A 144,179-nucleotide genomic window follows, 5' to 3' on the forward strand; every position below is an offset into this window, starting at 1 on the left:
ATTTGCTTTCCTATGATATATATGAGGTTCATACAGAATATTCCAGGGATTGCATTATACATAGGCAAATAATTCTGATATTTGAAAAAAAATCTTAAAATACTTGTGGCCCCAAGCATTTCATGTAAGAGATAATCAATCAACTTGTATGCCATAGGTTATTTTGCAAGGTTCGAAGGAAAGTCAAGATATCCCAGTATTGGTGAAAACTTTTGTCATGAAATAAATGTAATAAATGAAGCATTTGTCTGTTTTTCATTAGAAAATAGCAACGATACATTGTTACACATTATTTACACTGCAAACTTGGAAGACTTGACAGGATCAGTTAATCAAAGTCCTGGAAAGGCCTGTTTGCCCTCTCCAGGCTCTGCTCCTTGGAAATATGCTAGCTGTACATCAAGCTTAATATATCTTTAAGCACCAGCATGACAATTTAAAGCACTCTTTCAGTTTCATAAGATATTCCTGCTTTGAAAGGCAAAGCGAACACAAAATGTGAACTCAATGACACAAGTCACTGGCCTGTTATTTTTATTGCAAAAGTCTTAATGTTTTAATACTATATTCATTACTCTAAATGAGTTTGCTCATAGGCTTGAACCAAAATATTTGCCTTTTGCCTCAAAAAATTTCCCTTAAAAAGCAGTTCTTTTTGGAATTATACAACTGTACTTTTCATTCAGTGTTAAATATGCAACGTGGTCCTTGGAGGTCATGTTATGGTCAGGAAATCCAGCGTCTGAATAACTGGTTATACAAAACAATAAAAAACTTTAAGTAACCATAAATATACTGATGTTGCAGTCATGTATTTATCACACATCAGCATAGCCAGATTATTCTTTTCATGTTTAAAACATTAATGTACAATCAGGTTTAATACCTAACAGTTAAATTTCCATTCATTATGTAAAATTAAAAAGCTCTAGAAGACCCTGTAAGTTCTATTCTTCAGAAACATTAGAACACTATTAAGGCATTACTTAATTAGCAGACCCTAAAGAAACTAGTATGTCTGGTAAGAAGAGCTAGTCACATTTTAAGGCAGTCAAAAGAGTCATTTTTTTTAACCACTTTAAGGCTCTTATATAACTATAATTTATTTCATGCAGACATTATTTTGGATACCTGAAAGATCCATCAGTCGGCCAATTATGGAAATGAATGTAATTATAGTCAAACAAATGGACAGTTTAGAGACAGATCGTAACACTCCTGCTCCAGTTCCTTTAAATACAACTTCATACATCTCATTCCTTTGGAGAATTCTTCATTATTAGGTTTGCAATAAGAAAATCTTAACTCAAATAAATTACAAAGCTATTCGGCCAACTGTACCAAATATATAGTCTCTATTTAGAACAGTGCAACAAAAACTGTTTTCTTCTTTAATATTTATGCACTATCTGTTTCAAAATCTAATTCAGTCATACTGGGGTTCGAGTTTACGCTTCAACAAAGGCAAGGCAGTTACTTAGACACAAGTTTCAATGCAACGTTTTCACTGATATAATTTACCACTTACACATAGTAAACAGGATGCTAACCCATTCATTTCTGTTAACCCATTACTTTTAATAATCCAAACATAAAGTGAAACCAGCAGAAATGAAGATAATTTAGTTCTTTTTTCAAATCCAGATTCTGCTAACTTAAGGTACAGAAGTTCAAACATTTTAAGATTAAAATTCACTTGTGTTCACAAAGTTAAGATGATTAAAGGTTGGGATAAATAAAGTAGAAAGGCAAAAATATCTCTAGGATCAGAAATAGCTTTTGTGTATCTTCATTCTATTTACAAATGCTCACTGGAGATAATCACAATTCAGGAATAGAATCCTGCAGATCTTCCTTTCAATTTTTATAATATATCTTATTTTTAGGATGGAGAAAAAGTGTGTCATTTGTTATTTTATTCAGGCACTACACTTAGCTACATTATTAGTTTTTTATATGAAAAATATTTTAGAATTAACGTTAAAGTTCACAGTGATTTTTTTAAAAAATGCAGATAGTTACCAATTAGAAAGATACTGAATGCCAATATAAGTAATTACAAGGCTTTTTATAGTATAAGCTCAGCATATGTGTATGTGTGCATGGATACTCACTGGAAAGACTTTGTAAACCTGGAGTCTGTAAGGATGGAACTAAGAGGATGCAGGTGTCACTTTCTGAAATTGTTGTCAATTATTAGATTGCTTATATGGTATAACACTTCTCAATAATTACAAACAGATTTTGAATAACTGATCTTATTGAATGGCCATAAAATTTCTGGAACATCTATAAAGGTATTCTCTCCCTTGATTTGGGGGAGAGAATGTATCAATCCAGGTATTATTTTAGTTATTTGGAAAGATACTTTATTATTATTTTTAATTTATTTTTATTTTTTATGTGCATTTGTGTTTTGCCTGCATGTATGTCTGTGTGATGGTATAAGATTGCCCAAACCTGGAGTTACAGACAGTTGTGAACAACCATGTGGGTCCTGGGAATTGAACCAGGGTCCTCTGGTAGAACAGCCAGTGCTCTTAACTGCTGAGCCATCTCTCCAACTCTGAAAAATATGTTCTTAAATTTATATAAAATAAAAAATAATCTGCAAGAGAGTTACCCCAAACCTCCATGTGGATGACTTTCTGGGCATGCAATTTATTACCCAATTGTATCAAACTTAAAAAAACAAAAACAAAAATGTGAGGAGACTTGCAAAGGAGAAAAATGTACATGAAATAATCCTCCACGAACTAAGAGATTAGGGAGCAAGTATCAGGAAAACAAAGTCAATTCAGAGTTAATACTGGCTCATTTCACTGCAGAAACTCTCATCTCTTCTGATCCTTCCTTATGGATGTATGACATTTCTCCAAGAGGACGACAATGTGTACCTTAACAAAACCAACTGAATCCAAGACTAGTTTTCTCATTTGGAGTTACCTTTACCACAAGCATACCACACAGCCACCAAATCTGTTGCAGTATCTTTTTTTTCCCTCTCCACTTTTACACACACATGCACATGTACGAATGCCATGGCATGCATGTGGTCAGACGACAACTTGCAGGAATTGTTTCTCTCCTCCTACCATGTGGGGTCCAGGGACTGAGCACAATTCATCAGGCTTGGTGGCAAGTGTCTTTACTCACAAAAACATCTTGCCTGCCCTGGGACAAGATCTTGAGGTCACAAGAAAATAACTCCAAGGACTCACAATGATTTAGCCTTCATTTCTTGCTTAGATGTACCTTTTCTGTGCTTCTAAAGATGGTTCTTAATTGGTATATTCTCAAATTTACACTGGTATGGTTTGTTTTTTTTCACAGTTTAGAAAAGTGAGAAACAACCTGGCAATGGTGTATTGTCAATTGCAGACTTGTGATTCAAATAGGTTAATACAGCAAGTGCTTGTTAGTGACAGCATGGTGTTACTTTGATTTTGAGCTTTGCTTTCATTTCTTCTTGGGGTACATTGCTTCTTTTTCTTTATCAGAGAATAGTGACATCTTGGTATTTATAATGAAAAATGAAGTCTGAACTAGTATTGGAAGGCCTCCTTTCTGGTTTCAATTTTAAGTAAATATTAAGCTACTGGCTCTTCTATGATCTAAGAATAAGATATGTTGATATGTAGGAGAGTAAAATTTTACCACATTTGTTAAACAGGTTGTCTGTAATGTCACAGCACGTGGAAGAAAATAAGAGAGGCTCCACAGGGTGAGGTACATTCTACTCACTAGCAGATTCTTAACACTCTTAGAACAATTACTAAGTAATAGTTTCAATAAGCGGAATTTCTACTAATAAAAAACGGTGAGATGAAAAGACTACTGCTCTGTTTTATTAATAACAACTAAGTCCTGGAAATATTTACATAGTATCTAGAAAATAAAGTTTATTTTTCTTAAGATTGTTTTTTAAAGCAGTATTTTTTCATACTATTTACTTAAGAGTAACCCTGGTGGTAATCTGGAAAATAAGACTTGTTTATCACTTGAGTATATCCTATGCTTAATGAGGTTAAAAAAAAAAAAAGCCTTTCTATGGAGCTATATTATATAGCAACATAGGCTGTTAAGACATAATTGTGTTTGAGAGTTATTCCAAATAAAAAAACCATACATATTCACAATTTCCTAAAGCAATCATGCATATTATCAATTCCTAATGTCTAAATAAGGTAAAAGTTTTGCATAATTCTCCTGTCCCTCTTGCTAAATCAATGTGCTCCCATGTATGAGAAAGGAAAAGCTAGAATGGTAAGCAGAGAGGCAAACCCTTCTAGGCCGCCCCTCTCCAAAATCATCCAACATTAGGCTGGGCATGGTGGCGTACGCCTTTAACCCTAGCACTTGGGAGGCAGAGGCAGGAGAATCTCTGTGAGTTCGAGGCCAGCCTGGTCTACAGAGCGAGCTTCAGGACAGCCAGGACTATGCAGAGAGACCCTGTCTCAAACAAACAAACAAACAAACAAACAAACAAACAAACAACCCTCTAAGATTTTTTTCCACTCTGTGATTTGAAGATAAAATTGCTTTCAGAGGGGCCTTCCTTTGTTTTCCTTTTTTCTTTCTTAAAACTTTTTTTTGAGACAGGGTCTCACTACTTAGCCCTCACTGGCTTGGAACTTGCTAAGTACAGTGGGCTGGCCTCTAACTTAGAGATCTACCTGCCCCTGCCTCCCCAGGCCTAGGACTAAGGCTTGTGTCACCACACCTGGCTTCTGTCTTCACTCTTAACCTATTTATTAGGCCTACCTAAATGCTGTTGAAGAGTCACCGCTAATCTGATTTCCTTGACGGAGTAAATGTTTGCTCCTAGACATACTCTGCTTGCCTAAAAGCACTAGCTAAACAGCAGAGAAGTAAAAGAAATAAGCACTTATATAATATTCCCTGTAACATTTCATATAAGTTACATCATATTAAAACCTAGACCATGGGTTTAAAGAAGTCAGTAGCTCTCATGTAATTCTTAGGGTTTTGAACCTTAAATTCAATTTGAATATGAAACTTGAGTGTATCAGGAGGAAAGATGTGAAACCACATGTGACCGCACTAAAGCCAGAATAGCATCAGAAGCGATGGTGTTGAGTGGGAGGTGATGCTCTCTTTGCTAATAACACTGAAGAATTGTTACTGTCTTGAAAGAATAGCTACATATCAACCTCATTAATATGTCAAATCTACCTCAAGGGGACATTTTCTTATTCTCAGAGCCTAGTTTTCTTGGGAAAGAGAAGAAAATATGTACACAAATCCTCACAATAGCAAAGACCCTTTCTTCCCCAAATAAAAAACTTCACCCCCTACACACATATAAAGTTATATAACCTACACTTACTAGTTTTTGACTTTTCATATAAAGTGAGAGGGCTTTTTAAGTCCCTAGTAAACCTTTAATATTTAAAGAATACATAAAAAATTAAAGTTTTAATATAAACTACCTTAGATACCATTACAAAATCAAGGGAAAAGCTACTGGCCTTTCAATAGGCTATTTTCACGCTAAACTCCCCAGTGAAAACACATGTCTGCTCAAGAAAAGAATGTATGTTAATATGGTGAAAAAGAAGTTTAGTTTGTACAAAACGTGTTTTTAAATTTCCTACATGGACTGACTGGTTGATAGTTGCCTACTTTAAAATTGCCTTTGAACTTGAAGGATCTAGCTTGCTTTATTATTTCTATGCTTTCTATATTTCTATCAAAAAAGAAATTAGACACAAGATGAATAGTGGACAAAAATATAAAAGACTACAGATAAACTTAATATTAGAAAAATATAAAAATTAGTTAAAGGTATTTTAGGGGTATGGGAAAAGCTATGTCTTTACAGTTGAGATTTTAATTGTTATACTTATCAGGATTATGGATGGAGGGGACTTAAGTATGGGAAACATTTTGTTTTCATGACAAATATGAAAACAGGAAAGCATTAAGTGCATGAAACACTGTTGTTGCTCAGAGGGAATCATTAAGTATGTCTCCACTTATGGCAGTAACTACAAGGATACAAAGCAAATTCCTCAGCCTACACAAACTCAACAAGTCCCTTAGGGACTTCCATCATGTTTTGACCAAATGGTAACAAATTCTAACAAGTACAAATAAAACACCTGAAATAAAACATCTTTTTCGCTGAATAAGAAAGCTGTTGTTTGTATGATCTTAGAAAACTCTGAATTTGTAAAACTCATCATAATTTGGCTTTCCCGAGTGTCTTTGTATTTTTAACCCCTGGTATGAAGGTTTACTTCGTGAGGCCCACTTCCATCACAGTCACACGGTCTAGTGCACCTCAGAGTATTTGGACATTATCAAAACTGTCCTTTTCCAGTGAAAACATTTAAGAAAACAAGCACTTCCCAAAAAGTGACGTGGGAGGCTACTTACACGTTAGGATGTCCCCTGTGTTAAGTACAAATGTGATTCCCCAGAGGAAAACGTGACTATTTTACAGTTTCTATCAAAAAGAGGTTCGCTATAGAGAAAGCTACAGTGTCCTGAAGACTTCTCAAGAGCTAGCTGAGTACATGCACCTTTGGGCTCGACATGTTTTTCCTTCCTTCCCTCGTTTCCTGTTCTTGGCAAAGTCCATTTCCACCACGCACACACTGTTGACACTTCTCACTGCTGCAGTTAGCTGGGAAGTAGCTGTGACTTTTCACTGAAGTCCACTGCAGCAGTGGACCCCTCAGGTCATTCCGGTACTTAGGGTTAAATTATATCCAACGTGAAATTTCGAATTACATCCAGAGCTGAAGTATCAAAGCCGCACATATCCAACATGCCTCTATCATCAGGGTCTGCGATGGTAAAACCATTTGATGTCATCCCACAAACAATCAATTTAGCAGGAATATCCATTTTCTGTATGAAAAATATAGGGGAAAGTAAATACATATATAATTATATGCAAGAAAAACAAACAAACAAATCCTTCAAAATTAAGACCTTTTTTTGTCGTGCTGGCCTAGAACTCATAACCCTGGTTCACCCTACCAAATGCTGGGATTACAGGTATGTGCCAAGTCTAGCTTACAGTTTTGATATACACAATACATCTTGCCTTCCAGAACTGTAATTCTGCCCCCATTCTCTCCCTGACTCCCTGCTCCATCTCCCATCTCTGTTTCTTTCTTCTTCCTAGCTATCCTTTGTGCTATGGACCAAACCAGGACCTTGAGTATACTAGATAAGAAGTCTACCACTGACCTACTGAGCTATAATCCCAGTCTCTCTAGATGTAGTTAAAATCACATAACTAAATATTAAGGAAGAAACAATCAATGAAAGTTCATTTTGTCAGGCACTATATATAATAAACCTATGAAAAATATATTTAATGATTTTGTTTGATAAAACTTTGAGACAGGATTTCACATAGCCCAGGCTGGCCCCAAACTTGGTATATAGCCGAGGATGACCCAAACTTCTGATCCTGGTGCCTCTCCTTCCAAATGCTAAGACTGTAGGTATGTAGCACCATGCCTGGTTTTATGCAGTGCTGGAGATTGAGCCTAGGGCCTCACGCATGGTAGACAACTACTATACCAACAGAGATACATCCCCAGCCCTTCTCTCTCTCTCTTACTTTTCTTTCTTGTGACAAGATCTCACTATAAGTGTAGCCCAGGCTAGTCTTGAACTCCTGCCTCAGACTCTTTTGTTTAAAGACTTTATTTTTAATATGCATGTGTGTGATGCAGGTGACTGCAGAGGCTAGATGAATCAGATCTCCTGGACCTGGAGTTATTGGCAGTTATGAACCATCCAACATAAGTGCTGGGAAATGATCTCAGGTCCTTTGCAAGGGCAGAGTGTGATCTTAGCTACTGAGCCATCTCTCTAGTCCCCTGCCTCCACACCTTGAGTATTATGATTACATGCTAAGCCACCATGCCCAGTTCTAATGACCAATTTGTTTTTGAGACAGGGTATAACTGTTGTACCAACCTTACAAAGTACGTACCATTACCTACTATGACATTTGTTAGTGAACTAATTTGTTCAGATCCACAATTAGCCAAAGAGTCTTAGAACCAATATCCATGTTGTAGAATATTAGTTGAAGATGTGTTATTTGTTTATGCTGTGGAACATTTGTTTAATGATGCAAAGATGTGTTGCATTCTTTTATGTTGCATTTGTTTAACTCTGTGAAGCTGTGTTACTGTGACTGTCTAAAACACCTGATTGGTCTAATAAAGAGCTGAATGGCCAATAGCTAGGCAGGAGGGAGAAACAGGCAAGGCTGGCGGGTAGAGAAAATAAATAGGAGAAGAGATCTGGGAAGAGAAGATCAGGGAGCAGGAGGAGAGGAGGACTCCAGGGGCCAGCCACCGAGCTACATGGTAAGCCATGGAGTAAGAAGTAAACAGACGTAGATGGTATATAGAAAGGTAAAAGGCCAGAGGCAAAAGATAGGTTAATTTAAAAAAAGCTGGACAGAAATAAGTCAAGCTAAGGCCAGGCATTCATACGAAAGAATAAGCTTCAGTCTGATTATTGGGGAGCTGGTGGGGGGCAGAGGGGCAAAAAGTAAAAGTAAAACAACCAACAACATATCCAGACTGTTTTTAGTCCAAATACTATTTCCTCCTTTATGGAACTCAAAAGTAAGGCATTCATGAGAAACCTGAACCCTACCCACAGAGTTGGTCTCAGGAGATGTCTGACAGGGTCTGCGATTTACATTTTTTTTTTTTTTTTTTGGTTTTTCGAGACAGGGTTTCTTTGTGTAGCTTTGCGCCTTTCCTGAAGCTCGTGCTATAGACCAGGCTGGCCTCGAACTCACAGAGATCCGCCTGCCTCTGCCTCCCGAGTGCTGGGATTAAAGGCGTGCGCCACCACCGCGATTTACATTTTTAATGTGAACACCAAATGATGCTACAGCTGGTAGAAAACTTATGTTGTGAGAACCACTGTTCTTCACAGCAAGTTCTGCTTAGCCTTCTAGTCATGTGATCCACGTGTTCACACTCAACAGCCTAGCGACCAGTGTCTACCATAATGGACAGAACAGTAACAGAACACTTCTGTCCAGGAGAAGGATCAAAGCAGATCTATCCCTAAGTTTAGAAGACAGACTGAAAAACGTGCTGTGATTTTATGTAGGCCTTTAGTTCTCACAAGTAATGATTTCATTTTTGTATCATTAAAATTATTAGCTGAGGTCAAATACTTATTTGGTCATTATCAAAAGCTGCTGCCAAATGACATTCTTATTAACATTTAGCACCGGAACTGGGTTATGTATGTGTTGTCCCGACTTTTTTATTTCAAGTACTGCTGAGCCCACCTGACACTGGGTTTCTACACAAACGAAGAGAACATACTCCAAGGGAATGGAGTATTGTGTGGTGTGAAACAGGTTTGTGTTTTACCTGTCGGTACTCCCTCAGGGCAACAGCAGGATGCACCTGTCCGGCAAAGGTCTCATTATCGGTGAATACAATGAAGACATCGGCAGCTGTGTTTGTCTTCTGGGCCCAGATCATTGGAAGAGAGCAATCGGTGCTACCAGCTGGGACCTAGCGCAGAAAAAAAAAAAAAAAGAAGTAGCATTGTCCAGCAGATGTCTGAAATGAATACATAAAAGCCCTACTTTTTAGAGCACCATTTTATGTAAAACCAGTATCGAGGCTTCGCCATGCCTGCACATATATATTTTCTATTGTGCTTGCTATGAGAAGTTAGAACAATTCCTTCCTACAGATATTACGCATGCCCCAAGTAAAAAAGTTACAGGACATGTTAATAAAACAGTGTCTTACTTTATTCATAGCCGTTAAAACCTGCTGTAAGGTCATGTCTGTAGTCACAGGAAACGGTACCATATCACATGCAAAAGCAACCACTGAAGACTCTTTTTCTGTTCTCGTGACCACCTGTAAAATGCAATGGTTATAATTTTCAGCATACTGAAATAATTAGTCTCTTAAAGGCTTTTAAAACTTTATCTCTGGGGGCTGGAGAGATGGCTCAGAGATTAAGAACACTGGCTGTTCTTCCAGAGGTCCTGAGTTCAATTCCCAGCAACCACATGGTGGCTCACAACCATCTATGATGAGATCTGGTGCCCTCTTCTGGCATGCAGGCATACATGGAGGCAGAATGTTGTATACATAATAAATAAATATCTTAAAAAAAAATTAGAAAAAAAAAACCACTTTATTTCTGAAAGGAATACTGTGGTGCTTATTATCCTGAAACTTGTTTTTGTGTTCCAGAATATAGTCACAGCACTGTTCATGGCTGGTGAGATGGCTCAGTGGGCAAAGGTACTGGCCAAGAACTCAATCCCTGGAATCCACAGGGTGGAAGACAGAATGACTCCTATAAGTTATCCTCTGTGGGTCTGCCTCCCCAAGAGCCAATGCAATCAATGAAGGAAAACAAATTAAAAGCATGACTCAAAAAATCTCTGAGCAACTGGTATTTACAGCACTCTCTGAGTCGAATAAACAAACACATGCTTCTCTTTTTACTAAATTAGGAATAAAGGCACAGAAGTAAAGGCTACCTTACTACGTGGTGATGGAAGCATGGTCGAGAACTGAACCTTCCTAATGCCCATCACTAGTTTCTTGAGCTTTTAAGCATTTCTTTCTTTCTTTCTCCACCCCCACTCCTTCTACCCCCACCCCGGCCCCCAAAATAGGGTTTCTCTATGCAGCCTTGGCTGTTCTGGAACTAGCTAGCCTTGAACTCACAGAGATCTGCCTGCCTCTGCCTCCCAAGTGCTGAGATTAAAGGCGTGCAACACTACTGTCCCGCTAAGCATATTTTTTTCTAGCCATCTTTCTACTCATCATCTATTTTTGCAAATATTAGTACCATTGAGTCTTGCTACAGAATCTGGCAGTTCAACACGTGCATTTTCAGTATAACTAAAACTTTGCATTATAAACTTATCTTTAGATATAAAATGGTAAATGTTACATAAGTGAAATGGCAAAATAAGTGAAAAACTAATTCTTATTTGTTTTGTTTTTGTTTTATTTTATGTGCATTGGTGTTTTGTCTGAATGTATGTCTGTTGTGAGGGTGTCGGATGCTTGTAGTTACAGTTGTGAGCTGCTACGTGGGTGCTGGGAATTGAACCTGGATCCTTTGAAAGAGCAGCCAGTGCTCGTAACTGCTGAGCCATCTCTCCCCCTTTACAGTTTTACTTTAAACACATTTTAGGGATCTCACCATGCACATTGCTGCAGCAACAGTACTAGCATTGAGTATACTACCCAGAACTCTCTGGTTCATAGATGCACTGACATCAACAGCTAGCAAGAAACGCTTCCCAGTCGGCTCGACCGTCTAAAAAGAAACAAGATGGTCATGAAAAAGTCAGAGGCTGTAAGTAGATTAAGCTTCCAAAAAAAAAAAAATCTTATTTCTTTATCTTTCATTCAAAAGGCTCTCAGAGGAAAGGTCTGGTTTTTTGATATGTAAGTAAAGTGACTAGTATTTTTAAAATTCTGTTATTAATTGGTAAAATGAAGAAAACAATGTAATCCGTTTAATTTTACTTAAAGAAGCTAAGGTCCTAGTTTTTTTTTTTTTAAGGTCCTAGTTTTTAAAACTTTTCTTAATGAAGTAAAATGGGAACTTCTAAGGTTTATTTATTTATTTATACTGTGGTAAATGATAAATAACAACGTTTACTGTTTAGCCATTTTTAAAAGTATAATTCGGCGGCATTAAGTATATATTTACAGCTTGTAAGCACTGCCTCTATATCCAGATGCTCTCATTATCACAATCCACTTAAGCAGCACCCTTAAGCTTCTGCATTCACCTTGAGCAGCCTTGTACCTTCTGGCTCTACAGTGTGTACTTCACAATGCAGTCACAGAACACACCTGGGTACCTTTTGGTTCCTTGAGTAATGCTGGGATGGTCACTAGTGTACAAGTTCAAGGTCAAGTACCTCCTTTTAGTCTTCTGGGGTACATAGAGGCTGAATTCTTGATGGTATTGTAGATTTTTTTCTTTCTTTCTTTCTTTCCTTCCTTTTTTTTTTTTTTGAGACACGGTCTTTCTATATAGCTTTGGCTGTCTTGGAACTTGCTATGTGGATCAAGCTGGCCCTTAACTCAGAGGTCTGCCTGACTCTGCCTCTCCAATGCTGGAAAAGGCATCCACTCCCGGCAGTTTGGTAGTTTTACTTTACTTTTTATGTTTTGTTTTCGATGTTTCTTTTTCAGACAGGATGTTGTTTATGGAGGCTGACTGGCTTCACCCTTACTATGTAGTCCAAGCTGGACTCTGAACTCACAGTGACCCCCCTGCCTTAGTCCCACCATGCCCAATGTAGTGGAGATTTATAGACATGTGCAGTATGCTGAGCACTAAATGTTTAACATTTGATCCTCATTTTCACTGGCTGCAACATTTTAGATTGTCACTGATAGACAATACAAAAGGGTTCCAATTTTTCCATATCCCAAAACCTGTTACTTTTCTGCTAACAGCTATCAATTAGGTACAAAGTGGCATCTCATTGTGCTTTTGATCTGGGTAATCATATTGAGCATCTTTTATGTACTTATTGGCCAATTATATAATTCTGAAAAACTATATATTCACGCACTTTTCCTATTTTTAAAATGACTTGTACTATTGAACTACAGGGCTTATAGATATTAAACCCTTTTCAGATACACAATCTGCAAATATTTTCTCCCATTATGCAGTTCTTTTCCCACTTTCTTCATAACACTCTATGAGGCACACAAGTTTCTTTTCCTTTTTTTTCCCCTTGACACAGGGTTCTTCTGTATAACCCTGGCTGTCCTGGAACTCATTCTGTAGACCAGGTTGGTCCCAAACACAGAGATCTGCCTGCCTCTGCCTACAAGTGCTGGGGATTGAAGGCGTGCGCCACCACTGCCTGGCTACAAATTTCGCAGTTCAATTTATTTAGTTGTTGTCACCTGTGCTTTATTATTCTTTTTAGTTTTCATTTTTAGCTCCTAGATTTAGGCCACTGATCTCTTTTGAAATATTTTTTTTTGAATATGCTGTAAGATACCGATCCATTTTGCTCCTTCCGTATGTAAATGTGCAGTTTTTACAGGAACATTTTTGGAAACTGTCCTTTCTGAATTAACTAACTCTGAAGTCCTTAAACAACAACTGTCCAAATGTGTCTGTCTGTTCCAGACTCTTGTTTTATTCCTCTGTCTTTATGCCTGTCCTTTCAAGAGTAGTACAGTGCTGTGGTTACTGCTGCATTGTAATGGAGTTGTGAAATCCAGACGTATGGATCCTGCAAATTTGCTTTTCCCGACTGTTGTGATTACTCGGAGTCAGAACTTTACATGGATTTTTCATTTTCTGCAAACGTACCATTGGGACTTTGATATCTGCAGGCTGCTTTGGGTTGCTAGTCTCTTCACACTCTTCTAACGGACGAGCGTGATGGCTTCCCATCAGCCCTTATTCTTTGGTGATATTTTATACTTTACAGTGTGTGACTGTTGCACACTCTTCTATTTATTCCTGTCTCTCCTCTACTGCTCTTTTAAATAGTCTCAGGTAGCCCAGGTGGCCTTGAACTTGCTGTGTTGTGGAAAGGTGGCTCTAACCTTCTGACTGCTGCTTCCACTACCCAAGTGTTAGGATTACAGATCCGTATACCAAGCCTAGCTCATTTAATGAGTGTGTGTGTGTGTGTGTGTGTGTGTGTGTGTGTGTGTGTGTGTGTAATGCATTGCTTTATAACCCATAAGTCTGTTGAATTTGCTTAACTCTAACATGGTTTATGTGTAAATTACTTAGGGTTTTCTACATAGAATAATGAACATGCTACGTGAGGCTTTTTTCTTATAAAATTACCACAACTTTCTGTACTAAGTGGCATTGAAGTGGGAAAAGTAGCCAACCTTATTCTTGATCTTAAGGAAAAGCTTTTGATGTTTTATTTGAGTATGATTATATCTATGAATTTTTTTCTAAATATAAGCTTGATCAAGGTGAGGAAGTCAATTTCTATTTTATTAAATGATTTCTGGACTTTTATTTTGGTTGTTACTGTTAGATTTTGTCAAATGGTTTTTCTGTATCAACTGACACGATCATGTGAGTCAGGGATGTCACCTGGTGATTATGCATAACCCTCTTAATTTGCTACTCAATCTGGATGTTAAGTTCTGTGGTATATCCAGAAAATTTTGAAATAAAAAATATTTTAACTTATAGCTCTGATTTCCATTTTGAAAGCCTGATTACCAGATTGATGAGACTTAGCTCCCAATTAGCAATGGAATTAAAAAACAGTACTAAGTTGAAGGAACCCAGAGAAATGCAAATTCTCAAATTCAGTAATTTATCAATATGACTTTCAAAAGTATTCAAATGCTACTGCTCAGAGTACCAAGAATTACTGATAAACTCACAACATCAATTTTGCAGCCACCTTCATACCAATTAAGAAAAACCCATGCATATATACTTTAAACTGGCTAAACTATTAATATTACCATTAAAATGTATTTTTACAAAATATATTAATCCCTCAGTCTGTTTTTTAAATAAACAAAATAAAACTATTACCTTAAATGTTTTATAAAATGCAGCATCTAATGCTTGCAAAATTTCTTTATCTGGAGTCCACTTCAGTTTTCCTCTGAGCCCATGGCCTGTTCTGTAGGTTTCTAACGCAATTAGAACATGAAATGGATGTATACGAGCCTGGAAACAAGACAGACAGGAGGTAGTTGCCAATTTCAAGTAAGAATAACAATTATGAGTCTTCAGAGTTTTATATTACTAGAGGTAATAAAGACACTTAATCAAGAAAGAACAAATATTAAACTTAGATTTAAGAATTAAATACAACTTGTCATGAGAGACGTCTTAGTTCTCCTGAGAGCCAACTTCTTTAGCTAACCAAGTCATGGGCCACACATACCTTTTTGAGCAGTTTTTCATTGCACAGCTTTTCACACACTAGAGCAACTTCAGAGTTTCCTGGTTCAAGCACTGAATTAGCAGTCATCTTTCCCAGATTCCTCAGCAGTGCAGTCAGAGGCATTTCTTGTAACAAAGCCTTCCATACCTGCAGGGAAGGAAGGAACCATAGAAGGTGAATAGCACAGCTAGAAATGTAAAGAATTGAGGGGAACTGAGTCAGTGTGACATAGCTGAATCAACCATATTAGCAATATATTCTGTAAAGCGCTAACTTAGGCTTTCAAGTACTTCCAGAATGCAAATCAACGGATCAAAGGCTTATCAAATAAGAAACTGAAGGTTTTGTGGAGAAAATATAGAGCTCCTTAAATTTTTAAGGTAGCTTTTTGTTTGTTTCTTTCTTTTTTGTTTTTTTGAGATAGGGTTTCTCTGTGTAACAGCTCCTCTGGCTGTCCTGGAATTTGCATTGTAGACCAGGCTGGCCTCAAACTCACAGAGATCTACCTACCTCTGCCTCCCGAGTGCTGGGACTAAAGGCCGCCCAGCAACGTTGAATATTTTTAATAAATATCACTTTAAAGTTATGTTTGGATTCTGTGTGTGTGTGTGTGTGTGTGTGTGTGTGTGTGTGTGTGTGTGTGAAAAGGCCTGATGTTGATGCTGGGAATCCTTACTAGCTTCTCACTTTTCTTTTTGAGGCAGGGTCTCTCTGTCAAACCCAGAGCTCCTTGATAAGCGATTAGGCTAGTCTTGCTAGTTCCTTGCTCTGGGATCCCATCTCTGGGTTCTCAGCTGCCATATGAACACTGGTTGGTCCTCTTGCTTGTCCATCAAGTGCTGTAAACACTGAGTCATCTCCCTAGCCCCTTCTCTTGTATTGGAGGGGCTGGGGACTGAACCCAGGGTCTAGAGCCTGAGGCTTCTCTTTTCAAAGGAACTTACTCACCTCTTTAGACTTCAAGTGATTTGTGAGCAGATGTTCCCTGACTAACTGGTGTTCTTCAATTAGATGAATGACTTCCAGCTCATCTTTTGTACGCTTCACTTTCTCCACAGCCTCCAGATACTTTAACAGTTTTTCAGTCTCCACAGAAAGTGCTTTTTCTTTATACAGTTCATGGACCTCTTTCCAGCCCTTTGTAATATATTTGGTCACAATAGCAAGTCCTTTAACAAGATGAAGAATTGAAAAGGCAAGTAGGATTAGTGAAAATAGAATGGACACGATCAGCTTAACTAAAGACAGGAGCTGACTCCCTCAAGTGGGGTGTTATGTTCTGCCACATAAGCATATTTAAGCAAACGAAGTGAGTTTTATGTTTTGTTTTTAAACACACCATTACTGTCTAAATATGTGGTGGTGGGAGAATCTGCCTATAGTTTAAGCTAACTGTACTACAGAGGTACTTTTGAGATACTGAAATTATAAACTTTGTAGGTAGTGTCTACTTCATGTCCATAACCTCATTCAGAGTACAGATCTATTCCAATGATTTTCATACTGATTTGTCCTATGCTTCTGAATAAATGTGGATTTATGAACAGTAGTGATTAACTGGAAACAGGAAATTAAATTGTTTAACAACAGAAATTATTACAAGCCCAATATTTTAAAAAAGGAAAATAACTTGTACATTCTTTTTACAATTTTTTTTTTAACAGTAAAAAGAGACTTGGAGTGAGAAAATCTATGTGGTAGCCTATAATTTGCTTCTGGTAATATCTTTTGCTGAAAACACTTCTTGCCTTTGAAGAGACTGAATTTTGTCAGACCTTGAAACCAACTGAAAATGCCTTGGGATCATTTAAAACTACGTACTCAACCTGCTGTTATGGAATATTAATTTAAGATGTGTTACATTCGTTTATGCTGTGGATATCTGTTTAATGATGCAAAGATGTGCTGCATTCTTTTATGTTGCATTTGTTTAACTCCGTGAAGCTGTGTTACCTTGCCTGTCTAAAACACCTGATTGGTCTAACAAGGAGCTGAATGGTCAATAGCTTGGCAGAAAAAGATAGGCGGGGCTGGCAGGCAGAAAGAATAAATGGGAGGAGAAATCTGAGAGGATGGAAGATTGAGGAGCAAGAAAAGAAGGGGCCAGCCACCCAGCCACACAGCCAGACACGGAATAAGAAGTAAAGAAAAGATACACAGAAATAGAGAAAGGTAAAAGCCCAGAAGCAAAAGGTAGATGGGATAATTTAAGAAAAGCTGGCTAGAAACAAGTCAAGCTAAGGTGGGGCATTTATAAGAAAGAATATGCCTCCATGTGTATTTATTTGAGAGCTGGGTGGAGGGCCCACAAAGAGTTAAAACAAAAAGAGAAACAAACAAACAAAAAAACAAAACTACAACCCTGTTATCCTACTGTGTACTTAGCTGTTTTAAATTCAACCTGCCTTAAGAAAACAATGTAACCAACTTTACTATGCCTTGGATTTCCCATATAATCAGCTTTTACAACTTAAGCAAATCTTAAAGTATGTACTCCTCCATGCCCCTGACCCACACTATTTATGTGTGTGTGTGTGTGTGTGTGTGTGTGTGTGTGTGTGTGTGTGTGTGTGTGTGTGTGTTGTGGTAATTACATAAGTTAAAAGCAACTTAAAACAACAAATATCTCAAAATGTTGGAAGCGATATTTGGATATAGGTTGATAACATCCATGCTGGTTTTAAGAGCTATTTTGGTCTGTGTGGTTCAGTAAAGTAACTTCTTCCCTTGTAAACTTTGTTAAAGATTCTGACAGAAAAGTATCCCTTATGCCTTTCCCAGACCATGTTTTCTGTGCTGTTCAATAAACACAGAGCAAAGCCCTTTGTCAGGACAGGCAACAGGAACAGATTAGTGACAAACTACAGACAGACAACAGATAGGGCATAGACCACCAACTGCAGACCGAAGGAAGACAGAGAGAGAGAGAAGTGGAGAATTCAAATTTGGGCTCACTCTTGGTCTAAACTACTCCAACAGGAAGTATCTTTTTTCATTCCTTAATGCACATTTCTGATAAACTGTAACCTTTTTACCTCTTAATCTCCAAATCTGTAAAGGGTAGAGATTAACAAATTCAGGTGACAATATAGAAACAGGTCATGGTGATCTAAAAACTGTCAGGACTGTGGTGGCCAGAGAGCATCAACTGACATGCACTGGTTTAGTGCTGTCTCCCCTGCAGCCCCCGCCTAGAAAAAAAGGACTTTCAAGAAGTCTTGAGTCTCTGTGCATAGGCCTCTAATTTTAGCTCCTTAGAGAATGAGGCAGGAGGATCTTGAGTTCAAGGCCAGCCTGGGCAATTTAGTGAGACCTTGCTTCAAAATAAAAAAGTTTAGAGGGTGAGAGATATATTAGCTCAGTGACAGAGAATTTATCTTGTATGTGTATAGCTTAGGTCTAATCCTGGAATGAATAAGTAATGAAAAATAATAAAAGGTTGGGGATATAGCTCAGTGCTTTATAGAATACTTGCCTACCATGTATGAGGCCTCAGGTTCAACCCCAGCATGGTCAGCTGATCTGAAGGCAGGTCAGAACATAAATTTTTATATGAAGTCTTCTGATTTTTTAATATACTGACAAAACTTAATTTTTTTTCTTAAAATATTTTTATAGGCTAAATGAAATATATCCCTAAGTAAAACTGAGCCAGCCTATGTGGTATTTTTGAACTCTAATTTAGATAATTCGACCAAAAGTTAATACTAAGATGCAGGAATTTCTACAGTATTGTAACTTGCTACCACATTACAGATTTAAGACAAAGCTGTCTTAAATGCTTCACATAAAAACGCCCTCTATGCTGTTTTTCCAATAAAAATAAAAACTCCTTAAATCCACAGGTACATGATAAATCCTTGATTAACAGAATTATACTTTGACTTGTTTTGTCTGTTATAAATACACATTTTAGTTAATACATTAACATATATATATATTACTCTAATATTGTTCAGAGTTTGTTTAAATTTCTTTTCACCTAGGGATCGTCTATGATGTTGCTGTTATCAACAAAACTTGAATATGAGCTTTGCCCTCAGCAACTTAGAAAGAAAATTTCACGTGGAAGTGAGTTTAGGGAACATCTTCTAGTCCTGACTTTATAGACCACGAAAAGGAAGCCCGTACAATATCTCCTGTTCAGAGACTAATCGGTTCCTTATCACTAATAATCAGGGGTCTTTCTACACGGAAGTGCTTGCTCTGTACTGCCCCAGTGTCAAAACACAGAGTAAAATGACATCCACTCTATATTAGATCAGATTAAAAAGTAAAAAAGGTATGTTTAAGGAAAAAAACCACATGTATCTCATGTGTGTGTGATTTTAGGATGGAAATGGGTTTTTCAAATCTAGGGAAAAATTGAGGAAGTGGCTGGAGAGGTGGCTCAGTGGTTAAGAGTGTAAAAACTTGCTTTTTACAGAGGACCTGGGTTTTGGTCCCAATACCCATGCCAACTGCTTTTATTCACAAAACATAATGTTGATGAATGAAGTCAGATGGATTTAAAGCCAGCTGGACACTGAATACTTGCTACAGATAACCCAGCCGTTAATAGGAATCATGACCGATTGACAGGTTAATAGTTTACATCCTAAAATGGGACCAGTTGTCTAGAATGCTCACCAGTGACTATGTCTGTGAGTGCAGTATGGACAAGGTTCAGGGTTAGTAAGCATACATCTTCTTGACAGCAGGTGGCAGACAGCAAAACTGCACTGCTCTATTTCCATTCTTCCCCTCTCTTGCTAAAATCTGCCTGTCATGGATCTGGAAGGCTATGCTCAACTAAACATTTGGGATACTAACGTATGAAAGTACCTGTGGAAAGGGACTTGAAAAGTTAGTTGCAATTACAGTAATTACTTGTAGATGTAACAGTCTTATTAAATAAGAAACATAGAACCAAATGCAGAGTTAAAAGCCCAAGAGGTCAGAGCAGTAGCTGAGAGCTGAGACTTAAAACTGCCTTCTTACCCTTCCTGCCACTGCTGTCCTTCCCCTCAGCAAGAGACCTACTTCCTATGTATCTGTCTTTTTATTGACTTTCTGTTCTGCCTTCTCATTGGTTGTAAACCCAACCACATGACCTCCTCATCACTGCCTGTCTATACAGACCTCCAGGTCTTCTATGGTTGGTATTGAGATTAAAGGTGTGTGTCTCCATGCTGGCTGTATCCTTGAACACACAGAGATCTGCCTGTCATGTGATTGGGATTAAAGGTGTGTGCCACCACTGCCCGGCTTCTGCTATGGCTTGCTATTAGCTCTGACCCCTAGGCAACTTTATTTATTAACATACAAATAAAATCACATTTCAGTACAAATAAAATATCACCATAATTACTAATCTTTCTTAGAAGGGAAATTAAAACCTAAGTATTAATAACTCAAAGTATAAAATCAGCATGTTCAAACTTTGATTATCAATGTCAAGATGACCTGTGGCAGGTCTTTAGTTTCAAGCTGGTTTTAAATATGTCTGGATTAATTAAACAGCATTATGGTTGGTGAGTGAAAGCTAACTCTAGAAAATGAAATGAAATTTTGCTACTTATTAATCACTATGTCTTGCTACCCTTTAGGAAAAGCGTATGCTTACCTTCGCTGGAAGGTTTAAGATGTGACAGTCTTAAGAGGTCTTTGTGAGACCAGCCATTTCTCTGTTTATACTTCGTAACGGCCAGAGCAATGGCCATGCCACCCTTCTCATTATACCAGTCTGCCACGGCCTTCCGGAGAGCACGACCCCACATGCCGCACCTCATGCTTTCCTTCAGGTCCTTCTTGAACTGGATGAAGGTGAAGAGGTGGGTTGGAATGCGACAGACCTCAGGCACAGCTTTAAAGGCTGCCTGCTTTGTCTTTATGTCCGAACACTGGGAACAGATGGCAAGGGCAAACAGCAAAGGCTCTTGTTTGGCAGTCCTGCCTTCCTGACTAAAGGACTTGATTTCCTGTATCACTTCGCCTCCTCTGCCATCTTCAATCAGTCTGATTAAGGCTTCGGCATTTTCAAGACCCAGCTTCTGTTCTTTGATATAGTAGGTGCCACCTTCAGAACCAAAACACAAGAAGCGGTGCAGCCGGTTCATGTCTGTGACCTGCCATACATATCCGCCCTCAGAGTTGGCTACCTGACTCTCGGTCAGCGGCTGCAGCTGGTCTGCAGATTCTTCCATCTTCCTTGTCCTCTGGGAGACCTATCAAAAAGGCAAAATGTTATTACAAATAAATGGAGTCAATACGACTTTATAAAGGCAAACGACAGGAAATCTCTGCTTACTGAAATGTTATGAAACTTTTTAATTGAAAAACATCTTTTGAGCTCAGTAAGTTTTTCCCAGTAAAACATCACTATAGATGTCAAGAAAAATTAGAAAAGGCAGAAAATAGAAAAAACAAAACAAAACCCTCAAAATCACATGTGATCATCTAGCAGCAACTTAGAGTAAGACCTTGCTTATAATTTAAAACTTTTATTATCTACTCATATATTTTTATAATCTAGAGAAATCCCAATTCTTCAAAGGAAGTAGTATAATGATCACAAATAACAACTAATTTTTAAGGTGTAATATAGTAGGTCCACTTAATCAAGTGGGTCAGTCAGTGTGAGCTCGGAGGGCCAGATAAGGACAAAAGGGGGCAACTATAGCCAACACTAAGAAAAGTCAGCTCCCTAAAGAACTGTGCATTGCTGGTCTCCATTCCAACACTTGCCCTCACAAAGGGAGCACAGGGCAGAGGGTTTCAGGGAAATAATGTTTAGCAATGTCAAATGCTTGGAGTCCATCATCTAAGTAAAATGATGATGGGGAGTGACTGTTGCCGTGGCTTGGGAAACAGAAGTAACCAGCAAACCCAAGTGTAGTCGAGTGCCAGGAGAAGGCTGAGTCCCTTGAGAACAGGAGACTGCAAGCCACTCCACAGAGCTGCTCTCTTCCCAGAAGCACAGCTGTGAGCTATAAAGGAAGGGCGGACACAAGCTGCAAGCCAGAAGAAAACTTTCTTGTTGTCACACCCGGGGGTGTGACACTGAGGCTGATGTTGAAAGAGTCAGCCTGGAGAATGGACAGCGGAGAGAGGGGAGAACTGAGCGAGTGAGACACCTAAGAGAAACAGGACGGAAGGGTTACGGTGCTGAGTTCGAAACTGGCTCATGGACGACAAAAGCGCCTTCTCTCTGAGGGTGAAGAAGTGCTAAGAAGGAGAACTCAAGAGAGATGAGAAATGAAGAAATTCCCGTCTGGGGAAAAAGCCACAAGGTAGGTGGGGAAGCCAGGTAGCTGGGGGAACTGGGATACCACACAGCAAACAATGGTGTAGGGGTAAGTGCAGGAGGGGACTGGACAGTCTTCCATTCTGAACGTGACAAAGGGGACAGTGCTTAGAATTTACATCGGAAATGTCAGAGTCAACATTTCAAATAAAACTTACAAAGCTGCTTATGTTAGGGCTGGTGTAGGGTAGGGCTCATGTGGTCACAGAGAAAGTGACCACACGAGGGATTAGGGAAGGCTTTATAGTTACAGAGGACAGGCTGAAATTCCTGGTGCTTAAAGCCTCTACCACTATCGTGTCCTCTATTTAGCTTGCCAATTTTTTTTTAAGAGGCAGAAGAACATTTCCAGCGACTCCACTTTCACTCATAACTCCGAGTAGAAATTCTTGTCATTTGATATTTACGGTGTAGTTACCATTACGAGCCTATTCTTAGCTTTCACAAAAATACTGTGATGGTACTCCAGCCTGTCTATTCCAGCTTATTCACACATGTTAGCAGAGAAACACTGACATGGTATTTAACATTACGTTATTCTTCTATTTCTGTTTTCCTCCCCCAAAGTTCAAATGGGGGGATTTAAAGATCTGAGCCCAAACTTCAAAAGAGATCTTTCTTATTCTTATACATCACTGGTTCCTAGAAGAGCAAGCAAGGACTGGGTTTTATGTTAAAATCTTTCTTCTACATCTAGAACATCAAAGCTAAGTAAGGAGTAATATACATTAAAGGAAAACTAAATAGCATCAAAATTGATTTTGGGGGTTATGTGCTTAATGGAAATAATGCACAATGGATTTTCTTTTCTGTAATTCACTTTTTTTTGAAAAAGCCTCACCATAAATGATGAAAAATTTACAATTCCTTATGATAAATCCTGCCAATAAATTAATAAATTTTGTTTTGTTTTGTTTTTGAGGCAGGGTTTCTCTATGTAGCCCTGGCTGGCCTAGAACTGGAAGACAAGGCTGGTCTCAAACTCAGAGATCTGCCTGCCTCTGCCTCCTGATTGCTGGGATTAAAGGCGTGCACCACCACCACCTAGCTATAAATGTTTTATATGTAGGAAATACAATCAAGAAGCAAAGTAATAAGAACTGGGCAAAATGTCAACAGAGAACAGTATTTCTCTGTTAGGTTTTCCTGCGGTCTCCCGGACCAGGCTGGCCTGGAGCATGTAACCCTCTTGCGTTGGCCTCTCATGTCCTGTGATTACAGTTGTCACCAAACTCACTTCTACCACTTTAAATGGAAATACAATTTATGAGGAGGCATCATCTCATTCTGAAGTCTGCACTAGTCTTCAACAGACTAGACCAAACCAGAACATAGTGATTACATCGTGATTGCAAGTTAGATGCTACAGGATCAAACCAAAAATTTAAGGCACTAGACAGATCCTCCAAAAGACCGCCCCCAAAATAGGAACCGCTAATCTATCTGAGTCAACAAGGAAGTCCCTCCTAATTTGATTCTTATAAAAAAAGTAACTGATGCTAACCAGGCAGTTTTCTATGATAAAGATCCCTGCTTTGCCAGTGTGCAATGAGACTACTATGTCTTATAGAATAAGGTATTGACCAATTCTAGAATTATAAATAAAAGACAGGTAATATTTTTAAATTTGTTGTAGTTTCATCTTTTGACACAAGAAGTAATTTACCAGTGAACTCTTCCCTTTGCTTATTATGCCAAAGACAGCCAAAGAGATGTGCTCCTCCAGTATTCTTTCAGCATAAACAGACTTTCATATGCTTCTCTGACTATACTTTCCAGGGTACAATGTGAAGCAGCAGAACAGACAGAGGGACGATAGAAAGGCACGGAAAGGAAAATTACAAGGACAATAAAGGAAAGGAGTCCCCAGCTCCTCTAAATCCAGCTGACATCTCTCACTGGCAGAGAGTCAAAAGCTTTTACAACTGACCAAAACATTTCAAGACTCCCTTCAAAGAATGATACTTTGCTTGCTGAGACCTACCTTAAGAAGAGCATTAAAACAGCTAACGGCCAATCCTTAAGGTCAAGATATATATCTTATACATTTGTAACCTTTGATTTTTAAACTTACCAGTAACTCAATTCTCATCAATAAAACTGAAAAATGTACCTCATCAACCACTCCACAATTTTATTCACAAAAGGAATTTCTTTAAAAAGCAATGAGCAAACTAGCTTATTTTTCATTTTAAGCTTCATTTACTTAATCTTTAAATCTAATTATAAACTATGCCTTCTGAGTAATATAAATTTAAAAGCTACAACAATCACCCATACAGTTACTATTACAAAACCCAAGAGTCATCGTTATGCCCATATTCTAACCTGTCTTTCTGAGTATCTTTTTTCTGTGTGTGTGTGTGGTGTGTGTGTGTGTGTGTGTGTGTGCGCGCATGTGTGTTTGGTGACATTAGATGTTGTGAAAGGAAAGAAAATTCCTAGAAAGAAGCTGTGTGTGTGTGTAAGGGCTGATGGACTGATTAAGACCCTTGACAGCCAAAACAATCCTGAGCAAAAATAAAATCAAAGGATGCTGTGAAAACTAGATGTTCACGTGCAGAAGAATCAAGTTAGACCTGCATCACCTTGTACAACTAAATCCAAACAGATCCAAGACCTAAATGTGAAACAGGGTGATGGTGATAGGGACTCTAATTAGAAGTGGGGAGGGAGGTCACTACAGAAGAAGGAAAGGAAGGAAGGGGGGGTAAAATAACAGTATGGATGTCTGAAAAAGTCATAAGGAATCATATTATCTATTTACCTAAAATTACATATAAGTCAGTGTAGACATAGTTTAAATGACATCTGGCTACCTGGGCTGACAATGCTTTCCCCAAGATCCAGAGACCACCTAATAAAAACCCCAACACTAGGTATGAGAAGTCCCCTTTTGACTTGTTGGTCGGGGTTGTCTAAGAGATTCCCCCAAAATTATAGGCTATTGCTGTTGCCTATAGCTGCCTCCCAGAGCAGGAAGGTTAAGTCCTTCCTTATGGCTGAAGACATCATGTATTTCAGACACTTGACCAAGAGGGCTCCAAATGGACCTGACCTGCAAGCCTCCTCCCCGAGGACTAGTTTTCAGGGTACCAGAAGGTACCATGCAAGCTTCCAAGAGAGGGAAGCAGCTAACGGTCCTACCTAGCTATGATGCCTATGAACTACAACGACCAGCCTGGCTTCAGACCGACTCATCTGGAAACTATCCTCTGCAATGGAAGTCAGGGGGCACCAGCTACATCTGAGCTTAGGTCTCTGAAGAGAACTCCCTCAGGCTGTAGAGCCGGCATCTTGGAACTGCATCTTGCTGTGTTGGTGACTAGGTCACCCACAGCACTCTTTATTTCCATAGATATCAGGATAAAAAAATTTAAATATAGAGAATTGAATGGCAGTATATTTCAAGCTATATAGTCTCCTTTTTGTCATTCAGTACTGAAATACTGATTACTTTAAAACTGGCAATGTTAAACGACATGGTGATGCAGTGGTTCCTGATAGTTTCAAAATCCCTTGGAATGTACCAACTGCTGGGAGTATCTTAGTAATACTAATGAAGTGACTCATTCTGAGCCTCAAAAACAGGTTCAAGATTCCCATTAACTAACAGTAGCTTAATTTCTTCTTTCTTCAACGACAGTGTCTCCTTCCTCAAAACTTAAGCTCCGATCCAGTGGTTTAGAAAGCAGCTGGGCAGGGAGGCAAATCAAAGTCTAGTTATCTGGCAATCTACTCCTATAATAATCAAGTGTATCTAAGTCAGCAAGAATAAAGTTAATTCTTCTTTCAATTGTTCTGACCTTTTTAAACACAACAGTCTCAAAAATTTATACCAGTTGAAGTTTTATTAAATCTCTATAAATTAGTATGTAAAATGAATTAAAAATTTTTAACAATAAAAAACTATAAATTAAAGCTTTGAGAGACATTAACTTAAAAAAAACAACATTTTGAGTGTTCTACACTTGATCTTAGGTATAAGGTTGTTCTATATGTTGCCCAATCTCTTCTGAACTTAGAATATAAAATAGGTAGACACTGGTAAAAATACTGGTGTAATATATTGTAATCATCCAAATTACAATATATATTTTTACCATTACTTGTGGTGATACTGTGTCCCCCAATATACTGTGCACCCTAATAAACTTATCTGGGGTCAGAGAACAGAACAGCCACTAGATATAGAGGCCAGAAACTGGTGGCACACACACCTTTAATCCTAGTATTCCGAAGGCAGAGATCTGTCTGGATTTCTGTGAGTTCAGAGCCACACTGGAAACAGCCAGGCACGGTGACACACGCCTTTAATCCCAGGAAGTGATGGCAGGAAGCAGAAAGGTATATAAGGCCGTGAGGACCAAGAACTAGAGGCTGTTAAGTTTTTAGGCTTTTAGCAGCAGTTCAGCTGAGGAACTGGTGAGGCAAGGAAACTGTGGCTTGTTCTGCTTCTCTGATCTTCCAGCATTCATCCCAATAACTGGCTCTGGGTTTGTTTTTATTAATAAGACCCTTTAAGAGTCGTGCTACAATTACTAATATAAATATTCCTGTATTTTCTTTCAATCTACACATCTATGAAATCAGTATCTCTGAATCATCTGTTATTTGAAAATGCTTTTTTTTTACCCTGAGAAGTCAAACAAATATGCAGTTTCTTTTAAAATGGAAGCTAAGAGTAATTTACACTTATGAAGTTATACTACATTACAAAAACTAGGACCACAGTTCAAATAGGAATACCATACACAAAGGTAATGCAAATAAGTGTCTCAAGCGCGGGGCAATTAAAAAGTATTGCGCACTGTGGCAAGATGTCACCATGGTAGTATGCTCTGAACACTGTTTTTTCCTCTGGAAGCCAAAAACCTTCCTTGGAACATGCTTTTAAGAAATGCTGAAAAATTATACTCTTTAAAACTATTGTAACACTACGACACTCTGTAGGAGTCCTAAGAATGAGAAGTATTAATCGAAAGTAGCCATTTTTGCTTTAATTCATCAGAACCATTTCAAGTGTTTTTAAAGTAATGCACTATATTAAGAGGGGAGGAAAAAGCTCATTTCTCCGTAAGGCACTGAATCCTGATACACAAGTCTCTCATTCCTTTGGACTTTTAGGGCAATTAATAAACAAATCGTTTATTATTCCTCTAAGAGAAATTCGCTTTCCGTCTTCCCCACAAAGCTCCTTCCCAAACCCGTATCCGAGACAACGCCTCTGTACCAAAGCCGCAGGAGGAGGGGGGGGGGGGAGAAAGTGAAAAGGGGCCTTGGCACGCCCGCCCGCCCGCCCGCCAGGAGCTTTGCAAGCAGCAGAGTCGTCCCGGGTTCCCCAAGACCCCACCCTCCGGTGCAACCGGGCCAGGCCCGCAATGTCCCGACGGGGAATCGGTCCTGCTGCGGGGCGGGAGCGAGGGCACAGCGGCGGCGAAGGCTTTGACTGGCCTCTGCTGCTGGGATGCCGGTGGGAAGAGAGTGCGCACCGGCTCGACCTCGAGTGCCCAGGACCGCTCGGACCGCACACAAGCCGGTTCCCCGCCCCACAGTAGGCCTCCAGCGACCCACCTACCTGTGCCTGGAAGCCGACGCTCTGGTCCCGCGGCGCCTAAAGGAGAAGCCCTGCGCAGCGCGGGGAAGAGGCGGCGGCCAGAAAGGGCGAGGACAGCTCCAGGTCCAGGTCGGAGCGAGCCCCGCCCCTTTCCTAGCCCCGCCCCTCCCATCGCCCCGCCCCAGCTCCGGAGGGCCAAGGGTCCCGGATGTGCCTCCCTTCGGCGCTCCGAGGCCCCGCCCCTTCTCCCGCCCGGCGGAGGGCGTTCTACGGATCCTGAGAGGCCGAGGAGGAGGAGGAGGGGGAGGAGGTGGAGGAGGCGTGTCGACGTCTCCTGGGTGGCTAGAGCGTCTTTCTGCGCTCCGTCGCGCGGCAGGTGACGGCGCCCGGAGGCTGTCGGGAAGTAGGCGGGGTGACGTGGGGTTGACGCTCGGCGGCGGGTTTTGCTGAGGTCCGCGGCCGGTCGGTGGTGGCAGCTGGTGCTTGGGGGCTTCGGAGAGCGCGAGGTGGAGTGGGGCGGCGTGTGGCCGGGGCCATGACGAGCAATGCCGGGGAGTGGTGTCTCATGGAAAGCGACCCCGGGGTCTTCACCGAGCTCATTAAAGGATTCGGTGAGCACCAAGGGGACCGTCCTTGGGCCGGGGGTTCCGGGAGGAGGTCCACGTCGGGCCAGGTGGTCTCCCCTGCCGCCACCGGCGCCCGGCGTCGGAGAAGTGACTTCAGGGACCGGAGTCGGCGTGCGTGGAAAGTAGGGCTTCTTCGGCCGCGTCCTCGGCCCGGGGCAGCCGCGTCTACGCAGTGATCTTGGGAGCCACACCACGAGGGCAAGGATTCCCCTCTGCCTGGTGCACTGCTGTCTTCTCCGGACTTGGGACTCGACTTGCATTGACTCGAGCGTCTGCCTTCCCTGTCTCCCTCCCTCCGCATCTCCTCCGTGCTTCTCTTGTCCTTTCCACTGTCCCTTCCCTGCGGAGCCTCCCGGTCCCCGGTGTGGTCAGGTGCATCGCCCAGGCCGTCGGTCGTGCGGAGCAGCCGGTCTATAGGGCGTGTGTTTTCCAGGGTGGTGTCTGAGGCCCCAGGCGCCCGGGAACTCGAGATTCTAGTTTCTCACAGCCGAAGTTTCACCTTTCATGTGTGGGCACCTCTTCCGGACCGCCACAGATGCCGACTACGCGGGCCTGCACGCTGCTGCCCCAGGGTCTTTTACTCCCTCCTTTTTGGCTTCCGGTGAAGTGAGTTTTCTTGAGGTAGTGCTCTCGCCTAGAGGCCACATGCTTACCTCTGAATTTCTTTCCGACTTTTATTTCCTTCCGTACTAGTCAACCAATAGGACGTTTATCCTTACTTTCCCAGCCTCTGTGGTTTTTTTTTCCCATTTTAATTTTTTCTCAAGTATTGTTTTTTAACTTTTATTAAAATTTGTACCTGAGATAGAGTAAACATTAGTGTAGATCTTGTTTCTTGTACATGGCTGAATATTTGGAATATAACCTAGCATATGTTCAACTGTACCTCGAGCATATGGTTAAGGATTGGGAAATTTTAATGTGAATAACCGGATTGCTGCTCTGAAGAACTGAGAGTTCAAACAATAGTAATAGGTGTTCTTACATTAAGAGTGTACAGGAAGTGTTTTAGACATATAGATCATGGAGGAGCTGAGCAAAAGGAAGCATAATTTGAATTTAGTTATCTGAAGTGCAGTTATCTGAACGTAGCTTATGGAGCAGCTAGCAAAGTCACTAAAACATGGTATAATGAATGGGCGGGAAGAGAATAGATCTTGGGTGGAAAGGTAAAGTTCTGCTAAACTATATACCATATTGTATAGATTGGGTTGTCCTGTAGTCACTGGGGACTTAGTCCAAAAAAGACTTGAATGGAGGTCAAAGCTATTAAAATAAAATAAAATTAGTTTGTGATTAAGATTGATTATGCCTATAGTGTTCAGAGTTATGATAAAATGAGATGAGGAAATCTTTTGGAAAATGGTAAGTTTGTGGGAGATTGGCCTGACATTAAGTCATGGGCTACAGAGGAAGTAGAGTTAGTATTTACATAGTATTTCAATTTCAAGTTGCATGTGGAAGTACCTTCTCCTCCTCCTCTTTGGAGCAGGAATACATCCAGAACATGCTACATTACACAAGGAGTTCTCAGGGCTGTCAACCTTACAGTAGAGGTTGAGTGGTAGTATATTTCTCCTACACAAATAGAAACAAATTATTAACAAGATTGCTGGTTTACTGAATGCAGAAAAGAAGAGACAAAAGCGACTAGTTACTAGCCTGAGTGGCTAATAAAGTGCAATTAGAAGACTAGGCTTGAGAGGAAAGAAAATTAGATCAGTTTTGATCATCTACTGAATTTGAAGTGTTTGCAGGTTTAGTGATAAATTTTACCTTCAGAATCTTTTTTTGTTTGTTTGTTTTTTGAGACAGGGCTTCTCTGTGTAACAGCCCTGGCTATCTTGGGAACTCACTTTGTAGATGAGGCTGGTCTTGAACTCACAGAGATCTACCTGCCTCTGCCTCCTGAGTGCTGGGAGTGTGTGCCACCACCGCCCACTGACCTTCAGAATCTTAACTAATATCGTTTAAAAAGTTGACTTTCAGAGATAGTGGCCCAAGTGAATTTATTTTTAAGTTAATACTGCAGTCTAGGGCTGGTGATAAAATAAGTGGGCAGAAAGTGCTTGCTGCCCAAGCCTGATAACCTGAGTTGCATCCCCAGAAACCATGGTAGAAGGAGCTAAACCCCTCCTGAAAGTTGTCCTCTGAATTCCACACACTGTTTGTGGCATGTGCACATTAGTACTCTTGCACACATACACAATAAAAAGAAAGAATGTAGTCCATCAACCATCTATTGTTTTCAGTTTCACATATACATTTGAAAATAAAGTTAGACATTAGAGTAATAATACAGAATGCGTTTGCACACATTAAATAGAAAGCAATAGTTATTAATGGATTGACTCCTAATGTAGAAGAACTGCAAAAAGTTAAATAAAGGTAGTTTATATCATCAGCTGCTTCAAAGGAAAACTCAACTTTATTCCAATTTTTTCCATCTTTTTCCTGCCCAGTTCTTATATTTACAATAGGGCTTGGAAGTTAATTCTTTTGAAAGTGAAATGTCTGCTTGCATTATGAATACTACTGCAGATTTCTTTGAAATGAACTCACTAACATTGACTAGGCTAGTATCTACTGTGTATATACTTTTAGTTCACTGTGTTGATCCAGGTGTAGCAAGGTACAGAGGTCTTTGCCGTGAGAGAGGAAGTCTGGTGTAGTTTCCTCATCTATAACTACTGGCTCATGCCTTAATACAGATGTGAATTACTTGGGTCCCACGTGGTTCCTTGAGATTAGGTCTCCTGTGATCACATCTAAGGTGTATTTTACTTTATTCTGAGGAAAGAGATAAGTTAATACTTGGCTTTGATACAAGAAATGTAGTTTTGGGAGGTTCATAAGTATTGTTTATAATTATTGGGATCCCCCAGGCAACACTGGTTCATTTAAAGGATGAGTTTCTAAGTTAGGGCTCTTAGCTAAGTTCAAATTGTATAGTCCTTTTTCAGAGAGGTTGCGTATTCACATCACCAGCCTCTTGGCATATGTATAATGTATACAGTGATCATGTATACAGTGGGTTAACTGAGAAAGGGTTGAGGAAAACTTATGGGAGTGTTTTTGTTTTTTTTTTTGGGGGGGTGTGGAAACTGGAGTCATTCGTACTGCTTTTGGTTGACTTGGTGATGATGTTAAGATAGCATAGCAGTTGTTTAAGGCACTCGCAGCATTTTGGGAGAACACCACCAAAGTCTTTTTCATAGGGAAGGGTGCTCTGTGTGTATTTTTAAGAAAATTATTGTTCTCTACAGTTTGGAGATTCATCCCTGATAGCCATACTCTTGGTTTGGAATACGTGAGTTTATTAATTATGTAGCAAGCTAAAGTAAGAAAACAAATGGCAAAAGATGGAGAGATAAACATCAAATGGGGATTGAGGAGATAGCACAGTGGTTAAGAACATGTATGCTTATAACTGTAACTCCAACTCCAGGGGATCCTTCTGGTCCCAAAGACACCTGAACTCATGCGTGTGCACACGTACAGTTAAAAAATAAACACTTTGGAAAAAGCGTCATCGTAGGCTGGAGAGTTAAGTTGACTGAACAGTTAAGAGCACCAGTTGCTCTTCCAGAGGACCTGAATTCCATTCGTAGCACTCACATGGCAGCTCACAACTGCCTGTAACTCCAGCCCCGGGGGATCCAGTGCTCTAGTCTGACTTCTATAAGCACCAGGTGTGCACATAGTGCACATACATACATATAGGCAAACACTTATACACATAAAATAATAAAATAAATAAATTTAAAAAACCCCCAAACCAAAACACTATCAAATCAGGTTCTCAAAACATTCAGTGGAAATCCACTGGGGAAGTCCCTTTGAGGTAGCTGACTGGAGTTCCCCAGAGAATTCTGAGCAGAGCAGAATGTCCCCTCCAGTGAGGCTTCCAGGTAAAAGAACAAATCACAACATTCACAGCATCCAGCAGAAACTAACTGGGGAAGTTGAGGCCAATTTAATGATGTTTACTATCTACCTGTAACTTACTGATTGTTCATTTACTTTGACTTGCTATATATTTAATAAAAGCACTCATTCAAAACCAGATGTATGACTACTGTAAATCATTCTTCAGACCATACGAAACATTTTTTTTTCTTGGCCGGTCATGGGAGGTTGATGCAGGAGAATCACAAGTTCAAGGTCAACTTCAGTTGATTAGTGAAACTCTAAGGGGGGAAAAGGAAAATATTTTTGAAATTAGATTTGGAGTTTTATAGTTCTTAGAACTAACTGTACCAACATAGTATGTTAGTGCATAAATATTTAAAAAATTCTGTCATTTTAATTTTAGAATCTCTTTAGAAGAGTGTTCTGCTTTGGATGACATTAGATGATCATATAGTATAGGATTTAGTTCAATTACTTATGAAAATGTTCTCATAAACATCAGTTGTATTGAATGATCTGTCCAGCCCTGAACTTGTAGAATATGTCCTATGTATCCTTCATATATGCATCCTGCTCTGTCTTTGATTTGTATGTAGTTATCTATTGGATCATAGGACTTACAAGTGTTACAATGGTTTATTAATGTCTGCCCTTGCCAGGGCGTACTACTTGTACATGGCACACAAAAAGTGCTTAGTAAATATTAGTAGTTCATTAACTTTGAAAAGTCTTCCTTCAACTTTATGTGTGTATGTGTGTGTTTAGTATGCATGTGTTCATGTTTGTGGAGGCTAGAGGTTTCCTTAGTTACTGTCCACTTCAGTTTTTGAGATAGGTTCTCCCATTGAACCTGGATCTCACTTGTTATCTAGGCCAGCTGGGCAGTAAACTCCAGAAATCTGCATGTCTTTTGCCGCTCCCCTGTCTCTCAAGGCTTAAGGTTATGGTAGCCTGCCCTCTTAGGCTTTTTTGTGGAACTGGGAATCCAAATTCAGGCCTTCCTGCTTGTGTGCAGGGACTTTACTGCCTGATTTTTCCCCTCAACTTTTTATTTAATATATATTAGGAGACTTAAGTTCTTTATGTTTGGCATTTTCCCCCTCCTCTGTGTATAACTGTAAAACATTCCTTTTTTTCTTTTTATTTTACTTTAGACAAAACAGATACTGACTTTGATTTGTATGCGCATGAGAAAAGCAAAGCTCAAACTTGTTACCTTTTTTGTCAAGTTTGAGCTTCAAGACAACCAGGTGTGGTAGCTCATACCCATAAATTCAGCACGGAACATGAGATGAGGAATTTGAACTTAACACTTGTTTTGTACTAGGGATTGAATGTAGGTACTCTGCTGTTGAACTAGAGAACCATTAAAATAGTTTTTTTTATAGGAGGTCTGAAGGCTTCTCCAGTACTCACTTGAAAATAATCAGGAATATTAGATTTCTAGACAACTGCAAGCAAATGTGTGTTTTAATTAGTAGGGGAATTCAGGCAAACAACTTAATATCCTGAGTACTCTTCTGTTAGTCATATTCTGTAGGTATAAGTGTCTATCCCAAACAGTTTACATACAAGAGACACTGGTAGGCATAGTCATTTTTATGTATTGTAATACTAGCTAACATCTGGTGGCTTTCAGTGTTAGGCACTATATTAAATATGTCTTATTTACTCTCTCATTTGTGTCATACAACAGTTGCATGAGGCTGAGGATATAGAGGTAAAATGGTCATACACAGTCAATGGGTAAGCCAGGATTCAAATTTAGCAAATAAGAGGCTGAGTGCCTACCACATGACTACTATGGTTCTTCTAGAATGAGGTTTCTTAATTGGGGTTAATACTATTGGTTAGGTAATCCTGGAGGCCTCCTTATGTTGCCTAGGCTGGCCTTGAACTCCTGTATTCAAATTATCCTGCCTTAGCTTTCCTAGTACCTGAAACGAGAGATATGTTATCTCACCCAGCCAGATAATTTGTGTCCTGTGTAATGTGGGATGTTTATCATTATCTCTTCCTACTAGATGCCAGTAGTAAGTCATCTGTACTCTCCAGACTAGTGACCAAAACAAAGTCTGTAGACATTGTGCTGTATATTCCCAGGGGAGCAAAATAACCATGTGGAAACCAGTGGTCTAGAAGAGTGTGCTAGGGTTAGGGAAAGAGGTTAGTAGGATATATATGCTTGGAATGTATCAAAACTAAAGACTGGCCGGGCGGTGGTGGCGCACGCCTTTAATCCCAGCACTCGGGAGGCAGAGTCAGGCGGATCTCTGTGAGTTCGAGGCCAGCCTGGGTTACCAAGTGAGTTCCAGGAGAGGCGCAAAGCTACACAGAGAAACCCTGTCTCGAAAAACCAAAAAAAAAAAAAAAAAAAAAAAAAAAAACTAAAGACTGAGCGTTACAGTTAAGTGCTGTTCTTTCACAGAAGAAGAAAGTATATACTGATTTAAAGGGGAAGTTAAGGACAGTAAGAAACAAAAAGAGCCAAGGACTGAGATGCATTAGAAGGCAGAGGTCACAGGGCGCTGATTCAGTGTGAATAAACTCTCGAAACTTCACTACTATGCCTTTACAATAAGTCACTGGGAAACGAAGCAGAGTGGGACTTGGCGTGTTAGCAACTTCACCTTTTTCATAGGTCATGTCTTGTTGCCTTGGCATGTGTCTTTCTTTTAGTTAGTGCATTATTTATTGGTAAAGGAGAAAATGAGTTATTTGTTTTCTAAAGAAAATAATTTCTTGTTTCAGGTTGCAGAGGAGCGCAAGTAGAAGAAATATGGAGCTTAGAGCCTGAGAGTTTTGAAAAGTTAAAGTAAGTGGAGTTTTAGTTGTATTTACCTACATTTCAGCCCCCTTTTAAAACACTCAGATTTGTTTGTTCCTTTCACTTGAATTATCCTAGGTTGAGTACGTTTAGTTTGTTTGTTTGTTTGTTTTTGATCCTGGCAAGTGATGGTAGTTCTAGGCCAGGCCAGCCTGGACTATGTAGTAAGATTCTGTCTCTATGAACAAACCAACAGGAAACATTGACTGTAGCTACAAATGGAGGACCAGATGGGTTTTCATTTCATTTCATTTCATTTCGAGTCTTCCAATGGGGACAAGAAATGGGCTTTTCAAAGGGCAAATGACAGCTGGGCCTGCTGCCTCTTTCTTTGTAACCTCAGTTTAGGAGGCTGAGGCAAAGGACTGTCAGGAAGTTTGAGGCCAGCTTGGCTGTATAGTAAGTCTTACCTGGGCTCTAGAGTGAGACTTTGTCACTGAAACCCTGTAAAGTAAATTAAGGGGGCAATAGGTACTTACAGCTGCTAACTGTTTGTAGTAGTAAGAAAAAGATGAGATTCTTCCTCCCGCTTTTATCTTCCTCATAGAAAGAGATGAGGGACTCTTTTTTTGAAATTAGGAAATTAGGAAAGGTGAAGAGGTGTCATTTGAACTGTATAAAGAATTTTTTTTTTTGAGAAGGAAGCTGTCAAAGATAAGAAATCTTAAATAATGACTTCATGTTTCTTATAATTCTGTTAAGAGTGAGTAACTTCATTATGTCTGAGATGGTAGTAGCCATTCAGACTGTAGTTTGAGGATTATACATAAATTCAATAATCGTGCAAAAGTGTCCTGTCAGCTGATTTATATAAACACCCTAAAGGAGCTTTATTTGTACATACTGGAGTTTGATGTAAATGAATAGCTTCCAGTTTTAAAATGTTCTTTATTTTCAGTTTCCCTTGTTTGTTTTTGTTTTTTTTTTTTGGTTTTTCGAGACAGGGTTTCTCTGTGTAGCTTTGCGCCTTTCCTGGAACTCACTTGGTAGCCCAGGCTGGCCTCGAACTCACAGAGATCCGCCTGGCTCTGCCTCCCGAGTGCTGGGATTAAAGGCGTGCGCCACCACCGCCCGGCCCCTTGTTTGTTTTAAGACAGAGCCACATGTAGCTCAGGCTGGCCTCAAACTCCTGGTCTTTTCCCTCTACCTCCCAAGGGCTGGGTTTGTAGGCATGTGCTACCACACTCACTCAGTTATTTTTCTATTTTGTAAAGTGAGTTGATACAAGATAAAAAAGAATTGCCTCTAGATTTGAGAAAACAATTTTATATAATTCTGTTCTAAATGATCTAGGTTTTAGTTTCAAGCCAACTTTCTAATGACTATTAGTGGCTGTTTTAGTTAAAAATTTTTCATATTCACTTAGTTTAGTTAATTTGTATTCTCTTTGTTCAATAGCTGACTATGACTTAATATATTGATGATATGGCTTTGGTGTTGCTAATTTAGTTTTTTATTTTGTAGGCCAGTTCATGGGTTAATATTTCTTTTCAAGTGGCAACCAGGAGAAGAACCTGCGGGCTCTGTGGTTCAGGACTCCAGACTTGAAACAATATTTTTTGCCAAGCAGGTATGGTCTATAGATTCCCTGAAAAATTGCATGAGCCAAGGGACTCTATGTATTTGTGTCTATTTTAGTACTTTCTTTTGTTGTGGGTCCCTTTACACATTTAAAGTTTATTTCCAGAAATTACTTTTGGATTATCTCTTAGTATTTAATGTATTATTGTACAGTAAAACTGAGACATTTAAGAAGTGATCAGAGGATTAAAATTTAACAAGATTGTTACATGTTAATATAAGTAGCTTATGGACAAACTCGGGGCCTCTACCATAACAAGCAGCCATTCTATAACAACGTAATTTTGTGAGCCTCAAATAACATATTTTAAATGAATATTTAACTGTATTTACCAAACCAAAATTTGAAAGTGGTTAAAAAAAGTTCATTGTTTTAATCATCTTCAATGTGTTAATACCTGGGTTAATGGCACCCACATAGATTGTCTCTTTTGTTTCCTCATGTAGTCTCTCTTTGTTGGGTTTGCTTTGTTTGCAGTAAGTGAAGAAAATCTACACTTCAATATGTGTGTGTGAGAAGGAATAAAATTTTTTTAGGTAACTGTGATATTCTTTGACACTGTATGGAAACTCTAGAAGTGTTATTCTAATAGTTATGTTGAACTGGTTGAAACAAGCAGGTCGAACTGAGTTGGAGGCCAGACTGGTTAGTATAGTGAGTACAGGCTCTTCTGGGGCTACACAGTAAGACCTTGCTTCAAGAACAAAAAACAAAAACGTTAGTTGCTTTGTGAAATGGGCCTTTTGCTCTGTTAAATTCCTTTGGATTATTTGACCCTTTGTCATTTTTGATTCTACATGATTGTACAGCAATGCTATTTATTTGGAAAACTTACTGTTTATATGCTTCATTTAAATATTGATTTGATTGAACTGAGGATTGTAGCAAGTCACATTTGTTAAAATCATTCTCTAGCCGGGCGGTGGTGGCGCACGCCTTTAATCCCAGCACTCGGGAGGCAGAGCCAGGCGGATCTCTGTGAGTTCGAGGCCAGCCTGGACTACCAAGTGAGTTCCAGGAAAGGCGCAAAGCTACACAGAGAAACCCTGTCTCGAAAAACCAAAAAAAAAAAAAAAATCATTCTCTATATTATTAGAAAAATTATGTCATGAAATTTGTAAACAAGGGCTTGTTCAGAGTTTTATAAAATTCTAATTTTTTTTTTTTTTTAATTTTTCGAGACAGGATTTCTCTGTGTAGCTTTGCACCTTTCCTGGAACTCGCTTTGGAGACCAGGCTGGCCTCGAACTAACAGAGATCCGCCTGGCTCTGCCTCCCGAGTGCTGGGATTAAAGGTGTGCGCCACCACCGCCCGGCTAAAATTCTAATTTTTATTTGAAAGTTCAAATCAGTGGTAAACACTTGTAGATTTCCTTAAAGCCATAGGCTGATATTACTTATTTTAAGTAAAATATTTCTCAAATACTCTTGATTAAAATCATGTTGGTCAGTCATTTATTTTAAGTAAAAACGATGTTCCAGAAAAAAGCCATCAACTTAGCTGATAATTCCAACCATCACATAAGTGTTTTTCTCAAACAGCTAGCATTTCTTGGTATTGTGGTCTGCAGAAGTTATTTGTATTTTGTATTTCATTCCACAAAATAGTAAAGACTAGTGTAAGGTCAAAATTTAATAAAAAACAATTTTCACTGCTTTGTAAATGATAACTTTTAGTAAAGCTACTTCATTTAATTTGTTTGTTTTTTGAAACAAAGTTTCTCTTTGTAGCCCTGACTTGCCTGGAACTAGCTCTGTAGACTGGCCTCGAACTCACATGCCTGCCTCTACCTCCTGAGTGCTAGGATTAAAGGCGTGTAAAATTTTTTTACCTGCTTAATGCTGCTGTTTGGGGCTATTTATTTATTTATTCATTTATTTAAATACACCATTACTTTTATGCCATCAGCAAGTGGAAAAGCAAGGGAAAAACTGTGCTAGTTAGAATTATGATAGAAGTAACTGAGCTTAGAAAAGATCTTTGTTCTTCCTAGAGATTCATGTCCACACTTTGAGAACTGCTCTTGTTTATACAGTGATCAGAAGAAAGTTAAATCCACGTTAGACTTCCTCCGTATATCTGGCTCATTGTTTGGAAAAGTTGAAAAAGAGAGTAGTTAGTTTAATTTATTAGTGGGATCAGTGTTTGAAATTCAAGCCAAAAAATTATTTAGTTTAAAAATTGTGATTGTTTCTGTCATGTACAAAATTAATACATTATTTCCATTCATACCTGTTAGATCAGGCCGTGGCTCTTCTCTTTGGTAACCTGTCTGCTTTTTTCTCTTCTGTTTATTTGTTTATTTATTTTTGGTCTTTTTCTGTTTTCCTTTAATTTCTGAATTTCATAGTTTTAAGAGAAGTTAGAATTTCTTTGTTCTTTCTGGAAAATTTGCTTTTATTATTGAGTTAAAACATCACTTTCTAATAGTATGGAATTACAATTATGAACATAAATCTTTATAATCTCACACTGACCACAACTAGCCACTTTTAGTAGTTTGACTCATTTAATCAATAAGTAGACTATGTATCTGTTATACAAGTTGTAAGTGTTTAAAAAATATATTGAAACTGAAAGAGTTCATGTTCTTGCTTCAGAGATGGCCACTGTTAAATTCTTATATTTTTCTTTAGGCCACTGTTAAATTCTTGTATTTTTCTTTATGTTTCTCTCTCTGTGTGTTCTTGTCTATGTCTGTATTTGGTGTTTCTTCCACATTAGACTGTAAATCTGAGAGCTGAGAATTTTGTTTTAAAATATAGTACAGGGCATATAGTATGTATTTAGTAAATGGAGACTGAATTGCTTGTAACTAAAACTATCAAGACTAAAGAAATTTGGCCCACTAACACCAAGACATGATTAAGATGTGTGGTTTAATCAAACCTAACTATGTTTTTGTTGTGATGGTAGTAGGTTTTATTGTTGGTGTGGTTTTTTTTTTTTGCGGGGGGTGGTGTGGGGGGGTGGGATGGTAATCTCACTATGTAGCATAGACTGGTTTGGAACTTGGCATTCTGTCTCACCTTCCAAGTGTTGGGATTACAGATATGTGCCACTATACTTGGCCAGAGACTTTGCTGTTGGTAAGGTTTAGGAGAGTACTTGATACAAAAAAGATGATACTCTAGTAAGAATTTATATAATGGTATAAATTGATCTGATATTCTTTGATTATTTTCTTAGTTATTCATTTTATTTCTTTTTTCATTCTTTTTTAAAAAATACTTTTTGAGATTAAAAAAATTGTGAGTGTTTTACTTGGATGTATACGTATGTATCACATGCATGCATTGCCTGCGGAGGCCAGAAGAGGTCATTGGATCCCCTGGAACTAGAGTTATTGTAGCTGAAGTTTTCTCCAGTCCTGCCCAACCCCACGGACCCCACAACCACTTTTAAAATAATCACTCAGAAGCTCATATTAATTAAACTGCTCGGCCATTAGCTTAGGCCAACCCCTGACTAGCTCTTACACTTAAACTCAGCCCATTTCTGTTAATCCTTATGTCGCCACGTGTTCCATGGCTTTACCTACTGCCTTTACATGTTGCTCCCTGGACAGCAGGCTGGCGTCTTTTCCTTAGCCTTCCTCTTCCCAGAATTCTCATCTCTGCTTGTCCCGTCTATACTTCCTACCTGGCTACTGGCCAATCAGCATTTTTATTTATCAATCAATCATCGCAACATATATTTACAACATATAGGACATCTCACAGCAAGTTATAGACAGTTGCTAACTGCCATGTAGGTGCTGGGAATCAAACTCTAGTCCTTTGGAAGAGCAGTTAATGCTCTTAACAACTGAGCCATCTGTCCAGCCCCCAGGTTATATTTCTATCTTAATGTAATTTAATATTTTATTTGTATTGTACTATTATTATACTATTTTTAAGATGTTAAATTAATGGTTTCCCAATATTATGTTTCATGTGAGCCTGTGAGGAGAATTATTATATAAATACATCATCCTTGATTTTATGTTTCAAGGACTTAAAGGCTTGCAGTGAAGAGTATATAGGCTTTTAGGAATATTTTCAGAAAACTAAAAATTGAATTTGAACTGGATGTGATCATACGTTGAAGGCTGAAGCATTACATTGTAGTAATACTTTAGTACAAACTGCTGTTGTCATGTTACTAACAGCTAAGGCATGATTACTAACTTCCTTTCTATTTGTCTGACTACATCTCTTCTGCCTTTTAGGAGAGAATTGATTGAATAGTTAGAAAGACTCGGGACTTCACCAAAAGGTGTTACAGTCACCAGCTATGGTTTACTAGAGCTGGTATATAGATCAAAATCAATAAAGGAGAGAATTGTGTGAAGCAAAATCCAGAAAAGTTCCATGGGTGGAACTTGCAGTTACATTTCGCTGTGGTGTCACAGACCGTACTGACTTTTCGCTCAGCACATACTGACAGTATGGAGGGTGTTGTCTTCAGGGAAATTCTGACTGATTTGTAGTGGTAATGGTTTTTATAGATCTGATTGGTTTTTCATGTAGATTACCTTAGTCTTCTTCCCATAGGAGACAGAGCTAATAATGCTGACCCAGAGTCCCCACTCTAAGGCACATTGTTAGAATATGAGTATGGTACAAAGCCCTATATAAAGGCATCTTTCTCAGGCATCAGTTTTCAAGACCCCCCCTAGGTAGAGTTGGATCAAGGAGTCAAACTTTTGAGGGTGAAGTTATTTGCTGAATAAATAGATAAAGGATTTGACCTTGTTGAGGAGGTCTGCACAATCTGTTCTGAGTAAGAAGTAGTTCAGCTGAAACTGTAGGTTAAGTAGGTATTACCTAGAGGAAGAGGCTGAGGGTTATTCCAGACTAATAACAGCTTCATGGTAAAAGGAAGTATACTGGAAGATACTAAAAGGCTGGTGTAGCTAATTATGGAGAGCAATGGGGAGATGATGTCATGAACTAGGAAGTTGAGTAGGCAACATATTAGTCAGAATCAGGTTAGGCTAGATACAGGTTTAGAGAAGCAGTGGTCTTACAGTAAGTAATCAATTTCCTCCTTTTATGACCACAAACTTCAAGGCAACAGTTTTGTTTCTTTGTGTATATCTGCTATTTCAGAGTTTTCTATATGGTTCAAGATCATTGCCAGAGTTTGATCATTCTAACACAGTTCCAGATGCCAGACGGTAGAAAGCAGGCAGCACACTCTGTGCCTTTATGGACATTTATAGAATTTGTCATATGCTTACTTTAAAAAGTTAAACAAAACTTAGTAACTTGAGTTAGCAAAGGAAACTAGCAAGATTGTCTTCATTCCAATCACTGTGGACCAGGCCAAAATTTGGGTGTTCAACTCTTACATAGAAAGAAAAAGGTAGATACTGGAGAACAACTGTCAGATTATACCTGAAGGAAAGGGACAGATCACATAGTGTATTTTAGGTTGATGGACACTTTCCCTTTTTAGTTTGCTTATTCAGCATCAGTGATACATTTTAGAATTGATACAGTGAAATAAATAAGTTTCTTGGGATTTTCAAATATTCTTTGAGATTCAGGGACAATAAATCAGTATTAGGATTGTTTTAAGTGTACTTCTAAAAGTCTTAACACTATTATTTGAGAGACTTTTTTTGCTTGAGAATTTCATACATGCATATAATATGTGTTGATCAAATCCCCTCATTCCTTTCTACTCACTTCCTTCTTTTATCTGCCCTCATAACCGCATTTCTGTCCCAGTCTGATGTACTCTGCTTTTAAACCTACTGAGTCTACTGAATGTTGCATATATGTGCAAGGGTAGAGGACTGTGTGCGAGAGGATGGGTAGTCTCTAAAGGACCACATTCCTGAAGAGAACTGACTCTTCTTCATTAGCTCCTCAGATATGTGTGTGACTTTATGAACTCCTCCCCATCCATGCTGGGATGCTGGCTGGCTTGATCTGCATAGGTCATAAGCATGTAGTCGTAGTTACTGTGTGTTCATGTGTGCAGCAGCCCTCATTATTCTGTGAGTAATAATGTCTTTCAGGAGGATAGCATGATTAAATTTCATTTAGAAAATCACCTTGGTTACCCTGCAAGAATACATTCTTGACATGTTGTAGAATATAAGCCTAAATATTAATAAAATTCCAGTTGAGAGTAAGCAAGACTGAAAGTAGAGGTGGATGTAGATTTGAATACACTTAATCCTTATGAGGTAAAGTAGCTAGCACCTTTAGTGTATAATGAGTAGATTGTGAAAATGGAGGAGGAAGACATTGGTGATGCCTGTATTTTTTTCTCTTAGTTACTGAGCATACACAGAACAAATGGTGTGTATTTATACTTGATTTATAACAAATTTATGATTGGCTCAGTCATGTTTTTTTAATTCAGCTATGTAGTTGTTTATTTAAAGAAATACAGTAAATGCCTAAGAATATGAATAAACTTGTTTTTTCCTTCTGTCTTACCATTGTCTAATCTGTATCTTCCCTCTCTCCATCCAACATAACCATCGTGTGGAATTCTGTTTCTTATTCACTCCTTGCCCCTCTATTTGTGTGTGTGCGTGTGTGTTTGCGCGCTAGAGCCCAGTCATAGTAGATTGTGCCTGAGGATTATCTATGACTGGGCTCTGGCCAGTTAAGTAAAGATCTCCCACTAGCCCAGAACTCAGCAAATAGGCTAGGCTGTCTGACCATGGAGCTCAGGTATCCACTTATCTACTTCTCCAGCACTGAGGTTCTCAGCATGGCTGTTAGGCCAGCTTTTTTTTTAAAAAATGCGAGTTTTGGGCATTGAACAGTCCTTATTCTGCAAACACTTTATTGACTGAGCCTTCCGCCCAGGCTCCTTGTTTACATTTTTAAATAGTTTTTGTAGTTTTACAGACTTTAAAAAGGGTATATGTATGTAAAATTTTTAACTTAATAAAAAGTATCATGAGATACTTTTTTTCACTCATTGTTAAATTCCATTCATAAGTTGTCACTATAATTCATGTATTTTGTGTGTTATATAATATAAGCGACATGGACTTTCTATAGTGTACTTGTAGATTGTCATTTGGGTTTCTTTTCTGTACATTCCGTTTTGTTTTGTTTTTTTTATTTTATTTTATTTTTTTTTTAGATTTTTTGAGACAGGGTTTCTCTGTGTAGCTTTGCGCCTTTCCTGGAACTCACTCTGTAGCCCAGGCTGGCCTCGAACTCGCAGAGATCTGCCTGCCTCTGCCTCTCAAGTGCTGGGATTAAAGGCGTGCGCCACCACCGCCCGGCTTGTTTTGTTTTTTTTAAACAGGGTTTCTCTGTGTAGCCCTGGCCATTCTGGAAGTCACTCTGTAGATCAGGCTGGCTTCGAACTCAGAGATTCACCTGCCTCTGTCTCCCAGTGCTGGGATTAAAGACATGCATCACCACTGCCTGGCAGTACCTTCTTGTCTCATATATCTCCATAAGTAGAATGATGACTTAGTGTAATATATAAATGCCCAATTTAGGAGAAAATGTTAAAAACATTTCCTGAAACAGCGGCTCTGATTTATAGTCCTCTTAGCAGAGTATAAGAATCGAAAGCTAGAAGCTAACAAGATGGCTCAGCAGGTGAGGGAGCGTACCACCAAACCTGACAACCTGAGTTCAGTTCCTGAACCAATATGGTGCAGGACAGAAGCCCTGCTCTTTTTTCTCATCATTTGCTCATATAGTCTTAGTGTTATTTCTCCAATTTGTCACCTTACTGTTATAGTTCTTTCATGTTTCTTTTGAGGAATAGCATTGCATGTTGTAGTCAGTGCTTTTTATATTTGATTTCAGAAATTGTTCTCTCTCTGAATATATAAAGGATATTTACCTATATAGTTTAATACTTAGTTTTGACGTTTATGTCCAGTTTTCAGGAGTTGGGTTTTGATATAGTGGTGTGAGAAAGGGGTCCAGCTTTATGGTTTTCATGTAGATTACCATTCTTTTCCCTTACCTAATCAGTCAAACATTTATTTCCCTGTTTTTTATGTTCTACTTACGTTGTACCCCAAAGTTCCCTGTCTGTATTGATGTGTGTATTGCTTGGACTGTGATCCATTGATTGATAGGTCTGTCTCTGTCCATTATACACTGTCTTAATACTTCTGCTTCTTCATGAATGCCAATATCTAATAGGTCTCTTTTCTTGCTCTTTTCCAAGAATATGCTTGCTGTAATTGTCTCTTATGTCCATTTAAATGACTGTGTCGCCCACAAGTAATGGGAGTTGTATTTTTTCTAAACCTTTGGGCTTCATTTACCTTCAATGGAATCATTTAAGACTTTTACTATTACTCTGTTTAGGATATTGACTCTGCCTGTTTTATAATGTTATTTTTTAAATAATGGAGTATTGCCATTAGTTTACTGTATTATGAAAAGATATTGTACTTTTTATATTTTTGTTTAGATGATCATGTTTAGTACACCTCATTTAATAGGTTACTATGGCCAATGTTGATGATTTTTTCTCATCATCTTTCCATACCTGCACTGACCAGTTGAACCTATTGTGGTCTGTCTTTATGACAATAGTAGTCTGCTTAAGGTTTTTGGACCACTATTTATGAATGATATGTGCCTTAATTTTTCATAATGGCTTTGCTGGTTTAGTTTTAGTATGAGGGCCATGGTAATTCAGTGAAGTAAGTTGGAATTTATTTTATTTCTATTATCTTGAAGAATTTTTGTAAAGTTAGGATGACTGTTTTTCAGTGCCAGTCATAGCGGCCCACCCCTTTAAACCCAGCACTCACGAGGTAGAGGCATGCAGATCTCGGAGAGTTCGAGTCCAGCCTACTGAGACCCTGTCTTGAAAAAGCAAAGCAAAACAACAAAAAAAGATTTTTTCTTTTCAAATTTTGGTAGATTTGGCCTATAAGGTCATCTTAGTTTGGCATTTGTGAAAATCTTTTAAACTATTCTGTAAGTTTAATAAAAACCTCAGGCTATTTATTTCTTTTAGAGTTCCCCCTAGAATTTCTCAATTTTGGCTCTTACGGGCTGCAAGAATATATTATAGAAATTCAGCTGTGTATTAAAGCTATACCTTGACCAGCCAAAGGTCCTGTCAGGAGGCAAGCCATTTATTATGAATATTTGGTGCTACCCAGCCTTTAATATTTCAGCTGTCTTCTACTATGAAATTCTTGCATGTTCAAGTATTTTCAGACCTGCTGAACTTCTAGGTAATTTCCCTGCTAGGTCATGTAAGCAAAGACAAGCTGGCCTGAGACACATAGCTTTGCTTCTTGTGCAAATGAAGCTCAGACCATTCCCCTGACCCGAGGCCTAGTGGCTCTCCAGAGCAACTGACTGAGAACAAAAGAGGTTTTTACATATCAAGGTGAGAGGTAAAATAACATTCCTGAGGAGGCAGAGAATTGTGTGCCCAGGAAAAGAAAGGGTGGGCATTTTCTGCAGAAAGAGACAGAAAGGCATGGTGAGAGAGAAGAGAGGAAGACAGGGTTCCGTAGAGGGTAAGAAGATCTCGAGTAGAGTTTACTGAGTGCCAGGAGTAGAGTAGCAGAGATGGAGAAAGAGGATACAGAGGATGAAGATGAGGCTGGAAGCATAGGAGTTTAGTCGTTAGCAGGACTATGAGCTAGGGAATTGGACGGAACTGAAGCTATGGAAACAGAATTTCATCCCAGAGAAATAAAATAGATGGATAAAGAGCCTGGTATGTCTAGAGTTATTCCTGCCTTGAGTGCCTGGTGGAGATATAGCTGTATTGATAGAATTTTGTCTTAGAGGAATAAAGTTAACAGACATAAGAACGTACGTAGTGTACGTAGATTTTTTTTCCCTCAGATATCCCATGCCGATGTAGCAAGCCCCTAGACCCTGGGTATTCTATATTTGGCATTAAATTTTAAAGTTATTTCATACGGTTATTAGCATTTCCTTATTTTATATTTTACTTTTAGGCATATTCTTGAGTTCTAGATTCCTTATTTATGTGTTTATATAAAAGTAGTTTTATTATTAATATTCTACCTTTAGTATTTCACACTTTTGTTAGGGTTAGGATAACAACCTAGATGATCTTGTTTGTATTTTCAATCCTCTCTTTAATTCCAACTGAATCGTTCTGAAACACTTTTTATTATGTAGTTTCTCTATTAAAAATCTTTTAGGAAATCTTTAAGATCATTGATTTGTAAGGTAGTAAATGACCCCTATGACTACAACTATACCAATACAACCAAAAATGCTCTTTAGTTCTTAAATATGTCATCTTAATTTGTTCCTTTACATAAATTCTTTCCATATTTTAGAATGAATTTTATTCTGTTAGCTTTAGTTAGTTAGTCCAAATTTTCAAAGTTACATAAAAATATAAAAATTTCCTTTAGAAAGGACCTTTGATATGTCAGTTAAAATTATTTCTTCTGTATTAGTTTGGTTTTCTGTTGTTCATAACTCTTTGTGGCTCCTCATTTCCCAAGTTTCTTCATGAGCAACATACTTATCTCAGTACTTAGTTTGATTTTGTATTTTTGAGATAAGGTCTTACTATGTTGAACACTAAAGCTTAAGGGATCCTACTTCCTCAACCTCTTAAAGTTACTTTTTATTTTAAAATTTAATATTATCTCTGTGTGTGTGTGTGTGTGTGTGTGTGTGTGTGTGTGTGTGTGTGTGTGTTGTTATGTGTGTATTGCATATCTATGAGTCTTTGGGCATGTGTTCTTACATACATACATACAGAGGCCAAAGCAGGTGTCCAGCATCTTCCTCTTATTGCTGTGTGCCAACTTTGGAAAAAAGTATTGTTTTCCTCTTTAGAAGCCAGACTTTGGCTCGTTCACGGTTGTGTGTGTGTGTGTGTGTGTGTGTGTGTGTGTGTGTGTGTGTGTGTGTGTGTGTGTTGTTTTGTGATTTTTTGAGACAGGGTCTCACTGGGGAGCTTTGGCTGGCATTGAATTTGCTATGCAGACCAGGCCTGCCTCGAATTCAGAGATCCACCTGCCTCTTGTTTTTTGAATGCTTGGATTAAAGATGTGCACCACCATGCCAGGCCCATTCACTGTTTCTGCCTTTTTTTAAAATTATGTATGTGTGTTTGCATGTGGGTTTGTGTACATGAGTGCAGGTGCTTCCAGAGACCAGATGTATTGGATCCTTTGGAGCTGGAATTACCTACAGTTATGAGATGTGAACCAAATCCAGGTCCTTTGTAAAAGCAAGTGCTATAAAGTAGTTAATGATCTTGCTGGAGAAGCCCATATGCATATATACATACATACACACACATATATAAATATATTTAAAATCAGCTTAGCGTGATGTCTGCCATACAAATTCTAGAGTCAGACTGTCTCTCAGTTAGCTATGTGTCTTTGGGAAAACACTTAATTCTTTGTGTCTCAGCTTCTGTAAATATAGCATAAAAATATTATTTTTGTAGTTTGTTGGGAAGATTAAAATAATAAAATGTGTAAGGTACCCAGAAAACTATCTGGTACAAAGGAGGTACTACTAACTTTTTGTTGGCTCATGTTTATATAAGATCTATGTATGTAGTCTGTTGAACATAAAATATGATGACAACACTGTGGCTTATGATTGAGTGAAAATATGTGGGCAATATACTCTCTTGTTGGAAGAAGTACATTAAGGAGGAGGACATTCCTTTGTTCTAGTCGGCTGTTTTAAGTTAGGCTGGTTGGTCTTGCTATCTTACCTGGACTTGTTTTCAGTCTTAGTGGTTATTAAGTGTCTTTGACGGTCTCAAATCTTCAACTCAAGAATTTTATCAAGTTCCTGAAAGTAGATCAGAGCGGGAACTAAATGTTTATGCTAATGCTATATGAAATAGAATTTGAATACTACTTCTGTTTGGGAGATGTTTTGCCAATAAAAAAAATTTAAAGCAAACTCATTATATTCTTCCTTTTTCTATTTGTATAGGTAATTAATAATGCTTGTGCCACTCAGGCTATTGTAAGTGTGCTACTGAATTGTACCCATCAAGATGTCCACTTAGGAGAGACATTATCAGAATTTAAAGAATTTTCCCAAAGTTTCGATGCAGCTGTAAGTAGTCTTCTTAATCTTAAAATGACCTATTTGTGATTGTTCTTGTTATAATAGGCTACTTTTCAAAATTGTTTTAGATGAAAGGGTTGGCACTGAGCAACTCAGATGTGATTCGACAAGTGCACAACAGTTTTGCCAGGTAAAAGATCTGTGCCTGTCTGTCTGTCTGTCTGTCTGTCTGTCATCTCTCTATCATTTCTGTCCCTAGTGTTTGCTCTCACTCCTCTTTCTTCCCTGTAGACAGCAGATGTTTGAATTTGATACAAAGACATCAGCCAAAGAAGAAGATGCTTTTCACTTTGTCAGTTATGTTCCAGTTAATGGAAGGCTGTATGAATTAGATGGATTAAGAGAAGGACCAATTGATTTAGGTAATTTGCTTTCTGTTCTGATATTTCACATTGGAGAAGGGAAAAAAGATTTTATATTCTCTTTTATGTTAGCTGCAGTTCTGCTTAAATTTTGAGGATGAAAGCTACTTTGAGGTAGTATAATATGATGGTCTTGAGCACTTGATGAAATTAAATCACAGGTCATATAGGAAGGACTTACCCTATTCATTTGGGGCCTATGAATTTTTTCTAAGGGAATGTGCTTTCTCAACGCATAGCTCACATAATTTATTTTTAATTAAAATAAGTGAATTTATTTATTTTGAGACATGGCTTCTGTCTAAGAAGCTGGCCTTGAATGCTCAGCTCTGCAGTGTAGAACAAGAGAAGGGAAACGATCTTAAGGGAGTTGGTCATGGAGTCCATGTGACAAGAAAGCAGAAATGGGAGAAAGAATGAATCAACTAGAAGGGGGTAGGAGGCATCAGGAAGGGCGCTGTGGGAAAGCAACAAATGGAAGCGAAGTAGAGTGAGGTGTGTGTGGGAAAATGCCATCATGGAAAAGCCATGCGCTTTATGATAACCTAAAATATCAATTAAAACTCTGTGTGTGTGTGTGAGAACAGGAGTGCAAGTGCACACGAAGCTCTACAGTATGTGATAGACAAGGACTCCTAACACTGAACTACACTCGAGCTCTTCCCAAAAGAATTACAGTTCTTTTTTATGACTTCATTAACTTTTTTCTTTTGTTGTATTGGATTGCAATCCAGCAGACATTTGCTTTATTTGAATCTGATACATGCTATTGATTAAACTTTATACTTTCATACATAAAAAAAATATTAGGCCCAGAAGTGCAACTCAGTGGTAGAGTTCTCAACTACCATGTGTGATGACCTAGACTAATTGCCCATCATTGAAATAAATAATTAAATAGGTTTGTTTTGTTTATAATTTTTGATCATTTTCCACATTTATAACTAATAATTCATCTAGTGAATTTTTTGTCTTTAAGAATATTTATTCTGTGTCTGTTAGTAGAAGTTGGTTTTCCTTTGATGATTAATTTTATCTCTGCATGTCTTCTGTTGACTTCTGTCTGATCAGCAACTGTTTATTCATTATAATTATCAAGTATAAAGGAAGTAGTAGACAACAGAATTGATACATTTATTGTACAGCTGGTGGTTGTGATATAACTTCTGGGAAAAAGAGGATTAAAACATTTTGGCTAAATGGTCTTGCATCATAGGTGTTTTTCAATTTTAATTTTTCCTAGAATATAGTAATTATAAAAAGTTTTTATCCATTATGACGTTTCTATGCATACATATGATATATTTTGCTCTTTTTCACCCTCTATTACTCCTTATCGCTTTTTATTTTACATTTTTGGAGAGTCAGACAATAAGGATTGAGTCCTTATTTTGCCACTAACATGTGGATTTTTTTTTTCTAATCCTTCAGTTTTGTCATCTATAAAACATAACCTAGAAAAAATTGATTAAACAATTTGTGTGTAGAGGGATGAAGAGAGAGACTGAATAAACATACCCAGGGCTACGTATGTGTTAGGCAAGCACTCTGTCACTGAGTGTAGAGATCTTTATCTCATGATTGTACATTTAAGTGAGTTATCTTCCTAATTTATCCCTTACTTCCTCGAGTATTTTAGTGTCTACCAACATATCTGTTGCATGATAGCATGGCACGATGTTAAATGATAGTATGACAGTGCAAACAATGGTATTCTTTCTGCTATCAGAAAGTAAGAATTGAAGCTTAACGTAATTACATTAAAAATAATTGACAAGATGGATGGTGGCTTACACCTACAGTTCAAGCTCTGGGAAGGCTGCATCAGAAGAGTTGCATGTCGTCAGACAGAGTAGACTACATACTGAGACCTTTAAAACACACACACACACACACACACACACACACACACACACACACACACACATGACATTTGTGTAAGTCCTGAATTTACTTAAGTATTGTTGATTACAACTTTGGGAGAATGTTAATGTTGTCTTTTCTATTTCTGTTTTAACTGATTTACATTTCCTTCTAGGTGCATGCAATCAAGATGACTGGATTAGTGCAGTGAGGCCAGTCATAGAGAAAAGGATACAAAAGTAATGCTCCACTCATGTCATTGATGTATAATTCTGGTTTTTAAGGTTTTTCTTAATTTAAAAAAATTTAATTCTTTAATGTTACATGTTAAACATCTGACCTACTCTTGATTAAATTAATGCGTTCAGAAGATGTGTTTTAGAAGTTTTATTTGGGGTATGGCTAGTAAACACATTGATCTCCATTAAGGGAGGATTTTTTTGTTTTGTTTTGTTTTGTTTTGGCAGTGTAGGGTATCGAACCCAGGGCCTCAGGTATATTAGGCAAGTGACCTACCATTGAACTACAGCACCAGCCTTACATGAGCTGCTTTTTACTGCTAGTATTTGTACAGATAGTTTTGGAGTGTTGTTTTGGTTTTTGAGGACTTTCAAAATAAAGTTATTTTGAAATAATTATCCATGTCCAGTTCTAAGAAGTAATAGGTTATGTGTACTGTTTACCTTGTAATCTTACAAACCTACACTTTAATACCACAGCTGAGATACTGATACTGGTATAGACAAGGCACAGCAAAATTCAGTCTCACTTTAGGATCCTTCATGTTGTGCTTTTTATACCCACAGCCAGCTCTCTCCCCAGACACCCACTCTCCCTCTGTTTACACTTCAATTCCTAGTTTTATAATTTCACATTACATACATGGAATCGTAAACTTTATCATCTTTTAACATTAGATCTTTTATTCAACGTACTCCTTTAGAAGTTTTTGTTGTTGTTTTGTGGTGGTGCTAGGGATCCAACCCAGGGCCTCGTGTACACCAAGCCAGCACTCCACCACTGAGGTACATCTCCAGCAACAGTTCAGCGGTGTTGATGGCTAGTACTCTGTAGTGTAGATGTTGAAAAAAGTCTTTAATTCTGATCAAGTTCAGTTTATCAATGTTTCTCACTATGAATTGTGTTTTTGTTGTCAAGTTTAAGAATTCTTTGCAAAGCCCTAGATTCTGTTTTATTTGTTTTCCCTAAGAGGTTTATAGTTTATTAATTTTAATTTAATTCTGTGAAGTATTTTGAGATAATTTTGTGTATGGTGAGGTGTTTAGGTTTAAGGTGTGTTTCTTTAGCTTGTGCATGTTCAATTTCTCCGTCACCAGTTGTTGACAAAGCTACCTATTCTTCACTGAATTTCTTCCATAACTGTTAAAAATTTGTATGTGATCTGGGCATATTTGTGTGATTGTATTTCTGCATTCACAGTTTTTTCCTTGATCTGTTTGGCCCCCTTCAGTGCTGTACAGACCTATCTGATCACCATAGCTGTGAGTCTTGGTAGCTGGTGACCCGTGCTTTGCACTTTCCTTCAAAGTTCATTTAGCTATTAGAGTTGCTTTGTTTCTCACACATTTTAGCATATTTCCTATCACGGTTACAAAAGTTCTTGGGAGATAGGAATTAAAAATTTTTTTTAACAATTTGAGAATTGTTATTTCTAATGTGTTGAGCTTTTCAATCCCTGATCATGGTATATTTGTTTATTTAGATCTTAGTTTCTTTCATCAGCATTTTGTAGATTCAGCATATATTTGTTTTTCTGAATTAGCTAAGCACTTCATATTTTTGAGTGGTATTATAAATGATGTTATACTTTAATTTTTGGTTTCTGTGTAGTCTTGCTAATTAACAGAAAGAGAATTGACTCTTTTCTTCTTTGTTTTACATTCTTTAACTTCAGTGAACACACATAATCTCTGACATTTCTACCTAAACAAACATTGGATCTGCAAAAGGGAGCAGCTTTGAACTTCTCTCATTTTGATCAGTTTTGCTTTATATGTTTATAGTTCAGTTGTTTAGTGCCTGCATATTATGATCAATGTTTTATGTTTAGAGATTGATATTTTTATCAACATGTAATGTCTTTTTTTAAATCTTCTTTGCCATGCATGATGTTTGTGTAGTACCATAGCCATTTTTTGCTTTATTTTGATTAGAAAAAAATGCACATCTTTCTCAATCCTTTAATTTTCAATTTGCCTAATGGCATATTTGAGATGAATTTTTTTGTAGGCAGTGTATATTTGAGTGATGTTTTCCAGCTCATCCTATCAGTCTTTTAATGTATTGAGATCATTTTTATCAAGTATAATTGACATAAAATTACATATAAAATGCATAATACATTTAATATAATTAGTATGGTTTAATTCTGTCCTTCAGATTTTTTTGTTAATTTTTTTTTTGCTTTTCTGTTTCCTGCCAGTTACTCAGACATTTTTTTTAGAATTGTTTCTTTTTATCTATAGCATTTTTTTGTTGTTGTATATTCTGGATATTTTTAGTGATTTCTTATCAATCTATTTTTGTCAGCATTTTACCAGTTAAGACAGTAATGTGAAAATCTTTCCTTCCTTTACATGCTTTGGCTGTCCAAGGGATGTGAACACCACTGCTATGCGTAACTCTTTGGTGCATACTTTAGGAGCACATCAGCTGTAAATGTTTTGCTTTCATCATGAAACAGCTTAGAAAACTTCAAGAGAAGATGCATGTACCATATGGAGCTGTTTTTACTTTTCCTATTCTGTCTTGCTGATGTTCCAGGATTCCTTCTATTACCATCTTTGTTCTGTGTAGAAAACCTCCTTTGGCTTTTCTTTTAGGGTGGGTTCCCTGCCAGCATATTCCACTTTCTTCTTCCTTAGTTTCTTTAGAGATAACTTAGTTTTTCTCTTTCATTTTGGGAGAAAAGTCTTATGAGATACAGAATATTTAATTGAGCCAGGTGTTGTTGTTGTACACCTTTAATCCCAGCACCCAGGAGGCAGAGGCAGGTGGACCTCTGTGAGTTCGAGGCCAGCCTGGTCTACAGAGTGAGTTCTAGGACAGCCAGGGGTATGCAAAGAAACTCTGTCTTGAAAAACAAAACAAAACAGAATGCTTAATTGATGGTCTTTTCGGTGTTTGGAGAGTGTTAGACTCCTCTGGACTCTGGTTCCTGATACTACTTCTCAGGAGTTTTATCTTCATCTTTAGTTTTCTTCAGAGATGTGACTATGCTGTTCTTGTGTTGATTTCTGTAGGTTTTTCCTCTTCAATCTACGTGTTTGTATTTTGCCAAACTCAGGAAGTTTTCGGTTATCATCTCTTGTTTAAAATTCGCTCTGTTCCCTTCTTCCTGGCCTTCAAGCACTCAAATATTGGATCCCTCTCTTTCACTCCCATGGGTTCCTGAGGCTTTTGTTGTTCTCCCTGGGCCGCTTGCTTGCTTGCCAACACTGCCCCACCCTTTCCTTTCTTTAGATAAGGTCTTCCTATGCAACTCTGGTTGTCCTGGAACTCTCTATGTAGACCAGGCTGACCTCAAACTCACAGATTTGTCTGCATCTGCTAGGTAAACCAATGCAAATATGGGCTTATATTTTTATAGTATGTTGTCATCTTGATTAAGTGTCCTTTATATGTTACAGATAATTTCTAATATAATATTCTTAAGGCAGTTCTTACTGTCATGAGCTTTTTATCAGTTTTAGTGTAGTGATTTTACAACAGGATATAATTTTATTAAAATAACAAATATTTCATATTTACTTGTAAGTTATAAATAAAAACTTGAAATATATTAACTAACAATAGACACTACATCATGAATTGTAAGGAACTGTGTAGTCTTATCAGTAGAATCTAACAAATGCAAAGTCTTGGTGTAATTCTTTTTTCTGAGATCTTAAGTAATAATTGTCCTCTCTCTTATAAGGAAGAATGATGAAAACACGTTATTTTGAATGTTTTACATGAAATTCATAGTAGTATAGAACATTTAAAAATATTTGCAATTGATGAAATTTAGATAATCTTTTGCTGCATTATATACTCTTCCATAATACAAAACCTTATTAAAATGCCAATTTTTGTTAGCTAGCCTAGTGATAATTTCATTTACCCCACTATGTAGTAAATACAATGTAGTATCTTAATACTAATGATTTTATAATTTTTATTACATTATAAACTTTTTTTTGTAGGTATAGTGAAGGTGAAATTCGATTTAATTTAATGGCCATTGTATCTGACAGAAAAATGGTATATGAACAGAAGATAGCCGAGTTACAAAGACAACTTGCAGAGGTTTGTGGCCATATATTACAATGAAGTATTTTAATACTAATTTTATAATTTTTACTACATTTAACATTTTTTTGTATGTCTAGTGAAGTTGAAATTTGATGTAATATATATCCTTGGTAGTGTGTATCTGGGAGGATTGCTGTGGGGGGGATATGTGTGGAAGCTGGAGGGGGATATCTAGTATCCTGTTCTATCACAATGCATTATTTTTTTTGAGACAAGTCTCTCTAAACTTGGAGCTAGGCTAGTGGCCAGCAAGTCGCAAAGACTTTCCTATCTTTGCCCCTATAGCACCAGTGTTACAGGTGTGCGTGTGGCCATTCCTGGCTTTTTCTGGATGCTGGTATATGAACTCAGGCGATCATGCTTTGGCAGGAAGCTCTCTTGCCCATTGAGGCTTCTTTGCATTCCCTCTGGCCTTTAAGTGAACAATTTTAGCATAGGTATTGTATTTTCTCAGGGAAAAATAACTTTGATTTTCCTTTTCAAAATAGGTTTAATCAAGTGTTTAATCTAGACTAGAGATCTAGGGAAGATATTCTGAATTTATGCTACTTAGTTTTAATTACTAGCTTTTCCAATTGGTATTTTTCTCTGTTTCTTAATGTAGCATGAAGATTGTAGCCTTTACCATAAAATATTATCATTAGAATTAAATTTACATAACTTAAAACAAAGAGTAACAGGAGCTGAATGTTAGTATTGAATTATTTTAGCTATTTTCTCTATTTCATTATCTAATTGAGTATATTTCTGTAGGAGTTAATTGAGTATATTTAAATGTACATGTCATCTTTACTAATCTTAATGATTACCTTTTTACTGCTGTAAATATGATTGGAAAAGAGAGCTAATGGTAGAGAAAGTCTTTTAAAAGTCCTTTGATCCCATCTTAAGACAGTTTAAGCAGATTGATTTTGTAATTTAATAGATTGTAACAATAAAGTATATTACAATATTGGTAGCAGATGAAAAAGTCATGTGTTATTATACAACAGAAATATGGAAGGTGTATTTAGGGTTTTTATTCTTTCTTTTTTTTTTTTCTTATTGGGCTCATATTCTTGCCAACATTAAGTTGAAATTTGAAGGTAATTCTAGATCTTAATCATTTAAATGTAGTCATGACTTAAGCCACAGTCATTAGGGTGCTGCTTCTTTTTCTTCTCACTAAGGAGGAACCCATGGATACAGACCAGGCTGGTACTGTGTTAAGTGCTATTCAGTCAGAAGTTGCCAGAAACCAGATGCTTATTGAAGAAGAAGTACAGAAGTTAAAGAGATATAAGGTACGTTTTCAAGAATGGGCTACTTTAACATTTTTGAAAATTTTGAGATGAAGGCATGTTGAATGATTGCTTATCTGGCATCTGACAAAGTTTCACTTTTTAAATACTATTATGAACAGATTTTTACCCTGTAAGATGTCTCAGTTCACTGTGCCTACTGTTCTTCCTGATGATCATGGGAACACATAGGACCTCTTGTCTGTAGGCTTTGAGAACATCTGTGCTGTGTAGTGTGACGAGCTTCAGGCTCTCTTGTACAGTGCCTGATCAACACTTGCAGTCATTTTTGCAAAAGTTAATTAATTTATGTATTTTGAGACAGCCTCAAGGGTAGCCCTGGCTGTATATGCATATACTATGTACTGTACATGCATATACTATGTATAGAGTATGCTAGCCCTGAACCAGTGGTGATCCTCCTGCCTCTGCCTTCACAAGTACTGGGATTACAGACACATGCCACTACAGACTAGCTGAAAATTGTGTTTAAAAAGCACTAGGTGCTTGCCTGGCTGCTCATTGTAGGCTTTTTTCAGGTTAAGAAGTACAGTTTTTGTTTCTAATGGAGGTGAATTCATATTAATATTTGTTTAGTATTTAAAAGACTTTCTACTTAATGCATAAATTGTATTTCTTAGTATGAAAATTTTGATTTCTCTGAACTTTACTCATTTGCTTCATGCATAGTAATAATAATACTTAAAACTTTTAAAATTAATTTGTTAGTGTACAAAATAATGGATCTCATTATATTGTTTTCATACATATGTGCCAGTACTGTTAGTTGAAGTTTTTTTCTTATAGTCTCTTTGATTCCTTATTATATATCCCATTTTATTTATTTATTTTTTATTTTATTTCTTTATTTTTTTAAAAGGTTTATTTATTATGTATACAATATTCTGTCTGCATGTGTTCTTGCAGGCCAGAAGATGGCACCAGATCTCATTATAGATGGTTGTGAGCCACCATGTGGTTGCTGGGAATTGAACTCATGACCTCTGGAAGAGTAGTCAGTGTTCTTAACCGCTGAGCCATCTCTCCAGCCCCTAAATATCCCATTTCAAATGTACATTCAAATCACTATGCCTTAAAATTACTTGAAATTTTTGTCTCTTGATTTTCTTTAAAATTCTTAGGTTTTTAAGAATCCTTATTTAATTTTGTTTAGTTACCACAAACACTTATGTAATCCTCGATCCTCCTTCACTCACAGTCTGTTTAGTAAGTGGAGAGTGGGAAGTGGGAACTTAGGTGCTGCATGCCTACATCATGTGTGTTTTCACGTGGAGCTTGAAGGCAAGGATTGTGTTTTTGTTGTGGTTTTTGCTCGCTTGTGTCAGCACAGTGTCACATTGTATTTAACAGCCAACGAATGACTTAGAGATTGGGGAAAATGAAAGGACGGTAACTGAATCAAGTAGGATTGTTTCAGATGGGGTGGGCAGGCTCCCAGAGTACTTCAGGCAGAAAAAAAGAAAGGGCCAGGTTTTTTGGGGACAGGAAAGTAAGAGCTGGTAGCTTCAGCTCTTATTTTCCATGTCACATAATACTAAAAAGGTGCACAAACTACCTATGACTTAATTGTAAGAACATGTAACAAATCACACCTAGTTTAAAAGAAATTATAAATTCAGATTTATATGAGGGAATGTTGAAATGACTTAGGAATGATAGAAGCTTTAACTATGGGAGAGGAGCAGTCAATTGAACATCTAGTTGGAATGTATAATAACTCAGTAGTCATGAAAGGCTAGAAGCACATAATTTTGGAGACTATTTACTTACTTCTCAATGAAGCATGGATATTTTTTCCCTCTACCTTCACTGATAAAAAACAATCCCCAAGGAATTTGTTGATCTTCAAAAACCAAAGCTCTCATTTGGCTGGGCTTTAGTAGTAGTGTAGTTACAGAAGCAGGGGAGTGAATTTATCTTGTAGACCACCTTAAGTTTGCTTCACAGCTTGTGTTTATAAATATCCTTGGAATAGCTTTTTTTTTTCTTCTTACAGTAGCAGATTGTCTAGAATGGACTGTTAAAAAAAACCTTGCCAAGCTAAGGGAAAGTGCTGTGCCTAGGAAATGTTGCTACATGTTTTGTTGTACAATCTTTATTATCAGGAATTAAATCTCATTTCTCATACTGTTTATGAATTTTAAGTTGGATGCAAAAAGATAATATAATCAGATAATGTGTTTAATTTTCAGATTGAAAATATCAGAAGGAAGCATAACTACCTGCCTTTCATTATGGAATTGTTAAAGACCTTAGCAGAGCACCAGCAGTTAATTCCACTTGTAGAAAAGGTATGTATCTCATTGGTGACTGTTCAAGCTCAGATTAGGTCCCCCCACCCCTACTTGTTTTGAGCATGGATGGAGATAAAGTTTCTTGAAGCTATTGTAGTTTTATTCTTTTGCATAGTGTTTTGCATTCTAAGAGAAGTAGTGTAGCCTAATACTTTAACACAAAAACAAAGTATTTCCCCACTACTTTAGCATTCCATAATTCTTAATGTCTAGAACCTGGGTTGTTCTGTATTAAAACATTACTCCTTTCTTTAAAAAAAAAACCAACAAATTTTCAGTGTTAATAACTGAAATAATGGATTTTTTTTGGCTAATTTTGTAAAATTTTGCATTGATACAATAGAATTTAGAACTAGAATGGACATTGATGGGGGATAAAAGAACAATTTGTCTAGCTAATAGGTTTTCTTAGTCCTAATCTAGAATCCGTCCTCTGAGGGATAACTAAATAAATAAGTGGAAAATTCTGATTTATTCTTTAGTGTTAGGCATTTAATAAAATATTTGTGGAATAAATGAAGTACAGTTAAATTGTTTGTAAGTTTATATTGTAAGTCAGCTTTTCTGAAAATGACCATCTCTGGATGCTCTTTAAATTACATGTTACCTGGCCCCCTCCCCAGATATTCTCATGTAGGGGAAGGAATCTTTAATAAGTTCCCCAAGTGATTCTAATGCAACTGATCTGTGTACCACATTTTGAGAAACACTTTGAGAAGACACTACTAGGCAAATAAAAATTTGGACCATTAATTTAAAGACAAGAATACATGGTAGGTATATTTTTCTTATTGATTTTTAAAGTGTACAAAGCAAAGATACATTTTTGTCCCAGATTACTTCATATTAAAAATTTCAAATAATACTGATATTTGAATTCATAATATATTTGTGTTTACCTTATTACCTGATACATATAACCCATTTTTTAGCATTAAATGCAAACTTATTGTAGAAGACTGATAACTTTTTTTTTTCTACATAGGCTTTTCTGTTCATGTTCCTTGCTAAAATGCAAAACTGATTTTCAAGCTTTTATTAATAATTTATACCCTATGGTCATCAGAATTGTTTGCTAACAGGATATCTAGATATAGTAGTCTTTGGAACACCGTGAAGTATTTCTGTTTTGAAAACACTAAATAGAGTTAGGTGTGGTGATACATGCCTGTAATTCTAGTGCTTGGAGGTGGAGGCAAGTGGATTCAATGGTCAAGGTTGTCCTGAAGAAAATTCCTCACTGGGAACCTATAGACAAATTATCACTTTATGCAATGTAAATTTTGCTTTAAGGTTTGTTTTCAAATCTAGTATTTTTGTATAGATTAGGAAAAAAATTTTTTTCATGACAGTATATTCCCCAGATTATTATTTACTTTATTTTTTTTTGAGAGCTTAGAGAACATCTTTGCATTAGAACCATAGTTACTTAGCTCACATTGTTTTGGACACAAGGTGGCAGTATGTGAATATATAATATTAGTGTAACACCAGCTCTGTTGCTCTTTCTGTTTGCATTTTTCTAAGGAAAGTAGTTATCAACTGTCTAGTTTACCTAATTTTCAGAAATTTTTATTTAGCAATACTATATAAGCAATGTATATATTTATTCTTTCTATATATACAGTGCTAACTGCTAGGTTTTGAGGATATTCGGATTCAACATTTAGTTGAATTGTTTTCAATTGTTCATCTCATTTATCTAGCTGCACTTACATTCTAGGTATTTTGTTATGATATATAAATTTACTCAACCAACTTGTGGCATGGTTTGGGTAAGAGTGAAATAATTATAGTATGCTGAGTAGTATCATGCGATTAATATCAACACAGTCATGCTAAAAATTTTGGAAAAGCAGAGTAGCTCTCATGATGCTTGTTAATCATAATACTTTCAAGAAAAATTACCTATAGAATCAAGAAGTGAATTTGGGTTTGGAATGTATGGAATTTAGTTTGTAGGTTGCCCCCACTCCCCCAGCCCCCCTTTAAGGAAAATGGCTATTAGAGTGTGAAAGGGAGTAGGAGGAACAAGACGGAAAGCTGTGTCACTTTAAGTAGTGGTGCGAAATGCCAAGCAGAGACGCTGTCCACAGCCTGTTGTGAAAGTAGTTGGGGCAAACATCTTTTCACTTCACTGAATAATAAGCAATGCAGAAGACTTTGATTTTCCCTTGGTCATATGACTATAATGACATAGACTAAAATTTTATGGCTTTGTTATATGAGAGTTTTGTACATTGCATAAAAACTGCTCAGGAGGTAACCTAAATGTAGTTATAAAACTTATTGAACCCTATACCAATTCTGTCCCTTGAAGCATAAAATTATCTAGATTAAGATTCCGTTTGTGAATCTTCTATTTATTCAGGTATATTTACAGTATTTTAAAATTTTTTATTTCAGCATATGTGTGTATGTATTTCAGCATATATATATATAATTCTAAATCATTGTCAATTCTAACTTTTTAAATTTCTAGTATCTATTATGTAAAATCGTGAATGTAGTTGATAGAGGGATTCAAAATGATTTTACAGCATGGAAGTTTGAATCAATTGATAATAAGTAGCTAACCCCTAAAACTTTGTCCTGTCCCTTAAATAAAAAAGTAAGTAGAACAATGATCACAATATTTTTGTTAATTTTAGCAAACATTCTGTAAACTTTATTCAGAGACCAAAAGCAAAATAGATACTTTATTTGTTCACATTATGCCTAACATTGAATTGTATTTTCATTATTTGAAAGTAGGAAGCTTTCCTGGGGATGGTGTTACATGTCTGTAATCTTAGCACTCATGAAACCTAGGCAAGAGGATTGTAGAGCTGTAGAGCCATCTTAGGCTAAGAGGTGAAACTGTCTCAAACATAAATAAGCCAAAACTTTTTAAAAAATGAAATTTTGTATAGGATAAGGGTATATATATATGTCTTAAATTCCAGATTATGTCTACTGATTAAAATGTACATACAGCAACTAATTTTGCTATTTTTGTGCAGTGGTTAGGCTTTAATATAATGCCTATATTTTATACAAACATATTTTTATAATAATTTGCTCTAGGTTTTATATGGTTTGTCTTGCTTTTTTTTGGTGTGTGGGTTCAACCCACCGAGGGCTTCTCACAGGCTAGGTAAGCACCTTACCACTATTTTTATTCAACTGGCCTTGAACTAGCCATTTTACCTCAGCCTCCCAAGTAGCTGAGATTATAGGCCTGTACCACCACATCCATTCAGGCTAATGCAGAGCTCTCAGTTTTTCATACGGCTGCATAATAGTTACCTGATATGTAATAAAAAGTTATAATTGTTCTATTTTTTAATTGTATAATACAGAATTCTAATTTACTGGTTCTTTTTCAAAGACCAGCAGAATTGGTGTTACCTGAGACTTTGTTAGCGTTGTAGAACCTCAAGCATTTTGATTCCTGAATCATCATTCTCCATTTGAATAGGGGTCCCAGTTGGTATATATATTGAAAAACACTGCTGGAGGACAAGTGTCGTTGACCTCTGTTGAAACTTCTCTATTTGTTAATTGTGTGGCTTTGTTCAGCTTTGGTAATGTCTGTGAGCTTTGGTTTCTTTACCTACAAAGAACAAATAGAATTACTGTGTTAAAGCTGTATAATTATGAGGTCAAATGACATCATGTGGAAAAAACATTTAGGTTGAATAAACTTTTTGATTCCACTGATATATATTCTTTTACTGATATTTTATTAAGCTTACTAAAACTATGTTAAATTCATTTAGTCCAATGTAACAAAAGTGTAGAGAATTTTTTAGACCTAGTTTGAGTAAGAAATGGACAAGTATGTGTACCTTTGGAATTCTTATGATTGAGTTTAACTTTATAGAATGAGAATATTTTAATTATTACAATTAGTACATTTCATCTTCTGTAAACCAAAGATGATCATCTCTACTGAGGGTAAATAACTTTAGAATTCAACAAAAATTGTTGCAAGTCTCAAGTTATAAACTGCCATGTTCTCAGTATCTCAGGACACACTCCGAAATCTCAATATTTGTTTGCTTATTCATTCATTTATACTTGTCCTTTCTATGTTGCCAGACTGGTCTCTTGTATCACCTTCCCCAGTAGCTAGGACTACAGTCTACAACACACAGCTCTAGTAGTGTGAACATAAGCCTTTTTCCTTGAGAATACATTCATTGGATGCATTTTATTTTAATATGATCTAAAACAATCTTTGAGGAGTTTGTAATATGCTATCTTTAATTTTTAGGCAAAAGAAAAACAGAATGCAAAGAAAGCTCAGGAAACTAAGTGAAGAGGATATTTGGACCTGTGTACACTGTGCTGCACTTATTTTCATGGAAACCATTAAATATTAAGGGAATGTGAACTACATCCTGATTGACTAAGTGCACGTTTGGCATAGTACCAGTCTGTCTTGTCCTTAATGCATGGATTCAAAAACTTTCCTACCTGCATCATGTGCATGTAGTGCATATTAAATAAAAGTGGCATAAAAAGTGCTAGTCAAATTCCATTATTTGATATTGGATCTGAGAGCCCTTGGTACTCAGGAAATACAACTGTAGTAACGAACCTGGAAAATAGACAAATGATACTTTTTATCTATCGTTGTTCTGATTAGTACTTTTATTTGTCAGCTTAAATATCCAATTTAAAAATGTCAGATTTTACTTAAACTGGGTCATCTGTTTCTAATTATTTATGGCAAAAGTAATCAGTATTTTTGTTTTTGATATGTGTTTTGCAGATCTTAAAATTGAATTTTATCTCACACCAATTTGATTTTTTAAGGCCAGTAATTTGGAAAGAATACAATACAGTTTCTAATGATTTACATTGCTATCTGTAAAGAAGACAATAAACATCCCAATTTTATTTTAGCAAACTTTCTTCAGTTGTTTGGGGTTATTTGTTTATATATTGTAGGATTATTCTAGGAAGGTCTGAATATTTTGCTTCAAAACAAAACTGGAGGTTAGAAAATGTTGTCAATCTGAAGAGTTCAGAGTTACTCTCAAGTTTTCAAGATCTTGTTCTGTGCATTCATTGAGAATTAAAGGTTTGTTAAGTTATCTGATTCCTTATATGATTGCAGTGGTAATAGAGTATTCGTCTATGCCCATTTGAACGTACATCCTGCAGTTTCCAGGAGCCATGTATGTGATTTCACATTGGATATAAAGACCCCCACACTGGATCTTTGTCTTTCAAAAGTTGTTTCTTTTTTTTTTTTTTTTCCAAATTAAACTTTTTTTTAAAAGATTGATTTATTTATTATGTATAGTATTCTGCCTGCATATAGGCCTGCACGCCAGAAGAGGGCATCAGACCTCATTATAGATGGTTGTGAGCCACCATGTGGTTGCTTGGAATTGAACTCAGGACGTGTGGAAAAGCAGCCAGTGTCTTTAAGCTCTGAGCCATCTCTCCAGCAGGTCCGCCCCCCCCCCCCATTAAAGTTTAAAGGAAATTTTCAGTATGAAAAAAATTATTCATTTAAGCATACTTTTAAAAATCTGTATGTGACTTTTTAACATTTTAATGTAAAATAATGTAATTTATTTTATTAGGTAATTTGTGAACATATTTTCCAGCTTCAGTTTTGATTCAGATTTAATTTATTTAAATTAGCATACAAAGTGGTGGTTTATATTTTGGCATTTTCTTATATCATTTGCTTTTTGACTTTCCTTCTCTTTGCTCATTCTTGTATTTTTTAACATAACATGTATTTGACCTACCCACCTTCCTCAAAACCAGTTCTATCTGTCTTGTGGGCCCTTTGTCATTTCATGATTACTCACATTTTAAAGAATATGATCCGGTGAGAGAGAAAAAACATGTGTCATGCATCTTTTGAGTCACCCACTTAGTAATTTCTTCTGCAGATTCTGTACTTTTGTTTTTCTTTATAGACGAATAAATTGGTTATGAATAAGATTGTTATGTACAGAACCACATTTTTCTATTATTTACTTATTTATTTATTTACCTATCTATTTATCTATCTGTCTATCTATCTATCTTTGGTTTTTCGAGACAGGGTTTCTCTGTGTAGTTTTGGTGTGTGTCCTGGATCTCGCTCTGTAGACCAGGCTGGCCTTGAACTCACAGAGATCTGCCTGGCTCTCCCTCCCGAGTGCTGGGATTAAAGGTGTGCGCCACCACCGCCCGGCTCAGAACCACATTTTAATTAGCCATTCACTTGATTCCATATCCTTGCTATTATGAGTAAAGCAGCAATAAACATGAGTATCTCTGGGATGTAGAGTCCTTTGAGAGTAGATATCCAGGAGTGCCCTAGCTGGGCCACGTTGGTAGTTCTGGTTTGGTTTGGTTTGGTTTTGGAGAAGCCTCCACACTGACTTCCTTAGGGGCTGCACTTGTGTGTATTCCCAACAGCAGTAGTCCACCTTCAGACCAGCAGCGCCACCCATGTCCTCAGTCTGTCCTCCTTTGTTTTCTTGGTGACATTCTCACTGAGGTGAGACAGACTCTCAAAGTAGTTTTCATTTGCATTTTTTTGATGGTTAAGGATGTTGAATTAAAAAATATTGGTGCTGGGATTAAAGGTGTGCGCCACCACGGCCGGCTATAAATTCCTAAGAATTATTTTTAAAGTCCCTGATCGTGGTATTATTAGGTGACTCAGACTTAACAAAAGTTTTGGAGTTAAACTGGAAAAAAAAAAGAAATATTTTCAAACATAATTTCAGATGATGTGGTCTTTCAGTTTCTTGTGAGGAAGTGGACTTTGCTCTTGATAGAGTAGTAATTATGGACTGTTTCCAAGCTGTGATTATAATTATTTAAAGTAGTTTCCTGGGGATTGTCTTGGACTCACATTGATCTAACTCATTTGAGCTTAATTTCTTTTTTACACGTATACAAAGCATTTTAAATCATGTTTATCCCCCTCCCCACGCTACAACTCCTTCCTCCTAACTTGCTTTTTCTTTTTCTTACTGATCCACTGAAGCTATGGGGCCATCTAGTGGGGGCATGTGGACACACCAGAGGTCACAGCCCTGGAGAAAATTCCAGGGCTTCCCTCCCTTCTCCAGCAAGCAGACTGCCAGTAGTTCCTCAGCTAGGAGTCGGCCTCCTGGGCCCCTGCGCTGTCTGGGCTGGAGTGTCGATTGTCTTGATCTTCCCAGGTAGCCGCAGCTGCTCTGTCCGGGAGATGCTGTTTCACAGCAGCAGTCTTCCCTGACCTCTGGCTCTTACTGTGTCTGTCCCATCATCCTTGGTGTTCTCTGAGCATTGCAGAAGAGGGTATAATGTAAATGTCTCATTTATGGCTGGACATGTTTCCAAACTTTTATTGAGGCTTAAGTTTTATAAAGTTATACAATATTCACTGTAAAAAACATAGTAGCCACTAACCCAATACATGAATGGGATACCAGAGAGAACCTAAAATAGACTCGTACTTACTCCTTGATTTTTGACAGACGTGGCAAAGCAATCAAGAAGGACTTTTCAGCAGATGGACAGAACAGCTGAATTTCCATATGAGAAATAAATGAGCCATGACCTCAACACTTCTCCCAGAAATGAAGTTGAGCTTAATCATAGACCTACATGTAATAGCTAAAAAGCACAAAGGGTTTTTTGTTTTTGCAAAATCATACATGAATATCTTCATGACTTGAGGAAGGCCACAGGTTTCTTAAGTCACAGCAAGCGATAACTGTAAAAGACCCCAAATTAGAGTATACTAAAACTAAAAACTTGTCACCATGAGATGTAGTTAAGAGGAACTAGTATCAAATGACATTTTAAATGTAGTTTTATAAAACTATTAATAGGCATACAATCTTATTGATCTAATTCTGCTAAAATGTGCTAAGAATAGTCATAGTTTAAGAATAGCGTATCTGTCTCACAATTGTGAATGTGGGGCACTTCATGGCTATTTCTGCTTGTGAATAAAGAAGTCATTGTGTTGGTCCTATATGGTTTGATTTAAAAATGGAGCTCATGGGTAGAGAAAATGGAGAGTGAACAACAAAGCAGAAATAGCTGCATGTTCGTTAAGTGGACGCAGTTTTGGAAGGAGTCGTTTAAAGACACTCAGTGAATTTTGCCTTTTCTGAAATCTCATTTCACCACTGGGTAGAGAAAGGCACAGGCATTTTGCCCTACTGTGGTCAGTTCTAAGGGATGTGCTTCTGCTGTTGTGAACAGAAAACTTTCCAACAGCTGCAGACTGCCTCCTCTCACCTCGTGTTTAGTTCCCAAGAAGCTGCCGTTTGTCCGGCAGAGAGCAGAAGCTTGACTATGCTGCTGGAGTAGACGGATGTTTGTTTCTGGAATTGTGGGGCACGGTACTCCTTTAGGTGTGTAATACATAATGAATTGTGCTGTTGGATTCAGAGTAATACCTTCAGTTAGTCTCAGTTGCCTAAAACATCTCAAAATACATTTAGATTCTTTTTTTTCTTTTTGGAAGGATTTTGTTCCTTTCAAATGGTAAGGAGGACATAAAGGTTTTTTTTTCCCTATGTAAATATCTGTTTTTATGCTAGTATTGTACACCCTCTGTACTGTATTATAGAATTATATGACACATTATTTGCAATTTCTCATTTTTACATCTTTAATAACTTGTAGGACTCAAGCTGTGCTAACTATTAGAGGGGGAAGGAAGAATAATATTGAGAGTTTTGAAGCTACCATCCTTTCCACGTAAAGCTATTGGAAGGTCTGGAGGAGTGGGCTCAAGTGTAAGTCTCCAGAATTGACCCCCAGCAAAGCATATTGGCCTCATGGGATATTTTCCTTCAACCACAATGAGAGTATCTACCACTGGAGAGAGTCAGAATGTGCTCTCATGTATTCCAGGAACAAGGAATCTGCTGCAAACACCTGGTGCACACTGGAATATAAAAAAGCAACCTCTGTATCTAAACATGCCACCTGAAAAATAGCTGAGTAATGGGAGACAGCTTCTGTTTTACTTTGGCCTTGTAAATCTTTCATGGATTTTGCTGCAAGAGATTCTGGGAAATTTTTTTTTAGCTTTACAGTCTCCACAGCATAGGAATATAGACTAGGAAGGATGTTAAGAGGGATGCTGAGTGCAATTTCTCTCAGTCACTTGGTGTTACCTTGTTCTACATCAAGATAAGTCTTTAAAAACATTTGCCTAACATGTTTAGAGAAATGAAATAATAAAGAAAAAAATTAATATAATTACATCATCTAGAGATAGCCATTGTATTAAAGAATGTCACTCCAAACAATATACATGTATTTTCTTTTTATGAAAATGTGGTACTATTAAGTATTGCATGCTTTTTCAGACTTCTTGTCTGTAAATATACTTGCATCACCATGCTTTAGTGATAACCTAGTATTATACTATATAGATGTACTCAAATGTAACTAAGCCCCACAGCATAGAATATGCTTTAGTGATAACCTAGTATTATACTATATAGATGTACTCAAATGTAACTAAGCCCCACAGCATAGAATAAAAATAGGCAAACTATATATTTTGCTTTTTTTTAAAGTAATGTGAATTCCTAAATCTGTTAAACATGCATGCTACTTAATTTGTTCTTTCCCCTAATACATGTTTAATAAACCTAAATCCCTCTACTGACAAGGCCAATGGATCACAACTTTTAGCATACTTCGTACTTTTGCTTTTTTTCTTGATTATATTCTCAACAACGTATTGGTAATTTAATCAGCCTTATGAAGATGTTATAAGCCATCTTTATACTCATAAATGCTGGAGATACAGTGGTAAACAAGATAAAAATTCTTACCATTGTATTAAGATAGATAAGTATGAGATGGCATACACATTTCAAATAATTGAAAGAAGTGTATTTGTGAAGCCAGCAATGTGGAAGAACGCTGTGAGCTGAAGCTTTTATAGATGGTCATGCAGAGGCCCTTGAAGAAGATGGCCTTATAAGCAGAAATGTAAATGAAGAAGGATATCTTCTCCAGTATTTCAACAGCATTGTAGAAATGGATTGCATACAGGCAAAACCAGTTTGTTTTAATTGAGAATACTAATATGTAATCATGTTTTATAGTTAAAAGGTGTATGAAGGTTGATCTGGGGTGTCAGTATCAAAATCAATTAAACAAGCAGAAAAGGGTGGGATTGCTAGTCAACGTGCTTTTTATAATTTATAATGCAGTTCCCAGGCTGCCCCTCCCCATTTGTGAGATAGTCCTATCTATCCCAGTCTGGCCTTGAACTGACTTCGTAGCCAAGGCTGGCTTTGAATTCTTGATTTTACTGCTTCTACCTTCCAAGTGCTGGGATTCCAGGCATGCACCACCACGCCTCCCTCTAGCCCTTCGTTGTAACAGTGGAATTAAAGTAGTGGGGAGTGCAAAAGTAGTAGAGGAAACTCTGATGCAGGTGTAGTTTTTAAAAATAATTTGAACTCCCCCCATCATTAGAGGCAGAAGAAATGTAACACTGAAAGAATGGAGTTACTAGAAAAACTATGACAGAATTACTTCAGAATAGAGAGGAAAGCCTCCCAAGAAATAAAACAGAAATGCTTATAAATATAAAACTGTACAGCAAGAGATGCCACATAACCCTCAGAGTCAATAGAATTTTGCCACACATACAACATAGAACCTGAAAAATATTGATGTGAAATAAAACTTGCATCAGATAAGGAGAGGAAAGGAAACCGGAAGAAATGGCAAGTGATTTGAGCAAGCAGTTTGCAGGGTAATTCAGATGGTTGGAACATGCACAGTAAATTCCACTAGTTGTTGGGGAAATAGAAACATTTGAAGGAGTGCATTTCCTGCTTTCCTTTCTCCTACCTCCTTCTCTCTCTCCTTCCACTCTCTTTACTTTCCCTCCTTCCCTTTTATGCTTGATCTCTTGGGACACTTGTGTGCACCTCCTGCACATACTCCAACCACTCTTCCCATTAGAATGTTGGTTTGCTCTGTAGCCCACGTTGGCCCAATGCGAAAACTGCAGTAGAGACAGATTCATAAGTGGAAGTACTCATAGGAGAAAACTCTGGGTTCATTAGATGCTTTATGGGGGCCATTGATGACCTTTACAGGTTACTAAGGAATATGTAGTGTAAGTGGTAACCATGTAAGCTCGGATCCAGTGGCTCCCGGAAGGCTGGTAATTATGATAATGATTAGAAGTTAATAAGCTATCCAGGATGGGCTTCCTAGGTAGTGTCTCCTAGTGAGGTTACCAAGGGCTGGGATCTGACCTTTCAGCTTTTAATTTGAAAATGCTAAGGACTTCGGCTAGTTAATCAAACTCAATAAAACTTGCAAGACACTAATGTGTACCTGAAAAATACGATTTATTAGTTTACAATGGTAACTTCCAGCAGACCAAATATTCCTGCCAGCCTGTCAATATATTCCTTCCTTGGGAGATAGACATACTGATGAAACCAAATTAAGAGCAGAAGGTTGGGTGAGTATAGACTGGCCCAAAGGAAATGGGTTTGTCCTTTAGAGCTACTGGCTGTGATAGCCCATTCCGTGCTTGGCCATGCTGGGGCTGTGTTCTACACCTCTTTGTTCAAAGTGTTACTGTGTCCTTCACTTACACATTCTACGAGCAGGTGACAGTTTTTAAACTTCCATCATTGATACTTTCATGACTGATACTTTTCTACTTCCGTTCCTATATCCGCAGATTTCTCAAGTGATGTAATTTAATTTAATACACATTTTTAAACTATTTTAATCTGGTGTTTTGGGTCATCAGGAGAGGATTCCTGAGCTCTCCTCCCTCTTTTCTTTTAAAACTATCTCTAGATGAGAGTACTATTTCCTGTAACCAAAGCGACTTCTCTTAGCCTGTTGAGTCTAATGTTGCCTGTATGACTTTCCTGTTCTATATGCTTTTACAAGTCTGTCAAACCCCAAAGGGTTAGGTAGTATCAAGAGACCTTTTACAGTAAGTAGTCAGGATTTCTGAAGACCCATCTCTGCTCCAAGTAAGAGGCAGTAAGACAGCTAACGGGATGATGGGAAGGGAACACGAGTAAGGGCCAATACAGAGTGAAAAGATCTTATTGTTTACTCAATAGAGAATTGCTGGGTACAGTGGCATGTTTGCAGCTCTCCTGTAATCCTTGAGCTGCCCTAGGATCTTATGCTGTACTGCTACTGTCACCCAAGGGCCTCTGAGTATCTCCACATCCACACTTTTCCTGGAGTGGCTGCCTTGTACTGCTAGGACTGGTTTAGGTCTAAGGAGGAGCAGGGCCATATTGTAGCTAGCTGTACCTACCATTGGACCTGGCTTCCTGGTTCTGGCAGGATCCAAGCCTACACCATAGTCCTTATCTTTCCAACAGCCATACCTGGATGCTGAATGAACCCGGGAGTGGGTGAACACTCTCCACCCAGTGTACTCTTTTTGCGGGGGAGAGATGTGCACAACATACTCTTGAGGGAATAGTTGCCCACCTCTAGGATGAGCTTAAACCTTTTCACTTACACTCATTTATCATGGGAGGAATCTTCCACGAACTGTTGCTCAGGTTTTAATGCCTTCTGAAAGCTCACTAGCATAGTTTTTGACTTCAGCATTTTTTTTCCCTAGGAGATCTGCCTCAATACAAATCTTGCTACATTTGTTTTCAAGTTATCTTCAAAACTCCATTGTCTGCTTTGTCCTTTTCTCAGTTCCTCTTATTTGCCATAACAACTCAATTTACATGCTAATCTAAGTCTCATTTAGATCGGGCAGAGCCTCTTCTACCTCATAAAGATAAACCAAGATTTATCTTTATGATAAATATCTTTATGATACCCGTCCTGAGGTCCCTGGTGAATCAACCTTCCTATTGACACTCTTATGAACATAGTCCTGTTCAGCATGGTGAAATGGACATGAAGCACCACCTCTCTTGAACCCAGTTTCCACAGTACTGCCTGTCCTTTCTCTGTTGTCTCCCGGTCCCTGATATTTAAGGGGAGCTCTGGGGGTCATAATTAACATTCCTTAATGGCTCAAGTGGGCCAGTCCGTTAGAGACTGATTTCCTTTGTGTTGCTTCAGATGTCGCAGCCTTTGTCTCAAGGAGATGAATAGTTTGCGTCATACTCTCTCTCTACTTCTGTGGCTCTCAGCCTGATCCCATCAGCCCTCATGTCTCACAGCTTCACCACCCAGGCCATGAGCAGCTCTTTGTTTAACATGTTTTTCCCAATCTTAGCAGTTGAGATGCTGAGCTTTCTCTGATTGTCAGTTCCTAGTTCTTGGCCATTGTTGAAGTCTCCATCCATCCGTATGCTGGATTAGGGAATTTCCCTTCCTCTGTAGTAAAGATCATACCCAAGGGCTGTCTTCTAAGACTCCGGCTTCACTTTTTCTTTGCTCTTTCATTCTTCTGTGGGTTCCAAGTTTTGGAATCACTGAAAGCCTCCATAGCTGGATTTGACTTGTGTGTCTTTCCTCTTTCTACCAACTGTAAGAAGCAGAAATCCAACACTGCCATCTCATGTTCCCCCTTTCCACTTTTCCTGCCAAATTAGAGGCTAATGCAGAGGACACCATCCACAAGACTCTTTCCTGTTGTAATTCTTTACGTGGGCAGAGAGCTTAGCCTCAGTTACATGTTTTATTGTCTATAACAAAGATCACGCAACAGCCACTGCAGCAGCTTTTTTTACAGTCATGTCGCATGCATGCTACTTTTAGGGACTGCAGTGCATTCTCCACTCTGTTAGCCATTTTGATGGGAGGTGTCCCTGTACTCAGGGAGTAGACCCCATTCATCAACAAGGCAACCCACCCCATATTGTGATGAGGAAGATGACCACCCTGGGGTCCCCCCAAGGTCACTCGATCCTCAGATGCCTCAGACTTGGTTGCATGTATCACCCATTCCAGGGAGCATGCAACTGTCAGCAAGGCAAGGAAACCACACCCCATACCATAGAGGAAAAGGTAGCCATATCTGTAGCTAGAGTTTTCCTGCCTGGCCCACAGTCAGGACAAATCTCTCTCACCCGCCAGTCCCACAGCCACTCAGACCCAACCAAGTAAACATAGAGACTTATATTGCTTACAAACTGTATGGCCGTGGCAGGCTTCTTGCTAACTAACTTCTTATATCTTAAATTAATCCATTTCTATAAATCTATACCTTGACACGTGGCTCATGGCTTACCAGCATCTTCATATGCTGCTTGTCATGGAGGCGGCGGGCAGTGTCGTCATCCCCCCCCCTTCCTGTTCTCTCAATTCTCCTGTTAGTCCCGCCTATACTTCCTGCCTGGCCACTGGCCAATCAGTGTTTTATTTATTGACCAATCAGAGCAATTTGACATACAGACCATCCCACAGCACATATCTAGTTTGTTCCTATCGATATTTCAACCTCAGATGGATCAGTGTCTGCTGCGTGGGATATCACCCATTTCAGAGACTCTACAATCATTCCTTCCTGATTCATCTTTGGTTCCATTCATTCCCCTTCAGGTGTAAATGGAGTTTATTGCATCACTTTCCCTGGAGAGACGTGAACAAATGTCAGTTTACTTCAGATAAGGTATCACTAATAGACAAAGGAAATGACTCTGCCGAAATGCAGCTCAGCAAACCAGCAAGGTTTATTTTTGGGTGCAGGGATGGGGAGTTACAGGAGAGTCAGTGATTCAAAGGTAGCCTTATCGCTGAAAGGCTCACCCCTGTGTGAGTGAATGCTCATGGGAACAATGTGCCTGGAGCTCCCTGAACAACTTGCAGACAGCTCTGCCAGTCAACATACTCTCTTTGCAACAATTTGCACTCATTATATAACCTTTAAGTGGAGACTTAGGAATCTATTTTACATTTATCTTAGTGTTTTTGAGATGTCATCCACGAGTACTGCGTTTACAATATTTCTACCACACTCTCTCCCCTTTCCAATTCCTTTTATGCCCTAACATCCCACAGTGGGCTGGCTTCTCTGCCACCAATTAGCAATCAGACATGCTAACAGGCCAGTCTGATCAAGGCAGTCTATTTAAACTTGTGCCAGACTAGACTTTTGTGCCTTGTTTCCTCATAGTTGAGTCTAAATGTAAGAATAGAGGCTTATAAAACTGGAGAAAAAAATGTACTTTGCTGGTTAGCTTTAATTGTCAACTTGATACAACCTAGATTAAACTTGGAAGAGAGCTTCAAATAAGGAATTACTTTGATCAGGTTGGCCTGTGGATATATCTTTGGGAAATTGTCTTGATTGTTAATTGATATAAGAAGATCCAGCCCACTGTGGATGGTGCCATTCCCTAGGCTAGACTCTGAGAGGAAGCAAGCAGTATGGATGTATTTATCTCTCTCTGCTCTTGACTGTGAATGTGATGTGATCAGCTGTCTCAGTCTCCTGCCTTAATTTCCCCAAAATGTTTTATGATGACCTGGAATTATAAGCCAAATAAGTTCTTCCTCCCCTCGGTTGCTTTTTGCCAGGGTGTTTTTTCAAAGCAACAGAAGTCAAACCAGACAATTGCCTTTTGTAAGATATTATCCCTGTATTTCAGTCTCTACTTTCTCTCTAATAGCAAAAGCATTAGCTCATTAACGTAGTTATTTTCTTGAAGAAATGGTTTTTGTTAATTTTTAACTTTCAAAATGATGTTAAGAGGTTGGGGATGTAGCAGTTAGAGAGCTTGTTTGGCATGCATGTGCCCCTGGCACCACACATACACACACAAAGACATCATTGGTATAAACCTTACATTCCAAATGGTGTCTAGTAATTACTATACACAATCTTACAACCTTTCATCTCTTGTTGTTTCTTTCCTTCCTTTTTTTTTTTTCCTTTGAGCTCATAAGGCCTGGAGCTCACTATGTAGCCCAGGTTGGCCTTGAACTCTCAGCAATCCTCCTGCCTCAGACTCTCAGTTGCTGAGATTACAGTCATGAGTTACCATGTCAGACTTTTACACATAACCTTACCAACTTCTTTTAAAATCTTCCACAAAAAAAAAAAAAAAAGCCAAATCTTTTCTGGATGTGTTTTAAAATAAATGGAGACAGTTCTGAGGCCTATTGTTAGACTTAACATTAATTCTTTGAACTAATATCTTAGCATCAGTTGATGTTAGGCTAGATGATAAATGTCACAAGAACATTGTCCTTATGGTAGAAAAGGCATGAGGCTTGAACAACTTCTACTCGTTAGTTCATTTCACTCAGAAGGTCTTACTTAGTATCTACTCTGAGTCAAAATTGTGTTTCCTAAACTGCCTGGAGCCTGGGTGTGAAACCTGTGGGATTGTAATACTCAGTAGTGTGTAACTTCTCCAGAGGGGCAGCATTGGGAAGAGTAGCTTACATGTGCATTTGACAGGTCAGTGTGCAACAGGACTAGCTTAGCCTCACAAGCACAAATAATGTTTCTGTAGTGTGAACAAATGTTTATAAGATTCAGTTCTACTTAAAGCAGTATTTATAGCTGTACTTTGTGGCCACACTGTAAACATTGCTATCAAGTTTTTTTTTTTTTTTTTCAAGTGTCTGTTAACAGTTTGTCTGATAGGGGAAGGGTGGGGGTGGGGGTGGGGGAGAAAAGTGACAGGGACATTCCCCGAATCTCAATTTGTACATGAGATAGACATTAAGTGGCATAAAAATTGACATTAATAAAATCAAGATAGACATTAAGTAAAATTGTGCTTTTTAAGTTTTATCAGCATTTGAGGCTAATCGTGGGCTTTCTCATCTCGAAAACTAAAGAAATAAGACTGCATAGTGAAAGGGAAATTGAAAAGTCAACATATAAAGATAGAATATAAATATAGAAAGTACTCTAGAGAATCAGATGGCTCCCAGGCAGCTTGGACAGGACTGTAACCCAGAATGGAACACTGATATGTAAATGAGTGTGTGTAAAGGAGTGAGGCTGACTGGGTTCTCTTCTCTTCAACAAGTGTAGGGATTCTCCCTCACCCCATTTTTCTTTACAGCTGGGGACCTCTGTGTAGATTACGCCCCCCACCCCCCACCCCTATCATCTAGTAAGGGACACTTGCCTGGACTGACAGCAATGTGAAGCAGGAGAATAATCACCCCTTTGAGGAGGTCAGCCATTTCTTAGCTATAGCTGATGGCTGCCAGAAGCCAAAACCCCAGCTCTATTCCGATTTCCCAGTTCATAAATGTTGGCTTAAATTTTTTTTAAACACTGGAGTCCAAACTAAACCTCATATAGAAAGAATCTGACCTACAGTCTCTACTGAGTAACCCTGGCTTAACTTAAATAGATTTCATATCTCACAGGCACATTTTAAGCATTTAGAAGTTATTCTGAGATAGAGACTTACTGTGCAACCCTGACAGGCCTCAAACTTGTGACCTTCCTGACTCAGCCTCACAAAAGCTGGGATTACAGGCTAGTGTCACCACTCCCTGCATCTGTAAATTTAAAGGCCATTTGTGTTCTCCATTAGTCAAGTACCTATCATGTACTTATTTTTTATTGTGCGGTTACTATGTTTGCCACTCATTTGTATTCTCTCTCTAGATTTTAAGAAGTATTGTTTTCTAAAGAAACCTAAAGTCTTAACTTCTGATGCTCAACACTGTAAGATCTCTTATATGGTCAGTGGAAGCTTAATGAGAGATATCTGATTGGAGCTCTGGGCTAGTGTTCCCTGGATGAGTTCATATTGAATACATCGTAGTTACCACTGACTTAGTTTCTGACTGTGTAATGGTACAGACAATAGATACACTCTATGTTCATGCAGTTTGCTGTCTAATAAACTAGATGAGGCTTGAGAGACATGGAATAGTCACAAATGCATAATTAAGAAGCCAACCCTGGGGAGATAGCCCAGTGAGTTAAGTGCTTGCCAGGTAAGATTTAGGACCTGACTTTGGATCTCCAGGACAAACATTAAAAGCTGGGTGTACGTCAGAGACCAGCAAAGCCCCAGAATTCACTGCCTAGCCATTCTAACCATCAATGGGCTCCAAGTTCAATGAAAGACCCTGTCTCAAAGACTGGAGTAGAGTGTGCTGGACAGAGACACCTGATGTTTGCACCACACACAGCTGCACGTGAACACAAAAAAATTAACTAGTAATCATTAAGTCTATTAAAGTGAATAGTTTATTGAAACCATAAAAAGGGGACATGACTTACCTAAGGGATAATCTGAGCTGCGATCTGAAAGATAAGTAAGTGTTAAGTAGACAAAACCACAGGTTTATGGAGAGATAAGTATTCTAGACAAAACTGTGGGTGAACAAATATTTTAGAAACATTAACAAGGCCAGTGTGACAGGTGTACAGAGCAAAAATGCATATACTGAGTTGGAGACACAACTGTCCAGGTTATGCAAGGTGTGTGTGCTCACATGTGTGTATGAGTGTTTGTATGTGAGAGTTACACCAAATATTTTTAAAATTTTATTTGTGTTTTATATGCCACATGTATGCAGGTTCTAGTGGAGACCAGAAGAGGGCGCTAGATCTCCTCGAGTTGAAGTTACAGGTGGTGCGGGGGAGCGGGGGAGACCAGCTCCAGTCCTCTGGAAGAGCAGGAAGTGTTTCTAATCACTGAACCATCTGTCTCAGAATTTCAGTTTTTGTATTAAGATCCATAAAAGCTTTTAAAAGGTTTACGAATTTTTTTTAAAGATAAGATCATGTTTATTATAATAGAGACGTGGCAGGAAAAGGACTCTGTTGGTATTCAACAAATGATGGCTAGGTTTCCACTTTGGGGAAAGAGTTAATTTCCTGCTTACACAAATATATCTCTGCATATATAGGTCAGTCTCATAAATAATAATTTCTTTTTAGATTAGAGAAATTATGTTTTTTTTTTTTTTTTTGGTTTTTCGAGACAGGGTTTCTCTGTGTAGCTTTGCGCCTTTTCCTGGAACTCACTTGGTATCCCAGGCTGGCCTCGAACTCACAGAGATCCGCCTGGCTCTGCCTCCCGAGTGCTGGGATTAAAGGCGTGCGCCACCACCGCCCGGCGAGAAATTATGTTTTATGACTTAAAAACAGTTTAAATAGAACAACAACTAGTTTGTTTTGATCAAATGATGGCATAATAAGGCTTACATATAAGAATATAATATTTTTTTCTTGAAGAATAATTCTTTGAAAACTTCATTTCTTTCACATATGGATCTGTTTACTTTACTCTTTTAAGTCATATTTGATAAACATTTTAAAAGAAATTCTACCATTTTTATTAATATCGTACGTACATCTCTAAGTAGAGGCATACATATATTGTTAAAATTATTTTCTCTTCTTTATAATCTGTTACTCGCTTCTCAGTAATTAACTATTTGTTTATGTGATTTTCATCAGTTTTATTTTTATATTTTCTAATTTGTTGACCTTATTTGAAATCTTAAATATTTTAATTTTATTAAATTTAATATTTATTAGCAATATAATTACTAATGTATTTATTTAAAACTTAGGATTTCATATTAAGAATGGCTTTGACTGAATCTTATACATTTTTGTGTGTAATATGCTCATTGCTTTTAACTTTAAAGGGTTTTGATTATTTTCCTGACCAAAAGTTATTTAATATTTGCCTTTTTAGTTCTGATTGCCTTAGCAATAGGCATCCATATTTTAAATTAATTTATTCTTTTTAAATTAGTATAATAAAAAAAAAACTTGAGCTTGATCCTTTTCCAATTTGGGTTTGGGGTTTGTCCAGAATTCCTTTGTCATCCACCTGGACTGGTGATGTCATGTTGGGGTTGATGGTTGATCAGAATGCTAAGAATGCCAAGCCAGGAAGTTGGAAGGAACTGGTTGCTATATCAAGCCTGGCATGGTCTACCTCTAACAGTCTTATTGCAGGAAAAAATAGAATTGCTAATCTTCGTTGTTGTTTTTAGTGACAGCGGGATGAGTTCTGTAACAGTGTATTTCATAACCTAGTCCAACATGCTGCCAATTAATAGACTATATAATAGACCTACAGTGATAGGTCTATCACTATAACAATGTTTTTTTTTTGAGACAAGATTTCATTATGTAGCCCTGGCTAGCCTGGAAGTCACTATGTTAGCCAGGTTGGCCTTGAACTCACAGAGATCTGCCTACCTCTGCCTCCCAAGCGCTGGGATTATAGGCGTGCACCACCATACTCGGCTATAACAAATTCTTGAAACAATCAGCTTGTAAAGAGGAAAAGGCTTATCTTTATCTTACATCACAGTTTTAGACATTTCAACCCATGATTCTTTGGGCCATTAGGGACCATGGCGAGGCAGTATATCATGATGGACTGTCTGGTAGAGTACAGTTTCTCAATGCACGATTGAGGAACAAAGAGGAATTCTCCTTAACTCCTTAGAGAATATGACTGTAATTATCTAGACATCTCCCTTTAGACCCTACCTACATTCTGGGGAACAAGCCTAGAACACACAGACCTTCTGAGGATATCTAACATCCAATCATAGCAATCCTTTTATAATTAAAATTTTTGTTTAGATTTATTTTTATTTTAAAATTGTGTATGTGTCTGTGTGTAGGTGCATCCATGTGAGTGCTAGGCCAGAGATAATGGATCTCCCTGGAGCTGGAGTTACAGCTGGCTGTGAGTTACTGTGTAGATGTTGGGAACCAAACTAAGATTCTTCTACAAGACCAGAATTCACTCTTAACTGCTGAGATATCTCTCCGGCCCTATGATTAAAATAATTCTATTAAACTTAAGAAACAACCAAAAATCTTTGGCTGAAATAGCCATTCTGTGTTCATTTCTTCCTCTTATTCTCCAAAAAGGAATAAATATACTCACATTCCTAGGTTTGGACCACAGGTGTGGTTGAGTCAGCTTCAATTCAAAGAGATCTAGAGCCTCAGCAGTCAGGGACCAGGTTCTATGAGGATTCTCCCCCATGTTCATTTTTCACCCAACCCTTCTTTCAGTATTCTGTCTTCATCCTTGGTTTTCTGAAGTAGAAAGCCTATAATTTTCAGGGTGTGCTACACCAGGATACTATGTTCACATTTACAATGACATCAGTTTGTAGGGCTTTAACTTTCCAAGAGGACTCTGCCTGTAAATAATGATTTCCCACCACTCTGTCCAATAGAATTATGGATTTCTTGGTTACAAAAAGATGGAGTCATGAAGACATAGTTGGCTAGTGAGCTGGGAAAGAACAGAGAGAAGCAATTACTGAAATCAGTGGTTGACCTCATGGGATCCAGATCCATCCCAATGTGGCACATTAGGACTCCGGCTATTTCTGTGGATGTTGAACCCAGGTATCTGAATCATACAGTTGGAAGAAATGAATATTTCTCCCTTTTTTTTTTTTTTTTTTGGTTATCTCTGTTTCAGGAGGTGATCAGGGTTATCAAGAGTTAAGGCTGGTTTTTGCTTCATCTTACCTCGTTAGACTGATGATTAGAATCAAGTCCTCCAAGTTTCTGATATATTTACAGAGAAGCTGCACTTGGCCAAGAGGCTCACAGCGTACTCTGGCTCTTCAAAGCTTCTTTTCAAATTTTATTGCATAAAATTATACAGCAAAATTGCAAAATGAGTATCATGGCTCCTTATATACTCCCATACCCTTTCCCCATTTTCTCCTCCCCTCCTGGTCCCTCCCGACCTAGGTGACTGGTCCATTGATGTCTCCATCTGTGTCAGCTCGGTGACGTTCTGATGACATAGTTGAAAGATGACTGAGTTGGTTCTGACTCATGACTCTCAGCTTACCTACCTGTTCTTCCCACAGTGTCCTTAGGACCACTCTGGTATCCTCTCACATTCTGCCCACACACAGGGTGAGACATTTTGAGAATCATAATAACCTATTTCCCATTGAGCCCGGAAGCACACTTCCTATCAGTAAGAGGCTGCTCCTAACTGTATCCAGGGAGAATGCAGGTTCCTGTGCAAGCCAATGGGCAAATGATGAGTGAAATGTTTTGTTTTAGTTACCTCTGTTTTCCCAGGCTCTATTTGCATATCCACACTGAATGATCACCTGCGTTCAGCTCTCTTCCACACTCAGAATAAGCATAGCAAAATGTTTACTTCTATTAGGGTAAGATAGGAAGAAATTCTGCATCTTTAAAGGCAAATAGTATTGTTTCTTCTCAAATGATCTGCTGTCTCTGCTAGATTCCTCTGTTCTCATAAGTCTAACTCACACATCTATTTAGATGATTCCCCAGGTCTAGTTTCTCTCCTAAGTTCCTGTCTAACAACCTCCTGAACTTCTCCATCTAGATATTCTTCTGTAATCTCAAATGTGTCACGGCCCCAAATATGCTCACATCTTTCCTCCTGACGTACCTGCTCCCTTACTGGCAACTAGTCACCCTAAATTAAACGTAGTCATCTTTGAGTAGTCCTTTACCTTCTCCTCCTACACTCCGTGGCTGTTTTGTGGCATGAGTTCACCTTCATCGTGACTCACCTTTGCATTTCCATGGCCACCACCCTGAACTGGAAGAACCATATCGGCCCTGGAAGGTTTCCATCTCCCCTGTACATTAATCAAATCAAGTCTGTACTGTATGCATTTGCCCAAAGTGATGTTTTAAAATTGTTCTCTATACTTGTGTTTTGCTGATTCTTAGGTTCAACATAGTTTACCCTTACTCAAACTAATAAAAATTTTGATTTCTAATTCTGCTCCTATGCTTGCCCCCTGTGGCTTGTTTTAGTCTGTTTGACTGGCTTCCCCAGTCACAATACTTTCCTTCTTAAACATTTGACATTTGAAATGCTTTCTCTAACACACCACAGAAGCCACGTGCTATGCACACAGCAACAGCATCTCTACCGTTTGGAATCAGCTCACCTTTTGAGACCTTCCTTCCTCTTTTTTTTGTGCCTCACATTCCATTTGAGTTGGACTAGCTTCCCGAGGAACTCTTCATTATTTTTCCTCTAAGCTTGTCTTAGGCCGAAGTCCTCTGAGCACAGTCCCTTTCCCCCAATTCTTCTTTCCGAATTTCCTCAAATCTTTTGCAAACTCTCATTATGCCTCAGCAACCATATTAAATATCTTCTTCTTTATCTGTTTCTGTCGCTTCGTAAGCAAACAAAGACAACAGAGGAGCTACAGTTTTCCTCGGGTCTCATTCAGTCTTAGCTCCCTTATGGCTGTTGGTATATTTTATATTCTATCAAGATTTAAATAGGACTTCTTTCAAAGGCACAGGCCAGATGCTTAATTCATTTTTCTCTGCTGTGCTCAGATCTGCACAATGCACTCTCAGATGAAGTACTATTTATTTATACGAAGTCAGTCCCTAAACCTTTTCTATATAGTCTGCTTCTTGAAATCTATTTCCGTCTCTGGCTGGAGAGGAAAAGAAATGGATTTTTTTGGAGCATGGTGGTATTTCACTAGCAAACAACTCACTGTTTAAGTCTCCTGGTAATTATCAACATTGCCATAGGTTCTTTCATAGGAGTCTCATGCTTATCTGTGAAGAATTTGGTACTTTTCAAAATTACATGATTTTTACCATTTTAAATGTTTTTTAAGTCTCTACCTTTGAGGAAGAATACTTCATTTACTGGATAGGCTTTGTGAATGAAAAAAATCAAAGAAACACAAATTTATATCAGTTACCCAAAATTATGCAGGTGAGTGTTCAACAAACACTATTATGCAGATGAGTGTTCAACAGACACTATTATGCAGATGAGTGTTCAACAGACACTATTATGCTGTCTTAAAGCGCTTTTTTTTTCCCTCAAGAGAGGGAATAACTTCCAACTGTTACTGCAGGAAATAGAATGCTGAGTGTTTCACTTTTAAGTCATCAGAACAGACTACTTCACTCTGGGGATACCACATTTAAAAAAGAAAAAAACGGAAGGAAGACCTGAATGACTGTGGGAGCTTGCTGGTTTTCACCTGCGTTTGGCATCATTCTAGGTCTGGCCCGAGCTAACTGTTTTCGTTTTATGAAGAGAATGAAAAGATTTCATTAGAAGAATCACACAGAAAAAATACATTTTAGATGCACAGTGTAAATTAGTTTTTATTTCCTTTTTTTTTACTTATAAAAGTATATGATTTTAGAGTTACAATTCTTACATTACACAGAAAGAAAAAAGATTAAACTTGGCTAAGTGTATTAGCTGAGTCACACAGCTACAAAGTGAGAAAATCAGAATTTTACCCAGACCGGTCTAGCTCTAACACTTCCATCCTTTTTAATACTTGTGTAAGTATGTTTGGAATCTTTACTTTAGTAAAATAATCCATGGTGTCGGGATCATTGTGGGGTATTCGCCAGAGAAGACTGCTCAGACTTGGGTTTAAGCCAATAGAACATATTAGCTTACTGGCAACTACACTGGGTGTTTGGGATCCCAGTGGAGCCCTGAGCCTTTCTCAGAGTGAGCTTTTAAGCACAAAAACCATGTTGTGGCTTGACATACTTTGGTTAACAAGAACAGTTAGCCAGAAGCAGAACTACAGAAGCCAAGAAGCAAGGTTAGTACATTTAGAGACTTTCCCTAACTATGGTTTACAATGGATTAGGCCTTTATTTTAGTTTTGGCAGGTGGTGGTACTGTCTGCATGCTGAGTTTTACAGCCTAAATGGTACTTTCACCGTGGAGTCAGTTGTGCTAAGGTCTTGAGGCCTACTAAGGTCTGGGGCCTTGTTACAGAGATGTTGTCATGGGATGGGGCAAATTTTTCTAGTCATAGAAACACTACTATCAATCTACTTAAAGGTAGACTTTCCCCTTGTTAAAAAAAAAATTTGTCCATTTAAAAAAAAAATTTTAAATTGGGAAACTATTAAAAGCATTTCCCCAGCTTCTAAAGACCATTATATCATTTTAGTTATTTTAAAAATTCAAAAAAGTGAAGGAATTTTTAAAAGATTAACAGTGCTAATTTTGAAGAGAGAAAACGGAGTGCCTTACTAAGGGCTATTTATTTTGCTCCAGCAGAGGCACTTTTGATTCAGTTACTCCCACTTAGGAAGCTCAAGTCATTTATTGCAATCGTGGTCTTCACATGCAAATTAATGACACTTTAATAGCTTGCTTTGCATTACTTCAATTAACACCTAAAATTTTCTTAAGGAAGCCTTACTTGGTGCCACAATTTGAAAAAAATGGGAATACTAAAGAAAGTCTAACCTGTTTCTTTTCTCTTATGTAATGAAAGGGCTCATTTTCTTGAGTGACCAGAATGAGTGAGTTTGACCAAACAAGATGATGATGATGATGATGATGATGATGATGATGATGGTTATTTGCTGGACGTAAGCTTATCAGGAAGTGGAAAGTGGATGCTTTGGTGCCACAGGAAACACCTTCTGCTTGTTCTTGGTGCTGTAGGTCTTCCTGTCAATGTTCAAGAATTTTCTGACCAGGAGAATGGACTAGAATTTGAGCACATGGTGCCTGAGACCTTCCACATTTCCTGTTTTCCTTTCTCACATCAACTCTCTTCATTCAGTCTCTCTTTTAGAAATGCTGTCAGCGAGGACACGGGGTTCTGGTAATGCTGGAGAAAGGATAGCAATAGCCAGGACAGTGCTGGGAAGGCAGAGCACGTCGAGCATGTTCTCTGTTCATGAGTGGCCTCTCACCACACACAGTGGGCAACTCTTTTTTGGCAGTGGACTATGTGCTTTTGAGTTCATTTTGGCCACAGAGATTGGCAAATGAGACTGAAATTTGTTTTGCAATCCATTTCACAACTGATTCTTTTTCACATACAATTTTTGGGTTTCTTTTCTCAAGGATTGGGAAGCAGTTTCCGTCTCTTCCTATGATCTTTTAATATTGTAAAGATTTTACTACTAATAATTTGAGAAAAGTGGAGGTATATGAATAAAAATGAGGATTTGTTATTCGGTGTGTATGTAACTTTGGAATGTCTTAACTTTGAGTCAAGAAGAGTCAGTGTCCTTATCTAAGCACCACAATAAGAGCAGCTGACTCACTGGGTTGCTGTTGTAGGGATGAAATGAAGTGTGTCATGTAAAGCAATTAGCATAGTGCTGGAAATAGTGAGTGCTTGATGAAAGGTAGCTATCATTATGATTGCTTTGTATTACATTCTGATTCAGCGTGGGGGCTGAGAACCTGCGTCTTGCAAAGCAGTCCATTTCTGCCCTTGACACTATCCACTATCTTTCAATAGTAAGAGAGTTTAAAATTCATAGGCACAATTATAATAGTGGTTATCCTCGTAGTCAGTGTTTAAATAGTGTGCAATGTCAAAGCTGTCCTGACTTTATCAACACTTTGAAGTCAGTTTGTGTTTTCTAGTTTAGTAAAACATACACAATTGAAAGTGGGTCTGTGTAACAGGTTCATATTTAATCTAAAGTTGAAGTTTGATATGCCAAGTTGATTTCAATTACAAATGGACAAGGTCTTGCTCTGATGTCAGATCAGAAACTAGGGCATTACTTCAAAACCAGAGAGTTCTGTGGAATATGACCAACTCTGAAAAAAAAAAGGAGGGGGGAGTTCAGGAAATAAATTAGGGAAATATAGGAAATACTTGACATTTACCTTCCTCTTAGGCTGCACAGAACATAACCAATTGTTAAAGCTCCAAGACACCCCAAACAAACACAGCTTTTTAATTTTAATAAATCAAGATGCTACCTCCTGAGGTTTCCCAATTTCATTTGGCCATAAACCTATGATTACCATCTGCTAGCATTCCTGAACCTAATGTTCTGGTGAATATACCAAGAAGTACTGCCAAGCTGAAGGGGAACCAAGACTGTTTCTATACTGGAGATTTAAAAGAGAAACAATTATTTATTTAAAATTTTCAAATATATAGAAAAGAACAGAGAATGATATCAATAATATCTATAAGCCTATTTTCTGTAATTTTCTTTTTCTAGCGCACATATAACATATTTTACATGGAGATAAAATATGTCTGTGTAAGCCATTGCTGTTTCCCGTGCTTTCCAAAACATACCTGGAATTCTGTATCTACCAATGTACGTAGGTATGAAGTTTTATAAACATATACCATATAATTATTGTGTATTTATTTAATTCCCATATTAGCTCATGAGTGTTTGTAACAGCCCTTTGATTACTGTCTTGTTTTTACAAATAAGAAAATAGAGGATTATAAAGACTAAATGACCTAACCAAGTTCAAATCAGCAGCTGAAAAAGAAGCCAGGGTTTGAATATAGTCAGTCTGTGCTCTTGACCGAAGGCTATTCTGCTGCTTATCGCAGACATTAAATAAAACTTACTGAATGAATGAAAGATGAAAGGATGAAGGACTTTAATGACATTGGGAAAAGACAGTTATTAGATGTCTTTAATGCCCGAGTCTTTATGGCCATGACTTTTTGTTACAAAAGAAGATCATGTGTTAATTTGTGACATAACTGCAAAGATTAAGATGTACTTTACAACCATTCATGTTCTGTTTCAATATTCAGAGAAGATGTGGAAATTACAGAGAACACTGCCTAGTTTGCTTTTAGCTATTTCCTAGACTCAGATGACATTTGGGGTCGGTCCTCCAGAATACTGAAAATTCAAAATTCCAGGTGGGATGAGAAAGCAGTGACCGTGGCCCAGGTAGTTGTTCCAGACTTCTACTGTTAACATTTGGGAAACCACTGTTGTGACAGGGTGAAAACAAGGAACTCTGTGTGTGTGTGTGTGTGTGTGTGTGTGTGTGTGTGTGTGTGTGTGTGTGTGTCTTAGGATTCAGGGGAGAGAAACCGCTCTAAGAAATTCTTTGCAGACTACATAACTCAATTCTAACTAATTCACAAAATAATCTTTTTCTTAAACGTATAGGTTAAAAATATAAACAACAACCAATTGGTTCTATAAATCTAGAATAAGGTGAAAACTTTTTCCTGCTGCCGGGAATTGCATTTAGGACCTCATACATGACAGGTAAATGCTCTGCCATGTAAGCTACACACCCACCATAGGAACATCTTTATTTTGATTACACTAGTTATTTGTATTTGAGCAAAAGCAATCTGTTCTTAATATGTGTTTTGTTTCTTCTCTCTTTACAGAAGTAGAATGAGGTAGAAGCTTCTGTTAGCCATCTTTCCATCGCTATAATAAAAACACCTACACAGGCTACTTAGGAAGTATCAAGAGGTTTATTCAGTTGATACTGTTGAAGGTTCAAAGTCCAAGAGCAGGTAGGACTCATTAATCTGGCCGTTGGTGAGGGTGATGAATGATATTACACCATGGCAGGAGAGCAGTTCTATGTGAGAGTTCATATCACAAGCAGGGGGACAGGGAGTGGAGAGACAGGGAAATAGAGGGAAACAGAGAGATCTCTTACAGTCTTCTTGTAGTGCTGGCCCAAAGCTATGAAGCTCCCTGTGGGTCCTGCCTTCTAAAGGTAATACTATTGTCACCACTCTTGGGACCATGCATTTAACACACGAGTCTCAGGGAACGTTTGACATTGAAACTGTAGCAAGTATAGAGAGGACAGTGCTCATAAGAACCGTGCTCAAATTCAAATTTCAAATTCTGCCGTCTATGTACTGGGTGTTATGCTGCCAAGCCACTTGCTCTTTCCCTCTGATCTTTAAGTTCTTTAGTATAGTGATGATGTTAACTGGCTTGCATGGTTCCTGTGAAGCTAATAGTCTCTGCTTAAGTGATACATACATGCTCAGAACAAGTACTTGTTCCCATGTCTCATTTCTCTACCAGATGGATCTAATAGCATTGGTTTTGTTTTAAGTCTTAGTCATGGGAAGCAATGTTAGGTCATTTTGTTTATCTTCCCATTCTTCATTTTCAGACAGAGGACTAAGCTACCAGTACAGATGTGGATAATGATTAGGCTAGGTCAAATGTAGCAAAAAAAAAAACAAAAAACAAAAAACAAACAAACAAACAAAACCCAAAAAACAAAAAACAAAAAACCCAAACCAAAACAAAAACAAAAAACAACAACAAATAGACAAAAACAAAAACCAAAAAACAGAAAAACCAAAAAGAATAATTTCCTTCAAAGGAAAAACAAAGAGCCAGCAAGATGATTCAGCCGGTAAAGGTGCTTGCAACAAAACCTGAGCCATTTGAGTTCAGTCCCTGAGACCTCATTAACGTGGAATAGGAGAACCAGCTCCACTGGAGGTCTCTGTCAGGTCCCTCCCCTCGGTTCTTGTGGAGAAGGTGGCAGAGAGACTATAAGAATCAGAGGAGATAGAGGACAGCAGGAAAAAATGGTCCACAGAGATTGAAGAGGCAAGCAGGGAGCCTGCATGAATCTACACCAGGTCCCCTGCCTATATGTGATGACTGTTAGCTTGGTGTTTTTTGTGGGACTCCTAACAGTGGGAGTGGGTGTATCTCTGACTCTTATGCCTGCTCATGGGACTCTTTCCTCCTGTTGGGTTGCCTTGTCCAGCCTCAGTATGAGGAGTTCTGCCTCGTCTTGTATTTTGTTTTATTATGTTTGGTTGTTGTCTCTTGGAGGTCTGCTCTTTTCTGAAGGGAGATGGAGGTGGAGTGAATCCTGGGGAGAAGGGAAGTAGTGGGAAGCTAGGAGGACTGGAGGGAGGGGAAACAGTGGTCAGAATGTAATGGATGAGAGAAGGATCTATTTTCAATGCTGCTGCTACTACTACTGCTGCTGCTACTACTACTACTACTACTACTACTACTACTACTACTACTACTACTGCAAAACCAAATTTAAAGAGAGAGAGAGAGAGACAGAGAGAGAGAGAGAGAGAGAGAGAGAGAGAGAGAGAGAGAGAGCACACCAACTCCACAGTATGGTCCTCTGACCTCCACACATAGGCTATGACATGTGTTTTACCCCTCAGTAATAATAATCAATAAAATAAAAAATTAAAAAATGAAAATAAAAGTTCATACACACACACACACTCACACACACACACACACACACACACACACACACACACACACACACACATATATATATATATATATATATATATATATATATATGAATATCATTGTTTAGCCACACCAATAAAGAAAGGATGTTCTGTCATTTTCAGCAACAAGAATGGGACTAGAGAACATTGTGTTACGTCAGGCACAGACAGACAAATGCCCCATGTTCTCACTTCCATATGGAAGCTAAGGAGGTAATCTTATAGAAATGCTGAATAAAATAGCAATTGCCAAATCCTGAAAGACGCCAAGAAGAAGAGAGGAAGAAAGGGTGGTGAGTGAGGATGGGATGAGGTTGGCTACGAAGAATAGCTTCTGGATGCTCTAGAGCAGCAGGGAAACTGTGCTCTGCAAAGATTAACTGACTGTTTCCAAATAACTAATAGGTGGGATTTTGAATGTTCCCAACACATAGAAATGTAAAATGTAAATCACCAATTGCCCTGACCTGATCATTACATATTTATGCATATATTGACATGCCACACTATACCTTATAAATATATATAACAACTCTCTGCTGTGGGATGGTCTGTATGTCAAATGTGTTGCTGATTGGTCAATGAATAAATCACTGATTGGCAGTGGCCAGGCAGGAAGTATAGGCGGGACTAACAGAGGAAAATTGAGAGAACAGGAAGCTGGAGAGAGAGACTGCCAGCCGCCATCAGGACAAGGAAGATGTAAAGTACTGGTAAGCCACAAGCCACGTGGCAAGGTATAGATTAATAGAAATGGATTAATTTAAGCTGTAAGAACAGTTAGCAAGAAGCCTGCCACGGCCATACAGTTTGTAACCAATATAAGTCTCTGTGTTTACTTGATCGGGTTTGAGCGGCTTGGGACTGGTGGGTGAGAGAGTCTGTCCTGACTGTGGGCCAGGCAGGAAAACTCTAGCTACAAGTCTCTTAATTACTTTTCTGTTGCCATGACAAAACACTAAGACCAAAACAACTTAAAAAATAAACAAAGCATTTAACTGGGAGGCTCATGGTTCCAGAAGGTTAGAGTCCATGACCATCATGGCAAGGGAGCATGGTAACAGGCAGGGAGGCATGGGGCCGGATCAGTAGCTGAGAGCTTATATATAATCCATACACACTAGGCAGAAGACAGAGAACAAACTGGGAATGGCATGTGTTTTTTGAAAGACCACTCCCAGTGACACACCTCCTCCAATAAGGCCACACCTCTTAATCCTTCCCAAACAGTTCGAGCACCGCAATAACGAAGTGCTCATTGAAAGGAAAATGCTTTATAAAAAGGACAAACAACTCTAGAGGTAGGTGGGCTGGGACAGGTACGACAGTTTCACAGAATCAATGCCTGAGGTTCCATCTATCTTGTCCTGATACATTTAGCTTAATTCCCAAGGTCACCTCAGTAGGAGTTCTTCTTGAGGTTGGAGGGCTACTAATAACATTCCAGGAAAGGGGTGGGGGTTAGAAAAAGGTGTCCTTTCCCTTTAAAGGTGCTTGCTTCCTAGGTGCTTACCACACACTGAATATAAATGTAATACTGTTGAGAGTGCTAGCTAATATGCTTCCAATACAGGGAGGCAGGGGTTTGTTTCATGATGTAATCCAAGAACTCAGGTTGGCAGTGGGGTCTTGTCCCTCTCACTGTGAGGTTACAAGGTGGCTGTGGCTCTGGCCTGTTGCCATCTGCATTCAACAGATGAAGAACAGAGCAGCCATCTTCAGGAAGTTGATCTTTCAAGTCAGTCAGTCCTAGCACCATGGAAATCTCCAAAGCATCAAAATGTTTTTATTAAGAAAGAAGGGAACCTTATCCCATGTTATCAAACTGTAGTTAATGACATTCTCCTTACTAGTAGCTCCAATTAAGGTTAGGGTTTTTGTTTTGTTTTGTTTTTTGTTTTTTGTTTTTTGTTTTTTTGAGACAGGGTTTCTCTGTGTAGCTTTTTGCCTTTCCTGGATCTCTCTCTGTAGACCAAGCTGGCCTCAAACTCACTAAGATCCACCTGCCTCTGCCTCCCAAGTGCTGGGATTAAAGGCGTGCGCCACCCCCGCTTGGCAAGATTAGGTTTTTCAAGCTGTGAATTGAGGTTATCAGTTCATTATAGTCAACATAAATGGCTCATATGACATAGTAAGACTGTGACTTTTTTATGACCCAGGAAGCCTGCCTTTAGTACCTGGAAAGCACATTGATTTCTGTGTTATGGTTTTGACAGAAACTAAAACTATCTATATTAAGTTAATTAGCCTTTTAATTGCCATATCAATAGTTTCTTATCTCCTTTCATTTCCTGGTGAATTTGTCAATGTTAGTTCCTGCTTCCTCTGGGAACGTTCTGTTCCTTTGGCTTCTGAAATATTAACTCACTCTTGGCTTCTCCATGCTCTGGGGTTGCGCTACCTCAGCACTTGCTTCTCTTCCTGATGTTGTCTTCTCTACACTTCTGTCTGGAGAGCTCATTTGCACTCAGTGTCATCGTGTCGTGTGTCGTCCCCCACCTACCCTCCTCTTCCCCTCCCCCCCCCTCCCTGTGCAGCATGGCTTCCCTGTCTCCACACTCCCTGATCAAGACAAGTACTGGACTCTTATGTGTTTCAAAATTCTTTGTCAGTGGAGTAGTATACTGTATTTATTTTGGGGGGCCTATGTTATTAAATAAGCACTCCTGAAGTTTGACTTACTTGAAATTTTCAGGATATCGAAGTGCTTATCTCTCTGAGATAGCCCCCTTTTTTATGTGATATGTTTATTTTTATTTTTATGCAGTCACTATGACATTATTTTAGTTATAGTTGAAATAAAATGTTTAATCAACACTTATTTCAGCCATACTTCCTTATGTTTTAGATGTTCCTTATGAATAACACATAGAAGGACTTGTCTAATATCTGGTTCCTACCTTGAAAATTTGGGTCATTTACATTTAATGTAATTATTGCTGTCCTTCATTTACAATTTGCCACTTTATTGAGTGTTTAAAACTTTGTCCTGTTTACTATTTCTTTTTCTTAGTTTTTAATCTCTTTTTAATTTATTATTTATATTTATTTACTTGCTCACACCACTTCCAGTTGAAAATATTTATATGAAAAAAATATTTATATGAAAAAAACCAATGTTGCTGGGTTTGGGAGCATATATCTGTAATTCCAGCACTTGGGCCATGAAGGCAGAAGGATCTGGAATTCAAGGTCTTCAAAAACTACATAGTAAATTTGAGACCATTCTGTGCTATTCTCTCTTAAAACAAACAAACAAGTCTATAAATCATTTGTGTAAAGGAGGTAAGTCTTTGAAATTTTAACATTTGATCTTCATGTAAAAATGAGTTCTTGCCTTTTTGATGTTCTTTTACTTCAAACTATATGCACTTACCATGTGGCATATCTGCTGAATATCTTAGTGGTTGGCTATCAAATTGGCATCTGCCCTGGAAGCACTGGGTTAAAATTTAACAAGATGGGGAAGGGTACCATTATCCAGCTAGTCTAGCCAATCAGTGGGCTCCAGATCCATGAGATAACTTGTCTCAAAAATATAAAGAAGAAAGTGATAGAGGAAGAATATATATATGTGTATATATGTATGTATATGCAGAATATTTTACATATATACTTTATAAAATTGAATAATTAGTGAAAATACAGATAAGCCTTACATTTACAGACTCATATTACAAATTCAATTTGTTTCTAAATTATCTTCTATCTTGTTTTGACACACTTTCCTTCAATTCTCAAGGTTATTTCTGTGGGACGTGTGTGTGTGTGTGTGTGTGTGTGTGTGTGTGTGTGTGTGTGTCTGTCTGTCTTAGGGTATCTATTGTTGTGAAGAGACACCATGACCACAGCAACTCTTATAAAGGAAAACATTTCATTGGGGCTGGCTTACAGTTTGAGATGTTTAGTCTATCATTATGGTGGGACATAGAGGCATGCAAGCAGATATGGTCCTGGAGAAAAAGCTGAGAGTTCTACATTTTGATCCACAGGCAGGAGAAGAAAAAGCTGTGTCATGCTGGCCAGATTTGAGCTTATAAGACCTCAGAGCCTGCCTTCAAGGCGACACATTTCCTGCAACACAGTCACACCTGTGCCAGCAAGGCCACACACACCTCCTAATGGTGCCAGTCTCTATAGGTCAAGCATTCAAACACATGAGTCTATGGGGCCATACCTATTCAAACCACCACAGTGTGTGTGTGTGTGTGTGTGTGTGTGTGTGTGTGTGTGTGTGTGTGTGTGTGATAATGAACCCCACTACTTGGTACACTGACTAAAAAAAAAAGTTAAAGAACAAGCTTATCATTATAGGTAATCATGGTATGGTAAAGAGTGACTAAAATTGGGAAGGGAATAGCTGGTATCAAATCTCAGCTCTAACTCTCTGCCCCTTGTGCTCCTGAGCAGCCATGCCATCTCACTGGGTTCTATTGCATTCTTCTCTCAAGTATGTCAAAAGAACATGATGTAATTTACTGTAGTGTATGGAAGATACCCAGAGGAGTTCAAGATATATTATTCCACTTAAAATCCCATTCTTTCCTCATTAAAATAGGAGGATGGAATTGCTGCCTTATTCATCTTTGTGACCTCTCAGATTTTGCAGTGTTTTGTGCACAGAATACACCAAGAACTTTCGTTACATTGAACTAAGTGGAGTGAATCTAACTGTAAGAGATTAGCAAGCATCCGAAACCCTCTTTACAAGTATCAGGGGAGATCTTAATCTGCCTTTAACCTACTGTCTTCAATGTTGCTTCTCCAGCATGAGGTGGCCCGAGGCATTTCAAGGCAGAGAACTGACACTTGCAATTGGAGTCTCAGATACAGTGCCAGTATTTCCCCTACAATATTCTTTGTGTTCTATGATATCCTTCGTGTTATATCTAGAAAGAAGAACTGGACCTCTCTGTAAATTTGGTAGGTGACACTCTTTTTTCTAAGACCAAATAACCTATCTCAATTTGCCCAAATGTATTTGATTAATATCAGTTGACATGGAAAAACCTTGCAATCCTTGAATCTTGAGGAATAAACCTGGTGTCACAGACCTGGTTCCAGTTTCTCCTGTCTTGTAAAGAAGGTGTCTACATTTTTAGTTTGGTTCTGTTCTCTCAGTGATAGAAGTTCTTTGATGATATAACTTAGAAACAAACTGGACTGATAGTGTGTGTAATCTGTGCATTTTACTATCTTAGTATTCAAGTGTCAGAAACGAGGCCTGGTGTGGTATACATAAGAATATAATCTGAGGAAAACATGGATGTACAGAGATCAAAAGGACTTCTAGAGATCCGCTAGGTTAGCCCTTTATGGTATATTCAAGAGAAGATACAAAGACAAGTGAGGAACTCCATCAAAACCACACAAAGAGAAAGAGTTGGTGCTAACACGAGAATTACAGCCTTCTAAGACAGTCCGGTTACTGTGTATTTCCTTTCTTACTTTAAAACTAATGGGTTCTCATTATCAACAAGAAGCTCAACACTTAACAGTATGGCATGGTGATGCTTCACATGTCTGTCTGTCTGTCTGTCTGTCTCCTGTCTCCTCAGCAGCACTGCAAATCTACTAGTCTACTCTTACCATTTATGTTCCAGCAACATGAAACTCTTACCTTTCTACATGTAATAAAATGCTGATCCATGCCAATCCATGCTTCTCTTCTTTTTTGTTGGCATCATATATTACTATTACTTTCCTATTTTTATTTTTGGTGTCTTTCATAGTCTCCCCTTACTCCTGTGTGTATGTACATGTTCTCCAAGGTTCTATCCTGGGCTTTAGTGGACTCACTTTTCATGGCTCATCTCTCTGATCCCAATGGGTTGCTGTCTATAGATGCAAACTCTTTCAAAGTCTTGAAGTCAAGGTTGTTTCCTGGTGTCTAGGCTATATAAAATGATTGCCTGCTAGCTATCTCCAACATTGCATGGACAATAGCGTCTCAAAGTGTCATGTACTCAGGTTGGCCCATTCAACACTCATTCCTGCCTTTTGCCCACAGTGCTAAAGGATAAAACTCAGTTCTTTTTTTTAATTTCACTTTATTTCATATTTTGTGTATGAGGGTTTTGCCTGCATGTATGTATGTGTATTACATGTGTGCCAGTGCCTATGGAAGTCAGAAGAGGATGTTGGAACCTGTGGAGCTGGATGGTTGTTAACTACCACATGGATGCTGAGAAGTGAAGGGTACTCCACAAGAACAAGGGCTCTTTCCTGCAGAACCATATCTTTGGCCCCAAAGGCTCAATTCTTAAGAGGCCAAGACGTCTCCCATGTTATGTCCTCTGTAAGCTATTAGTCCAGGAAAACTGGTGATCTTATTCAATCTTAAAGTCCTGAGAACCAAAGGAGCCAGTGGAATTCTTAGTCCATGTAATGTCTGTCACAAGTCTATTGTGGAAGGAAGACCTGGGTTCAGACTACAGAAGTTTTTTTGTTTCTGGATGCTTTTGGAATCAATTTATCTAATCCTTGTTCTGGCTCCTTAGATATCAGCCTAGCTTAACATACAGGATATTACATTGAATTTTTATCTGATTAAAGTTAATGGTTATAAAGCAGACTGCCATTCTACCAAAAGATTGGAACTGGCTCACTGAGAACTCCCTAAGTCAAGAATCAGCCTGATATATTATTTCATAAAGCCCAAATTTACATTTCTCTCATATGACACTTAGATATATCGTCAACTCCACACCAACACTTTTGCTGTACAGTAATTAAAGGCATATCGAACAGTAATTGGGGTCATCTCAATGTAGTGGTTGCAAAAAGAAGAAAAATAGTGCTCAGAAACTCAGAAGTTCAGGTTTGGGGATAGCATCTCTTAAGAAAAGCTGGAGGAGTGTATTGCAGCCAGAGTCCTAGTGGGAGGTGTTATGGTAAGCCACATCATGGATACCATCTGCAGTGATTTGAAACCATAGGAACAAGTCAGAGCCACTGACTTGTTTGTGTTGAGCTGAGACCTCATGCATGTGAAGAGTTCACACCACCAAAAATGGTTGAGAGTTGTCACCGGCCCAAAATAGATTCAGGTACTTTTGTCCCATCTTGGTGTATCAGTGGATGCTTAATTATTTTAGCAGTTACACAATCAAATTTCTAACTGGACAATGTTGAAAAAGTGACTTTAGTTTTCTTAGTGGTAAGTGAACTTGGAGGTGAGAGTGTGCTGAAAAGACATTGTGAAGCCGATCTGCATGATGGTCGTTTAAAACCTTAGCTGTAAAACAAAATCCTCCATAAACAAGCACAGGAAATCACCCAGGCCTCTTTGTTTGACTGTGGATGACACACACAGTTCAGAGTGCTTAACAGCAAGATGAAAAACAGCCATCTTTAACACATTGGCTAGGAGTGACACATTGACATTAAATGTGTGTTAGACAGAAATAGTAATAATAAAAAATCATGATAGGCTCTTCCGGGCTTTTAGGAACCTTACCACAAAGGAACTGGAGCTGTTTCTTTCTGCTGAGAACTAGTCTTGAAAATATAAAAGTTTGGGGGATAACAATGTAGAGAAGCTTCTATTTGACAGTGTATGATAGACCTGTATAAAATGATTTCCTAAATGAAACAGAGCTAAAGAGGATGGGTTTTCAAGGGGTGGAACATTTGTTCCTTAGAATAGAATTGTGCTTATTCTTCAGATTTCTGTAAATGGCTCTCATGTGGATATTAGAAATTAGATAGAGTCAAATGCCTTCTCTTCACTCCTCTGTTGATAGTCACAGGTGGGCGGCCGAAGGCTCGAGTTGGGTTCTCAGATTTTCATTTTTTTTATTTATGTTCATTTCCTGTTTCTGTAAAACTGTGTTGAACCCAAATGTCTTTTATTCTGGAACTGGTCCTTCTTACCAAACTTACTCAGATCATGGTTGTCCTCAGTTTTACAAACTGCTACTGTTTTTCTAGAGTATTAAAAGCGAGTCTTTTGCCAGGCATGATGGTGCATACCCGAGAATGCCAACTGTGGAGAAGCAGAGCCAGGCAGATCCCTCTGGCTTCCAGGATAGTCAGAGCTACACGGTCAGGCCCTGTGTCATAAAACAGGGGAGAATCATATTCTGTTAAGTTTATCATACTTTTAACTTGCTCTTTTTTAAAAAAAAAAATATGGCTACCATCACAACAAGGTAGTATATCGTTGTCTTAGTCAGGTTTTTCATTGCTGTGATGAAACACTATGACCAAAAAGCAAGTTGGGGAGGAAAGGGTTTATTTGGCTTACACTTCCACATCACTGATCATTGTTGAAGGAAGTCAGGACAGGAAACAGGATAGGAAACTGGCTGCAGGAGCTGATGCAGAGGCCATAGAGAAGTGCTGTTGACTGGCTTGCTCCCCGTGGCTTGCTCAACCTGCTTTCTTATAGAACCCGGGACCGCCAGCCCAGAGATGGCATCACCACAATGAGCTGGGCCCTCCTGCACCAGTCACTAACTAAGCAAATGCCCTATAGGCTTGCCTATAGGTTGATCTTATGGAGGCATCTTCTTCATTGAGTTCCCTTCTCTTAGATGAATTTAGGGTGTGCCCAGTTGTTATAAAACTGCCCAGCGCAATAGTGAAAACAGCATGCTGAAAAACTCAAAGGGATTTAATTTAATTACTCCCCACTGCTCTAGCTAGCATCTGAATTCCTCTTAATCAACAGTTTCCCCTCTGTATCTGCCAGGGCCCCATGAGATTGGCCAAAACCACCACCAACAGCAACAACAAAAATCAGAGCAAGAAAGGTTTCACACTTTGGGCTGAGCATGATGGTGGCATGCCTATAATCCTAGTACTCTTCAAATTTAGGCAACAGGATTCTTAGTTCTGGGCTAGCCTGGGGTATATAGTGAGACCCTGTCTCATTCTCCCTTCTTCCAAGAAAAAGAAAGTTTAAGTCAAGAATGATGGCACACACCTACAATCCCAGCCCTTTGAAGTTGGAGGCGGGAGGGTCAGAAATTCAAAGTAATCTTCAGCTACATAACGAATTTGAGACCAGCCTTGGCTGCAGGAGAGAGACCCTGTCTCAAAACTACAATAAAATATCTACATGATTTGAAGATAAATGGAGAGTATCTAATCTAGGACCCACAACTAAGTACTCTGACCCTAGGCTTAGTGTTCTTTTCACTAAGTCGTAGCTAAAGGTTGGACAAACCTAAGGCTTATGGTGAAGCAGCATTTATAGGAGAGAAGCAATAATGGGCTACAGAGGTGGCCCAATGGTTAAGAACACACACTGCTCTTGCAGAGGACACAGGTTTGAATCCCAATCCCCACATCACGTGGCTCACAACCACCTGTAACTCTGCCTCTAGGGGATCTGATGCCTCCATAGTCATCAGGACTCATGTGCACATACCCACACGTGTACATATAATTAAAAATAATAAGTCTTTGAGAGCACACACAGTAAGATAGCTCTTACTGCAAGAAAGCAGAATCTGCCCGTGGTCGTGACATTCACTAGCAGAGGAACCTGAAGTGAATCACTGCGTTTCCCTGTGCATTCATTATAAAGGAACTGCAGTGGAGATCCGGTACGTGCTCTCTGATTGATTCTAGCATCCTCTGATTCTGTAACCAAGAATTGCTTATGCAGATTGGGTACAAATCATGCCTTATATAAGTTGCAATGCTTCCCCAGGGACTACCAAGAGATATGACTGCGTGTGGTTTTCGATTCTATTTTAGACTCCTCACTCGCTCCATGTGAACGCCTAGGAACATGTCAGCAGGTAACAGATGGCTTGAAAATCAACTTAAATTAGCTTCATAACCAAAGTCAGTAGCTTGTCAATTGCAGAATAATTTTACTCTAGAGCTAGAAAAATCATTTGTTGGTGAGCTGACCTTGTCCTGATGATTCTCCTAGGAACCATTTAAAATGGCATACAAATACTATGCTAAATAAAGACTTTAGGAAGCTTGTTTGTTATGTCCCTAAATGACAGGCTTCCACAATGAATTGTCCTAATACTGAGTTTGCTTTACTATTCCAGTGAGGTGTGTGATATTTGCTGCCTCAACAGATAGGTCTGCAAATTTAGCAGTATACAGGCTAGTTTTTTCCCTAAGTCGTGTGTCAGCAGTTTGGGAAAATTGCCATCGGGGAAAACCATCTCCTTTGGTTGAAGTTGCAAGCTGAAAACTCAGCTTCATACAGGCAAATGGTAAGTCCAAGAGAATGTAACACACCAGGACTCAAACCTCGGGGCAAGAAACTGGTTTAGGTCAGGAAGCAGGGTGTGGCATTGGCAAGGAAATTGACAGTAGAGTTTTGTGAATTAAGTGAAGCACTAGCTGAGTAAATAATAGCAGTTGTGGGAACATATAGAAAATAACTGGAGAGGGCTGGGAAATGGTTGGAGAAGGTTTACTTGAGCATGGAATATTGTGACCCTTGCCTTCATTCTTAGAAGAGAGATGCTGGAACCCAACTTCTCAGAGGAATGGTGTGAGGCCTCAGGTGGTGATGGATCTCTGACCTAGGCGTCTTTGTGTGCTCTAGAAACTCAACTCACATGAGTTAAATAAGATAGAATTTACTGATGTTTATATTTGGGGAATACAAAGGGTGGGCTGGGCCTTTGACTGGCACTAAGCTGTCTCCACACTGTAGTCGAACTTTTTAGTCAGGACCGTCAGCTCCCCAATAACAACATGGAGATTTATTATGAAAGCTCGGCTGATAGCTTAGTCTTGTTTTTAGCTAGCTCTTATACCTTAAATTAACCCATTTCTATTCATCTATGTGCTGAGGCTCATTTACTTCATCTACATACTGTCCACCCTGCTTTCCTGCTTCCTCTGTGTCTCTTCACAGCTCCACCTTCTTCTTCCCAGCGTCCTCTGTGCCTGGAAATCCTGCCTAGCTATTGGCTGTTCAGCTTTCTATTAAACCAATTAGAGTGACACTTTTTCACAGTGTAATCAAATATCACGCAACACCACACACTAGGTGATTTCACATTTTAGCCGTGCTTCTCTCCAGCATTGGTTTCAGTCTGTTTGGAAGCTCCTGGTACAGAGTAGAGAGGTCATTCCTAAGCAGCTCTGTGAGGCGAGTCTACCTCTTTCCTCCTTGTCAAGCATAAAGAAATCCTGAGAAACAGTCAGAGTGGTGCTATTTAGGTCACTAACTCACTTCTGACCAATCACCATGCCAAGGACATGGTATACCCTTATTGGCCAGTCTGAGTCTCTACTTATGGGTGGGTCAGAGCAGTCATGATTGACCATCCATCAGGACCACTAGCTAAAGGGGCATTGAGTTTTCTAAAGTAGGAAGGTTGAGGCAGACAAAAACATATGACTACTTGAATCTTTTCCTGAAATTTTAAAAAGTGTCTTGACATTTAACGTTGAATCTAAAGTTAAGGAACTAAAAACAAAGGTGGACCTTCAACAAAAATTTTAAATTAAAAATTTCAGAATTGTTATTCTAAAATTAGAAAACAAGAAACAATCAAGACTGGATAAAACTTGAATCAGGATAAAACCTGTACTTTGGATAAACTTGGATAAAACCTTGTATTGATTTCACATTTCCCCTGTAAACTCATTATTGAACCATGCATTATTAAATACAAATTTATAAATACAAAGTAACTGATAATTAAGATAAAAATTTAGATAATCATGAGTTAGACAATTTTCTCACATGGGGCATTATCCGTTCTCAATTATTATTTTTAGTTTCTATATTTGTAGAGACCTAGTACAACCCATAAGATATGATTAGTCTCTCTGTGAAGCTGACTCTGAGGTGGATGAAATGCAGATTCATAAGGAAGGGAGGGAGGCAGAATGGGTCAGAAGGAAAAACTGATCTGCCATGTTATGGCTGCTGGTGTCTCAGTGTATCCTTCGGGAGCTTCACAGACAGCGTGGCCCTCAGAGTCATCCAACACAGAGGCAGGCTGGTTAGTGTGGTGAAGAGGACATACATATGCTCCCTCAACTGCAGGTAGCTCCTGAGGAGGGGCTCAGCTGCACCTCCTTGGTAGACAGCATTGCTGGAAACAGGGTTTGGGCCTCAGGGCTGCAGTGGTATCCAAGGGCATGGTGGCATTCACTACGACTGCTGCTTGAAAGACTTTTTAAGGCTCTACCCAAATGTCAGATCTATTTTCATTATGGTTTCCAGGCAGGAGCAGTCTCTTTGGCCAGAAAACTTTTAAAATGTTTTCATTGTCAGAACAAATAAGAGAACAAAGTGGCTGGACCAAGAACATTAATCTTTCTTGGAGGAGGCAGCTATCCAAGACAACACAGAGTGAGCGAGATAATTCCAGAGAGGGGGAACACAGAGCCTTATAGTCACTCCCAGGGTCAATAAGCAAAGACCTATTTGTTCAGGGTCTTAAAAAAAGGTTTAAATATTCCAGTCCAGAGAAAATATGACAGAACTGTTTGGAGCAGACAGAAGACACTGTACACATCCCTTGTCTAAATTGCTTGGCATCAACAGACCTGTAGTGAGCAGTGCCTGGGATGGATGTTGTATTATGCTTTATTTATAATAACTGTTACTACTCAAATGCGGTGTTTTGTTTCTCCCTGAAAATCTTTTCATATGCCTGTGTTAGGTCAAAAAAGAAGATAGTCAATAGCTGTTTTTAGCTTCTCTTTATAGCAACTGACCCCCATCTCACATTCTCCTGTTCTCTCTCCATTAGCTACTCCACTGTCAGCTAAATATGCCCTTTGCTAAAGTTCTAAGCTTGGTCTCTTGCAAGATAACATCCCCGTTCCTTTGACTATCAGAAACCGGAAAGGGTGGGATGCACCACTGTCCAGCTTTGTCCTCTGTGCTAACTGCTCAGAAGACTGGAGTTAATATTAGAGTTTAACTGATGGGTTGTAGTGACTTGTGCAAATTACATCATAGCAGGAGAAGAAAACTACTCCTAGGTGTGACTTTTCTACATAATTCAAAGGAAAATCGTGTAAGACGTGAAGCATGCTGGAGGTCAGTTACTTTGCAGTTGCCACCGACCCTCTTCCCTTGTTTCAGACCTGGGCTTCTTCATGAAAGCATTGTTTCTGTGATTTCCCGTGGTTCCTCAAGTGTTTATTTTCATAGTAATATCTACTCATGGGTGCTGGGATTCTCTCTAGGATCCATCGTCTTCTCAGCCATGTCTGGCACCAGACTGATTCTCTCTCTCTCTCATGTGTGTGTGTGTGTGTCTCGTGTGTGTGTGCGCGCGCGTGTGTGTGTGCGTGTGTGTGTGCGCGCGTGTGTGTGTGTGCGTGTGTGTGTGTGTGTGTGTCTCGTGTGTCTCGTGTGTCTCGTGTGTGTGTGTGTGTGTGTGTGTGTGTTGTAGTGTATATGCACATGTGGGCAGATGGCAGTGCCCGTGGTGGGACATAGAGTGGCCAGAGAAAGATTCTGGTGTGTTCTCCTATTGATCTACACAATGTTGTTGTTAATAGTATTGGAGAAAGGGTATCTTATTGAACCAGAGGCTCACTGTTTTACCAGGCTGACTGGCTAGTGAGCCCCCAGGATCCATGTATCTCCACTCAGAAAAGCTGGGGTAACAGGTAGGTTTGGCCATGCCCAGCTTTTACGTGGGTGCTGAGGACTTGAACTTGGGTCTTCTTCATAGCAAGTGCTCTTCTCACTGAGCCATCGGCCTAGCTTCTGATTAGTCTTTTCAGGATGACCTTTTGAAGTACTAAGGCAGAAGAGTCTCTGGGAGATGCTGATGTTCTAAGTCCCTGAAACATGTCAGTGTGACTGTGCAAGACAGACAGAGACTTTGGTACCTCAGGACCCTGCCGACCAGAACAGACACTGAAGACTGATCCCACTTAAAGCTTCCCACTTAATGTGAACCACGGACTTCTTCATTCTTACAATTGCTTAACAAATACATATTTAATTTAATATCACCCTCCAACCCCCATGAGAAAGAAGAAAAGCCTCAACTGTACTTTTTAAGGACAAACTGAACTCTTAAAAAGAACAAAAGTGTTCTCTCATTGTCCCATAATGTACATTCAGATTGTTTTACAAAGGTGTACGTGATAACATGACCAGAGTATTCCATTTGGTGTATTTGGTTCTTCCTCCCCATTTTGAACTGTGCAGATTTTGGTTTCTCTGAAATAAGAACCTGAAAAGTTCCTGGGCATTTCCTTTTAACTGCCATTACTGCTTCTGCTTCAAAACAAAATTCAGTTTGGAATTACCTTTTTGAAGAAACTTCATTATTTGTTCTAGAGTCCCTGCTGGGAAATTAAAGGAGGAATACAGCCACTTACATTCATCTACATGCTGTAAATTTTTGTATATTTAGTGTTTGTTAAAGTTTGTTCAGTTATTTTCTACAGATTCTTCTGTTCCCCACAAAGTCCCTCACATGGTGATACAAACAGATGCCTAAACCAAATGGACCTTATTATAGTCTTACCAGATAGGTAATCCTGTTACACAATCATATCCAATTGTTTTACGCTGTTTTAAAATAAAGAAACAGCCTAGAAAATGTAGGTGATACACAGCGTTTATTTAAAATCAGCTTTGGAACTTTATTGAATTGTTTACTATTATTAGGTGTCTTCTTTTTGTTTCTGAAGTACTTATCTGCAGTGAAGCACAGTGAGCGCTATGTGGGCGGGTGATGCTGAACAAGAATTTGGAAGGAGGGAACTGGTTTGGGGGTGGATGCACAGGGGGAACTTTTTAGGAAATACAACTCAAGGCTCAGAGCCAAATTAGGTTTGTTGTGTAACTAAAGTAGTGGGATTAGGTGAAAATTAATCAAGTGAGGACATATTACAAAGAATAAAATAGATATTTTTAAAGGTTGGGAATAAATATATATGGAGAATTATGACACCAGAGAATGCATAAACATTTGGTTTAGACAGCTGACTGGGTGGTGGCGGCTTTCATCCAAGGCAGTGATAGAGGAAAATCAGGGCTAGAGATGGTAGTGACATGGTGAAGGGTATAGTGTACACAAGCCTTGGGCTTAATTTCAAACAGAAAAAAAGGGGGGGCTGGAGAGATGGCTCAGTGGTTCTTCCAGAGGACCAGGGTTCAATTCCCAGCACCCACATGGCAGCTCAAAACTGTCTGTAACTCCAGTTCCCTGGGACCTGACACCTTCACACCAATGCACATAAAATAAAAAAAGAATGAGATTTAAAAAATAAGGGAAGATTTAATTTCAGAGTATTTAGGTCATGTTAGTTAAAAATCCTCAGTAGGGGGCTGGACAGATGGCTCAGTGGTTAAGAGCACTGACTGCTCTTCCAGAGGACCTGGGTTCAATTCCCAGCACCCACAAGACAGATCACAACTGTCTGTAATTCCAGTTCCAGGGAACCCGACACTCATGGCAAAACACCAATGCACATAAAATAAAAATAAATTAATTAAAATCCTCGGTAAATAATTGGATGTAGAAGTTCTGAGTAAAAAAGGAGGGTTTGGACTGGAGATATGGGTTTTGAGGCATCTATCAATGCAGGCATGTGATTAAAAGAAATGAGTTATAAAAATGGTTAAAAATGCGAACAGAAGAAAGGCAGTGAGAATCCTGAAAAATACTCGTGATTAGGGGATAAATAGAGAAAGAGGAACTCGTGGGGAATAACATCAAGAGATTAATATAAGAAGGGAATTTAGCCGGGCGGTGGTGGCACATGCCTTTAATCCCAGTACTTGGGAGCCAGAGCCAGGCGGATCTCTGTGAGTTCGAGGCCAGCCTGGTCTACAGAGTGAGATCCAGGAAAGGCACAAAGCTACACAGAGAAACCCTGTCTCGAAAAACAAAAAACAAAAAAAAAGAAGGGAACTTTTGATTTCTATTTTTTAATCTCTAATTTTTTATTTTTGATATTTGTTTAAATAGATACGAGATTGGGACAGTGTGCAAAGTTTATAAATGTATTTGGCACGTGCTTTGCATTTTTTGATTTTTTTCTTTTATTGAAAATGGAGTCTTTTCTCATACAATATATCCTGTTTACAGTTTCCCCTCCCTCTATGTCTCCCAGTTTCTCCCCACCTTCTGTCCTTTCCAGATTCACTTCCTTTTGCCTCTCACTAGAAAAGAATAGGCTTCTAAGGGATAACAACCAAACATGACACAATAAACTATAAAGAAGATGAAGCAAAAATCATCACATTGAAGTTGAACAAGACAATCCAACAGAAGGAAGAGCCCCAAGAGTTGGCACAAGAATCAAAGACCCACTCATTCTCACAGTCGGGAGTCCAACAAAAATACTAAGCTAAAAGCTATAATGTATACACAGAGGACCTGGTACAGACACAGATAGGCCCTGTGCTTGCTGCTTCAGTCTCTCTGAGCTCATATGCACTTTGCTTAGTTGATTCAGAGGGCCTTGTTCTCTTGGTGTTCGCCATACCCTCTGGCTCTTACGCTTTTTCCACCTCCTCTTCAGTAGGGTTCCCTGAGCTCTGAGGGGAGGGATTTGATGGAGAGATTCCTTTTAGACTCTTTTCACATAGCATAATGTCAGGCTGCGGATCTCTGCATGTGTTCCCATTTGCTGCCAGAGGAAGTGTCTCTGATAATGACTGAATAAGGCACTGATCTATGAATATAGCAGATTATCAGTAAGAGGCATTTTATTAATATATTTTTTTAAAGGCAAGGAGTGTTTGGTTTTGCCCCATGTTTCTGGGTTATCTAGTCTCTGGTTCTTAGTCACCCAAGCAGTGTCAGGGTGGGTTCCTTCTTGTGCAGTGGGCCTTAAGTCAAATCAGACGTTGGTTGGATACTCTTCCGCAAGTTTGTGCCACCATTGCCCTGGCATATCTTGCAGGCAGAACAGATTGTAGACCAAAGGTTTTGTGGCTGGGTCAGCATCTGCATTTCTATTTTGGTAGCCTGCAGAGTACCTTCCTGAAACAAAGAGACTGCAATGTAGAAGTAAAGGCTCCATGTAAGCACCAGATCAACTTCTCCATGTTCAAGGACTTGTGTGGGTGTTGTCCTTGGCCATGGGGCCTGAGATATCAGTTTATGGAGAGCAACCCATCGTTTTAGCAACAGCCTGGATTGTCTGGGGATTTTCCTGTGACCCCCTTGGCCAACAACTTAATTGAATCAACTCAGTCCCACTCCTGGAAGCTTCATTTGGTAATAAGAGATTGTTACCAGTTGAGACTCCATAGCCCCATTATAGGAGACCTCATTAGGATCACCTACATAGATTCCAGGGAGTTTCCACTGCACTAGGTTTCCATATCTTCCCTAAAATGCCCCTCAATTCCAGCTGTTTCTCCCCATATACTCTCCCTCTACCCTATCTCCCTTCCCCAACTGATCCTCCAGTTCCTGTCACCACCTGCCCCAGTTCACATACAAACTTTATTTCTTCCTCTTAGGGAGTTCCATGTGTCTACCCTAGACCCTCCCATTACACCTAGCCTCTCTGGAACTGTGAATTGTAGCTTGGTTATCATTTACCAACTAACACATTTACTGACATATGTATTAGTCAGGGTTCTCTAGAGTCACAGAACTTATGGAATGAATCTCTCTTTCACACACACACACACACACACACACACACACACACACACACACACACACACACATATATTTACAGTATGTATATATGAGAATTTGTTGGAATGACTTACAGGCTGCAGTCCAACAGTGATTAGCTGTAAATAGAAAGTCCAAGAATCTAGCAGTTGCTCAGTCCCATGGGGTTGGGTGTCTCAGCTGGTCTTCTGTATATGCTAGAATCCTGAAGAAGCATGCTCCAATGCCAGTGAAGGAATAGATGAGCTTCCAAGGTGAGGGTAAGCAGGTGAAGAACAAACAAACCCTTCTTTCATTGTCCTTGTGTAGGCTTCCAGCAGAAAGTGTGGCTTCTTACCTCAAGATCCAGGTGAAAAGAGTGTGTCTTCCAGCCTCAAGATCTAGATCAAAAGGCATGTTGTCTTCCTGCCTCAAGATCTGGTTCACAAGTGTACCCTCCATTTCTGGATTGTAGTTCATTCAAGATATAGTCAAGTTGACAACCAAGAAAAGCCATCATAATATATAAGCAAATATATACCATATTTATGTTCCTGGGTCTGGGTTACTTCACTCAGGATAATTTTTTTTCTATTTCCATCTATGTGCCTGCAAATTTTATGCCATTTTTTAAACAGCTGACTAATACTCTATTGTGTAAATGTACATTTTCTTTATCAATTCTTCTTGTTGAGGGACACCTAGGTTGTTTCCAGTTTCTGGCTATCTTGAATAAAGCAGCAATGAACATGGCTGAACAAATGTCTTTGTGGTAGGATAGAGCATATATATGGGTATATGTCCAAAAGTAGTGTATATAGCTGGGTCTTGAGATAATTCAACTCCCTCTGTAGACCAGGCTGACCTTGAACTCAGAGATCTGCTTCCCGAGTGCTGGGATTAAAGGTGTGTGCCATCATGCCTGGTGACAAATCCATTCCCAATCTTCTGAGGAACACCACACTGATTTCCATAGTGGCGCACAAGTGTGCACTCCCACCTGCAATGGATGACTTTCCCCCTTGTTCCACACCCTTACCAGCATGAACAGTCACTTGTGTTATTGATCTTAGCCATTGTGACAGGTGTAAGATGGAATCTCAGAGTAGTTTTGATTTGCATTTTCCTGATGGCTAAGGATGTTGAACATTTATTTTATTTTATTTTTTTTTTGGTTTTTTCGAGACAGGGTGAACATTTATTTAAGTGTTTCTCAGTCATTTGAATTTCCTCTATTGAGAATTCTCTGTTTAGAGCTGTGCTCCACCTTTAAATCGGATTGTTTGGTTTTTTAATATCTAGTTTCTTGAATTCTTTATGTATTTTGGAAATCAGCCCTCTGTCAGATGCGGGGTTGGTGAAGATCTTTTCTCATTCTGTAGACTGCCGTTTTGTCCTATTGACAGTGTCTTTTGCCTTGCGGAAGCTTTTCAGTTTCATTCCATTCATTAAGTGCTGATCTTAGTGCCTGCACGATTGGTCTTCTAGTCAAGAAGTTGTCTCCTGTGCTCATGATTTCAAGGCTGTTCCCCACTTTCTCTTCTGTCAGGTTCAGTGTATCTGATGTTATGTTGAGGTCTTTGGTCCACTTGGACTTGAGTTTGTACTGGGTGATAAATATCGATCTATTTGCATTCTTCTACATGCAGACATCCAGTTAGACCAGCAGCATTTGTTGAAGATGCTGTCTTTTTTTCCAGGGTGTACTTCTGCCCTTTTTTTCCACCCTCAAATCAAAATCAGTGCCCATACGTGTATGGTTTTGTCTTCATCTTCAATTCAATTCCATTGATCAGCATGTCTGTTTTTATACCAATACCATGCAGTTTTCATTATTGTAGCTTTGTAGTACAACTTGAAATCAGAAATTGTGAGACCTCCAGCAGTTCTTTTATTGTTCAGAATTACCTTAGTTATCCTGAGTTTTTTGTTTTTCCATATGAAATTTAGAATTGTTCTTTCAAGATCTGTGAAGAATTATGTTGGAATTTTGATGGGGATTGCATTTTGATCTGTAGATTGCTTTTGGCAAGATGGCCATTTTTACTGTGTTAACCCATGAGCATGGGAGATCTTTTCATCTTCTGATATATTTTTAATTTCTTTCTTCAAAGACTTGAAGTTTTTATCATACAGGTCTTTCACTTGATTGGTTAGAGTTACCCCAAGATATTTTATATTATTCAATGCTATTGTGAAAGGTGGTGTTTCCCTGATTTCTTCCTCAGTCTGTCATTTACATGTAGGAGGGCTACTGATTTTTGTGAATCAATTATGTGTCCAGTTACTTTAGTGAAAGTGTTTATCATCTGTAGGAGGTCCTAGGTGGAATTTTTAGAGTCACTTCTATGTACTGTCATATAATCTGCAAATAACAATATTTTGACTTTTTCCTTTCCAATTTTTATCACTTTGATCTCCAAATACTATATTTAATAGATATGGAGAGAGTGGACAACCTTATCTTGTTCTTGAGTTTAGTGGAATTGTTTTGGTTTTCTCTCCATTTAATTCGATGTTGGCTGTAGACTTGCTGTAGCCTCCCTCTATTATGTTTAGGCATATCCCTTGTATCCCTAATTTCTCCAGGACTTTTATCATGAAGGGATGTTGGATTTTTTCAAGGGTCTTTTCTGAATCTAAGAGATGATCATGAGGTTTTTTTTCCTTCAATTTGTTTATATAGTGGATTACATTTGTTGATTTTTACGTATCAAACCATCCCTGCATCTCTGGGATGAAGCCTAGTTGATCATGATGGATAATCTTTTTGTTGTGTTCTTGGATTGGGTTTGCAAATATTTTATTGAGTATTTTTGCATCTATGTTAATACAGGAAATTGATCTGTAATTCTCTTTATTTATTTATTTATTTATTTTTTTTGTGTGTGTGTGCTTTGGGTATCAGCGGAACTGTGGCCTCATAAAATGACTTGGGCAATGTTCCTTCTCTTTCTATTTTGTGGAATAATTCAAAGAGTATTGGCGTTAACTCTTCTTTGAAAGTCTGGTAGAATTTTGTGCTAAAACCATCTGCCCCCCCCCCCCCTTTTTTGGTTGGGAGACTTTTAATAACTGCTTCTATTTCATTAGGGTTTGTAAGTGTATTTAAATTGTTCTTTTGATTTTTATTTAACTTTGGTAAGTGGTACCTATTGAAAAAATTATCCATTTCTTTTAGATTTTCCAATTTGGTGGAGTACAGGTTTTTAAAGTGTGCCCTTATGAGTCTCTGGATTTTCTTAGTGTCTTTTATTTTGTCCCCCTTTTCATTTCTGATTTTGTTAATTTGGATATTCTCTCTCAGTTTTTTAGTTAGTTTGGATAAGGATTTGCTCATCTTGTTGATTTTCTCAAAGAACCAACTCTTTGTTTTATTGATTCTTTGTATTGTTCTCTTTGATTCTATCTAATTGATTTCAGCCCTCAGTTTGATTATTTCTTCCCATCTACTCCTCTTGAGTTTGCTTACTTCTTTTTGTTCTAGAGCTTTCAGATGTGCTGTTAAGTTGCTAATATGAGATCTCTCCAGTTTGATTATGTAGGTACTTAGTGCTATGAACTTGTCTCTTAGAATGGCTTTCATTTTGTCCTATAAGTTTGGGTGTACTGTGTACCCATTTTCAATCAGTTCTCGAAGTCTTTAGTTTCTGTCTTGATCCATTTTTCATTCAGCAGAGAGTTGTTCAGTTTCTATGTGTTTGGAAGCTTCCTATTGTTTCTGTTGTTGTTGATATCCTGCTTTAATCTGTGGTGGTCAGGTAGAATGCAGGGAGTTATTTCAATTTTCTTGTATCTGTTGAGACTTGCTTTGTGTCTGGGTATGTGTTAAATTTCAGAGAAGGTTCCGTGAGGTGCAGAGAAGAATGTATATTCTTTTGTGTTTGGGTGAAATGTTTTGTAAATATCTGTTCATTTGGTTTATAACGTCTGTTAGTTCCAGAATTTCTCTATTTTGTTTTTGTCTGGATGACCTGTTTATTGCTGAGAGTGGGGTAATTGAAGTCCCCTACTTTCAGTGCATGAGGGTCGTTATGTGATTTAAACTGTCTTTTACAAAGGTGGGTGCCCTTGTGTTTGGGCATAGATGTTAAAAATTAAAATGTTATCTTGGTGAACTTTTTCTTTGGTGAGTGTGTAGTGTTTTTCCTTATCTCTTTTGATTAGTTTTATGTTGAAGTCTATTTTGTTATGTATTAAAATGGCTATACCAGCTTGTTCCTATGGTCCATTGGCTTGGAATATCTTTTTCCAACTCTTTACCTGGAGTAACATCTATCCTTGATGTTGGATGCAGCAAACAGATGGATCCTGTTTTTGCATCCATTCTGTTTCATCTGTGTCTTTTACTGGGAAATTGAGAGCATTGATATTGAGAGATATACATGACCAATTGTTGATTCCTGCTATTTTGTTGTTGTTTTTGGTGGTGGTGATGGTGTGTGTGTGCTTTCCTTATTTTGATTTCATTGGTGTGTCCCTGTGTTTTCATGGGTGTAGTTAACTTCCTTAGGTTGGAGTTTTCCTTCTAGTACCTTCTGTAGGGCTATATTTGTGGAAGATATTGTTTAAATTTTACTTTATCATGGAATATCTTATTTTCTCCAACTATGGTGATTGAATGTTTTGCTGGGTATAATAGTCTGGGCTGACATCTGTAGTCTCTTAGAGCCTGCAGCATATCTGTCTAGGCCTTCTGTCTTTGACAGTCTCTACTGAGAAGTCAGGTGTAATTCTAACAGGTGTGCCTTTATATATTACTTGTTCTTTTTCACTTGCAGTTTTTAATATTCTTTCTGTGTGTTTAGCGTTTTGATTATTATAAGTGCAGGGATTTTCTTATCTGTCCAGTCTACTTGGTGTTTTGTATACTTGATACATATCTCCTAGTCTAGGTTAGCGAAATTTGTTGTCTATGACTTGTTGAAAGTATGTTCTCTGCCTTTTATTTGGATTTCTTCTCCTTTCTCTATTCCTATTATTCTTAGATTTAGTCTTTTTAGAGTATCCCAGAATTCTTGCATGTTTTGTGCTAGGATAGTGTAGATTTAGTATTTTCTTTGTCTGATATATCCAGTTCTTCTATCATATCTTCAGTGTCCGAGATTCTGTCTTCCATCCCTCTGAGGTTCCTGTTTGAATCCTAAAATTTTCATTTCCAGAATTCCTTCACTTTGGGTTTTCTTCATTGATTCTAGTTCCATTTTCATGTCTTGAACAGTTTTATTTGTTTCCTTCCATGGCTTGTTTGTGTTTTCTTGGATTTCCATCAGGGATTTATTCATTTCCTCTTTAAGGACCTCTATTATCTTTGTATAGTTTGTTTCAAGGTCTTTTTCCTTGTGCTTCAGCTACGTAGGAATACTCAGTGCTTGCTGTGGTAGGATAGCTGGACTCTAGTGGAGGCATATTGTTCTGGCTGCTATTGATTGTGTTTTATCCTGCCATCTAGGCATCTGGGTTTGGGATGGTTATAGGTCTAGGTGCTGATTTCTGGATTTGTCTTTGTTGGGTGGGTGTTTTGTTCCTTGGTTTCTGTTTCCTCTCTGGATTTTTAGAGAGTGTGTTGACTGTGTGTTGCCTGTTTTCCTGGCCTGCTCAGCTGGTGTGTTCAAAAGGAGTGCCTGCTGGGGTTGGAGGCCGAAATACTGGGATGAGGTTGGGGAGGGAAGGTTGTAGGAGAAGGTCTTTGTCATCCATTGGGGATGGGGTCAGAGAGGAAAGGAAGACTGTAGCAGGTCTCTGCTACAGAGCTAGGGGGTGAGACTGGGGGGATTGAATCTAGAAGAGCAAAAAGAAAGGTGTGGATCTACCTTCAGCCTACTTCTGATTTCTATTTTTATTTGTATTTGAGACAGGATCTCACTATGTAGTTTTGGCTGGCTTAGAACTCAGTGTATAGACCAGGTTAGCTTCAAGTGATCCTCCTGCCTCTGCCTTCTTAGGGGGGATTATGCATGTGTGCCACCACCCCTAGAGAATGTTTTTATTCTTGTCTCTAACTAAATATGTGTGATCACAGGTAGGTGGAGTTTCTCCGTGTCCCAGCAGCTGCCCCCAAATACCACACAGATGCTTAACATTAATATAAGTGCTCAACCAATAGCTCAGGTTTGTTACTGGCTAACTCTTACATTTTAAATTAATCCATTTCCATTCCTTTACTTGTTGCCACATGGCTCATGGCTTGTTTCCTCGTTTTGTAGACATCCTGCTTCCTCTGAATCTGGCTCGAGACCCTCTGACTCTGCCCTTCTTCTTCCCAGTGTTCTTAGTCTGGATATCTTGCCTAACCTTATCCTTGTCCAGTCAGATTATTCCACAATTATATGCTAGAAGCAGATGGATTTAATTTTATTGTTGAATAACACAAACAGAAAGGAAAATATGAAAATGATATTTCCATGTATATAGCAATAAGTTGACATGAAATCTAAATTTATGATGTTTAGTTTGAGATATCCTTCCAGAACATGATTGATTGACAGGATAAATATTAAAACCACTAATGGGATGCCTTGTTCTATAAATTGAGGTGGAGGATTATGGGGCAAAGATCATTTTCTTTATTTCTCTGTAAAGGAAGGAGAAGCAGGCAAACAAATGAGGGTGTAGGCCTGTTTCCCTGCAAGGATACCAAGTGGAGGCTAGGTAACCACCCTCATGGAGTCCACAAGCCCAGAACACCAGGGTTCTCTGCAGGAATACCAAGTGGAGGCTAGGCAACCACCCTCATGGAGTCCACAAGCCCAGAACACGAGGGTTCTCTGCAGGGATACCAAGTGGAGGCTAGGCAACCACCACCATGGAGTCCACAAGCCCAGAACACCAGGGTTCTTTGTAGGGATACCAAGTGGAGGCTAGGTAACCAACCTCATGGAGTCCACAAAGCCCAGAACTCCAGGGTTCTCTGCAGGGATACCAAGTGGAGGCTAGGTAACCAACCTCATGGAGTCCACAAGCCCAGAACATCAGGGTTCTCTGCAGGGATACCAAGTGGAGGCTAGGTAACCAACCTCATGGAGTCCACAAGCCCAGAACATCAGGGTTCTCTGCAGGGATACCAAGTGGAGGCTAGGTAACCAACCTCATGGAGTCCACAAGCCCAGAACACCAGGGTTCTCTGTAGGGGTACCAAGTAGAGGCTAGGTAACCAACCTCATGGAGTCCACAAGCCCAGAACACCAGGGTTCTCTGCAGGGATACCAAGCAGAGGCTAGGTATCCAACCTCATGGAGTCCACAAGCCCAGAACACCAGGGTTCTCTGCAGGGATACCAAGAGAAGGCTAGGTAACCACCACTATGGAGTCCACAAGCCCAGAACATCAGGGTTCTCTGCAGGGATACCAAGAGAAAGCTAGGTAACCACCTTCATGGAGTCCATAAACCCAGGGCAGAGTTAACCATTCAAAACAATCATGAGAAAGTCCTGTGAAACTAGAAAAGAGGAAACTAGGAAGAGATGGAGCAAGAGAAAATGAATTTTAAAATGAGATTTCCAGCAATATCCTTCAATGCCTTCATTGTCCACAAGCCAGGACATGAACTCTGTTCCTTTTTCACTAAAGCTGTCAAGATGAGCTACCTAGGGAAGCTTTTTCGGCATTAAAAAAAAAAAAGGATAGTGGTGGTGGTGAGGATTTCTTTTTAAAAGAACTTTTTAAAATTAAAAAATGTGCCGGGCGGTGGTGGCGCACGCCTTTAATCCCAGCACTCGGGAGGCAGAGCCAGGCGGATCTCTGTGAGTTCGAGGCCAGCCTGGACTACCAAGTGAGTTCCAGGAAAGGCGCAAAGCTACACAGAGAAACCCTGTCTCGAAAAACCAAAAAAAAAAAAAAAAAAAAAAAAAAAAATGTATTTAGTTAGCAACGATGATACATTTCAGAATTATAACACACAATGGGAGTGGGGAAAGGCAAGTTTCTCAGTATTTTCAAATTTCTGGCATGTTATTTTTTATTTTATTTTATTTTTGAGGTTCAGGGACAATAACTCAATGTTACCAGGAATTCTCAGAATTTTCAAAATTACGATTATTTTTTAAACATTAATTTACTTTTATTTCATATGCACTCATTTGCCTGTGTGTATATCTGTATGAAGGTGTCAGATCACCTGAAACTGGAGTTCCAGGCAGTTATAAACTGCCATGTGGGTGCTGGGAGTTGAACCGGGATCCTCTGGGAGAGCAACCTACGCACTTAACTACTGAGCCATCTCTCCAGCCCCCCAAAATTACAATTATTTTAAATATACTTCTAACAATAAATCTATCTTTGGCAAAATTTCCTCTTGTAGCCAGGTATGCCAAAGCCACACATCTCCTAAAGGAAGGGGATTTGTACACACACCTGGCATTTCAATCCTCAAACTATAAAAGCACAAAGTAGAAGTTTGTCATGAAAGTGGGAAAGAAGGAAATACTCAGGCCTTCTTAAAATAAAAAGAAAATAAAAAAGATTTACTGCAAACCTGCAGGAAATCATTTTTTTTGTTGTTGTTGCTGGGCTAACTGTCTTTTTCAAGTCCATACCTCCTGGACCACTGGAATTTCCTCTGACTCTGATTTCTCTTTTCCTGTGTTTTCCTTTTGCGTAGTTTCCTTTTTCTGGCTATTTTGAGTAACTGGTGAAAGTAGACAATTACAATCCAGTGGATTTCTGGCTTTAAGATTTGCTGGCTGAGAAAGTAAGATAAATTAGGGCACGCCAACCTAAGATTACTGATCTCCTTTTTGTTTTGTTAACACAGACAGACACAAGAAATAAAAATTCTGAATATAGTTAGATACAAAACTCCACTCTTTTGTCCTTATTTCTCGTAGTTCCTCGGAGGCTGGTGAAAAATTTATTTCTGATGGATCCTAGCCTAGAGTTACTTTGATGTGCTTCTGAAATAACCAGTCCAGAGGGTCTAGCTTCAGGTTATAAACACAGTTTTCTATGTCCTTTGTTTTATAAGTATAAAAACGAACATTTTGTTAAAGGACTGAGACAGTGTTTAGGATGAGGTCTGCTTCTGTTTATATTATTTCACCCCTACCCACAGTTACAGCCTTTCCTCCTCTACCCTGTGTGGGTCTCCCACTTTATGGCCACTGAATTGTTGGGTTCCTTTGTCCCTTAATGTTACACTATCCCTTCTGAGGGTTTTGGCCTTTAAACCCAATTCAAAGACTAAATCCCAGGAGGAAGACTCCTCGGAGGGACATCCAGGCAAAGACAATATCTTTCTGTGTGATCCCATGAATATGTATCGGTCTCTTCTGAAGCACCCCTTAGGATCTTACGTGTTAATCTTTTATTTATATATTCTCTTCTAGAAGAACACTACATGCTTCAATGTGAATAATGTACATTCCTGCAGAGGTAAAATATGTCAACAGAATAAGGTCACCTGGGTTTTAAAATGACCACCTTTTTAATAAGATTAACACCAAAGGCAAGATTCTTCTTGCATGTGTTAGCAAAAGAAAGTGATATGGAGATTTCCCCCGACTGGTGTCATGTTTTTAGCTCTGTTTTATATCTCTTCCACCCTTTGCTGTCTCAACACCAGCCTCTAGAAGAGAGTATGGCCTATCTGCTCAGGTTTGTTTTTTAATATAACGTACCTTATTACCAGTGTCTTTACCTGTCTCTATGAATAATAAAGAAATACATGAATACACACACACACACACACACACACACACACACACACACACTAAAAAGTAAACAGTTATTATACCATGTATTTTCTTTTATGGAGAATCTCTTCACCTGCCAATAAATATGCTTTTATTTCATCATCCTTAATAGCAGCCTGGAAAGACTGGATGGCTGTATCTGATTTGTGTTTTTCTTTCCTGTCCAGTGTCTGTAATAAGTATTTGTGAAAGAGAGGGCGAAACATCTCTTCCGTGCTTTGACCTGAGGCTGATTTGAGACGCTAATGATTCTAGCGGGCCTTTGGCTTCCCAGGGCAAAACAGGAAGGGAAAAGGGGGAGAAGTAGCAAGGTGCTGACTCATTTTGTTTTTGTCTTTAATTCCTTCTTATCATAAAGTAAAAAACAGTTGGCTGGATAAAAAAGAAAAGAAGATGTGGTTGTACAAAACATCATCATCATTTCCTTACTAAAAGGACACTGTAGCAACATATAATTATGAAAGCTGCTTTGGGTCCCCAGATTACACACTTGTGACGCAGGGCTCGGCAGTTACCTCCACACAAACATTACCTTCACCGAGGTTTTCAGATTCTGACATCATGTTATGAAACAAAGTAATTGAGAAAATAATAAATTGATTTGGGAAATTCTTTAAACACAGAGATGAAACATTCAGTGGCTGATGAGAGACATGAATCTGGGGAAGATTTTGGCATAAGAGTGCCCAAGACTGGTTACTGCGGTTATGAGCCACACCTGTCAACACCAGAGTGAAAGCAGAGAAGGCTACCTCCCAACTTCTCTAAAGACCACCTTTGACCTTCCCCACCCCGCAGCCTTCCACATTATGCGCTTGGATGCTGAATGACTGAAGCAGAATGTGAAGCTGTTACGGCCCCTCTCCCAAGTCGCTGTCTATCACAGTAGACCTGCCATGGCCTAGAGGAACTAACAACTGCTGTTTGCTTCAGCCTTTGTGGCTAAGCCATTGTTCTGAGCAGAAAGAATGGGTCTTTACCTTCTCCCACGACAAGGTTTAGGAAATTACTAGGGTCTTTAGCACTGAATTGCAGAGTCAAAAGCCAGTTGTCGCCTTTCCTTTTTGGCAAAGCCCTGACTTTGGATGTTCACTTCTGCTGTGACTCAAGAGCAAAATCCTGATGAGCTTTGATAATCCTTTTTTTCTTGTTGGAACTGGATTGGGGGTGAGTATATGAGTCCCAGGAATGAAGCAATGCAATGCCCCTTTGTATGTAGGATGCTGTGGTACCCAATGTGATGGTGAGGCTGAGGCTACTTTGTGACATGAAGAGGTTTAACCCAAAGTGTTAAGAATGCCAGAATATAGGAAAATAGAAAACCAAGTTTCACTGAAGCGTTTGCTAGGCCACTATAATGGCATGTCTGGGATAGTTCTGCCTCTGTGCTCCCCTACCTAAGAGAGGAAGTTACCCTGTTTCTTGATGCTGGGTTTCACCATGTTTAGAAGCCAGAGTACCCACACTGCTAGCCTTCATCAGGAAGCTCCAGTGATTTTCCTTCTATTGATTCTCCCAAATTAAGTTTCAAGGGACACTTACATTTACACTTTGTTCTTTATAAACTTTTACTAACACTATTCCATCCATAAAGCACAATCTTACATTTTACTTATTTGCAGTAGAAATGCACACATTCTCTAAATCTACTTGAAATCCCATCACCTGAAACAGATTCCCAACAGTTTACCAGTCAAAATAATTTCCTGCAATCGACACATTAATGCTTTTGCCCTGGATAAGGAATTTGCTTTCATGCTTCTTGGCTTTATTCTATATGTATGCATTATCAACAATCTCCTAAAAAGGTTTGAAATGTCTTTAAGGCAGGAGTAAATTAATTTTGCCATGGTTTTCATATGACTACCCCTCCCTCGGCCCCTGGCACCCTGCCTTGTCGCAGGTGCCCTACACAATTGGCCATGTGTAAAATTAAAGGTTTGGATTAAATGACATCATTCAGATTCTGAGGTACAGTCATGAGGTCTAAATTGAAGGGAATCCATACTTCCTAGGGACCTGGAAAAGTTGGAGAGTTGAATTGGAAAGAAGGGAAAAATTGTGAGTGTGGGTAGTAGTGAAATACAAGTACTTAAACTTAAAAAAAAAAAAAAAAGACCAGTGTCTCAGAAACGTCTATTATTGGAAGCTTTCTTCTTGATATTTGTTTTTTGATGATTATTCAGGGTAGTTCATTGCAAATGCGGAGTCCAGCTGTTTGAGAGGAATGTGCCGAAATTAAAGTCTTATACTAGGTGGCCAATCATAAATCTTTCATAGTTCTGCCAATATTTTGGGATTTTTGGCAGAGTTTTCTATCCGTATTTTAAATGCTGAATGTCCCTGATATTTTGACCTCAGAGAAAGATTTGTTTCGCTTGAGGGAAACACTGCAGTGAGCTATTTTTGCACTCACATTGACATTTAGACTTGGAAATACTTTATTTCCGTGATACGTATCCCCGGACAAACTCGCAATGCAAATAAAACAGTCTATTTGGTCAAACTTTTCATCATCTGTTGACGTGATCTTTCGGGGGACTCCCTTATTATGGACTTTTTCTTACTGTAGATTAATGGATGGATAAATCAATTAATAGGACTGAGGGAGGAAAGGAAAGCTTGAGAATTTGTATTTACCTCTTGACTACTTACCTCACGTTTATTTCTATGGTTTATGAACATAGGAAAAACACACATACAAAACTAGACACTGTTTTGTTTTATCTTAATGATGGATCAAATCCCTGATTGTTTTTCCACTACTGTCTTAATTAGGTCTGTGTGGCTCACGTGAGAAAAGGCAGCTAGAAACACAATGGCTCCTTAGAAGTTTCCATGGGAGTGATGGAATGGAGATGGGTGTCTGGGAGATGACATCCAGAAAAAAGGAAAGACTTTTCTTTTTCATATCTCTGCACCTTTGCTCATGTTATTACCTCTATCTGGGAACATCCTAGTTTCTCTACCCATCTCCTACCTTTCCCTCCAAATTTTAAAGAATCTAAACATTCCTTAAAGGCTCCCTTTCCCTAAAGTCTTTCCTGACTCCATTTATACTGCCCATCAGGCAGAGTTCACTAACCTGCCCTGAATGGTCCAGGTACAAATGATGAAATATACAAAGATCCTACAGTGAATACTTTAATATATATTTTGATCATAATTATATTTTTGTTCTCTTTAAGGCAGGAACTAGTTTTTTTTTTTAATAATTGTATACCCCCAGAGTTCAACAGTTTATTTCATTGTACAGATCTAATAGATGTTAGTTGTGTATATAAATTACATATGTTGGTGGTGACAGGGAGTGCAGTGGTGAGTTCAGAGATTTTTAAATCATGGTAAACGGACTTCTGGGCCATTCCTGGCAGATGAATGCACTGGTTGTTACCACCCAGTAACTACTTCATCAAAAGCCATCATTCCCTCTAGGGTGTGGAGCACTGTGATGACGAGTGTCCCTTCCCTGGTCTGCTTCAGAATCCTGCTATTAGTATTCTCCTGGGCTTAACCTCTCTGCCCCCAACTTAATCCTTTATAATCTCATAGAAGGAATGAACAATATGTAATACCCTGGAAAAGGCTGCAGATTTGTTTCTAAATGTATTTATTATTCACAGCATTCTAGGCACTAAGCTAACCCACACAAGGATTTTCATTAACAAAATCTGCCCACAACACTGTCTCACCTTTGAGATACCCAAAGGGGAAAAAAAAAATCCCAGAAAGCAATTCACTAGTGTTCCATGCTTCCTTTATTTTCTGTCATATTTTATTAGTAACGAACGAAGATTCAGCAGGGACTCTCTCCTTTGCTCAGACAGGAATTTGAGAATATAGGAAAAGGTGTGGCCTTTAGAGGCACCTGGATCAGTCTTGGCCTTCTTTTCTTCACTTGGACTTGCGTAGACTGACTCCACACCCCATGAACATCAACTTCTTCATCACAGATGACTGAGATGGTACATATGGGGGTAAATCGGAGAAACAGTGCTTAGAAAATGGCAGGGGCTCTCCTACTATTTCTTTCACATAGTTCACGGTCCTCTCAGTCATCACCTCCAGGAGCCATGATGTTTTCATAAGTGCGTTGTTTGTATACAGAGAGCAAGTCTGTACATTAACTGATAAGGATTGCCTGGGACAGGTTATCAGAACAGTTGTTTGAGAGGAGGGGGCTGGTAAGGCAGAACCAAGGCTGCCACCACTCCAGTCCCCAGTCTTCACTTCAGCTTTGCTCACGTGACCTGGGTGGTGGGACACCTAAGCTGTAATGATGTCATCATCGGCAGTAGAATTTGTACAACAGAGTAGAAAAAAGCTCAAAACTAAAGCCAGCTCTTGATACTTCCTCACTAATTGATGGTGAGCTAACCAATGAAAGCTCCTGTGACAGGTTAAGGTATAATGCCCCACCCCCACCCCCATGCCCTGATATCCATTCGTGTCTTAGCCCCAGAATGTGTGAATTTGCTGCTTTATGTGACAAAAGAGGCTTTGTGTTGTAAGGTTGACTAAATTAAGGACCCTGAGAAGGATGGTATCGTGGGTTATTCAGGTGGAGTCAATGTCATTACTGAGGTCCTTATAAGACACAGGAAGAGTAAGAGTCAAGAAATGGGATGCTGGACCCAGGGTGATAAATTGATACACTTTTTTTTGGTTTTTGGTCGTCTGCGACACTCCACTCTTTCTCACAAGGGCTATAATGGCCAGAAGCCCAGAAATGCTGTTACCTCTAGAAGCTGAAACAGGCAACGCAATGGTCTTCTTTCCTGAAAAATCCAGCAGAAACATAGCTAACGAATGTTTTAAGTGACTAGGTTTGTGGGTATTCCTAATAACACCAACTGAAAACTGTCACACCATATGCTTTAGTTTTTAATGTCTAAAATGATCCTATAATACTACACAATGAATATCTATGGTGTGAGGCAATATTTTTGGCGTGACGGTGATAGTACTTTAAAAAATGTCCTTGCCATTAGAGAGTTTATAATGAGGATATAAAACAAGTAAAGAGTTATTTTTAAATAGCATAAAATTCCGTGACGAAGTAAGGCAGATGAAGAGGCCAGAGAGTATGATGAGAGGATTCGTAATGGATGGGGATGTCAAGCTTCAGTGTTTGAGCAGATGCTTGTGTGAGGAGGCAGTTGGCAGAAGATCTACTGGAAGCTCCTTCCACAGAAAGAGGACACAGCATGTGGAGGATGGGACAGGGCCAATGAGTACCCGTGTGCCTGGGGTAGAGGACCTGAGAGAGCTAGAACTCAAGTTGACCTCCAGAACTCCATTGTGAGGAGTCTGGATTTTCTTCAAAATACAGCAGGAGGCTTTGAAAGTAACAAGTAGAGAGATGACTGAACTAGATTTGTATTTAAGGAATAATTCTAACTAGAGTATCACTTCACATCTATATACTAGGAAGGTAGATCTTAAGTGTTTCACCAGAACAGCAACAACCTTGTGAGGTTCTGGATATATTAGCTAGCTTGAATTTAGGATCAGAGTTGAGGTTGGATCTGAGGCAGGTTTCAGACGATGCTGATGAATTGCAGCCAAGGGTGGAAGAAGCTTGCTCGTGCATGGAGCAAGTGTCAAATATAGACCCTTGCGTGGTAGGGGGTCAGGCTGAAAGGGCAAAGCCGGGAAGGAGCAGAAGGGAGGAGGACGGGAACCTCAGAGGTGGGGTCTGAAGTAAAGACCATGCATGCTGAGAATGAGGCTGGGATGACTTTAGTCAAACAGCTCTCTCAGTAGGGTGTCAGGTGATAGACAACAGGCAGGCTCAAAGATGGAGACTCATTAGAAACCCCGGGATGATTGCTGTCATTCATATTATCGACTGATTAATTCAAATCTTGATGGCTCAGAAACAATATTTTGGTGCAAACCAGTATTACAAAAGCCCAGTTAGCTATCTTTTTCTTACTTCTAGAATTTTCTTTTCTTGTACCTGGGTGCTCCCTCATAACCACGGCTCTGCAGACAGTGAAGCCCAACTAAAGAACAGAAAAAGCACTAAGTGGACTATTTTCTAGTGCCCAAAACACACAAAACAGCCTTTGAAGCACAACAGCCAGGGCTTAATGAACAATGATGCTTTGATGCATTTAGGGAAAATACTGTTTACTGAAGTTGCCTGTCAGCTCTGTACCGTTCCATTATAATGAACTGATGAAAAATTCCTATGCTGGCACCCGGACAGCTGGGCCGTGTAAGATCGGAAACTTCATTATGTATTTATTCACTAAAGATTTGAGCAAGTGATTTCTAACCTTTTCCGTGTCACAACAGCCTCGGTCGCTTTGATTCCTTTTTTTTTTTGTTTTTGGTTGTCTGCGACACTCCACTCTTTCTCACAAGGGCTATAATGGCAGAGTTTTACTATTTTGAATTAAACATAATTTTGTTTTGAACGGTTTCACATTTCTGAAGGTCCCTGGTCATAGATGCGGTATTGTCAGACCACACAAGGGAATAGCTTGGCCAAAAGGAAAAAAAAACAAGCGCACAATGGTGCTGGTAATTCATTTCAACTTGAGAGCATTTCTGAGGATTTGGGGTCATTTAAAGGCACTTTGAAGCCTTTTGATGAAGTCTTCTGGAACATGGGTTTTACCCTGTCTTGTTCTATGGCAGAACTAGGTCTCCATGGCTGTCTGTATTGAGCATCTCCTCTCTGTACTCAGAATCCACGGTAGGCTTCCTGTTCTTCTTCCGGTACCACCCACTTCCTCTCCTGCTGGTGTCTGCATCCCAGTGTTTTATCTTGAAAATATTCTCCTCTTCCCTGCTTCAGGCTCTTTGGAAAGGATGTTCCTCTGCTGAGCTTACACAAAGTTGTTGTAAGGTTCAGCATCAAAACAGTAGTTGAAGCCGGGCGGTGGTGGCGCACGCCTTTAATCCCAGCACTCGGGAGGCAGAGCCAGGCGGATCTCTGTGAGTTCGAGGCCAGCCTGGGCTACCAAGTGAGTCCCAGGAAAGGCGCAAAGCTACACAGAGAAACCCTGTCTCGAAAAACCAAAAAAAAAAAAAAAAAAAAACAGTAGTTGAACTTTTTCGTGATTATGAGCTGGGGCTCTTCAGAGAGGCCAGTACACCTGAAGACATTCCGCATGGTGCTGTGGCATGAGATCTACTTCTCTCTCTGGAGGTCCAAAGCACACTGAGGTGCAGACATCACCACAGCCTTGTAATGGCCACTGTTCATGCCACAATATCATGGTAAGGCAGTTCTTCCTCTACCAAGTAGAGAGCACTGTTTTCCTTGAAGCCTCTTCTAGTATGGAATTGAGCACATTTTAAATAGTGAATATTGGTAAATAAATGGATTGATCCATTCATCCACTATACCTCACCTTCCTCATGCTCTTGAACTTGGACTTTCCTCCTACTTGTACTCTCTCTGCTATCTTCTTTATGACCAGCTTCTGCCTAACATTTATTCCTTTGCCTCTTTCCCTCTGTATTTATTTTCTAGGTGGTAAGAGCAAATCTTCAGAAGCTTAGTGGCTTATAACAACACCTATGTGTTATTGTACGGTCGACAAGGGATCAAGCCCTTAGCTAAATCTCCTTAGCTTTTACAACTGCATTGCTTAGAATCATAGAGTAGATAGCAGAATTTATTGTTTGCATCTGTAGGCTTACACTGATTAGTTTCTAGAAGGCCAGCAGGAGGAAGGTTTAACCCTTTCTTGAAGACTTAATTGATTGGGTCAAGCATGCCTGCGATTATCTCCTTCAAATTGGAAGCCTATATATCACAGTACATGACACCATTATGGGGGTTATCTTATCATTGCCTGCCACCTTCAAGGGGAAGGTAAGTGTGCCAGAGGACAGAGAGTCCTGGGAGTATGTTGCTCTGTTTTTGCCTTCTCTGTTGTATGCAGTTACCCAAAATCCAGAAACTCCAGTTGTATTTGGACCTTTTCTATCTGTCTGTCATCTATCTATCTATCTATCTATCTATCTATCTATCTATCTATCTATCATCTATCATCTTGATCCAACTATCCATCTTGTTAAAAGCACACAAACACGTTGACTCACCTCCATTTAAACCCCTCACCACTAACTCAACCACTAACTTTAGTCCATCCTTCAGAGCTTCCAGCAACGCACCTATTTGTTCTCTTCTCCCTAAATGAGCACTTCTCTTTCAGACTCATCTACTCCTCCGGGGGTGCTTTTTTGAGAGAATTTAGAAGCAAATGGCAGATGTGCCCTCTTTTGCTTCTGCTGTTCTTCCTGCTTCTGGGTGTGCCCCCACACTCTGCTTTCCCTGATGTCACTCTGGGTGACCTGTCTGCATGCTCACTGCAGGCAGCCCATGCCTCCTGGAGTCATCATTTTTTATCACTCACCATTCAGTTTCCCACTGCCATGAATTGTTCCTAATTTCATACAAACATACAAACGTTGGTTCACCAAGTTGGACTTTGGTGGTATGTGTACTTTGATCTGTCATGGGTTCCTTATCTGGGCAAGTAGACATTTGTGTAGCATCTCCCTGAGAAAAGTTTTGTCACACAACACCAAGGCAACTCTTGTAAAAGAAAAGCATTTAATTGGGGGTTTGCTTATAGTTTCAGAGGGGTGGTTGTCTTAGTTAGGGTTTCTGTTGCTATGAAGAGACACCATGACCATGACCATGACAAATTTTATAAAGGAAAGTATTTAGTTGGGACTTGATTACAGGTTCAGAGGTTTAGTCAGTTATCAGCATGGTAGGAAACATGGTGGCACACAGGCAAACGTGGTGCTGGAGAGGTAGCTGAGAGTTCTACATCTGGATCCACAGGCAGCAGGCTGGGAGAGTGAGCCACTAGGCCTGGCTTGAGCTTCTGAAACCTTAAAGCCCACCCCTAGTGACACACTTGTCCCAGCAAGGCCACACCTACTCCAAAAAGGCCACACTTCCTAATCCTTTCAAATAATGCTACTCCCTATGAGCCTATGCGGGGGTGGGGGTGGGGTGGGGGGGGCGTAATTTTTATTCAAACTGCCACAAAAGTCCATGATCATCATGGTGGGAAGCAGACAGGCATGGCACTGGAGCAGTAACTAAGACTTTTATATATCTTGATTCATAGGCAACAAGCAAAGAGAGACTGGGCCTGGTGGGACTTTTAACACCTCAAAGCCCACGCTTAGGGACACACCTTCTCCAACAAGGCCACACCCATTCCAACAAGGCCATACTTCCTAGTCCTTCCCAAATAGTTCCACTAACTGGAGACTAAACATTCAAATATTTGAAACTATAGGGGCCATTCTTACTTAAACCACCACAGTCATGTCCATATATCACCTATTAAGAAATGAGTTAAATTAAAAGCATATGAAATTGATATCATAGAAACAGACTGGTTGAGTTATGTCAGAACTGCAGCTGCTATGAGCATCAGGGTTGCCATCACCTTAGCTGGAGACCTGGGTAGCTCTTGACACACAGCATTGTGTATCTTCAGGCTCCTCTGGTCCCTAAGCAATGGCACAGAGGTTTCATGTGTGGGATATACTTGTGGTCATATAGCCGACTAGTTGAATTCCCTAGTAAAGCAATCCCAATGGGAGAAACAGCTCACGAATAACTTTTTGCTTGAGTGATTAAAAAAACAAATAAACAAGGCAGAGTTATATGAAATCTAATGAGGTTTAAAAAACTGAAATATTTCCCAAATTCCTATAACACTGGAGAAATAGAAAGAAAAAAGAGGAAGAAAGAGATTTAAAAAGAAGGCAAAATATGATATAATTCGATTAAATATGCTTGAAAGGAAGCTTTAAGTATATATTTATATTTCTAGACACTATTATTGTCAGAAACTTATTTCTTTAATATTTAATATTGTTATTGTTGCCCTAAAATAATTTTGTTAACTCACAATAAAATGGATACATTTAAATTGTACAGTATTGTCTTCTATTATGGTGGTGATAAATGGTATTTAAAGTGAATCCCCCCCCCCCCCGTCTTGTGTGTGTGTGTGTGTGTGTGTGTGTGTGTGTTTGTGTGTTTGTGTGTGTCCAAGTGCTGTAGAGGACTCCTTTAAAAAAATTTTTTTTTCCGAGACAAGGTTTCTCTGTGTAGCTTTGTGCCTTTCCTGGATCTCACTCTGTAGACCAGGGTGGCCTCGAACTCACAGAGATCCGCCTGCCTCTGCCTCCCGAGTGCTGGGATTAAAGGCGTGCGCCACCACCACCCGGCCTAAAATTTTAATAACTGTGAAAACGAGTCATGGAAAGTTCTTTCTTATTTGCTCGCGTAAGCATCCTGACTTCCTTGTTTCCAACCTGAATCTGACCTTTCAATGACCTTTCTATCTATCTCCTGTTTTCACTTGGGATTGTATGAATACAGTGGCATTTCCTTGTTAATGTGCATGGAATGTTTGCATGTCAGACTCATATCCCCACAGACCAGTGACAGGGAATTAAGTTGTGGGTTGTGTGGATCATTCATAAGGACAGTAATCACTGTCTACACTAGACCGTGTAATACACTGAGGGCATTGGACTCTTGTGAGGCTCTTTGCTGGGCAGGTTGTACGAATTAGGCCTAAGGGAGCACATGGTATTGTCTTTAGGTATTTTAAAGATGAAAACAGGGACAGAAGTGCAGACGTGTGATAAATACCAGCTGTTAGAATTTGGAACAAACTTTGTAAGGTGCAGGAATTCAGCCCAAAGCTTGCAAAAAATTGCAGGAAAAATGACTTTCCCTAGAGATAGACTGTGAAGGGACAGGGCACATGGTATTTCTGGAGGTATTGCAGCATACTCTGGGCAGGATTAACTCGGAGTTGGATGATTGGGGAAGATGACATTTCACATTGCTTCTGTTTCTATTTATAGTCCAGGACAGAGGCTCTTGACCTTCGCTGAGTCTTGGATTCTTTTGAGAATCTAATAAAAGGGATCACTTTTCTTTCCCCCAAACAAGTGAACACATGCTACCATTTCTGCCTGTAAGTGATATAACACACACAAATGAGGAGAGCAGGCCTGGAGAGGAACCGAGTCTCCAGGGATCCACATTTGAAGGCTGTAGCGTCAGGTTATTTTTTGCTTGCAGAGGGTTTGAATAATTCAAGTGCCGTCAGCAAACCAAAGGTGCTTTTGCATCTTGCTACAAAAATGACATTTCTCTCTGAACTCATTTAAACACAGCATATACATCTTAATTTACTTTGAAGCATTCTGTAACCAATGACTCAAAAATAAGAATAGGTTAAATATTTATTAGTTTGAAGTGCTTTTGAAAGTTGTAGTTCTAGATCCACACTAATTTAGGGGCTATTTATAGAGTAGTTGCTAATGAATTGCCCCATTTGGTCCTTCTGAGACTATGATGCTGTGGTAGAGTATTTATTTATAATCACTTCATAGGGGGACCAAGCTGAGCTTCAGAGAACTCAATTGGCTGGCCAAAGAACAAAGAGAGAAGCATGTATTGGATGCAGAGTCAGACATAACTTCATCCAATTCTTTATTCTGACTTGTGACTTCAAGGACCTTAGTATCTCCATAACGAAGCTTACTCTTTTGAAAAGCAAGTTGGTAGTTGTGCCAGCCTTCAGGGGGCGTGAACTTTTGATGTTCATGTCCTTCTTACACATCTGCAAGGTGTTCGTTTCTGTCTTGAGATAGTATGTGTTTAGTGCTCAGCATGAAGGCGAGATCAAAGTAAGTAACTGGTGTTTAAAAGGATCATGATAAAACTAAGACAGAACCCAAGACTTTAGACCCTGTTTAATAAAATGTCTTCTGGGAACAACAGTTTTAAGAAAAGGAATGAATTGATTTGAATAACATTTAATTTTCGCATTAATTACTCCAGTGCTTTGATATTGTTATTTAGTCATTTTGGAAAGTCATTTAACTGCTTGTTCTGGATACTTAAAGCTGTGCAACCAAAGATCTCAAACGGCAGTGGCACACACCCCTGCATTCTGTTCCTGGTTTCTGTGAGTTGTGATTTCGATGGAGCACAGAGGAGAAGTTGACCTGAGGACTGGAGGTTCCGCAACAGTGGGACCCGGGCTATGGGACCCCTTGAGTGTCTCTCTTTAACTTTATGTGATCTCTTCATGTGGTCTTTCGAGTATGGCAGCTTTAAAGGAGTCAAACTTCCCACATATCAGCAAGGAGTTCCCAAGCCATGAGTCCTGGGAGAGTGTCAGCTGGAGCCGTGTTCCTTTCCTAACTGAGGCTCAGCAGGTGCACAGCATTGCTTTTGCTGCCCTATATTCAGGAGGCTGCCTGTCAGCAGGGAGCAGTGAAGTGGACTCCCTTTTCAGGAAAAGTCTTCAGACCATCATGCTCTCTAATCCTCATAATAATTTTTTACTAATTAATATTATGGTTACGTTAATAGTAAATACTTACTGGAAGTATGGATGGGAAGCAGCTGTACAAAGAGAAAATGACTTCATTTGTTCTCAAAGAGGTCACAGTCAAGTTAGGATAATACGATAATACTTCCGTACAAAAAGATAAGCAAGTGTATGCTTTACATAAAAAGTCCCAAATGACAAATTGTGCTTCCAGACATTCCACCGACGTGTTGTCAGCGATGGTGTCTACATTTCCATTTCCTCATCAGAACACGTGGAGATGGAGTAGAGCCCATGTGGAGACTGGGAAACCTGTTGCCGCTTCCTGGGTGTTGTCTTAAGCATTGAACCTGACGTAATGTGGACCTTAAAAGATGATTGGCGTTAACTTATTAATTTCTTAAAGCTCATCAACACATATACAAGATGCTTTGCTGAGTGCTATAGCAAATGCAGAAGTAATTCATTATGTACTTAATGAGCTAGTTCATGTACACCTGTATTAACAATTATTGCGCACAGTATATGTGTTCTTGGAAATAAACAGAAAAGGCTTTCTTTGCCATATAGTGCCAATATAAAACAAATATAAAAAGATGCATGTGAATACTATGAATGTGTAATATATAAACAGTCACAACTCTAAAGATACATATGTATACATTTAACAGTTGTGTGTCCAGCAATTGTCTACATTGACTGATGTTCTTTGGTTAATGGTCATTCACTGTCTTCAAGGTGGCTACGGGGCAGGTTACTTATTTTCACCAAATAGCCATTTTTAGAGGGTAATGGACTTGAACTGTATCCTTTACAGGGGCCCTGAAGACTCTTAAAGAGCCTTGATTTATCTATTTTTGTGTTTATAAAACACATGTCCAAACACACGTGCTCAGATGTTTTGTTTTCTTTTTCTAAGTTTTATTAAAAGTTTGTGGTTTAAATTCTTGAACTTAGTAAGAGTATCTCTTAGATGAAAAAAAAAATCTTTGATACTCTACAAACCAAAAAAGAGAGTAGCCTTTTTATAATAACCCTGTGGTGAACTCAAGAATTTTTTTTAATTTTAAAAATGGTGTTGTACATGTTATCTACAAAATAATAGCGCCTTGCCTTATGTGTTCTTAATCATTTTTTAAAGTGTTTCATTTGTAGCATTTTGATTTTTATCTGTCTCCTGGGCTTTTCTGTTCTTGCCCTTTTAAGGGCCTTCACTGGACTGTCTCAGAACTTCTGGGCCCCAGCCCAAACCGCTTTGATGGATAAACAGTATATTCCCATATAAGTGGGATGAGACTAAATCGTAGCAGGCCACAGTGCTGGTAAAACTATCTATTAGGGCCAGGCAATCCGCACTTCAGGAAAATTACTGAGTCACAGTCTGCTTAACAGGCTGTTGTTCCTTATGTCCAGGCAGAAGAGGTCTGTCTAGGTTTTTTAGAAGAACAGGAAATGCAGTTTATAGGTATCACCTTATTTAGTCCTCAGTCTTATATCGTAAGCAATGTAAGGCACATAAACAGCCTGGGATCAGAAATGTGATAAGAGTGCAGGAGCAGAGAGGGAAAGACAAGTCGCTCTGTCTGCTGTGGTCCCTGCCCCATGCTGACAGCACCAGCAATGCTTAGCCAACTGCACGGGATGTGGGAATGCGTCTTGATGCTGTGGTCCCAGTGCCCTGGGAACTTCTGTGGCATGTGGGAAGGAGGAACCTGGGAGCTGCCAGGCCCAAGGGTAGCAGGTACCTGGAACTGTCATGCAGCCCTAGAACCTATGAGGGTCAGCACTCACCTCTGGAGTACCCCCTACTGGAACAATCACAACAATAAATGATGATAAACTATGACAGATTGCGAGAGATTACAGGGGAAGGAAATAAATGTGTACCTTATGAAGATATTTTTTTCAGTACTTTTTGTACTGGCCACCCATAAATTAGTCAGTCAGGCTTATTGTATTGTAATCATCTTAATCTTTACCTAAACATTCCAGCCTTATATTTAACCCAGAATATTCCCTTCTTTTTCCTGTGGGCTCCTACAGTGGCAGCAGTGAGAAAAGGTTTCTTCGGTGGCATTGTGGGACAGCCTCGTGTCACAGGGTACTCTGCTGTCTGTTGTTCAGGTTCTACAGACATGGGGTGAGCAGGCTGAGCTCCCTCCCGGGCCTGCTGCTGAGGAACTTAATCCCACAGAACTCTTCTCGGGGCCTGGTAACCGCTTCGGCTGCCCTGTACTTGGTAGTTTCACGCAGTTCTCATCTGAAGTGGGCTGACCAAGTCTCCACTATGGACTCAACTTTGGCAGCTTCCTCATTGTGTCCTCTAGGGCAGGACTTGACCTCACTCTGCCATGATAATTCTGTACCATGTTCTAGTCGAACTGGGGCAGACGGGCCATTCTGATAACTCAGAGAACATCCAGTCAGAGAGTGAATACTATTACCACCATCTCCTAGTTACTCAAGAACTTCAAAATGGGGCAGCAGGCTGGCTTAGTGCTTAGGAGAGCTTGCTGCTCTTGCAGAGGTCTGGACTTTGGCTCCCAGCACTCAACACTGGGGAGCTCACAACCACCTGTAACTCCAGATCCAGGTTCCAGGGACCTGACACCATCTGGCCCCCATGTGCACCTGCATGCACACATGCATACACACACACACACACACACACACACACACACACACACACACACACACACACCACACACCCCTAAATAAATAAAACACAATTCTTTAAAGTGCTCTCTAAATAACAAGAATAGCAACAACAACAGAACTTCAAAAACATATCTCTTATTGAACAGGTTTTGAGATATAAATGAGTCACGAAAGCTGTTAATGGAAGAAAACGACCCCTCCTCACAAACACCCCATCCACACAACAGATACCTGTGTTTTTTTTGGGTATTGAGACCCATTTTATGTTTCTGATAGAGAAAAGATAAAAGGCCATGTCATCTCATTTTGTGTCTAGGGGAACAGAAGAGGTCTATCTACAAGAACTGAACCCTCTTAGAGCTTAAATATAATGCTTCTGCTTTCAAGAAAACACTAGCTCCTTGGCGACTCCAGCAATCATTTGATAATCTCTCAAGGCAGGAAAATATCTTAATTAGCGGTATCTCACAAAATCCTGATACTAACATTAAGATAGACTGTTCTGCAACTTAACGGCAATAAATATCCATGTCAACACCATTACTCAATATTGGCTTAATTTCGGTTACAAGCTGAGCATTGCTGAAAATTCTGTAAATGTGTAAAGCGTAGACCTTCCCAAGGGAGTTAAAGTGAAGGGACATGTGCATATAGACCCTCCAGGAACCAGCGTTAGAGGGAAGGAACACATACGTAAAGATGCCAGGGATAGGACTTAGAAGGGTTACATACACACAGACACCAGGGACAGGATTTAAAGGGAAGGGACAACACAACCAGACAGCAAGGGACATGAGTTAGAGAGAAGGGACACATATAATGATATCACGGACGATGCTTTACAATATGAGGTTGGGTGCCCAAAGATGATCTCAGCCACTAGGGATATACAAAGTTGGGGGATTTCTGAGGCAGGGGTTGTTTGGGATGACCTAAGGGGACAGAAGACAGAGAGCACAGCAAGCCTTGAACGGGGGGTACAATTCAGAGCAGGTGTAAGCAGGAGGAATGTTTTTCAGAGGGAGAACGTTAAGTAAGTAGAGTTCAGATCAGTGGATCTCATCTTTCATAATGCTGCAGGCCTTTTTAATACATTTCATGCTGTGGTGACCCCTAACCATAAAATCATGTCATGGTTACTTCATAACTCTAATTTTGCTACTGTTAGGAATCATAATGTAAATATTGGATATGCAGGATATCTGACATGGGACCTCCAAAGGGGTCATGGCCCACATGTTGAGAACCGCTGGTTCAGATTACCTGTTATGGTTAAGAAACATGACAGACACAGACACTGTACACAGAATCTTCCAACACTTTCCCCTTTAAGAACTCTCATCCTGTTCCTACCAGGTTCATTCTGCTTTGGGAGATGTCTTCGTTAGGGTTCTTATTACTGTGAAGAGACAACAGGACCATGGCAACTCTTATAAAGAGAACGTTTAATTGGGGAGGCTTGATTACAGTTTCAGACGTTCAGTCCATTATCATCATGGTGGCGAGCATGGAGGCATGCAGACATAGTGCTGAAGCTGAAAGTGCTACATCTTGCAGGCCACAGGAAGTTGACTGACTGTCACACCGAGTGAAGCTTGAGGAAAAGAGACCTTAAAGCTCGCCCCCACAGTGACACACTTCCTCCAACAAGGCCATACCTCCAATAGTGCCACTCCCTTTGGGGGCCATTTTCTTTCAAACCACCACAGGAGCCATTCCTTTTCAGTGGAAATACAATGATCAAAGCCACTTATGAAGGGGCAGTGTGCCAGACTCCGTGGCATCCGGGGCCTGGTCTCTTCAATCATGGAGAATAGAAGCCTGAATTGCCTTCACTGTCACCTGATAACTAATCAACCTTCCATAGACAGAGATATGCACATACTGAAAGATAAATATTAATTTTTAGATACTGTATAATTCAGATAGCAATTAAAATTATTTTCCCAAACTAAATATCCATCTTTTGATGATCTCTTTAGAAGCAGAACCTGTGCAAAGGGCTAGAGTGCGTGTAATCTATGGAGAAGGGAATCCTGGAATGGAAAAATAGAGTAGAGAGCAATAGAGTTGGATGGAGTCTCACTCCAGTGAGATCCATACCTGGCCTGATCCAGGGGAGGAAGGGCTGGACACTGGCCATGAAACTGCACTGAAGTGTTCCCTCCTTGACAAAAGAAGCCTGTAGTCTTTGAAGTCAGTGAGAGATATGAGTGGGAAGGAAGGGGAGATGAAGCTCATAGGCTGGACTCCAGTCAGCACGGAGAAGAGCTAATACAAATCTCTGGCAGCCAATAGTCCTAGCAGCCAACAGTGAGTGCATAGTCTCAGTTAAATGAGTCTGGGTACTATGAGACAAAAACACTATAAAGTCCACTGTAATATCAGTACACAGACATACTTATTCTGCAGTTCAATGCTATTCTCCATCTTCATTCAACTACTTGCACTCAGATCAAGCACCATGACCTGCACACACACACACACACACACACACACACACACACACACACACACACCAAAAAACAAGGCCAAGGCTCATCACAAAATCTTCTCATGGTTGTTACACACAGTGGCCGGAGCTTTGGGCATTTGTTTTCCTTGCTGTAGGTTGATGGCTCTCCTAGATGGGGTAGCGTGTCCTCACACCATACTTAAGGGCCAGGAATTGAGTCAGAGTGTGAGTATGCTTTCTCTTTTCCCATCGTCGAAGGAAGTTACATCAGCTTTAAAGTTGTAACATCTATGACTTATGCTATGTTGCAAGTTGATTCATATTGAGTTAGTTTATATTAAATAGTATCAGATCAGCATACTTCCTCACTAAGTAGAAAAACAAAGCAGAGACAAATCTATTTCAGACCCTGGACTTTAACTGTAATTCAAGTATGAAGTTTTTAACTTTTTAAGAAGAAATGGAATAATACAATTTTAGCTTCCTATGAATTATGATGAGGGTAATGTGGAGCTAAGGTGAAGAAGTAAGAAAGATAAGAATAAATAATTCCAAATTGAAAGATCCCCCTCCAAAAAACCCAGCAGTATAACTTTAAAAATAAAAAAAACCCACTTTGCTCAAAACTGATTCCATATTTGATGTGTGGGGTGTGTGGTGGGGGTGGTGTGTGGATATGTGTGAGAGTGAGTGCATGTACCTGTTCTCACATATGGAGGCTAGATAAGGACTTTGTGTGCCCTGCTCTGTCGCTGTCTATCTTATTCCCTCAAGACAGGGTCTTTTGTTGAACTGGCTGGTGTTTTTCTTTTTTCTTTTTTCCCCCTCTTTCCTCTTTAGCTCTTTGTGGGGCCCACCATCCAGCTCCCCAATAATCACACTGAGTCTTATTCTTTCTTTTGAAAGCCCAGCTTTGGCTTGGCTTATTTCTAGTCATCTTTTCTTAACTTAAATTATCCCATCTACCTTTTGTGTCTGGGATTTTATCTTTCTCTATTCTATATACTTTTCTTTACTTCTTACTCCTTGTCTGGCTGGGGAGCTGCATGGCTGGCCCCCGGTGTCCTCTTCTTTCTCCTGCACCTCTATCTTCTCTTCCCAGATTTCTCCTCCTATTTATTGTCTCTGCCTGCTAGCCCTGCCTATCCTTTCTCCTACCTTGCTATTGGCCATTTAGCTCTTTATTAGACCAATCAGATGTTTTAGAGAGGCACGGTAACACAGCTTCACAGAGTTAAACAAATGCAACATGAAAGAATGCAACACATCTTTGCATCATTAAACAAATACTAAACAGTGTAAATGAATGTAACACATCTTAAAACAATATTCTAGCAGGCCCACACCCCAGGTATCCTCCTCTCTCCTCCCCAACAGTACTAGAGTTATAGGCGTGTAGAGGTTGGTGGGATCTGAACTCAGGTCTTCATGCTTGTGTGCTTGTACCCACTGAGCCATCTCTCCAGTTTCTGCCACCACAATTTTAGAACTTTCTACATATGGGTATACAAATAAGGATTATAGAGTACAAGCAGTTTTGTAAGCTTTTTTTTAAAAAAAAAAACTAGTAATGAATATTTTCATCTGTTGCAAGCTTTCTCCCCCGCCCCCCAAAAAGAAAAACAAACCAATAAGACACACTTCGCAATGGATAGCCTTCCATTTTGTAAGTGTGGTTTATAAAATTTAGTTAATATATAAAATATTTAACTTACTCCCAGTGCAGTGGCATTATGAGTTTGATTTTATTAGGGAACAAAGTATTCTGAATAAATGCTATATTTTCAGTGTTTAGCTGGAGAACTGCCTTTGTCATTGGATGGAATTTTGTACTTGGTCCTGAGCACATTTTGTTCATTAATACCATGATTCATGCGATAGGGGCCTACACTATTTAAAAGTACAATTTTAAAAATTCTCCTCTCATACATTACATCCAGACAGCAGCTCCCCTCTCTCCATTCCTCCCAGTTTAAAAATACAATTTTATTTTCAAATTTATTGACTAATATGTATGTCTGCAGCAGAATTTTCCACTCCAAGACCTCTAAGGTTAAGGAAATTGGTATAATCTTTTTTTTCCACAGTAGAATTAAAGCAATGCCACAATAAAGGGATTATACTAAGCAGCGAGTGACTCCACAAAATGACTTTTAATTATAGAAAACACTCAAAAATGACATTTAATCACCAGCTTTGTTTGTAAGTCATTTGTTACTAAGAAAACTTGAGAAAGACTTGAGATCTGAAAGGAAATATAAAGACCACTATTGTTCAGACTCTCTGAGGTTTTGAGTCAGGTGTTCCCAAGTCTCATGTTCCAACCCAAGTTCTTACCAATGAAATGAAGAGAATGTCTCACGGTTTCCATGTGTCCCAAGGACAGAAATTCTAGGAAAAAGATGGAAAAATTCACATGAACATAGACCCAGGCCCATGAATATTGTGTTTTATTATTTTGAGATTTTTAAAACTATGACAAAGCATACACATACACACACACACACACACACACACACACACACACACACACCACATACATATGCACATACATACACCACATACATATGCACACACATACACCTCACACAAACACATGATATATACCAAACACATATGGACACAAACACCACACATATATACACACTCACACTCCATACAAACATGCACATACACACACCACACAAACATGCACACAAACATGCACACATGCAAACACACCATACACACACACAATATACCACACACCCAACCACTGCACCATACACCCCCACCCAAACACACAACACGAACATGCACACAACACACATACATAGTACACACACTACACACACATGCACACATTCACACACACATATACTTGGAGTTAATACAAAGCAAAATATTGAACCCTTATCACAAGCGTGTTTCTAAATTCATCTGTATCACCACGTGTTGGATTTTGCCTTTGTGTATGTTGTTTTTTGGCATAACGTGGGGGATTAAATTAGAACCAAGAGGGTCATCGCCTGTCAGTGCTGGAAAGTGCTTTGTTGACTCAATCCAACTCTTCATCTTCCAAACAGGAATTCCAGTCTCAAGTGCTTAAGTGACTTGTCTCGGGTGGAATAAACAGCAAGGGGCAGAGTTGAAGTTTATGCCGAACCATTTAATATCTGAATCCCATGTTTTTCATTCAACTACTAATCTTTACAAAGATCTTCTGTGAAGTTTATAAATTCCTGATTATTCAAACGAAGCTCTATAACGTGAACACTGTAAATAAAATCAACTTTTTTTTTTTTTAAGGTTGCCCCAAATTGGCAGTTAGCTCACTGGATCTGAATGCTCCTTTAAAAACAAAAAGGCTGTTTTGGTTTAAATCCTTTGAGAATAAATTCAAACCATGATCTATCTTTCCTGAATCTCCATCTGCCTGCTCTCAGACTCACCCTTGTGGCTAAAAGCATTGCTAAAAATAGTAACAAAGGAAAAGACATGTGGACAAGAAGTAACAGTGGGTGAGCAGACCACGGCCGGCAGCCTGGGCTGTTTATTAGATACAGGTCTTAAAATAGGAGCAGGGATAATCTTGTGGACACAGCCTTATTTTGAAATAAAATATATTATTTCAAACAGCAGTTGTCCTTGGGGTGATGTTAATTCAGCTTTGTGACAAGCTACTTTGTGAATGGTGCAGGATATTAGCAGACACTTGCAGAGGACACCTTTTGGGGGCTCATGTGACTGGAAGCCAGTGGCTTCTGGAGCATCATACATAATCATACATAGAAGACAGTGGCAGAGTCTTCTTCAGAGGGAGCACGGTGGGAGTTGGGGAGAGGATCCTCTGATTCCAGTCGTTGCTTCTGGCGTAGCTGTTGGAAGGATTAGGTGGAAATAACAGAATCAATGGTACCATCCGGTGGGGCTTTGAAAAATAGCAGTAGGCTGAGAACTACAAGTCTGGAGATGAAGGCTAGAGTTCTCTCTGCTGCTTGGTAGTTTTCCTTATGGACATAGGCTTCCTTCCCACCCCTGTGTCTTCTTTCTCTCTTGCTTTCATGTGTGCAGGTACATGTATGTGTGCACATGTGTGTATACGTGTGTATGTGTGTGTGTGCATGTGTGTATGCATGTGTGTGCATGTGTGTGTGCACCTGTGCATGTGTGTGTGTGTGTGTGTATGTGTGTGTGTGTGTGTGTGTGTGTGTGTGTGTGTGTGTGTGTGTGTGTGTGTTGCATGCTCAAATATAGAAGTCAGGGGTTGATGTTAGGTGTCTTCCTTAATCACCTGCCGCCTCCCTTTTTTTTGACAGGGTCCCTCAGTGAACTGGGAGCTCAGGATTTGTCTAGGCTTGGTGGCCAATGAGTTCCAGGGATGTCTCCTGACCTAGTCAGTCACCCATCATTAGGATTAGAGGCACTCATCACCAACTTTGTACATGGGTGCTAGAGATCCGAGAGGAAGTCCTCATGCACTTTACAGGCTGGGCCATTTCTCCAGGTAGATATGGGTTTATTAATTGAAGCTCCTAGACAAGTTTATTTGAGGATGAGAAGTAATTACCACATTCCCTTTTCACTGATTAAGTTTGAGTATGAATATTCTCCTCTTCACTCAAAGGTACCAGATATTAGTTATATAAATGCACTATTATTTTAGCTACCAAACATCCCTAAAGGAGATGGACTGCCCTCAGATTCTTACAAATTACAGTGTTAGGGTCAGGGATCAGTACACAGAATCTCTGCAGAGGGCTGCGTAAGTCTTTTCAGCTTAGCTGGCCATGTAGTCCATTGTAAGGACTCACCTCTGTTGTTGGGGGAAGCGTTTACAAGCAGAAAGTGAACCGATGAGTATGCTGTGCTTTGGTAACATTTACTTACCCGAAGAGGGAACAAGACAAATGCAGGGTTCGCAACCTCTGCCAGAGAACACGGCCGATTTCATATCTACCACACAGTCACTTTCTCTCCCAAGTTACTCAGGTAGACATTTGGGGAAATACCTTTGATTCCTTTTTCTTTTTTTGCTTCTTTTATTTCATCAGTAACCAGTGTCACTGATTCCAGTTTCTCAATGCCTTCTTGTCATCTCCTCATAAAGGACTCTTTTGAACCAATCTTTTAAAAACAGTTTCAACCCACATATTCCACACCTCCTCACAATACACGCTCCCTTCGTAATATAGATTATAGACGAAAGTGGATTTGGTTTGTGTGTTGGCATATTTATTGATTCTTATAAGTAGGGTATAAACTCCTGAGGATGAGGATTCTGTCCCTCCTCCCCCTCTTCCTTTTCTTCGGCAAACTTGAAGTTTATTAAGGAAAAATCGTAGGGTATATTTAACCATGAGGATGGAGAGAGGAGGAAGGGCGTGTAACAGGATCATCGTGCAAGCCCTGGAGTGGGCATGTCAGGCCTCCCAAGAGTCCGGTCTCCCTTTTGGAGGTCCTCATTCCCCGTATTCTCCAGTACATCCATAATTGGGATTTTAGAGTTACTGAATTAGTCAAGGTGCCGCCGAGAAAAGATGGCACACTTAAAAGAGGACAAGGAGTCAGTTCAGTTGGTGTAATCCACAGTGTACAGCCTCCTGGGCTGCAGTAGACATGAGATCTGTTATTCCTTTGGATCCTCGGCATCCACTCCTGTTTGCAGAAACTCCTTGCCTCTCCCACTGGAACACAGAAAGCCCAACAGCTATTGGATCATGAGTGGGTGAGGCTGGTTCTTTCACACCTATGCCTGAAAACATGAATGCTCACTGGGACTCTTAGTAAGGGAGCAGGGAACAAAAGAAAGGGAAATACAAAGAGCAGCTACCGTCTCTTATTTATACGGGACATGGCATGACTTGATTAATAGGTTTTTTTTTTCTTTTCTCTCCTATGTGTGTGTGTGTGTGTGTGTGTGTGTGTGTGTGTGTGTGTGTGTGTGTGTGTGTGTGTGAAAAGTGTGGACATGCATGTGGAGGTCAGAGGACAACCTTGAGCATCATTCCACCTTTCCTTACCTGTCAATGAGGCTAGCTGGCCAGTGAGTCTCAGGGTTCCACCTGTTTCCACCTCAGGATTGGAAGTGCACAGCATCACCCCTTGCTTTGTTGACGCCGTTGTTTATGAACTCAGGCCCTCACGACTGCAAGACCAGCATTTTGCCAGCTGAGCACTCGTCCCACCCCGGGGTTCTTTTCTTCTACCACACATTCTATTTCTGTCTCTTTGTCTTTTTGCCAGCGCTGGAGTTGGACAGGGATTCTCTCCTGCTAAGATAAACTGAACTTTCATTCTTCTAAGATCCTAAAATAAATAAACAAGTCAATCTCATGCTCTTTATATGAGTGTCTCTTTCCTGGGGTCACTTTTGGGACTATTAATAGACGCAGCAGGATGCACGTGGCAACTCAGATGTAATTCAAGTAGCATTTAACAAAGAGACTATCATAAATAGCAGAAGAAGTGCCAAGCTATAGCTTCTGGGTCCTCCAGACTACTCGAATAGGGCAAATCAAGGGTAGGACTTATTCTTATAATGTGGAATTCATGAAAACCATGCTTCCAGAGCCTCTTACTGTACGGAAAGACAGAGTCATCCTGAAGTGACCCAGCAGGGCAAGATTTGGGGGATGTGCCCTTACCTGACTCTTCTTTCTCGATGACGCTGCTGCAGACTCCAACTGTCTAGTCTACACGGGAACCAGAGGGGAAAAAGCTCGTCAGTGTGGTCGTACACGGTAGATTTTCCCCGAAACACAAGTCAAATGACCTCTCCTTCTCCTCCTCCTCCTCCTCCTCCTCCTCCTCCTCCTCCTCCTCCTCCTCCTCCTCCTTTTTGAAACAAGGTCTCCTTCTGAGGCCCAGGCTTGCCTTGGCCTCACAACAATCTTTATATTACTCATGTGACCCACTGTTAGTCCTACATGTGACCTACTGTTAGTCCTACATGTGACCTACTGTTAGTCCTACATGTGATCCACTGTTAGTTCTACATGTGACCCACTGTTAGTCCTTCATGGGACCCTCTGTTAGTCCTACATGTGACCCTCTGTTAGTCCTACATGTGACCCTCTGTTAGTCCTACATGTGACCCTCTGTTAGTCCTACATGTGACCCACTGTTAGCCCTCTCAGCATCTCTGTCTCTAGTCTGCACTATCTCTTTGTACCTTATAAAGTTACCTTGCTTCTTTCATGAATCTGTGTGAGCCCTTATTTTAAATTCTTTGGGTCAGAGGCCAAGGACCTAGAAACACCCAGCCCAGATCCTCACCACCATTAATTCTCCTCCTCAGCATGTCTGGTGACAGGTTTACTCAAATAATTCTTAAAACTAAACAAAGTTCCATCTTTGATGACCTCCAGCTGTTGACAAAACCAAATCCGAACTAGTTTAGCCAATATTTAAATCCTCCTGCGATCTTCTCCTCACCACATCTGTCCACCCTACTTCGACTGCTGTGTACTTCACCACCTGGGTGGTGTTCAATTTGTTTTCCTTTGTACCTAAACCAGAGAACAGTTCCCCCTCATCTATTCCTACAACTCCACTCAAAATTCTCTCTTCAGGTAAAAGGTACAGTCAATCATAGTTCCTTTTTGGAACTATTCTTCAGTTCATGAGCTCATTTACTATTTGGATGCTTTAGTGTTTACAGAAATACAAATGGGGAAAAACATGAAAAAGTCTTCAGGCCATCCTTAGCTATCATGAAAATGCAAATGAAAATTGCTTTGATATTCCACCCAACCTCAGCCAGAATGGCTCTCATCGAGATAACAAACGACAGCAAATGCTGGTGAGGATTTGGAGCAAAGGGATCCTTTACTCACTCCAGACGGCAATGTGAACTTCATGCAGCCACCATAGAAACCAGTCCCTCAAAAAACTGAATATGGAACTGAACTATGACTGAACTGAACTACCCTGGGTTACACAAACAAGGAACTTTAAAATCAACACAGCATACGTTGCACACCCATGTTTATTGCTGTACTGTTCACAATAGCTAGGAAATGAAGCCAGCCAAGATGTCTATCAATGAATAAACAAAATGCGGTGCATATACACAATGGAATTGTGTGCAACCATCAAAAGAAGAAAGAATGACATTTTCAGGGAAAATGGTGCAACTGGACATCACTGTTCGATGAAATAAGCTAGACTTATAAAGACTGCGTGTTTTCTTTCAAATATGGAACAATATTTAAAATTATATATGTGTATATATTTTTATGTTTGTGTGTACATGTATTTATATATGTGTGTTTGCAGATCATGAAACTACAAAGAAGATCATCAAGGGGTGGATGAGATCTTAAGGAAGGGAGAAAACGAAGAGAGTAATAGAGTGCATGTGATAGAAAAGTGGAGGGAGGAGTGACTGAGTCCCTTAATTCTACCAATAGCTCGACTGATGAATCTTAGCTTAAGTAAGATTGGCTACACACCCAATGCAGGAAGCTTCCTAATGGAACCTAATGTGAAGCATAGAACTGTCTTCTGAAGGATTCCTGCTAAAAATACTTCATACAGATCTAATCAAGTCTTTATAGCTGATCAACAACTGGCAGGAAATACTGAGAATGTAGAGTCTTGCTGAAATATGATGTAACAAAGAAACAAGGGGACCAAAATGTGAAATGGGACTTCCTTTAAGACGATGGTCTTGATTTTAGTCAAATATTAATTTTTCTTGAAGAGAGAGAGAGAGAGAGAGAGAGAGAGAGAGAGAGAGAGAGAGAGAGAAAGAGAGAATTTTTACATTAAGAGATATAGTGTATGTCATCACCTACCACAATGTGTGTTCTTTGCTGTTCTCTCTGTTTGTACATAGTCATAAAGCATATAGCAACCATTGTAGCTCAAGCTTTTCTTTGTTTCAGGCTGCAGAGATGTCCCTGCCCAGTCCATATCCTCTTGGCACACACTGTTTTCCTACTATCTGTGCTAAAGGATCTTGACTACCTGTGATGAAGGGTCTTGAGTATCAGAGGTTCTACTTGGGGCCTTCTTTTGGTCCATCCAAGTCCATAGGGGGCTGGAACAGAGACCTTGAGTGTAGTTCTCAGCCAATAGAAGAAAGAGCAGGGTTTTGTTTTTTTTTTGTTTGAGTGAGCTGCGCTGAGAAGTGGTGTCCACCATTTCCCAGAGGTTTTTGAGCTCACTTGCTAAACAAACCACTAGTGCATCCTTTTCTCAAATTTCATACTAAAACTGTAATTTTGCTACTTTCTCCAAGCAGGCAGGATATGACTACTGAAATAATGAAGAAGAGTTGCTATAGTGACCTACACAAGCTAAGTCACTCCAAGGATATAAGAAAACATCACAGTTGTTGGTTGGGTCTAATGGTCTTAGTAATGAAGCTGTTAACACTTCCTTGGGAGAGAAGGTAGGAAGGGCATGAGCCCCTCACCTGAGATTCCAGTCACCACTCTCCCGAGCAACAACAGTTCTGGGGGGGCTAAACTATGTTGGAAATATAAGGTTGGTAGGCAGCTAGAACTCTTCAGTGGTGCAACAGCCTGTCAGACATGCTGGAGGTGGGACCTCCTGGTGGTACAGCTGCCTTTTAGTCACCCATGCTCCTGTAAATAACCTGAAGAGCCTTATTGGTTTACCAACCTGGACTTGTGCAGAAACCTTTCTTTAATTGGTTGGTGCCCTCTCTGTTAGAGTAGACTTTTTAAAAACCTCTCCCCAGGAAAAGTCATACAATAAAAATAGTACCAAACCTGCTCTGCTCGCTACCTGTTGCCTCATTGACCCATTCTGTGGTGGACTTGGTAAGAGGCTCTGTGACACATTCGTAGGAAGGGACTAGGTTCTGCAATCACATGAACCCAAGGCTTTCCCTGGCTTCTTTATGTCACGATTGTCTGACTTGATTCGACTAATATTCTCATCGGTGAAAAGATGACATTCTTCTATTTATACTTTCAGCTTTCAAACTGGCACAGGTATGGGTGCCGTTTTGTTTTATGCTGTTTCTGGTACTTGCCTTGTTTATGATCACCCACAAGAGTTCATAAGTCCAGCTAATGATTCTGAAGTAACTCAGAGATAGCAGGTAGTGATAGCATGAATAAAGTCTTCTATGATTGCTCTATGCAGAACAGACATATCTATGTCTTTTCTCATGATCAGAATTCATTGAATAATAAGGAATTCACAAGCTGTGTCAGTTTGAGTGGTTACAATTTACCAAAGAATCAAGATTTCCCTTGATAGCTGGTACTTGGCAATCACAGATTCTTTTATTCCAATCTTAATTGTAAATTATCTATCGGTCTGTCTTATAGAACAACTACAAAGGGGCTAAAGAGGCCACAGAGTTCAAAGAGGTCTTAACAGTGGCAGAGGGAGGGAGGGTGTCCACAGTGAGGTCCCAGTGACAGACAAATGGGTATGTGATGGACAGAAGATGGATGGATAGCAGGATGGCAATTTGAGAAGGATACATCAGGTGGAGACAAGAAGAACACTTAGATGAGGCTCTATGGATAGCCAGAAATCCTCTATCAATTCCAAAACACACAGGCGCATGCGTGCACACACACACACACACACACACACACACACACACACACACACACACACACACCATATAGTCAGATGGCAGATTGGAGGGACCATCACCATTATAGTTTTAGGTTTTCTTTTTTACAGGACTTATTTTTTTTATTATTTTTAAGTTATATTTATGTGTGTCTTTGTAGGGATATGTGCACATGAATATAGTAC

The 144,179-nt window shown here is 39.2% G+C and overlaps 2 protein-coding genes and 1 non-coding gene across 7 annotated transcripts; 2 read left to right on the forward strand and 1 right to left on the reverse strand.

Moving 5' to 3' along the window:
- Positions 1-4,005: 4,005 nt before the first annotated feature.
- On the reverse strand, positions 4,006-27,924 carry Ro60 (Ro60, Y RNA binding protein). Of its 2 annotated transcripts, XM_052737113.1 has the most exons (10): positions 27,787-27,924; positions 26,429-26,519; positions 20,529-21,129; positions 15,872-16,092; positions 14,924-15,070; positions 14,566-14,703; positions 11,209-11,325; positions 9,786-9,899; positions 9,396-9,542; positions 4,006-6,879 (listed from the first exon to the last, which is right to left on the reverse strand). In XM_052737113.1, the coding sequence occupies exons 3-10, from the start codon at positions 21,106-21,108 to the stop codon at positions 6,727-6,729; spliced, it is 1,617 nt and encodes a 538-aa protein (XP_052593073.1). In that variant the 5' UTR covers positions 21,109-21,129; positions 26,429-26,519; positions 27,787-27,924; the 3' UTR covers positions 4,006-6,726. The 2 variants fall into 2 exon arrangements, with proteins under 2 accessions (XP_052593073.1, XP_052593074.1); XM_052737114.1 differs by lacking the exon at positions 26,429-26,519.
- Positions 27,925-28,163: 239 nt separating this feature from the next.
- Uchl5 (ubiquitin C-terminal hydrolase L5) lies at positions 28,164-63,980 on the forward strand. Of its 4 annotated transcripts, XR_008217917.1 has the most exons (12): positions 28,164-28,376; positions 35,055-35,118; positions 36,595-36,700; positions 48,620-48,745; positions 48,826-48,887; positions 48,989-49,119; positions 51,158-51,221; positions 55,188-55,290; positions 56,466-56,579; positions 58,790-58,888; positions 59,515-59,664; positions 63,150-63,980. XR_008217917.1 is itself a non-coding variant. In XM_052737118.1 (11 exons), exons 1-11 carry the CDS (start codon positions 28,301-28,303, stop codon positions 59,542-59,544), a joined length of 975 nt encoding a protein of 324 aa, XP_052593078.1. In that variant the 5' UTR covers positions 28,164-28,300; the 3' UTR covers positions 59,545-59,665. The 4 variants fall into 4 exon arrangements, 3 of the variants coding, with proteins under 3 accessions (XP_052593078.1, XP_052593076.1, XP_052593077.1); XM_052737118.1 differs by lacking the exon at positions 63,150-63,980 and having other exon boundaries at positions 59,515-59,665; XM_052737116.1 differs by lacking the exon at positions 59,515-59,664 and having other exon boundaries at positions 28,165-28,376.
- Positions 29,843-29,977, forward strand: LOC128110211 (small nucleolar RNA U109). The gene has a single exon (XR_008218165.1). It is a non-coding gene; the product is annotated as a small nucleolar RNA U109 (small nucleolar RNA).
- Positions 63,981-144,179: the final 80,199 nt, after the last annotated feature.

Source organism: Peromyscus californicus, unplaced genomic scaffold (genome assembly GCF_007827085.1).
Source record: "Peromyscus californicus insignis strain IS unplaced genomic scaffold, ASM782708v3 Scaffold_14__1_contigs__length_90479793_seg_2, whole genome shotgun sequence".
NCBI lineage: Eukaryota > Metazoa > Chordata > Mammalia > Rodentia > Cricetidae > Peromyscus > Peromyscus californicus.

What these genes read in the sequence shown, in the direction of transcription:
- Ro60 (XM_052737114.1), bottom strand. Translation starts at nt 21,108, where the DNA reads ATGGAAGAATCTGCAGACCAGCTGCAGCCGCTGACCGAGAGTCAGGTA. An exon ending in TCTTAAACCTTCCAGCGAAG is followed by an intron (nt 16,093 to 20,528) that starts GTAAGCATACGC and finishes ATCTTGTTAAAG; the next exon opens with GACTTGCTATTGTGACCAAA. An exon ending in ATCACTTGAAGTCTAAAGAG is followed by an intron (nt 15,071 to 15,871) that starts GTGAGTAAGTTC and finishes CCTTCCCTGCAG; the next exon opens with GTATGGAAGGCTTTGTTACA.
- Uchl5 (XM_052737116.1), top strand. Translation starts at nt 28,301, where the DNA reads ATGACGAGCAATGCCGGGGAGTGGTGTCTCATGGAAAGCGACCCCGGG. An exon ending in GTGCACAACAGTTTTGCCAG is followed by an intron (nt 48,888 to 48,988) that starts GTAAAAGATCTG and finishes TCTTCCCTGTAG; the next exon opens with ACAGCAGATGTTTGAATTTG. An exon ending in TACAAAGACAACTTGCAGAG is followed by an intron (nt 55,291 to 56,465) that starts GTTTGTGGCCAT and finishes CTTCTCACTAAG; the next exon opens with GAGGAACCCATGGATACAGA.